Genomic DNA, 134,090 nt, shown 5'->3' on the forward strand with positions numbered 1-134,090 from the left:
CTAATCCCACGCTGCTTCCTCCAAGTCTGGCTGGCGATTCTGCCTTCTTCTTCCCAAGTCCTCTCTGTCCCTGGAAGTCCTGCCTAACCTTTTCCTAGCTATTGGCCTTTCAGTCTTTTATTACACCAATCACATCAATACATTTTCACAGTGTGCAATTATCCCACAGCCATCGGTGATGAGCAGTACTGGGTGCATCTCCTTACTGTGGTGTACTCTGGGTAATTCTTTATCTTACTGGTTATAAAGCTGAATTCCAATAGCATTTGGAACTTCAGTGCCGGCAGGGTCATACTCTCTGGTAGGGCTTGATAAGTCACCAATGGCATAATCATTTTGGAAGAGGTTCAGGTTTAATAAGAGACTCGGTCTCAAAACAAAAATCACCCAAGGTTGGTGGTTTGAATGAAATGCCCCACATTGTCGTAGTTGGTGGCAGTGTTTGGGGAGGTCTTCGCAGTGTGGTCTTGAGGAGAATGGCACTGGGGGCAGGCACTGAGAGACTGCTCCGGTTCCTAATCGCAGTTCAGGACACGACCCTCGGGAACTGTAAGTGCAAATAAACTTTTTTCTGTAGGTTGCCTTGGTTATGGTATTATTGATGTGTAAGTCTAATTAATCTTATGAATAAAAACTAGGAGTCAGAGGCCGGGCGTGGTGGCGCACGCCTTTAATCCCAGCACTCGGGAGGCAGAGCCAGGCAGATCTCTATGAGTTCGAGGCCAGCCTGGGCTACCAAGTGAGCTCCAGGAAAGGCACAAAGCTACACAGAGAAACCCTGTCTCGAAAAAACCAAAAAAAAAAAAAAAAAAAAACAAAAAAAAACTAGGAGTCAGATATTGGGTAAAAACCTGAAAGATCAGAGAAGCAGGGGAGCAGCCACCAGTGACTTCCTGCCCCTTCTGTTCCTTCCTCAGAGGGCTGAGATCCTGCCTCTGCCCCACCTTGTCGGTTCCTGTTTCCTCTCTGTGCAGACCTCCAGACTGCTATGGCTAACTAGTGGCTAGCTCTGCCCTCTGACTCCAAGCAAGCTTTATTTGTCAGAACACAATAAAAACATTTTATCACAGCAATAAAAAAAAGAATACAAAGGTAGAAGTCATCCAATTTCCTTCTCCGACCTCCACATGCATGTGAACCCTCACGTACATGTGCAAATACACAACACACACAAAGAAAAAATTCCAGCCCTCTTGCCTTTGCCTCCTGAGTGTTCAGACTGGAGGCCTGCACCGGTCACACCCAAGTCTGCCCCACAAGATCTCCTAAGAACTCCGAACACACCTTCCTGCCTATGCTGGCTAGTTTTATGTAAAGGACATGAGCTAGTCACTTGGGAAGAAGGAACCTCAGCTGAGAAAATGCCCCCACCAGATTGGCCTGGGGGCAAGCCTGGGGGGCATTTTCTTGATTGGTGTGGGAGGGCCCACTCGCTCTTGGCACTGTGGTCCTGGGTGCTAAAGAAAGCAGGCTGGACAAGCCATGGGGAGCAGCCAGTGAGCAGCATTCCTCCATGGCCTCCAAAGCAGTTTCTACCTCTAGGTCCCTCCCTTGAGTTTTGCCCTGAGCTCTCTGGAATATGAACTACAAGCTGTAAAGTGAAATAAAACCTTTCCTCCCCGAGTTCCCTGTGGCTGTGGTTTTTGGTCACAGCAGTAGAGACCCTAAGATACCGCGCTTTCCACTTCGTCATCCTCTAAACTTGTTCTTCCCTGCAACCGAGACTTGCAACCCGTCCCCCAGTCTCTGGTTTTGTTTCTAGCTTATTTCTCTAGATAATTTAGAGTCCACATTCCATATTTCAGCCCCGAACTTTGTTTTACTGGGTGGCCCTGGCTGTCCTGGAACTCGCTCTGTAGCCCAGGCTAGCCTCAAACTCACAGAGATCTGCCTGCCTCTGCCTCCCAAGTACTGGGATTAAAGGTGTGCGCCACCACCGCTGCCCGGCTTTCAGCCACATCCTTTTATTTTATTTTATTTTGAGGATTATATTCTCATTTTGGAAACTAAAACGTGCTCCGAGGGTTGGTGATCATTAAGGGGGAATCCCTGAACGTACTCTCCAGCCAAGAAGGAAGGCAGGGCTGCCCGCCTGCCCGGGAAGAGGCAGCAGCTTCCTGTAGCACCACTACAGACAGGCACTGTGAGGACATAACACCACAGGGCAGTTCCTCTGCCCCCCCCCCCCCCCCCCCCCCCCGAAACACAACTTTCCTATCATCGTGGTGGCAGAGCAAAGAGGGGCCAAGGGGAAAAGTGTGCCGGCTCCAGATAAAGTACAAATTTCTACCTCTAGTCTCTGTAAAAAAGTCCATACTCGAGGTCTACACCGGCGCCTAGGGGTTTGAAAAGCTGGGAAGAAAACAGAATCGAGTTGTTCATTTTCAGCCACATTCTTACATGAGGTTTTTGCTTTGTTTTGAGGCAGGATCTTAATGTGGAGCCCTAGCTGGCCTGGAACTCAATATGTATAGACCAGGATGGCTTTGAACTCACTGAAATCATCTTCCTGTGTCTCCCCAAGTGCTGGGATTAAAGGTGTGGGCCACCACTTATCTGAGGTGTTTTTTTTTTTCTTTAAAGGAGGATTGCATTTATTTGTATAATAAATAAATTGTGTATTGGTGTTTTGCCTGCATGTATGTCAGATCTTGGAGTTAGACAGTTGTGAGCTGCCATATGGGTGCTGGGAATTGAACCCAGGTCCTCTGGAAGAGCAGTGAGTGAGTGCTCTTAACCCCTGAGCCATCTCTCCAGTCCCTTTTCTTTCTTATTTATATGGATGTTTTGGGTCCGTGCACTATGTGTGTGCCTGATGCCCATCAAGACCAGAAGAGTATGGGTCCTATGGGACTGGAGTTAGACAGTTGTGAGCCACCATGTGGGTCCTTTGGGAAAGCGGCCAGTTCTCTAAATCGCCAAGCCATCTCTCCAACCCTACCTTGAGTTCTTGATTCTTCTTGTTTTTCAACACCGTTTTGCTGTGTAGCCCTGGAATTCACTCTGTAGACCAGGCTGGCCTTGAACTCAGAGATCTGCCTACCTCTGCCTCCCCAGTATTGGGTCTAAAGTCATCCACCACCACTGCCTGGCATGAGTTCTTGCTTCGTGATGGTTTCATTGCAGCTGCCAAGCTAAACTATTAATTTTGGATTAAATTAATGTTCCCGATGCCAAAAGGCTCTCCACACTGTATGTTTCTGTAAGTTGTGTTTTCAAAACTCTCAGGCTCTCGGTCCTGCCCTGCACATTGTTGGCTCATCTCACAAACCACCTCCTAGTCCTCTTTACAACCTGTTCTTCTCAAACATTGGATAGGAATGTATGGGTGTGTGTACAGGTGCGTGGAGGTCAACTATGCTGGCTCACTGATGTCTGGCCAGTGAGCTCCAGGGGTCTCACTGCTTGTGCTTCCCTAGCCCTGGGGTCACAAGTGCACACTAACACCCAGCTGCTTTTTTTTTTTTTTTTTTTTTTTTTATTTCGAGACAGGGTTTCTCTGTGTAGCTCCTGGAACTCACTTGGTAACCCAGGCTGGCCTCGAACTCACAAAGATCCGCCTGCCTCTGCCTCCTGAGTGCTGGGATTAAAGGCGTGCGCCACCACCGCCCGGCAACACCCAGCTTCTTAATGAGTGCTAGGAATCTAACTCAGGGCTGGATGCTTACGCAGTAAGTAGTTTACTGACTAAGGATTTTTCCAGCCCCATCTCAAGCATCTGTCATTCCTGACTGTTCTGTTGGCGTATAAGGCAGGTGATGTAAGATAAGCAATCACGGCCAGTTGTAGTGGTGTGTGCATATAATCCTGGTACTTGGGAGGCTAAAACAGTGGGATGTGGAGACTGAGTCCGGCCAAGACTAAAGGGAGACATTCAAAATCAAGAGATCCTAAGTTCTGCAAGAAAAGCAGGAATTTGCCAGAAAAACTAAAAAGGAGAAAAGAAAATGGAGAAGTATTTCTCTTTGGTTGGAGCATTATGTGGATGTGTGCTGAGCTGGCCTGGAATTGGACCTGGTAATCCTCACTGCTGTGAAGGCCAAACCGATTCTCTTACCGCAGGTTTGGTGCCTGCCTGGTCAACTTCGAAGAAGAAAAAAGAAGCTGGTGTATAGCTCGTAATCTCATTTATTTGCCTGGCATGTGAGAGGCTGTAGATTCAACTCCTGGCACTTAAGTACCCACTGAGGCAGAAACTGAAATTCTGGATTCAAGGCCAGCTTGGGATACATAGTGATACCCTTTTTGAAAAAAAATAAACAAAAACCAAAATCCACAAACAAAACCAAACAACAAAAGAAAGTATGAGTCTCCTGGAACTGGAGTTAGAGTTGTGAGACCCCATGTGAGTGACTATGATGAGTAAGTATGTGGTGGAGAGATGGGAGAGAGAGGTGGAGCAACCTGGGCGTCAGGAAGAGGGTGAAACTGGAGGCCCGAGGCGTCCTGATGTGAGAGGCCTGCACTACCACCTGAGGCCATGCCTGAGTCCTTGGCCCTCCCGCAGCTGGGGCCTGTGCTGATGTTGATGTAACAAGGCTTGTGTTACCACCCAAGGCCATTTGGATGTCTGTGGTCTGGGCTGCTGTCTGAAGCCATGGTGACATCCCAGGGCCTTGCTGAGCTGGCCCACCCCTCACCTGGGCAGTGAGGGAGAGCTGGCATCTGGGTGTGGGCACAGGAGAGCCGGTGGGCTAATTAACACAGCTCCCCCCAGGCTTTGAGCTGGCCTACGCCAGTATCTATCCCATCTATGAGCTGCTGGAACTTGTGTGGGGCCCAGTCCTGCAGAACCATAGCTGCAGGATCTCCCTGGCTCTGGGCAACAGGATATCCGAGAGGCGTCTGGGTGAGGGTCCAGTGTTGACGGTGTAGGAGAAGCCAGAGGCCTGGAACCAGACCAACAACTCACTGCAGTGAACATTTGTAACTAAGATGTTTGGGCAAAAGGGTAGATGGCATGACACACCGCAGCTTCCGGTGCCAGTACAACTAACAAATACGTGATGGAGAGACGGGGGAGACCGGAGGAGCAGAGTGGTCCACACACAGCGGAACTGGAGACGTGACAGCCGTGACGTGAGAGGGAGGGGCTGAGTGGACAGGAGCAGGTCATGCCCAGAGGGGTCGGCAAGATGGTTGGCTTTTTTTTTCTTTTGTGGGGAGGTTACAAGGGAGGAGGGCAGATATGGAAAGACTCGGACATGAGGGGCGTTGGGGTCCATCAGGTGAAATTCTCAAAGAATCAATTACAATTTTTTTTTAAGCACATAGCTATAACTCAGAATTTGAGAAGTAGGAGGATTTCAATTTTGAGGTTAACACTGACTGCTCTTCCAGAGGTCCTGAGTTCAATTCCCAGCAACCACATGGTGGCTCACAACCATCTGTAATGAGAGCTGGTGCCCTCTTCTGGCCTGCAAGGACTCATGCAGACAGAACACTGTATGTACAATAAGTAAATAAATCTTTAAAAAAAAAATTTTAAAAAAAGGACAAAATTGGAGAGGCAAAGTTATCATAGGACTGAAGTAAAGAAAGTGGCCAGCAAACAAACAAAAAAACAAACAAGCCAGGCAGTGGTGGCACACACCTTTAATCCCAGCACTCAGGAGGCAGAGGCAGGCGGATCTCTGTGAGTTCAAGGCCAGCCTGGTCTACAGAGCGAGATACAGGAACAAAAACTACACAGAGAAACCCTGTTTCGGGGGAAAAAAAAAAAAAAGAAAAAAAGAAATTGGCCAGCGTGGTGGGCCTTTAATCCCAGCATTTGTAAGACAGAGAGGCAGGTGGATCTCTGTGAGTTCAAGGCCAGCCTCAGCTACAAAGTGAGTTCCAGGATAGCCAAGGCTACACAGAGAAACCATTTAAAAAAACATACGAGGTTGGGGAGAAGGCTTTATGGGTAAGATGGCTTCCTCTGCCAGCATGAAGACCTGAGTTCAAAACCTCAGTAGCTATGCAAAAAGCAAAAAGCATGGCTGCATATGCTTGTAAGCCCAGAATTGGTGATAAAGATAAATGGATCCAGAGGTTGGCCAGCCACACTAGCCAAAATGTCAAGCTTCCAGTTCATTAGCAGACCCTGTCTCAAGGCTATAAGGAAGACACCAATGTCCTGCTCTGGCCTCTGCATGCATGTGGCACCTGCGTCCACACATGAATGCTTCAACCAGAGGGGAGTCGCAGGCATGCAAGAGATTAATTGACTGGTAGAGGGTTGTGCTAAGCAGGCATGCCAGTGGGTACGGAAGTGAGTTCATTATTTTAGGAGTATGGTGTGTGGGTAATTTCATGTACAAGAAAGGGCACCTGTGTTCACATGGCGGCCAAGGGAAGACATCGGCTGTCCTCCATCCTTCTTTGTGTTCCTCCTTTGAGGCAGAGTCTAACTGAATCTGAAGCTTGCACTTCTGGCATAGGCTGGAAGTCAGCAAACCCCAGTGATCCTCTTGTGCCCACCTTATTCAGTGCTGGGAATGCACCTGGCTTTGATTTTTTTTTTTTCTGAGACAGGATTTCTCTGTGTAACCCTGGCTGTCCTGGAACTCACTCTGTAGACCCGGCTGAGCTCGAACTCACAGAGATCTGCCTGGCACCTGGCTTTTTTGTAGATCCTAGGAATGAACTACAGTCTTCATGTTTGCAGAACAAACAATCTTAACTCCTTAGCCATCTCTCTAGACCAGTCAAGTGCATTAAGAATGAGACATTTAAGGCCGGGCGTTGGTGGCGCACGCCTTTAATCCCAGCACTCGGGAGGCAGAGGCAGGCGGATCTCTGTGAGTTCGAGGCCAGCCTGGGCTACCAAGTGAGCTCCAGGAAAGGCACAAAGCTACACAGAGAAACCCTGTCTCGAAAAAAAAACGGAAAAAAAAAAAAAAAAGAATGAGACATTTAGGCTGAAGAGACAGGACGTAGGCGCCATGACGTTTGATGTCTACATTCAGGACAACACAGAAGTCTAAGCGAAGGGAATAGTTGAGTTTTGGAGATGAGTTTGAGGTGCAGAGAGGACATGTTCCTGTGACATTTAGTGAGCAAACAGACACTACCTTGAACTCCAGTGAGTATCTGGGATGGAACCGACCCAAGAAGCCATCACCATGAATGTGATAACTGAAGCTTTGGGTGTGTGTGAGACCCATAAGAGAGGATGTGAGGGTCTGAGGAAATCAGGCTCGTGACGGAATTTTGGGGATGTGATTAAAGGATAAATAGATGGAGAGGGGGCGATGTGGGTCGGTGGCAGAGTGCTCACCTAGCAAACAAAAGGCCCTAGGTTTCATCAGCAGTGAAAACAAACAAAACTGAGAAATGATGATGCTCCTATGGAAGAATGGCTGAAAGGACGGGAAGAAAACCAGACTATTCCAGATCATGTAGAGCATGGCTGCAGTTCAAGATTGGACTCTTAGACTGTGCTTCACTGCCTTGCAGTCCTGTACCACATGTGTTTCTCAGGCTGGACTGCAAAATCTACCGGCCGTGTTCACTGGTTTACCCTAGCACGTTCTTCTGCATGTTATTTAGCACATGGTAGCTAGTAAAATAAAGGGGCCATGGCGGATGCTCACCAGATTGTGGAAAGTGCCTTTCCTAATGAGTAGGTTCTAAACTGCACTTCATTTCAAGCTGTGTGGCCAATGATGAATAAAAGGAGGATGGAACTTGGGACCTTGGAAGTTCTGTAACTAAGACATGGAAGTAACAACAGCTAGCCAAGACAAAAAGAATGTTCCTTTCTTTCCCCTTCCAAGTTCTTAGTGAAGGGCCGAACCCAGGATCCCAGACTTGTGTGACTAGGTAAATATTAGGAGACTAACTTCACTTTGGTACCCTCCCTCCAGTGGCCTCAAGATGGCTTCTCGGGAGACAGAGGCTTCTAAGCACCAAAGCGCCGCCCCACAGCGCAAGCCTAACATCATGGGGAAGGGAGACACTTCGGACACAACACCAGCTACCCCAACCTATCGCTCTGTCATGGAGGAGTACGGTTATGAGGTGGGCAAGGTCATCGGCCACGGCTCCTACGGAACAGTCTATGAGGCGTACTACACAAAGCAGAAAGTCCTGGTGGCTGTCAAGATCATCTCAAAGAAGAAGGCCTCCGATGACTACCTTAACAAGTTCCTACCGCGTGAGATACAGGTCAGAAAGGGAGCTGAAAGAGGGAACTGAGGCTTATTAATAAGCTCCTTGAGGTGTCTTAAGGGGAAACTATAGAAAGGGGTTGATCCAGAAACCTCCAAACCAGAACTGAAAGTCTTAAGTAGGAAAATCCTGTAATGTATATACACATAACCTCTTTCCTATGTACAAACATCCAGCCCACCATCCATGCCCGAGTTAAAATGCAAAATGGAATTTACCCAGACACCAGCTGATTCTGTTGCAAAGTTGTAAGTAGCAATGGGAGAGTAGAGAGAAGACCAGCACAGCCAGCGTTGGCCAGGCTTGACGGTTCCCTCTTTCGGGATCAGGTAATGAAAGTCTTACGGCACAAGTACCTCATCAACTTCTACCAGGCCATTGAGACCACATCCCGAGTATACATCGTTCTGGAGCTGGCTCAGGGCGGTGATGTCCTCGAATGGATCCAACGCTATGGGGCCTGCTCTGAGACGCTTGCTGGCAAGTGGTTCTCCCAGATGGCCTTGGGCATCGCCTACCTGCACAGCAAGGGCATCGTGCACCGGTGAGGAGAGTCACCGGACCGGGCTTGGGGCACTCAGGGGAGTTTTATGCATATTGCCCGTTTTCTGCCCTTTTCTCTTGACTTCTCTCAATATCTAAGTCCACTTGTTCACCGTACTGTAATCACCTGGTCAAGGACACTTGCATCCACTGTGTGGGAGCACTTTATACACAGTGGTGAACTAGTGGCCTCAGGTACCATCCTCTCTCCCTTTGGGGCTCTGTTCACAACTCCATGGCTTTGGATCTTCTTTTTTTTTTTTTTTTTTTTGAGATGGGGTTTCTCTATGTAGCCTTGGCTGTCCTGGATCTCACTCTGTAGCCCAGGCTGGCCTCGAACTCAGAGATCCACCTGCCTCTGCCTCCCAAGTGCTGGGAGCTGGGATTAAAGGCGTGCGCCGCCACCGCCCGGCCCCTCTTTAGTTCCCCCTCTTAGCCTGTCCTCAGCTCTAGACTTCTGACCCCCTCCCTTTCAGCTCCCGGTCTAATACTAAGCCCTCTCCCCAGCCTGACCCCCAGCCTTTCTGCTGCTGGTAGGGACTTAAAGTTGGAGAACCTGTTGCTGGACAAGCGGGAGAATGTGAAGATATCGGACTTTGGCTTCGCCAAGATGGTGCCTTCTAGCCAGCCTGTGCGTAGTAGCTCTTCCTACCGCCAAATGAGCTGTCTTTCCCACCTCAGCCAGACCTACTGTGGCAGCTTTGCCTACGCCTGCCCCGAGATCTTGCTAGGCCTGCCCTATAGCCCTTTCCTGTCTGACACCTGGAGCATGGGCGTCATCCTCTACACCCTAGTGGTTGCACGTCTGCCCTTCGATGACACCAATCTCAAGAAGCTGCTGAGAGAGACCCAGAAGGAGGTCACCATCCCAGCTAACCTCAACATCTCCCAGGAGTGCAAGGTGCTGGCTCCCCCAGGAGGGCTGAGGCCTTAGGGATGACCCAGGGGGAGGGGAAGTAAATACTGAATTTAGGCCTCCCAACTCCCACCCCCCTGGGGGAGGTGTTTTTCTCAAGCTAGAGCCATCTCCAGTTCCTACCCGAAATGGCGGGGAGGGCTCAAGAGGGTCTAACCACTGAGCTCCAAACCCTGATAGTTAGGTTCCAGTAGTGAGCTCTCTGGGGCAGAAGGGATCGCGCAAAGAGCTCTTCTCGTTTCTTGCCAGGGTTCCTGTGTAAAACCAGGGCCCCAGACCCTTTCACCAGAGTAGTGTGATGGGCTCTCCTGCTTCTTCCTTAGGTCCAGCTGTTCACTGTCTGCGTGGCCCACGGGGGGAGCACGCTCAGCCAAGTCCTCTCTCTCCCCTGCCGTAGAACCTGATCCTCCAGTTGCTACGCCCAGCTAACAAGCGTGCCACTATCCTGGATGTCCTCAAGGACCCCTGGATGCTCAAGTTCCAGCCCGAGCAACCCGTGAATGAGCTCAAGCTGCTCGAGGCCATGTATCAGTCTGTCAGCGCCCCTAACCGGCACCAATCCTTGGAAATCACAACTTGATGATGGCTGAGGTGGGGGGGCCAAGGAGAAAAGCAGGAGGCTCTGGGGGGGAAATCTTTTATATAAAAATAAATCTAATTAGTTTCATCATGTAGGGTCAAAGACATTCTTTCCTCTACGGAGTCTTAGTTCTCCACGGAGAACACACTAAGGGTGGATTTCTGCCCCAAGCCTGGAACCCTCACTTTTTTTTGGGGGGAACCCTTATTCTTGACACATGTAAAAGTTAATACATTGACTTGGGAAGCTTTACTATGCCAATTACGTTTGTGGCTCTTATTTCACATTTTTGTTCTCTAATGTTCTAGCAGCAGATGGGACAAGGAGGGAAAAGCCTGGGCTGTTCTGCTGGATGCTGGCTCTGCCCATTTACATGTTCAAAGCATTGTTCTTTCTGTTGTGTGTCTGCTCCCAACTTGGATAAGTTTTCACTGGAAAGAGGAACGAGCAAAGGAGCAGGACAGCCTGTTTCTCGATGTTCACACTGTCTGCCGACATGATACGCGGAAACGTCAGGGCTTACTTAGTGTCTGGGTGCGTGGCGCTTTCCTCCTGAAACACTTCAACCACTCCTGAAAGAATGCTGGGGTCCCAGGGCTCTTAGATACTGAAGTAACAGAGTTCAAGCCCAGCCTCATGAACTGTGGGTTCTGGATAAAGGAGAGCTAGTTACCCCTGCAGAAGAAAATTGAGGCATGACTGAGCCAAGCAACGAGAAAGACTCACATTGGCTCCTCATATCTGATTTCCTCTCTTCTCCCGCCCCTCCCTTCCTCCTCCAAGTATCCTAGAACTCCCTCTGTAGCTCAGACTGGCCTTAAGCTCATGATCCTCCTGCCGTAGCCTCCAGAGCGCTGGGATTACAGGCCTGTCCCACCATGTCTGGCTATCAACATGTTTCTAAGCTAATTTTCCCTCCTCCTACTTTGTTTGTTTGTTTTGAGACACGGGGTATACCTGTGCAGCCCTGGCTGGTCTGAACTCAGAGATCTGCCTGCCATTGTCTTCTTGAGTGCTGAGGTTAAAAGCATGTGCCACCACACCTGGTATTGATGGCAATTTCTTTCTTTCTCTCTCTCTCTCTCTCTCTCTCTCTCTCTCTCTCTCTCTCTCTCTCTCTCTCTCTCTCTCTCTCTCTTTTTCTTTCTTTCTTCCCCCCCACAAGGTTTCCCTGTGTAGTTTTGGTGCCTGTCCTGGATCTCACTCTGTAGACCAGGCTGGCCCCGAACTCACAGAGATCCGCCTGCCTCTGCCTCCGGAGCTTTGGGATTAAAAGTGTGCACCACCACCACCTGGCCAATGGCAATGTCTTAACCTCAGGCACTAGGCAACTCTGTGACAAGTGAAACGGAAAGGTAGCAGAACACAGTCGGAGATGTCGGAAACGGCCATTCATTTCCTCGGCTCCCTTTCTTCTCTCATTACTTGTCACTGCTGAAAACAAGGCTCTAAGAAGCAGCAGGAAGAACTCCAGGTACAGACCAGACCTGCAGACATGAGGGATCCATCTACCCAGTTTTACTGGAGACAAGAATCAGTCTTCCGCTACCAAAAAGAAGGGAGCCCAGGGCCCCTTCTGCAGCAAGATCTGTCTTCAAAGTTCAGCCAAAGAGGGGAGAACGTGGGCCCTTCTGTCACACTGCCACCTCAGCAGGAAAGCCCCAAGCCACGCTCCGGTAGCGCTCAGCGTTTTGCACCCCAGGATGCAGCAGGAAGACACCCCAGACTCTCAGGACACCCCGCCTGCCAATTGTGCTTCTTTGTCTTCGTCCTTTCTGGAAGCTTGGGGAAGAAGGAAGTATTAAAGGCGTCGAACTTCCACCCAGCTCCTGCTCTGACACCTACAGCCGCTGAATGGTCCCTCTCCAGCAAACACAAGGCAAAAGACGCGCTCCTTGTGCCTGATGCCGCCCATTCCCACAGCAGCCCAGCACCAGCGGGAAAACCGAACACTAGCACGTGCATTTGCATCCCGAAATGAGGATCCACAGCGTGCCGAGGGGAGCACAGGCTGGATTCGGGTTTCAGTCCCCATTCCCTTTCAGTCCGATGCTGTAATGCAGTCAGCAGTCTGGATACCCGAAGCAGCAGCAGCTTCTGCCTGGCTCCTCTGGGACTCGAGGATAATACAGATAGTACTAAGAAGACAGTAACCTTCCCAACTATCTGCCCCACCCCGTCAAGTCTTTAACGAAGTGTTCTGGGTACCGGCCCTGCAGGCAGACCTGTGTAAGGTACACGAGACAATCCGACCAGGGGTTCTTCCTCCTCGCTGCCCACGCTTCACACTCCTGAGTTAATTCCTCTTGCTCCAGCTCCTCTAGATCTTGCAGCGGTTCATCCTGGACACAGGATGACAGGACCGGCCAAGACAAAGAAAACAACCAGTCCCCGAAGAGCACGCTTTGGAAATTCCCTCCCAAGGTTGTTCCAAGAGTCTCTCTGTGTTCCCTTCTGAGCGGTCCATGACTTTTTCCAATATTCTCTGACCTCCTCACCCAGTCTCCTCATCCACACCATCTCCAGAACCCATAGGGCAAGGAGTGGCATCTGATACGTGCCGGGCCAGCTCCCGTTGTCCTGCCATGTCACCCAGCAGTTCCTCTACCTTGTCAATGTCATGAAGAACAAGATACACTGCCAAGGAATCAGGGGGCACCCTCCCTCCAGCTCCAACCCCCCCACCCCCCCACCCCCCCGCCACCCAACCATCATTGGCTTTCTCATCTCACACAAATGAAGCCTTTCCATCCTATGGCCTCACACTGGATTTCACGCTCCTTCCCAAAAGCTTTAAAAAACAAATGGATTGTTCTCACCCAGAATGCCCTGGCCAGCAAGAGGATCTTTCATGAAGAAAGTAACGAGGTAGTCTAACCATCAGATATATTATTCTATTGGAGAAGCTTTAGAAATCCCAGGTAAGGGCTGGAGAGAAGACGCAGTGAAAAGGATGCAAGTTTGGTTCCCAGGACCCACATGAGGCAGCTCACAGCCGCCTGTTAACTCCGGCTCCAGAGGATCCAACACCTTCCTCTGGTTTCTGTGGACACCCGCACACACACTGCATAAACACACATAGACATGCCCATATACACATAAATAAAAAAAAATCTTAAAAAACAAAAACAAAAACCGAGCTGGAGAGATGGCTCAGCAGTTAAGAGCACTGGCTGTTCTTCCAGAGGTCCTGAGTTTGATTCCCAGCAACCACATGGTGGTTTCCAACCATCTGGAATGAGATCTGGTGCCCTCTTCTGGCCTGCAGGCCCATATGCAGACAGAGGACTGTATATAATAAATAATAAATCTTAAAAAAAAAAAAACACAAAACACCTCAGAAGACAAAGAGGCAGGCAGATCTCTGTCAGTTTGAGGTTGGACTGGTCTACATAGAAAGTTCTATGACAGTCAGGGCTACATAGTCCCTGTCTCAAGAAAAAAACAAAACAACCCCCCCCACACACACACATAGCACTCAAACAAAACAAAAGCAAAAACAAAAAGAAAAGAAAGTCTTGCAAAGAACCCATTGGTTCCCAACACCCACATCTGACAAGTCGAGACCACCTGTCACTCCAGCGCCAGGGGATCTAATAGCCTCTTTTGGTCTATGTGAGCACCTGCACTCATGTGGACATACCTCCCCCACCACACACACACACTGAATATGTATGTAATCTTTTTTTTTTTTTTTTTGTTTTTTTTGTTTTTTTGTTTTTTTGAGACAGGGTTTCTCTGTGTAGTTTTGGTGCCTGTCCTAGAACACACTTTGTAAACCAGGCTGGCCTTGACCTGCCTGCCTCTGCCTCCCAAATACTGGGATTAAAGGCATGAGCCGCCACCACCCAGCAGTATGTAATCTTAAAAATAAATTCAAAGTATCGACACAAGCCACACTCCTAGTGCCCAGGTCCCCTTCTGCACTGGTGGTGGCATTCTCAATGGCCTCTGGCTGAACGTCCAGGGCGGACAGCCTCCCATCAGTTTGTGCCAGCTTCTGTTCTAACCTTTTCTTTCTCCACAAAGCCTGCAGGGTGGCCGATGCAGCCCACACCGTGAACACCAGAGTCAGAAGTACCCGCTTCCCCCTGGACCATCCCCAGCACGCTTCTTCTTCATTACTTTGCTCATTCTTGGTCTCATGCTCTCTGGCTGTTTATCGCTCCTGTTGAATCCTCTGTTCCAGAAATCCCTGTTTGATCAGAAGCTCTTCTGTCTTCTTCAGTTTCGATACTGCTTCTTCAGGAGTTAGACTCCTCTCTTCCCTCAAGAGTCCGATGGAGCAGACCTATATTGTGTGTGTGGGGGGGGGAAGTATTAGCCACCAATCAGTGAATACACAGTATATGCTAGGCATTACCACGACTGCTCATCTCTAAACGATTCTCTACAATGAATGTATCAGTATCACTCAACAAATGTGATAACAAGCACGAAGATGTAAACTTTTTTTTTTTTTTTTTTGTCTAGAGTCATAAGTAGTAGGTTGAGTAAATTAAGTAGTAGTCAAAGCATTGTGCTGGGTAAGATGGAGCAAACCTACAATCCCGGTACTTGGGAGGCTGAGGCAGGAAACTGCTGCAAGTTTGAGGCCAGCCTGAACTGCACGAGTTCAAGTCAACCGAGGCTGTATAACAAGACCCTGTCTCAAAATGCAGAACAAAGCTAAGAAGTGCAATCAGACTCCAGAGCCCATGTTCTTTTGCTCTTTTTTTTTTAAAATCTTATTTTTAATTTTCTGTGCATTGGTGTTTTGCCTGCATATATGTCTATGTAAAGGTGTCAGGTCCCCTGGAACTGGAGTTGTGAGCTGCCATGTGGGTGCTGGGAATTGAACCCGGGTCCCCTGGAAAAGCAGCCAGTGCTCTTAACCACTGAGCCATCTCTCCAGCCACTCTTCTGCTCTTCTGAGCTTCATTTCAAGCCACATTTTATGACCGTTGTCCCACTTGTTATCTTAGATATCCAAGGTCCTGCTCTACGTGCTCAAAGTAAAGGATGCACAAGGGGCCGGGGCGCCAGCAAGAGAGTGTGACTTCAATTCTTCCTCCATTTTCTACAGTTGAATGATAACCTTTGCAACTAAAAATCTCCGCTTGCTTAAAATCCTCCCATTCATTGCCGAGAGGATAAAAATGAAAATCCTTCTGGAATATACAAGGTCTTTGATATCTGTTGACCTCACCATCAATGCTTTTACATCCTGTCCTTTTTTACACCCTTACATCCCACAATCTCAAAACGGCCAGAAGTTCTATTTTCACTCAACTATTGTACTCCTGCTTCTGGAAGGTTCCTTCCTTCGGCGCTGCACCTGGCAAACGGTTAGCCTTTCTGAACACTGTGTCCAGAGCTTCCTTTTCTGCTGTCCTGGGCTTGTCAGGGTCCTCTCCATCACCGAGTTGCCACACTATACTGCCAACGACAGGCACACCCACACCACCAAATATGAGTTTAAAGGAGATCGTCTTTCTTCTTCACTTCAGACCTCTTTTGTTCATACCAAGTAAGCTACAATACTTTAGAAAAGACTGGAAGCAGTCACTGGAAATCAACTCCTCCAACCCTGTGCCCAGGGAGCTAACAATTACCACAACTTCTGCTCACATCCCCACTCAGTCGGGTTCAAGGCAGGCTGGGGCAAGGCGGTTGGCCAAGGTTGACCTTCTGGCACCAAAGAATGTCGGGTTTTCTGGTCGGCCTGTCTCCTGGTCCTCTTCCCCTCTGGCCAGCACCTCCCGGCGGCCCAGTCTCTCCCCGGCTCACCCCTCCCGAAAAGTCGGCCAGCCCATTCCTTGCCACTTCACCTTCCCCGCTTTCCTCCGAGACTATCTTCAAACTGAGACCGACCTTGGCCAATCCATCCAGGGCATAGCCGTGACATCATCAACAGGCGCGACCCGGACCACGGCGGGACAAGGCTAGAGCTTGGTCGGTTCACTCCTCTTTGAGTAGCCGCCTAAAAAGGCCGGCCCCAACCTTATTCCCAACTAGTGTTAGTTTTATTCCCTACAAGGACGTGTGACGCAGTGGAAGACGTTGGAGGGGGACTCGGGATGCAGTGTAATCTCGTTCACACTCTCTCTGGTCCTGACGCTCCAGAGCCGCCAAACCCAGTCTACACGTTAGAAAAATGGAAACAACCCATACTGTGGTTGTAAAAACCTGACCGTCACACACGGAAACTTTAATAAATTACAAATGCATCTGATAAGGCTTTCTTGATCTCTTTTCAGTTTTACACCTCAGATGAGTCTTATCCACAGGGTTAGACCTCAGGGTCCAGCCTGGGCCTTTGCAAATGTCTCTAATCCTTGAGTTAATGTTTGCAGACTCATTCCGTTCTGGATGTGAATGCAGGTAACGCCTGGAACAAAAAGAAGTCACATTTACCAGCCTTTCAAGACTCCTCGTTATTACTCTCATCTGCCTGCCATACATTATCCACCCTACATTTATTTCCCTACATCCTCCTAAGAACCCTTTCTCCTCCCCCGCCCCTCCCACCCCCGTGACTCAGTACCAAGTTTGCCCACATCTATGATATTCCGCTTCTCATCATCAAAGAAGACCATCTGAGAGTAAGGAACTCCAGTCTTGTGGCGTAACCTGTGAAAGACAGGGCAGGGGTAACCCAGCTGCAAGCTGGCTACCCGACCCCGCCTGCGCTACTCCCGCTCCCACGCTTAGCTGTCTGCCTACCTCTCAAAGTGTGCGACTTTGCTACCTGGATAGATTTCCCGGTGAACAAAATATTTGACAAGGTCAAAGAGCTCCAGTAGTTGGTTGGCCCCTTCGATCTCACCGGTCCTGGAAAAAAAAAAGTGCGATGAGTGGCGTTAGGAGAGTGTTAGAGATGCGGGGTATATGGGGGTAGAGGGACCGATTTGCTCACTGTTACTCAATACCAGGGATTCTGAAATAGCTGGCGCTGAGCCAATGTTTAATCATTTAAAAGAACAGAAAGCACAGGATAGAAAAGCAACGAAAGACTTGGACATTTGCACCTCCTCACTTTGGTGCCCAGAGAGTGACATGCAACTTCCTTGTGCGTGGAGATGCGTCAGCAGGACTGTTTGTCACTTTTCTTACCGTGAGGCAGCCGCGACCGGCACGCCAAGGCTCTGCAACCGTTCCAAGACATCCGGCACCTCCGGGTACAGTCGGATGTTCTGGCCCCGCCTATCCCGCACAGTTCCATCGCTGGAGAGGGTGACACACGCTCAGCTCCCGCCAAGTCCCTCCTGACCCCATACCTTCCTGTTGTCTCACCTGCTCTTGTGGAACGGGGGGTCTACGTGTGTATCGACCCAGAAAGGCCAGAGCGTGTAATCTGCGAGAGGAAGGAGGGAGAAGGTTCGATCTGGAGCAGCGCAGACCCTCAGCCGCCGCCGGGAGCGGAAAAGGGAAGCGCCGCACGCAACTCTGCCTGCTGTTCCTCACCCAGGTCAAACACCGCAAGCTTTGGCAGCGGCGTCATGATCCCCTCGCAAACGCAAACTCGGCGCCGAGAGCACCCCAGCTCTATGGTGGCCAAGCGGGCCGTGGGCGCGCCACAGAGGAGCGGAGACGCTCGGGTGCCTAGAGCGTCGCCGCCCGACAGCGCAAGAGCGCCTTCGGAGGCTCCGGCGGGAGATAACCTGCAGCGGGCGACCACGCCTCTCTCCGAGGAAGGGGCCGCAAAACGTGTCTACACCACCCAACTCGCCACTTTGCACCACAGAAGCCACGGAAGCTTTCTGTTTTGCACCTTTATCTTAGAATTGAGACCTCATCAGTTTATTACCCTTCGCTTTGTCTTCACATCAGCATCTTGATAGTATAAAAACCAGCCTTCAGCAACAGTGAAAGCAGAGAACGTAGCAGCATCCGCACCCTGTGATGTGTGCCTTAACCTCAGCTACACAGGAGGCCTAGCCAGGGAGTTACTTGTACCTAGGAATTGAGATCACCGAGGGCAACGAAAATCCAGTCTCACAAAAGGGGTGGAGGATGTGTGTAAAACCTGAGATGTTCTCCAAGCTAGCTTGAAGGTCCAGCAGGGCCGCACAGGGAGATGTCTTCCCTAGGTTTCTACCATCCTCATCAATAGGATGCTGCTATTCCCATCAATACTGTGAAGAAAATGAAGCCTTGAGTTTTGTCTCTAATAAGTTTCTAAAAATAAAACATGGTTTTACATGATACGTTTTGCTGTTTGAGACAGACGTCAGGGCTGGCTTGAACTCCTGCCTCGACCTCCCAAATACTGGTTTTACAGGTATCAAAATGCCAGGCTTTCATGTAACACTTTATATTACAGCACATGTTCATTTCAGTAAGCAGACATACATGTACATACATACAAAGGTATGTGCAATGTGTAAATGTTCCATCATGGCTTCCTTTTTTTTTTTTTTTTTCAAAACAGGGTTTCTCTGTGTAGCTTTGTGCCTTTCCTGAAACTCAATCTGTAGCCCAGGCTGGCCTCGAACTCACAGAGATCCACCTGCCTCTGCCTCCCGAGTGCTGGGATGAAAGGCGTGCGCCACCACCACCCTGCTCCTTTTTGTTTTTCAAGACAGGGTTTCTCTGTGTAGCCCTGGCTGTTCTGGAACTAGCTCTGTAGACCAACCTGGCCTTGAACTCAGAACTGCACCTGAGTCTGCCTCCAGAGTGCCAAGGAGTGCACCATCACCACCCAGCTTGCTCTAGAATTCTTGCTTCTCATGCCTCAGCCTCCCAAGTGCTTACAGACCTCAACCACCACACCTAGCTACCATGGCTTACGTCAAGTTACCAAGAGAGCCACATAACATGGAGCCGGGGAGAGTGACAGTACTTGGCACTCACGAGCTAGTAAGAGCTGACTGCAGAGCAATACAGGGCGGGCTTTCCTAGTCTAATGGTCCTTCTACGGGGCGAGGACCAAACACCATCTGAGCTTCTTTCTCAGGTGGAGCGCAAAGCAGACTGAGCTGGCATTTAGAACTTTGAAGAAATGTTTCCCCTGGGTTCAGCATGCCGATCTTCACAAGAGATGACAACACCCCCACCCAGGGTCACTTGGGATAATGGGGTAAAATGTTTTTCAGTTGAAAAGCTAGGCTGAAGCCAGGTGATGGGGCATGCCTGTAATCCCACCTACTCAGGAGGCTAAGGCAAGAGAATCAAAAATTCAAGTTTAAACTGGGTGTGGTGGAGGTCATCCTGGTTACATGGTGAGTTCCGGGACAGCCAGAGCTATATAGAGACTGTGTCTCAAAAAGATCAAGAGTTCAAGGACAGCCTGGGATATCTATTAAAAAAAACCTGTTTCAAAATAAAGAGTATGGCAGACTGATAGCACAAGCCTTTAATCCTAGCACTCTGAAGGCAGACAGGTGGATCCATGTGAGTTTGAGGCCAACAAATTCTTGCCCAGCTGGGGCTACAGTTAGGACCCTGCCTCTTCTCAAAACAAACCTAAGAACAGCACCCTTCCACGGTCCTGCTTCTACTGGCTACCACTGTGCCCAATTTTTATTTCAGTCATATGTGGCAAGAAGAAAGATTCCAGGAGGCAAGGAAACCTTTTATTGACAACCAAGGACACAGCCATTGAGAGGGAAGCACACGGGACTGCAGACTAAAACCCAACGGCCAGCAATGGCCATTTGGGCCAGGAACACTGCCCCCTGGGGTCCTCACATTCTCCCACCAGTAGACACACAAGACCGGGCATCCAAGGGAGGGGGCAGTAGTTCTGGTGTCCCAGAGAGTGAGAAGACATGTGATGCTTCATTAGGAGCCACAGGGCAAGGAGGGTCATCACTGCCCAAGAGCACCTCCTCCTCTGAGAGCCAAGACCAGGTGGAGGACCGACCCGCCTAGAATCTTGTAATCAGCGGCTGTCTTCTCATCATTCCTGCAGGGAGAAAAAAGCACGAGAAATATCACCTACAACAGGCATCTGTAACCTGGGTTTTGTGGATCTCCTTGGGAGGCCTGAGAAATTGGATGAGAAAAACATTCCTTCTTTATTTCTATTAATTCCTAAGTGTAATTAGTATTTAATTTCTGAACATAGACAAAAGAGACCCATGGTGTTAACAATATGGTAACTTACACAATAGAAATTAAATATTTTTAAATTACATTATAACTGTTTGCAGGTATCTTGAAAAATTAAAAAAAAAAAAAAAAAAAAAAAAAGCAGCTATCAGCCCCATCATTAGACCTTACAGTAGATATTAATAAAGAGGGCTGGAAAGATGGCTCAGCAGTTAAAAGCTCAAACCACTCGTGCAGAGGACCTATGCTCAGATTCCAGCACCCACTTCAGGAGGCTCACAATCCTGTGTAACTACAGCTCCGGGGGCCTGACAGCTCTAGGCACCTGCACTCCAGTGCACAGACCTATAAATACACACGGAACTAAGCACAACACATTTTAAAAACATAGTGATAAAGAAGCACATATATTGCAATTCTATAAATTTGTTTTAGTAGCTTGATAACTGTTTCCACATTAGTTTATAATTCAATATATTTTACTCTATGTCTGGAATATTCTATGCCTTCTCTTATTCTAGAAGATTCCATCTGCTTCACCCAATTGTCAAAGACTGAAAGCAGGGACACACTGAAGTAGAGACAGGCCCGACACACCTCCAGCCTGCGGCCTCATCTTCACACAAGACTGCCGTGCCCCACGTCCCACCCAAACTCACATCTGTTTGCCACTGTAGATGAGCCGCTGCTGTTGTGGGGGGATCCCCTCTTTCTCTTCCACACGCTCCTTGATTCTCTCCACCTTTAGAGGAACAGAGGCCAGAGGCTGCTTAGAATTTCAGAAATAGTAAGAACAAAGGCTGTGTAGAAATCACGAGAACAAAAGGACCAAGGTCCCAGGCACACAGAGACACAAAGGAAGGGGGAAGACATGCTGAGCATACCTTGTCTGTGGGTTCAATGTCAATCTCAATCTCCTTTCCGGTCAGCGTCTAAAACAGACAAAGATTTCATAAATCCCACAGCCCAAAACCAATTGTCTTCTGTGGTAGACTGAATGAGAATAGCCCTCATGGGCTCATGTTTGCCTACTTGGTCCAGAGTTGATGGAACTGTTTGGGAAGGACTAGGAGGCGTGGCCTTGTTGGAGAAAGTGTGTCACTGAGGGTGAACTTTGAAGTTTCAAAAGCTCAAGCCACTCCCAGTTGGTGCTCTTGTGTTCTCTTTTTCTGCCTCATGCTTGTAGATCGAGGTGTGAGCTCTCAGCTTCTGCTCTAGCAACATGCCTGACTATCTGCTGCCATGATGGTCATGGACTCACCCTCTGAAACAATTGAATGTAATTGGCCCCCACAAGCTCATAGGGAGTGATACTATTAGGAGGTGTGGCCTTGTTGGAGGAAGTGTGTCACTGTGGAAGCAGGCTTTGAGGTCTTACATATGTTCAAGCCATGCTCAATGTCTCAGTTCACTTCCTGTTGCCTGTGGAACAAATGTAGCTTCTTCTCCACTCTCAGCTCCTTCTCCAGCACCATGTCTGCCTGTGCGGTGTCATGTCCCACCACGATGACAATGGACTAAACCTCTGGAACTGTAGGTCATTCAATTAAATGTTTTCTTTATAAGAGCTGCTGTGGGGGCTGGAGAGATGGCTCAGAGGTTAAGAGCATTGGCTGCTCTACCAGGGGTCCTGAGTTCAATTCCCAGCAACCACATGGTGGCTTACAACCATCTGCAATGAGATCTGGTGCCCTCTTCTGACACACAAGCATACACGCAGGCAGAACATTGTATACATAATGAATAAATAAATCTTGAAAAAAAAAAAAAAGAGTTGCTGTGGTCATGGTGTCTCTTCACAGTGATAGAAAAGACATCTTCTAAGTACACCATCTTATCTGTCTCCAGGGTACTCTCTTCTGAGAGATGTGTATTCTCGGCAATAGTATCTGGAGGAATCAGAAAGCCTGCACCACAGCTGTGGCATCAGGCAGTCTGAGTAAGACAGGATTCTGTGAACCATTTGATTTTCTTAATGCCACAAGTCACCGCCTTCTGATCTTCACCCACAACCCCAAATCAGCAGGACCATCAGGAATTCTTTGGATGATATAGCAATGACAAGTTACCTAAGTAAAGCAGTCCTGTAAGTCAGAAAGACTTTATTCCAGTACAGAAATCACTTTTAGATGATGCAAAGGGCACAAGAAATCACTGCCAACTAGGTTTTTTTGTTTTTTGTTTTTAATGCTATAGTTCAACATTATATTCTTTCCTATGTGTTCTAGAATTCTACCTAAATCCTAAACTATAACCAAAATTTCTTGATTTCCACTGGCTAAAACCAGATAACCAAATATAAATAATATCTGTGTACAAATTATAAACGTGTGTTTCATACAACCTAATCGCCTCTGTTTTGTTTTGACTAGGTGGCCTGGGCTGGTCCAGCCTAACTGCTGCAGTTATAGGTGGGTGCCACTATGGCTCTTTGTATTTGCCCTTACAGATGGATCTGAAGAGTCTGCAGCAATCCTGACCACAGATACCATGTCTGGCCTAGGTTAGGGGTAGTCTATTGTCCTCAATGTTCTCCTGTCAGACTTCAAGGATCTCTACTTCCCTTGGGCCAGCGAGAGGGCTCAATGAGTAGAGGCACTTGTGGCCACACCAAATGACCTGAGTTCACCTCGTGGGTTCCACATGGGAGGATACAACACCAATTCCTGCAGGCTGTCTTCTGACCTCCCTGTGTCCACACAAATATACATTCATACACACACAGTACATATTTGATATCCTCCTGTCTCTACCTCCTAAGTATTAGAATTTGAGGTGTATTCTATTACCATTGCTTTATTTATTTTAGTTTTAATTCTTTTAACTTTTCAACCATCTCTCCGGACCCTTCCACCACTAGACTTTCTAAGAGCCCTTGCTCAGCTGGATACAGTGGCACACATCTATTATCCCAGCATTCCAGGGGACGGAGGCTAATAAATGTGAGGTCAGCCCGGGACACATAGTAAGTTCCAATCTCAAAAACAGAAAATTAGTGCTGGGGATGTAGCGCTGTTGGTAGAGTGCTTGCCCATGACACCCTGGGCTCGGTCACATAAACTGTATAAACTGGACGCAGCAGGGCACCTGCAATCCCAGCACTTGGGAGGTAGAGACAGGAAGATAAGGAGTTCAAGATCATCCTTGGCTACCTACAGGTCAAGGCTAGCCTGAAATAATTGAGATCCTGTCTTAATGAAACAAAAAAATTAAATGCAATAATCCCTCACATGACAAAATAAGGTTTGTAATTCTGTGTTGTCCATAAGTCATTTTGTTTTATTTATCTTAATGCTTCAAATGCAAAGACTAAAGAATTTCATTTCTAGGTCATTAGCTTAGAAGAAGCTGGCCTTCCCCACCCCACCCCCCATCTTTAATCCCAGCACCCAGGAGGCGGAGGCAGACAGATCTCTGAGTTGGAGGCCAGCCTGGTCTAAAGAGTGAGTTCCAGGATAGCCAGGGCTACACAGAGAAACGCTGTCTTAATATGCACCCTGGGGGGTGGAGGGGACAGGACCTGAGAAGAAGCTGCCCCATGAGCCAGTAAGACAGCTCAGTAGCTAACAGTGCTCAGCACACAAGCCTCATGGCCTGACTCTACTCCCTGGAATCACGTGAAGGTGAGAAAAGAGCCAACTCAACAAAGTTGTCCTTTGACTTCCACATATGCCTGTGGCATATGCAGGCACACATATCATTCCTCCCCACCTCAAAAATGAACAGTAAAATACAGGGGCTGGAGAGACGGCTCAGTAGTTAAGAGCACTGACAGCTCTTCCAGAGGACCAGGGTTCAATTCCCAGCACCCACATGGCTGCTCACAGCTGTCTATTAATTCCAATTCCAAGGGACCAATGACAAAACACCATGCACATAAAATAAAATATAAATAAAAAATAAAACCTTTTTGGGAAGTCAGTGCTCTCCTTCCACTATGAAGTCCAGATTTCAGGCTTGGTGGCAAGGCCTTTACCACTGAGCCACCTCTAGCCCACAATGTGTCCTTATTTAAAGAATATATAATTACTTATCATTTTCTAGATGCTCACACATGTACACACACAGACAAAAAAAGAAACAGACCCCTCACAATAAGGACTCTAAGAAGTGGGAGACAGATGGGGGAAGATGCACTGGGCTTTGTTTTTTAGACAGGGTCTCACTACACGGCCCTGACTAGCCTGGAACTCACTCATCAGACTGGCCCTGGACTCAGAGATCTGCCTGCCTCCATCTCCAGAGGACTGAACTACCAGCCGGACTTTATTTATTTATTTTAAATAAAGCCCCCCATTCCACCCCTTTCCTGTTTAAGACAAGTCCTTGCTATCTGCCCAGGCTGAACTTAAACACTTCTAGACTCAGATTCTCTTGCCTTAGCTTCCCAAGTAGCTGAGTCTCCAGGTTCAAGCTACCCCACCACACAGGCTCTTGTTTCTAGACTTTTCTTTTCTCCTCTCTCCTCTCCCTCCTGCCCCCTCCCAGCACGTTAGGGAAGGGCTCCATTGAGTTATATCCTTGGGCTTCTTTTCTACTCGTAAAAAAAAAAAGAATTTTTTGGGGGGTTGGGGGGACAGGGTTCTACTACGTGGCCTGATCCAGCCTCAGACTTCTGCCTCTGTCTTCTGAGTGCTGGCCAAATTATTTATTTATTTTTTGTTTTGTTTTGGTTTTTCAAGACAGGGTTTCTCTGTGTAGCTTTGTGCCTTTCCTGGATCTCGCTCTGTAGACCAGGCTGGCCTTGAACTCACAAAGACCCACCTGGCTCTGCCTCCCAGTGATGGGATTAAAGGTATGCGCCATCACCGCCTGGCTAAATCATTATTAAAATCATTCTACGTGTCTAAGTGCTTTGCTTTTATGTTTATAAGTGTACCTAGTGCGTGTCTGGTGCCTGTGGAGGCCAAAACAGAACACTGGATCTCTTGGAACTTGAGTTATAGATGGCTGTAAGCTGCCAACATGGGTGCTGGGAACCAAACCCAAGTCCTCGGCAAGAGCAGCCAGTGCTCTAACCACCAAGCTCTCTCTCCAATGGCCCCTCCTTTCTTTAGTGCTTTGCCATGGGTGTCAGGCAGGAGTTCCAGACAGTGGTGAGCTGCCAGGTGGGTGCTGGGAATCGAACCTGGGTCCTCTGGAAGAGCAGCCAGAGCTCTTAACCGCCACCTCTCCAGTCCTCTCCAACCCTTTTTCCCAAGGCTCTAAGTTTCAGAGGTTGGTCTTGAGCTAACACTGTGCCTGAACTGGGCTCCTCTTCCTTCAGTCTTCTGAGGACTCACTCAGGGTTACAGACCTGCACTATCAGACTTAGCTTCCCAGCTCGGTTTTAAAATTCAAATTTCAATTAAATATAATTCAACTTTAAACCCCTCAGTCTCCCCAGTCACACTTCCTGTACACACTAGCTGCTTCTATTTGGAAACAGCTCAAACATTCTTGCTAATAGATGAAGCAGCAGAATTAAAATGACTTCATTTTGTAGCTTCTAGTGAAATCCTAGATAGACCACATAAAGAACAATCTAGCCTCTAGGTCTGTCTACCAACGGATAGAAGACGGAGAATAAAGTGAAGTATACTGAGAGACAGCCTGTGAACCAGATGAACAACGGAACAATGGGTCATCGGCCACAGCAAGACATCGTGTAACTTTGTTGCTTTTTGAGACAGGATCTGGACTCTTTATGTACATCAGGCTAGCCTTGAACTCGGGAGAAAAAAGGCATGTGCTAGCATGCCCACCAGTCATTTAAACTTTTTTTCTGCGTGGTAATTCTTTTTACAAATAATGTATGCTATGCTTTCTGGGCTTTATTTTTTAAAAAAAATCAGGGAGGAGAAGTCTTAGTTTTAAGTATAAGAATGTCTGTGTGATAATTTGAGGTGATTTGGGTCTATGGGTATATAATACAGGATTTTGCTTTTTGTAATAAGACAGGATGTTATGTATTCTAGGCTGTGCTATGACCCTGAACCTTTTATTTATCTTTTAATTTTATTTAATTTTATTTTTTTTTTATAATTTGAGGATAATTTTACTGATGTTTAAAAGAAAAAACCCAGGCAGGTAAGCTGTAAGCTCAGCGGCTGCTTGAAGGACTCCAGAGAAGGGGACCGTGCTGTCCGTGAGGAGCCAGGTGGCAGAAGGCCGAGACAGCGAGAGAAAGATCCAGAAGTCCAGGAAAGCACGCCGAGGCTACAGCCAGACTCTCAAAGAGAGACAGAAAAGAAAAAGAGAAGTCACACTTTTCTGAGTCCCAGTGACTCAGGGTTTGTTGTAATGTACTGCCAAACTTCTGACTTTCCTTGCCTCTCCCTCCCCAAGCGCCAGGATTACAGACAGGTGGTGCCACAGCCATGTGGGTTTGGTTTTCTGTACAGGTTTTAAATTGTCAGTAATGAAAATTATTTTATCATAATTAGATTCACACACATTTTTTTTGTTTTGTTGGTTTGTTTTTTGGTTTTTCGAGACAGGGTCTCTCTGTGTAGTTTTGGTGCCTGTCCTGGATCTCGCTCTGTAGACCAGGCTGGCCTTGAACTCACAGAGATCCGCCTGGCTCTGCCTCCCAAGTGCTGGGATTCAGGTGTGCGCCTCCACGGCCGCCCAGCACTCACACACACATTTTGAGACAGTCTCACTACTGGCCGAGGTGAGCAGCCATGTCAGGCTTTCTACACAGGTGCTGGGATTTGAGCCCACGCTTGCCAGGCAAGTGCTCGTCCCCACTGAGCTGAGTCCCCAGGCCTAAAAGACCTGACACAAGATTATCATCCTGTGGTGATGATCGAGCCACACTCTATGGATTGGAGGGGTTTGTTTGTAGTTTTGAGATAAGGCCTCACTATGTAATCAAAGCAACTGGAATGTTCATCTACTTACTGCAGGTGGGGAGGTAAAACAGTAGACTCCCTGGAAGGCAGTCTGAGAGTTCTTCTCAAGTTACAGATAACAACTACATGACTTAGTAAATCCCAGTCCAAGGTATCCAAAAACAAAAAACGAAAGAAAGAAGAAAACATCTGTCCACAAAAAGACTTGTATCAACAATGTGGATCACACAGTGATACTGCCCTACCCACCCCCCCCCCCACCCCCCCCCCACCCCGCCCCACAAGACTGCATTATTGAAGACACTGGCCATCACACCTGGCTTTGGCTTTATATATTTCCCTCAAGTGTACAGTCTTGTACCATGTAGAGCAGTGTTTCTCAACCCATGGAGCTAGACCCTCTGGGGGTCAAATGACCCTTTCACAGGGGTTACCTGTGAGCATCAGAAAACACAGATTCCTATCAGTGGCAAAATTAGTTATGCAGTAGCAATAAAAATAATTTTATGGTGGGAGGGTCATCACAACATGAAGAACTGTATTTTTGTTTTGTTTTTCAAGACAGGGTTTCTCTGTGTAGCCTTGGCTGTCTTGGAACTCACTTTGTAGCCCAGGCTGGCCTTAAACTCACAGAGATCCACCTGCCTCTGCCTCCTGAGTGCTGGATTAAAGACGTGGACCACCACCACCTGGTAAGGAACTGTATCAAAGGGTCAAAGCATTAGGTAGGTTGACAAGTACTGCTTTACAGAAAGCATGGTAGAAGGAAAACTTGGAGGCATCACAGAAACCAGATCTGAATGGGAAGAAAAGCAAAGCAGAAATTGATTTCATACAAAAATAAAAACCCACAAAAAAAAATGTGACTCAAGAATTGTGTTCTAGCCGGGCAGTGGTGGTGTACGCCTTTAGTCCCAGGACTGAGGAGGCAGGAGCAGGCGGATCTCTATGAGTTTGAGGCTAGCCTGGTCTACAGAGTTAGTTCCAGGACAGCCAGGGCCACACAGAGATTTCCTGTCTTGAAAAACAAGCAAACAGAAAGAATTATGTGCTAGATACCTGGCAGACCAACAGGATTAACACATGATCCAGGCAATGGGAAGGTAACTTACAGTAGAAAATGTGCATTTTATTTTAGGACCACGGAAATGAGTGAAGTAACAGATTTCACTCAGAAATGGTCTGGGCTAGGGATATAGCATACACAACGCCCTATCTTATCTCAAACCAAACCAAACCAGAAAGGACATAATTGAGAAGGAGAAAGGAGTGCAGAAAGATAGACAAGCTATCAGCAATATAGAGAAACAGCTGAAAAATGAATAATCTACAAAGAACCCTACTAAAAGCTGTAAGTCCTACAGAAGCAGCTAAATATTGCTTTCATAAACTTGATACATAAAGAAACAGCAAACAAGCCGGGCGGTGGTGGCGGCGCACGCCTTTAATCCCAGCACTCGGGAGGCAGAGCCAGGCGGATCTCTGTGAGTTCGAGGCCAGCCTGGGCTACCAAGTGAGTTCCAGGAAAGGCGCAAAGCTACACAGAGAAACCCTGTCTCGAAAAACCAAAAAAAAAAAAAAAGAAACAGCAAACAAAGATGGAGGACAGAGGGACTGACATTAGACAGAGGCGGGGCTAACGAGATGGCTCAACAGTCAAGAGTACTTTTTCAAGGGTCCTGGATTCGGTTCCCAGGACCCAAATGGTGGTTCACGACCATGTGTAACTCCAATTCCAGGGAATTCAGTGTCCTTTTCTGGTCTCTTTGGCACCAGGCACACAGTGGTGAACAAACACACAAGCAGACCAAGCACCATGTACACAGACATGATAGAAAGTTATTTTTTAAAACTAGGCAGATGTTGCAGACAAGGAGGACGGTGATGTACGTCTATAACCTTAGTCCTTGGAGGTTAAGGCAAGAGGAATGTGAACTGGGGAGCAGCCTGGGTCGGGGCTACCAACACCTTGTCTGAGCCAGCAATTAGGAGGCTAAGACTGGAGGATCTCCACAAGTTTGAGACCAGCCTAGGCTACCCTAGTAATAAAACACACACCACCACCATCATTACAGATCTACTGAGCAGGGACTGTCATTTAGCAACATCCTTAGGGGATTCTTAGCATCCATTAAGTCTGAGAAGCATACCTGGAATAAACACAGTATTATTTAAATTGTTAGATCTCAACCCACAGTTAACAAAAACAACCTAAAATGGTTTGCTCACACGAGAGCATATCAAATAGTAAACTCTATGGGTCACTAGGTAAAATCTCTTAGTATAGGTTAACTTATTCAACTTTTAAAAAGATTTATCTTATTTTTATGTGTATTGGCAGTTTGCTTGCATGTATGTCAGCGCAAGATGCACACGCAGTAACTGAGGAGGCCAGAAGAGAGCATGGGATCCCCTGGAACTGGAGCTACAGACAGTTAGTCAGCTGCTGTGTGCGGCTGGGAATCAAAGCTGGGTCGAGAGAAGAGCAGTCAGTAGTCTTAACCACTGAGCCATCTCTCCAGTCCTAAATTGTTTTAAAAAAACACTAACAAAGTAGGGAAATAACCGCTCCTTGGGTGCAGGTGGTGATGAGAAAGCACAGCCCTCGTCCGTTACTGTGTCTCAAACACTGGACAGCAAGCCACATTAAGGAATACATGTACTGGGGCTGGAGAGGTGGCTCAGCTCTTGCAGAAGACCTGGATTCCATTCCTGGAAACCACATGGCGGCTCACAATCACCTGTAACTCCAGTTCCAGGGGACCCAACATCCTCTCTGGATTCTTGGGGCACTAAACAGACATAACACACTGACAAACATTCAGGCAAAACACCCCCCCACACAAAACAAAGGTCCCCCTCCCCAGATAAATCCACATGAACTGGTAACACATGTGTAACAAAAAATGAAACCCACCAGTACACCCTCTTTCATCTAGCAAAGCATAAGCACATATATTCTCTAACTTTAAACCATTAATCAACGTCTATACTTTGTGGTGTTGAGAATCAAATGAAAGGCTTCACAGATGCTAGGCAAGTAGTCTAGTACTCAGATCCCGGCCTTCTCTTCTTGTCTTTCCTTCCAGTTTTTGTTCTGTTTGAGACAGGGTCTCTAGATATAGCCCAAACTGGCCTCAAACTCCAGCCTCAGTCTCCTGAGTCCTGGAACTGCAGACATCAACCATCACTAATATTTCTGGTTTGTTTGTTTGTTTGTTTGTTTTTAAAAGGCAGGGTTTCTCTGTGTAGCTCTGGCTGTCCTGGAACTCACTCTGTAGACCAGGCTGAAACTCACAGAGATCTGCCTGCCTCTGCCTCCCAGGTGCTGGAATTAAAAGGCGTATACCACCATCACCTGGCTAATAATTTCTATTTTTGAAACTGTTTGCAGAAGGGGGCTATTTGAGGAGGAAAGGGGCCAGTTCGTGGGAGATAAAAGAAGGTAATGATGCAGGGTAAATATGAGCAAAGCACAATGATACACATACATGGGGAAAAAAACTCACAATGAGACCTATTATTGTACACTCTAAAAACAACAAAAATAAACAAAATGGTGCTTAAGACTCAAAGACCTACTAATGCATAGATTACCAATCAATTTTTGAAAAACATTTATCATCAATCTGCTCTCTGGCTTCAATCCTTAATTAAAGAAGTTACTGGAAGGTTAACAACAGCTAACATATACAGTAACTGAAGACTTAGAGAGCTATTAAGAGGTCAAACTAATGTCAGGCTGCATCAACTGTCAGTTTTGTGTCTGTCTAAACGTACAAAGGTAAAAACAGCAGAAAAGTCGATAAGGGTTTAAAACTGATGAACTTAAGGAGTTGAAGGAGACACAGTTCCAGGAACCAATGCGCCGGTAAGTAGCCGGCTTCAGCCAAAGCAGAGAGGCTGGTTCTTAACGTCCAGCTCAGACAAGAAGATGCCAAGTGGTCACCCTAGCGTAACTACTGAAAAAGAGGTGAGACACTAACCTTGGCAACCACCAGCCAAGGCTCACAGTCGAGCTGCTGAGAGCCCTCACTTCCCAGACTAATGCTTCAGCGCTGTGCTTTGGAGGCAGCCTATGTTAGGGCCTGGGAGAGCATGCAACCCAGGCATGAAGAATGGGGGACAAAGCTTTTCCCAAAAATTTTGGAATGAGGAGTCAAGCGGCTGCCAGGCCTTCTCTATGACTACAAGGGCTCGAATGCAGTGAGACCAGGACGAACGCTGCCTCCATTTAGGTCACAGCACAGACCGGGCAAGGATGTAGGGGAGGCAAACACCCGAGGTCCTCCGGCGGGACCGGCCCAAAGCCTCCCGGGGTCCCCCTAGTTCCCATCACGCCTCGCGCAGGGCCCCGAGGGTGTCAGCCCTCCAAGTCCAGGAGAGGCGTGATTTTCTTTTCCCGCCTCTCCCCGAAGGCGCAGCGGCCAGCCCAGCACCACTGGGTCTTGGCAAAGCCCGGTGACGCTCCCACCTTCACTTTAATTAGCATCTTCCTCCCAGGTTGGGGCTGCAGGCGGCTAGGGTGCTGCTTCTCTCGCTGTGGTCGCCGCGGCCGCTTCCCAGCACGCCACGGCAAGGGACACTTCTGCTTCCGGGTCACTCTCCCGACCCACCCTCTCCTCTTCCCACCCGGTTCCCGAAAGGCTCGGGAATGCCCTCGTGTTTCGTGTCGTTGTAGAGTAAAAGGCAAGCCGGCTTAGGAACAGAACAGACGACGTCCTGAGACCCCCCAGCCCGCGTGCTCAGGAACTGGGGTTAGCGGCCAGGGGCAGCAGAACAAACCACTTTTCCCATCATGCCAGGAGGCAGCTCCGACCTTTGCATCCTAGGAGTTGTAGTCCCCCCGCCGCTGGCACCCAGCGGCAACCTCAGTGTGTGGACTCTGTTACCCAGAAGGCCTTGCACAGCGCCCGAAGCTGGAATTCCTTGGGTAGTCGGGCTTGCAATTAGCGGAACTTGTTGGTGTTGCCCTGAAGGCTCATCCGACCTGCACGCGGCTAGTTGCTAAGCAAAAGAAATCTTTGGTCAACTGCCACCTGAGTCTAAGCAACAGGAAGTGAGTACCCCTATGCCGGAAGCTGATTGAAATCTCTTTTCTTCTCCCGGACTAAGTCAGTTTCCTTCTCTAACCTGCCCTTTGCTGGGGCGGAAAAAGGAAGATTAGCGGGGTAAGGAATGCACCTTCAGAGATCGTATTTCTTTCCCTGTTCTCCCTAAGAATACCTGGGATTGAAGCATTTGGGTAATCCAGACAAAGGATGGTCCCAGTGAGACTTCAAGGACCACACCCTGACCTGATTTTACAGAATTCAAGCAGGAGAGGTGACCTTTGTCCTAGCGTCGTCAAGACATTAGGCCCATGGGGCACTTGGTTCCGTTCTTTACTTGTTACTTCCCAGTCTTACAACCCTCAAATTATTATCTAACCGCAGCCCTGCATCATGCCTCATATTGATAATGATGTGAAACTAGACTTCAAGGATGTCCTGTTGAGGCCCAAACGCAGCACCCTTAAGTCTCGAAGTGAGGTGAGCCCAGCTGTCTTCTTGCTTTTTTGACCTCAGACTTCTGGCAGACCAGGACCAAGAAAGCTGCCCGGTTCTAACGTGATACATATTTTCTGGATAAATGAAATGCTTAATTTCCTGTTGATGTCTACAGGTAGATCTCACAAGGTCCTTCTCATTCCGGAACTCAAAGCAGATATACAATGGCATTCCCATCATTGCTGCCAATATGGATACCGTGGGGACTTTTGAGATGGCTAAGGTTCTCTGTAAGGTGAGACTAGCTTTACGCACCCTACCCAATGTTACCCCAGCAGGCTGCAGAGGCATTGCATTTCTTTTTTTTGGTTTTTCGAGACAGGGTTTCTCTGTGTAGTTTTGGTGCCTGTCCTGGATCTCGCTCTGTAGACCAGGCTGGCCTCGAACTCACAGAGACCCGCCTGGCTCTGCCTCCCGAGTGCTGGGATTAAAGGCGTGCGACACCGCAGCCCGGCTGAGGCATTGCATTTCTACTCCCATTCTCTGGCAATAGACAGAATGTTGGGTTTACTAATTTTTTCCATTACTAAGGACCCTTTATCACTTCAAAGATCCGTTTGAGTTGGTGAGATTCAGGATTTGATTTTCTTCCATTTTTTGATTAATAACCCCCATAAGTTATATACCTTACCAAATTCTTCCTGCATCCACCCAGGTCAGCCCAGTCATATGCATCTCTCCAGTCTGCCATTGTTTTGAACACTGAGCATTCATTGTTTAGTCCAGAAACGAAATACTGTTTTGAATACTTAAACATTTCTACCTGGAATATCGTAGAGAAAAGGAGCTTATTAGTTCTCTTGTATGCCTGTTATTCTTTTAATTTTCCCCTTCTTTAAGTCCTAGGTTCCTGGGAGTTTCTGAGATGTACCCCAAATGGAGTTTTTTCTTAACTACAGGTTGTTCCCTTTGAACATGGAAGCCTCTGCTCCTGTCAGTAACGTTGCTTGCCTCTGTGCATGTAGCTGAGAAGGTAGCTAGTTGCCTGGGCACTCTTGAGAACATAATGTGCTTTGCTAGTCACCCCACGTAGCCCTAGTTGATTGGTTCTGTTTGTGGCTGTTAGCCTTAAGGGCTTTCTCATCTTTGTTTTTGTAGAATATTTGTTGTGCTTCCTCTGAAATTGATAATTGCGGAGTTTTGTTACTTTATTCCTGTCACCATTTACTAATTGTTCAGGACTCCTCTTGTCTGTTGTCTGCCTTCTCTGACAGGTAGATTTGGGGAACGGTAAGTCTGTTGAAAGACATGCTGTAATATATGAACTTTACTGGGGATTGGATCTCAATACTGTGGATAAGTGCTACAGAAATAAAACGTTAGCCAGGCAGAGGTGGCACACACATTTAATCTCAGCACTCGGGAAGTGGATCTCTGTGAGTTGGAGGCTAGCCTGGTCTATAAATCAAGTTCCAGGACATCCAGAGCTTTTAGAGAAACCCTGTCTCAAAAAAACCAAAAAAATAATCAAATTTTAGAAAAATAGCCAAGTCTCAGTAATGATAAAAAAAAAAAAAAAAAGGTCAGCTACAAGCCAACTTTTTCTTAGGGTTGGTATGTGTTGGGTGTGTTTATTAGGCCAAATATCTCCAAGATCTGCTGACTACCTAGAGCTTTTGTTTATCAACATGTTGACTTGGAGTGTTACTGAGAAAGCAGAATACTGGCTTTTAAGCATAGAACTTCCTGTTGCTGATACATGACTTCCTTGGGTCTCTCCTCATTTGCAAGATTTGTGCTGTTTCAGCCAACTCCTGACTCTTGTGTGGTTGCATGTTTGTGCTTTCAGAAAGCACAAACACCAGCATGAAGTGTCTTCTGAATGCCTTTCTCAGGGGATATTGTTTGCAGTTCCATGAGCCAGAGGTTTTTTTTTTTTTTTTTTTTGATTTTTCGAGACAGGGTTTCTCTGTGTAGCTTTGCGCCTTTCCTGGAACTCACTTTGGAGACCAGGCTGGCCTCGAACTCACAGAGATCCGCCTGCCTCTGCCTTCCGAGTGCTGGGATTAAAGGCGTGCGCCACCACCGCCCGGCTGAGCCAGAGGTTTTGAGCCTGATGAGTCTTTTTGTTGTTTTGTTTTGTTTTCCTGAGACAGGGTTTCTCTGTAGCACCGGCTGTTGAATCAAAGGTCCGCCTGCCTCCGCCAGAGTGCTGGGATTAAAGGCTTGTGACAGACACCACCACCCATCGAGCCATTGCATTTTTGAATTTACCTAAGATAGATGAAATTGATCTTTGCATGTTTTTGTCCCCAACTCCAGCAGAAAAAGGGATGGAATAGTATTTTGTTGCTCCACTGGTCTTAAGTCTTTAACTTTGTGTAGATCTATAGTTGGATTACTGCCAGCAAGTAAACCAGAAGAGTTTAGAAAAAGAGAGATTTTTTAGTACTGGATTGCCTTAGAGCCAAGTGTAGACAAACACTAGCTCCAGCTAGCCTCCTCATAGTTCTTCCATGCCTGCCCCTTGTCCTGCTGTACCAGCAGCAGCATGTTCCTGTCACTCTCTAGGTCACAAGCAATGTATGTGCTAGCAAGTTAAATCCAACCCAGCTCACAGGACTCGGATAGGAATACTTGACAAGTGCTAATTTTGGGTAAAAAGCTATACTGGGATCTGTAGCAAGAACAGTGGTTGAAGCAGCTCGGTCACGGACTTCGCGCTGTTTCTCTCTCAAATGCATCATCTTCTCTCGGGACAGTATAAAGGTAGATCTGGAAATAGCCTGATGAAGCCTTTGCCCTTTTGATGGTTCTCTCTCCTCCTCAGTTCTCCCTTTTCACTGCCGTCCATAAGCACTACAGCATCCGTCAGTGGGAAGAGTTTGCCAGCCAGAACCCTGACTGTCTTGAGGTAACTCAGGGCCCACCCCGCTCCCTTATCAGTTTCCCAGGAACCCTTTTTTGGCTCTTAGACATCAGCCCCCACTGTTATTGACTGCTTACGAGGTGGGTCACTTCTGACGCAATGCCACAGGCTGGTCTAACGCTTTCTCCACAGCACCTGGCCGCCAGCTCTGGCACAGGCTCTGCTGACTTTGAGCAGCTGGAACAGATCCTGGAAGCTATTCCCCAAGTGAAATACATATGCCTGGATGTGGCTAATGGCTATTCTGAACATTTTGTTGAATTTGTAAAGGATGTACGGAAGCGCTTCCCCCAACACACCATCATGGTATGTTTCTCTCTCTTTTTTTTTTTTTTTCCCAGACAAGGTTTCTTTGTGTGGCCCTGGCCACCCTGGAACTCACTCTCTAAACCGGGCTGGCCTCAAACTCAGAGATCTGCTGCCTTCCGAGTGCTGCAATTAAAAGCATGTGCCATCCCCCTCGGCTGGGTGTTTGTCACCCTACTCCTTTGTGACATTCAGTTTTGTCCTCTGCTGCACCTTGTTTCTGTTCTACACATTATTGTCACGGCTCAAAGTTTTATATGTGTCTTAATCAGTGCAATCTCGGACCCTTAATTCACAGTCCATCAACCCAGTGACTCTGACGTCACTTAAACATGATGGAGGGGCTGGAGAGATGGCTCAGAGGTTAAGAGCACTGACTGTTCTTCCAGAGGTCCTGAGTTCAATTCCCGGCAGCCACATGGTGGCTCACAACCACCCGTAATGAGATCTGGCGCCCTCTACTGGCATGCAGGCAGAACACTGTATATATAATAAATAAATTTAATATATATATATATGTGTATATATGTGTGTATATATATATATATATATATATATATATATATATATATATATATATAAAAACATGATGGAAGCAGGTGTGGTGGTACACACCTTGGGAGGCAGAGGCAGGTAGATCTGAGTTCGAGGCCAGCTGGACTACAGAGTGAGTTCCAGGATAGCAAGGGCTACAGAGAGAAGCTGTCTCAAAAAACCAAAGGGGGAAAAACCCCAACAAAACATGACGGAACATTTATACATTGTGTATGCCTGTGGCACATGTATGTCTGCCTACTGAAATGAACATGCGCTGCAATAATATAGTGTTACATGAAAGCCTGGCATTGTGACACATACCTATAATCCAAGTATTTGGGAGGTAGAAGCAGGAGTTCAAGGCCAGCCCTGAGGTCCTGTCTCAAATTAACAGCAAAAAGGATCACATAAAACCATGTTTTATTTTTTTGGAGGCTTATTAGAGACAAAACCCAAGGCTTCCTTTTCTTCACAGCATTGAAAGGAATGGAATGCCTGCACTGTCCCAGTAGTTAGGCAGATGGATGTTTTAGCCCCCGTTTCAGTCTTTCCGTTTTCTCTGAAGGACTGGGGAGGAGTGACCCGGTAGTGAAAGCGACCACTGTCCGATCTGAGTGGCTTCTCTGCCCCGCCAATAGCTCTTTAATGCCACCTTGTCTTCTCATTGGTCAGCTTTACTGCCTCAAAGGTCAACGACGACACTGGCCATACTTCACACTAAGGGAAAGTCTGCATGTGGGGGGAGGGGTGAGTGGGCATCTAGGTCCCTTGAAGTTGGTGAAGGGTCCTGTAGAGGGGCTCCAGTACCCTTTATTTGTAACAGGACAGTCGGAGTCAAGGTGTCTGGGCACAAAGGCTGCTCTCCACCGCTGACCCTAAGGATGGTCTGTTTTGATTGTGTCTCAGGCAGGAAATGTGGTAACAGGAGAGATGGTAGAAGAGCTAATCCTTTCTGGGGCCGACATCATCAAAGTGGGAATTGGTCCTGGTAAGCTGGTTCCCTGGGGCCACTGTTTTATTTACCCCTTTGGTGGAGACCATAGAACACTGCTCTCACCCGTCATGCTCTTCCCAGGCTCTGTTTGTACAACTCGGAAGAAAACTGGAGTGGGGTATCCACAGCTCAGTGCGGTGATGGAGTGTGCAGATGCTGCTCATGGCCTCAGAGGCCATATCATTTCAGTAAGACCCAAAAGCTGGGGGCGGTTTACAGCTGCTTAGCAGCTGTGTTTTCTGTAGCGTGGGGCTCCAGCCAAGTCCTGCTCAGGACCTGAACTCTTGTCCATTTCGACATGGGCAGTTGTGAAGCCTGGAGGAGTCCATGCTGTCTCTCACAGTGCTTGTTACTTTGTAGGATGGAGGCTGCAGCTGTCCTGGAGATGTGGCAAAGGCTTTTGGTAAGGAGACTGGGAGAGCACAGGAGGGTCCTGTAAGTCACCTCTGAGGGTCTAGGGTCAGGCTAGAGGCAGCTCGGGAAGCCATTCGGATTCATAATGTGAACTAGTGACTCTAAAACCTAAAGTGTCACCTGTGACAAGCTAGCAGAGGAAATCCTGAGGTTTTGACTCTCCCAAGCATGATCCAGGGCCACCTAAGCCATGCCATAGATTGTTGGCCAATGTAGACTTCTGAGCCCCACATCCAACCTCCAAAATCACCCCGAGGAACAAAACTGCAAATCTTCATTTGTCTGTTTCCCAGGTGATCCATAAGATTGGAGACTATCCCCTTGGGACTAAAGTCACCCTGAGCTGGGGAGCAGTAAAATGATATCACGGGAAGATAGGAAAAGCAGAAACCAGTCAGGGAACTTCTGGGTCTGTAAAAACCTTGAGGAAGTTAGTCCCACTGGGGAGCAGAGGCAAGGGCAGAACAGCCCCAAGGAATTGTGGGTCAGCTATGCCAACAGCCCCAAGAAGCTGCTGGTCTATAGAAAACACAGCTGACTTTGAAGGTGGCTATAGGGTACCTGGGCCAGATGCATCTTTTCCAACTCCTTGACTTTGGCAGGGGCAGGGGCTGACTTTGTGATGCTGGGTGGCATGCTGGCTGGGCACAGTGAATCAGGTGGCGAACTCATTGAAAGGGATGGCAAGAAGTACAAGCTCTTCTATGGAATGAGTTCTGAAATGGCGATGAAGAAATATTCAGGAGGTGTGGCTGAGTACAGGTATGTATGGAAGGCTAGCACGTGAGTGTTGTTGGTAAATGGGACTATGGAAAATGGTGTCACACCTCCTGGGAAATGCAGGGCACCATTCTTGGGAGAAAAATGGTGAAGGGGTTATAAATGTTAGAGACAGGAAGAGTCACTGGGCTTAAGGAGTTCTATCACCAAGTAGGTAATAAAAGTTTCTCTTTTCTAAGGGCCTCAGAGGGAAAGACAGTGGAAGTTCCCTTTAAAGGAGATGTGGAACACACTATTCGTGACATCCTAGGAGGCATCAGGTCTACATGCACATACGTAGGCGCTGCTAAGCTGAAGGAATTGAGTCGGAGAACTACCTTTATCCGAGTCACCCAGCAAGTGAATCCAATCTTCAGCGATTCCCGATAGACTCGAGAAGTCTCCTTTCCCAAGGCAGCAACGCTCTACCACTGGGGCCTTCCAGAGGGGCTTCTCCCCCCTCCCAGCTACCGTGGCTGTGTGTTCCTTAACCCAGTCCCTATCATCTCACTCCTGAGTGCTCCTGCAGTCACTTACGCTTTCTGCACACACGAAATGCTAAGGGCACTCACTGGGGAAGAGGCAAGGAAGAAGATGCGAGATCAACAGATGGGAACCCGGGACAGCATCCTGAAGGTTAGGAGGAAAGATGCTGATTGATACATAAATGACAGGCCTTGGTCTGGAAAAGGCAGGCTTTTGGAATCATGTTAATCAGCTTCATTAAATGAGATCATCAAATACCTAAACAGTTTAGAAGTACCTAAATATTTGAAATAACCCTAATAAAGATAGATCCTATTGATGGTAAGAAGAGGTGCAGGGCTTTCTGCACGGGCTGGTATCTGGACGCTCCTCCTGGGCAGAGGTGGGAGTGACCCCGACCCAGTGGAATCAAGAACAAGGAGTGTTATTCTCATGAAGCATCCACATTCTGGTGTCACCAACTCAAGATAACTTAGTAGCATGAGCACTTACAAAGTATGTCCTGGCATTAGGGAATGTTGTTAGAACAGCATTAATGATTTCTAGGCTCTCTCAATTCTGGTAACCCTTCTAGATAAATCTGAACAGGAAGGGCTTCAACAAGCCAGTTATGTTCCTGATGAATGAACATAGGAATGAATGAATGAATGAACTTAGGTCTACACAGACCTAAGTCTTAATTCCCCTTCTTCTCATCATGACAGAGCAACACATTCAAGTTTTAATTTTCAAGCATTTACAAAGCTTTAGCAACGTAGCCAGGCAGCTCAGGTCTGGGCTTCCTCTTCATTTCCACTAAACTGCATGCAGGGCTGCAGAGGCAGATGGACAGTGCAGAGGACATTCCAGTACTGTTACAGGCCCCTAGAACTGTTTATCTGGCCAGGAATGAACAGGCAGGACTTGGCATGTAGTCACAAAACATGGGGATAAAGGTGTCAAACTTTGTCTTCTGATAGTTTTTCAGAGACTCCTATAGAGAAGGAAGCATAATTCCTGTAACTGGGGACCCCTACCATGGAGTCCTGCCTCGCTCTGCCCTCCTCTAGCTCAGCTTTCGGTTTCTTCCTACTCACCTTTCCTTCCCTCTGGTCACTTTCTTCCTCTTCAGAGTCCAACACCAAGTCCCCTATGGTAATGGCGGAGCTACACAGAGATGGGGACTGGACTGCAGGGAAGAAGCCACAATTAAACCCAAACCATTCTTTTCTGTGAATACAGGCCCCCAAAATTCCCAAAGGCAGGCAGGCTGACCCAGTCCTGACTTGGCCCACTTACCTGGTTTCTTGGCTCTAGGAGGTGATAGGGAGAGACTTAGAGGGTCCATGTAGCAATCCACACAGTTCCTGAGGTGGAAACAAGGGAGAAGGTGGGGTGAAGGAGGGAAGTAGGCGAGGGGCGCTCCTAAGGAAGGAGAAGCAATCCTTACTCCTTTGGCTGTGCATTGGGTGAGGCAGGCGGGCTCTCCTCTGGAACCCTTTTCCCCAGGCCCTGAGACGCCGGCTTAGACTTCCCGCCGGAAACGGTTTTTGTGCCCACGGAACCTGCTGTGTCCACTCCATGCTCTTCTCTGCTTTTAGAGTTAGCTCTGTCTTGGGCTGGTAAGTCCATACTCCTGAAGGGGAGCAGCATGACTGTAGGCCGCTCTTTATGGCTTCCCTTTGCAGAGGTCCACTGTGATCGGAATTTTCGCTGTCCTAGAGGGGCCAGATTAAAGCGGCTGCCAGCTAAATGTTCTGGGTGCTCCCGTGAAGCTGGTTGGTGAAGGCGGAGCTTAGCTTGAGGCGGAGGACTGTGGAGTGCTGGTTTCATTTGCTGGTGAGGCCTCTGTTCCATGGGTTCTGCCAGAGTCACTGAGTCAGAAGCAGAGCTCTCTGAATGAGAAAATAAGACGCCTTATAAAATTAGTAATAGGTTAACCCAGTCAGGTTCGTGTCTCAGGTCCACATAATTTCTAATCGGCTGACTCAGGTTTGGTCAAGCTAAACACTAACCTCCAAATTTCCAGTTATCCCGATGGTTCTCTTACCTGGAAATGGCCATCCCATGTCCATACCATACTGGCGCAAAGCAACAGAAGAGGTGACCAGACAGCCAGGCTGAACCCAACTTAGAGCATCCTGAAGCTGTGGGCAAGAGAGGCGACAGCTATGAGCATCACAGTTCTCGGCAAGGCCACCCCACGTTCCGCCCGTAAGGTGTCTTGTCTCAACAACCTCTTGTTCTTTGACTGCAGGCAGTGCTTTTTCTAGCTGACACAAGTATTCAAAGAATAGCTTCTCTATGGCAACCAGAAAGGGTTCCCCATAGTCTTGTTTGAGTTCCTTTATGTGGGAAAGAGAAGCAGCAGGTCAGATGAGTTTTAGGAAAAACAGACATCACATAACATCCTCTGAGCCAACCGTTCTCACCTGCAGGCTCAAGGCCAAATCCTCAGTCTCTGCCAGCTGCTTCACATGCAGGCAAAAACTTTCCCGTGCCTCCCAAATCTTTCTATCTTGCTTTGTCTGTTGAGATGGAAGACAGAAAAATTGGGAGGCGGGGGTGTCATCAGGATCCAGGGGCAACTTGGTTGCATCCCGCCTAATGAGTGTGGGTTGTGGAGGGATTACTCACAGCTGCGGGGTCCAGTGGTACTGGTCTCTGGGGATGGGTCTCTGGGAAGTGATGATTCAGGGCATCCAGGACCTGGGCCCAGGGTTGCTCCTGCAGGATCAACTCCACCACCACCTGCACGGTACTGCGCTCAGAATTCCCACCCTTTTTCCAAGCGGTCTTCATCCCAACCTTAGCGGGCCTTCCTCGGGTCCTCGCATCCCGCCCGCCCCTTTACGTTCTTCTCTTTCTAGTACCTTGGCTTTTAGGCCCATACACAGGCGTTCATGGTGTCGGTAGCAAACCAAGCCGGGGGCAGCAGCGCGCAGGGACTGCAGAAACTCCAGCACTCTGGGGAAGTGCTCGACGCGGCGGCGGCGGACGACCAGCCAGCTGGCGGCCGCTGCAAACCGCAGGGACGCGGGACCCACCCCGGGGGGTGGAGCCATGGCCCGGGCACCCTCTCCCCCTGCGCCCCTCTCGCCCTGCCCGGCCTCCCCCGCAGGCGGAGCTTCGGTTCTCTCGTCGGCACCGGAAGATCGGCGGACTGGCTGGGATCCTTTCGGCAAAGTCCTGGAATTCTGGGGTCTCCCCCCAAAGCCGGTGACTAGGTAGACGGACGAACCGACCCAGACCGCTAAGCTTAAAACGGCGCCACTCGACGGACCGCGCGGGTGCGTCACTTCCGACCGAGCGCCCCGCTTTCCCGCCCCGGAAGGGGCCGCGGAGGCACCTGTGACGTCAGCGGGGACCCCCGGCCCTGAACCGACGTCTGTGGCGCCGCTCTCGCCGTTCACGCGGATCCCCGGGGGTTCCGCAAACCCAGCCGCCGGAACCGGCACCCGCGGAGCCTTTCCTGGGCGGCAAGCCGCTCCCTCAAGGAATTCGGTCATTCATTTCGCCAAACAGAAGAGGGCGCTCGCGTTCAAGAAACCAAATACACCGCTGGAGGGGCGTTCGGCCGCCGAGTGCTCGCCCGTCCGAAATACCGCAGTTAGCCAGGGGGTTCCTGGGCGCTTTTGTGCTTTTCTGTGCCACATCTTCGCTGTTCCGCGTGGTTTCGAGTATTTAAAGTTTCCTCTTCCGAGTTTCTTTGAGCGCTAACTTGAGTCCTTCAGTGGATTGACTGTTTTCCTTGTCCGTCTCCTTGTCACAGTCCCTGGTGCCTCTGATTGCCATCCCCAAAGACAGGACCGGTCATGCTGTCCCTGTCGACACTCTTACTTTGTTGATTGCATTCATTGCCTGCTTTGCCCGCCTTACAGGCAGTTCAGGAAACCTGCGCTCTTCCGATGGTTTCTTCCATTCCCACACTCAAGGCTCACGCGTTGCCTGCATCCTCCAGAGCAGTGTTCTGAGCTCAGCCAGACCTAGTACCAAAGTACACATTGGATAGTAAAGTTGTAGTTGATTTCTTTCATCCTTCTCTGTCTTTTATTTATGCAAATCTGAATTTCTGACCTCATTTCCCTATTTCTCCAAAGAATTTTCCTCGTGGTCTGGTGGCGCACACCTATGAATCCCAGCGTGAGGGGAGATGAGGACAGACATCTTTCTAGGAGTTCAAAGGCCGACTTGTGCTACATAGAAAGACCTTCCCGGCCTTCGGAGAAAAAAAAAAATTCTAACATCTTCCAGGCAACCTTTCTGGTGACAAATTTCCTTAATTATTGTTTCAGAAAGTATTTCACTTTGGAAGAGAATTCCTCTGAATACAATTATAGGTTGGTGGGCTTTTCCTACAGTACTGCAAATATTTCACTATATACTACCTTGTTGCTTGCACGGTTCTGAGTGGAAGTCCATTCTAGTTATCCGTTGTTTTTAACCCTGAGAAGTTAATTTCCTTTTTAAAATTAGTACATGTTAACTTAATTCTTTCTTTTGAGGTTATTTATTTTTATTTAATGAATGCCAGTGTTTTGTCTGAATGTGTGTCTGTGTACCAGGGGTGTGCAGTGTCCACAGAGGACAGGATATTAGGCCCCCTGGGACTGGAGGTACAGATGGTTGTGAGCCATCACATGGATGCTTGGAATTGAACCTCTGTCCTCTGTCAGACCAGTCAGTGCTCTTAACTGCTGAGCCTCCTCTCCAGTTCCCCTTAATTTCTTTTCTGTTTTATTTATTTCTGTTTTATGTATGAGTTAATTTAATTCTTAACCTTGATGGTCATTAGACAGTGTTCTCTGGCCTGCTTTTCTCCTCTCTTCTCTGCTTGTTTCTGTATGGTGTGTGTGTGTGTGTGTGTGTGTGTGTGTGTGTGTGTGTGTGTGTGTCTTTGATTTTGTGTATGTGCAGTCTGAGTATCATTTAGATCTGTTTGTGTTTGTATTTATTCCGCTTGCTAGTCTGAGTTTTCTGGATCTGTGTTTATGTCTGTCATTGTTTTTGGATAGTTCTCAGTCATTGCTTCCAAGATTCCTTCATCATTTGTTTTCACTGGTTATGTGTGCTGCATGGCCTTCTGGGAGACAATACACCACTTGCTGATCCCAAATCGGACAACAGAGACAGAGCAAAGTAATGATTCTGTCCAAGTCTAGTTTGCTGACTCTGGGTGTTTACTCACAGGAGTGGAGGTGACCCCCAAACAGCACGTCACCGAAAAGACTCACCCTGGCATGAAGGACAGCTTCTCCACAGCTGTGCAGATGGAAGTCTCTTTTCACTTAACCTTCCACATTCTATATTGTCATCTCTAAAGACCACATGCAGCTGGGGCAGAATTCCACACTGCTAGGATGGAGGCATGGGAGAGTGGGCGGGACTCTGGTGAGGGTCTCGGGCCTCTTTCCACCACTTTATTCCCTGGAGGAGTATGAACAGCCATCCAGGTGGCTCTTATAGGAAGTTGCTCTGGTTAAAATAACAATGGCTGTTCTCAGGGGACAAAATTCCACAGTATTATGCTACACCTTTGTAGTGTAACACTTCTTGGGTATTATATCTTTTCCACCTTTGCTTATTGTTTGCATTTCATTTTAGAAACATTTTAGCTTTTTAGACAAGTTTTTTTGTGTTGTTTGGTTTTGGTTTTCAAGACAGGATTTCTCTGTGTAGCCCTGGCTGCCCTGGAACTCACTTTGTAGACCAGGCTGGCCTTGAACTCACAGAGATTCTCCTGCCTCTGCCTCCCAAGTGCTGGGACTAAAGGCATGTGCCCCCATAGCCCAGCTTTTAGACAAGTTTATATATATATATATATATATATATATATATATATATATCCCAAAGTAGCCTCAAACTTGCTGTTGTGGGATGTCTTTCTGTATGCTGTGAATATGTATTGCTATGATTGGTTAATAAAGAAGCTGCTCTGGCCTATGGCAATTCAGGTTATAGCCAGGTGGGAAATCCAAGAGAGAGACAGGAAGAAGAAAGGCAGAGAGAGGTGGGAGAGATGCCAGCCTGCAGCCCAAGGAGCAAGACGCCAGCAGACTGGTAATGTCACAACCATGTGGCAAAACATAGATGAATAGAAATGGGTTGATTTAAGATGATAGAGCTAGCCAGCAAGAAACTTAAGCCATTGGCCATACAGTTTGTAATTAATATAAGCCTCTGAGTGATTATTGTATAAGTGGCTGTGGGACCGTGGGGATGGGTGGGACCAAAGAAACTTCTGGCTACAACTTGCTATGTAGCCAAGGATGTCCTTGAACTCCTGCCCCTGCCCTCTGCTTCCCAAGTGCTGAGGTTACAGGTGTGCACCACTACTTCTGTAACTTATGCAGTGCAGGTGCTCTGTGCATGCTGGGTAAGTACTCAGCCACCAGAGCTACATCCTGAGCCCTAATTTTGGGTAATTCCATTGACGATTATTTTCCATTGACGATTATTTCTTCACACTCAGTGATGGTTCAGTCAGTTGAGGAGCCTGGGAACTCTTTGTTCCTGTAACGATGTTGTTTCCTTTTGGTTCATTCTTAGAATTTCCTCTCTCTGTTCCTATCACCTACCTGTTCTTCCTTGTCGTCCACATTTCCTGCCAGAAGCCGGATTATATTGGCCATAGCTTTGAAATATTGGGTATAATATTCCATTATGTCTGCCATATCTGAGTCTGGTTCTGGTGCTTGCTCTGCCAATTCAAACTGTGTGTAGGTTTTGTTTTCCTTTTAGCGTGCCAAATAATTTTTTTTATGAAACTTCAGATGTGTGGATTAAAGGAATTGAGGAAACCTTTGGCAAGGTTTTTGTGTTTATTTGGCTAGAGGTTACGCTGTGTTTACTGTTGACTGCAGCTGTAGAGGTTACAGACTAAAATTCCTCCAGTACTTTTTATTATTGGCACATCTCTTGTCTTTGAAGTTCTTAGATTTTGCTTTTGTTGTTGTTTTTTTCTCTTCAACTATTTCTTTCTATTTTATGTCTATGAGTGTTCTGCCTGCATGTATGTGTGTACACTGTGTGCGTGTCTAGTGTCCATGGAGCCGAAAGAGGGTGTCTCATTCTTTGGAACTGGAGCTACAGACTCTTGTGAGCTGACATGTGGGTGCTGGGAACCAAATCTTGGTCCTCTGCAAGAGCAGCAAGTGCTCTTAGCTGCTGAGCCATCCATGGCAGTTTGAAAGAAGATGGCCCCCAGAGGGAGTGGCACTACTTTAAGAGGTGTGGCCTCACTGGAGTGGGTGTGGTCTTATTGGAGGAAGTCTATCACTGTAGCGGTGGGCTTTGAGGTCTCATATATGCTCAAGATACCACCCAGTGTCTCAGTTGACTTCTTGTTGCCTTTGGATCAAGATGTAGGACTCTCAGCTCCATGGTATGTGGCACCATGGTGATAATGGACTGAACCTCTGAACTGTAAGCCACCCAATTAAATGTATTCCTTTTTGGTGCCATGGTCATGGTGTCTCTTCACATCAGTAGAAACCCTAACTAAGACAAACCATCTCTCCTCATTTTTTTTTCTTGAGACAGAATCTCATGTAGTTCAGGCTACCCTGGAACTAGCTATGTACTGAGGATAGCCTTGAACTTTGCACCCTCGTATTTCTGTCTCCCAAATGCTGAGGCTTTAGATGTGCATCACGATGTCTGGCTTCTAGAAACTTCTTAACATGCACGATGTGCCATTCTTTCCCTTATGTTCCTGTTGTTATACAAGAGCTCTTGTGTTTTTTTTTTCTTTTTAAATTTTTTATTTTTTCTTGGGTGCCCATGTGCCATGATGCACATACAGAGGTGAGAAGACACATTTGGGGAACCCGTGCTTTCCAGCCACTTTTACATGGGTCCCCGGGATCCGTCCACAGCTTTTGCCTGCTGGGTCATCTCACCAGCCCTCCAAGAGCTCTTGTGATTGAGGGGGAGGCTGAGGGGGTGGGGTGGTGGGAGTATTCTATTGTCCTACATTAGGTAGGTGTCTTTTAGAGTTTGTGCTAAGAGCTGTGACTCTCACACATGTTTCTTAGGACCATATATCTTTGTCTTCTTCCAGGGAACACAGGCGAGCCAGAGTAAGCTGGAGTTGAGTGCCCCTTGTGAAAGGTGGGAGGAACCAGAGGGAGGAACTTCCCCTTTTCCAGATTAACTGGGCTTTTAGTGACCCCAGCTAGTCAGTTTACTTCCCCCGCCTGTTTTTCTTTCTTTTTAAAGATTTGGTTATCTTATGTGTATGAGTGCTTTGCATGTATGTATGTGCACCAAGTGTGAGCCTAGTCTAGTCTGCAGAGGTCAGAAGAGGGTTTGTGATCTCCTAAACCGGAAGTTATAACTGGCTCAGCCCAGTCCTCTGGAAAAGCACCCAGTGCTCTTAACCACTGAACAATCTCTCCAACCCAAGAGTTAGTTACTTTTGAGGGCAGGCCTTATTAAGAGTGGAATGGGGCTGGAAGCAGGGCAGTGGTGGTGCATTCAGGAGGCAGAGCAGGTGGATCTCTATGAGCTCAAGGCCAGCCTGGTCTAGAGTGAGTTCCAGGACAGGGTCCAAAGCTACACAGAGAAACCCTGTCTTTTTTTTTTTTTTCAAATAAAAGTCATTTTATTTATTTTTCATTTTCCGAGACAAGGTTTCTTTGTGTAGCCCTGGCTGTCCTGGAACTCGCTCTGTAGACCAGGCTGGCCTTGAACTCAGAGATCCACTTGCCTCTGCCTCCAGATTAAAGGCATGCACCACCACCATCCAGTAAAAAACAGATAAAATAGAGAAAAGAATTCTCAACAAAGGTATCTCCATGGCCTATAATTCTGCAGTTTGAGGATACATTCTCCTAAGCAATCACAAAAGACAAGCTAGCTGCTGCATTGAGAACCTTAACATTCACACTGTCTTCTAGAGCAACACCATCCCAGGCTGTTTGACTGTCACAAGATGAACCTGACAGTGAGCAGTTAGTTTACAAAACCAATTAAAACCGAATACCAGCTACATCAGAAAACGATAAAGGAATCAGTTTAAAGTAAATATGTATTTTCTTTTATTATTTTATTTTTTCAGAGAGCTATGTTTTACTTAAGTTGTGTGAGTGAGATTCCTATTCATCTTCCCCTTCACTGTTTGATTTATGGCAGACATTTTTCTGCAGGCTAATCCATATTCTAAAAAGATTTTAGCCTCCCCTCCTGAAAGTACAGTCAGCATTTTCTTTCATCAGCTTGATAACGGTACAAATTCTTATCCTAATATGAAATGTTTCACTAAAGCTTGCCCAGTGATTGGACAAAACCAAAACTTATTATAAGCCACAGTCATCCTAGGGTCCTCCCTGCTAGGTAGCCTCCCTGGATCTGGGGGTTGCAGTCTTGAAAAAAAAATATCTCTTAGTAGTTGGGGGCTGGAGAGATAGCTCAGTGATTAAGAGCGCATAAAGCTTGGACTGTGACGGACAGATTGGGAAAGGAGAATTTGCTAACACGTCAATCATGCAAAGAATGCAGAGGACCCAGGTTTGGTTCACAGCACCCACATGGTGGCTCACAACCATCTGTGACTCCAGTTCCAGGGGACCCAGTGCCATCTTCTGATCTCTAGGGGCACCAGGTATATGCACACGTGGTACACATATATACATGTAGGCAAAACTCCCATACACATAAAATAATCTTAAAAATAAGCTTAGTACATGCACATAATCATTCATTCTCCCATATACTTTATTATTTATTTTTTTGAGATAGTGTTTCTAGGTAGCCAAGGCTGGGCTCAAATTTGAAATCTGCCTGCCTCTGCCTGCCAATTGTTAGGAATTACAGGCATGTGCTGCTATACCACCCAATCTTCTGGATACTTCCATTTTTGTCTACATTTATTTATTTGTGAGTATGTGTAAGGGAGGGTCATGTGCATACTATAGCACTTGCATGGATGTCAGAGGACAGCTTGCTGGTGTCAACTCTCTCTTTCCACCATGGGAGGGTCCAAGGAATCAAACTCGGTTGTCAGGCTTACCCAGAAAGCCATCTAGCTGTCGTTTTTTTGGACATTTTTAAGCAGTTCAAGATTACTTAGCATAAAAAAGCAACAGAAAACAAGCCTGTTACATTTTAAAAATTAGCTGCTTTAAAACAAAACAAACAAAAAAACCCAGCTAGGTATGGCAGAGGCAGGGGCAGGTGAATTTGCCCTCTGTGAGTTCGAGACCAGCCTGGTCTACAGAGTGAGTTCCAGGACAGCCAGGACTGTTACACAGAGAAACCCTGTCTCGGAAAAACAAAATAAAACAAAAAACATGTATCACTATGTAGCCCTGGCCTTCAGCGTGGAGATCTGCCTGTTTCTGCTTCTGGGTAGGGGTTTAAAGCGATGGCCGCCTCACCCGGCTGTGTCCGTTACTTTTAAAGTCGTATGAAAGCTGCTAATTTAGAGCAAGCTTAGGTCTCAAAGCTGGGACAAAGGCTGAGGTGCCTACTTAACGTATCAAAGTGGACCTGACCACCAGGCTGTCCCAGGACCCCTCAGTCCCTACCTGTTACAAGGCATGGCTGGCTGGCACACCCCACCCTCTACCCTGTCCCCTCCAGCCCCGGAGTTGGGCTGCCCTTCCCCCAGCAGCTCTTCCCCGTACAATCCAGCCACTTTGGCTATGCCAGCCCTTTTCACCCTTTACCCTCCCGGCCTCTTGGTCTGCCTCTCCCCTCTCCTATACCCCACTCCTCACAAGGCCTGGCTCAGGGTCACGTTCACTCTGGACTCTCCCACGTGTCTCTACCTCTGGCTATGTTCTCCCTCATATCTACAAAAAAGTTCTTCCTTCAGCCGGGCATTGGTGGCGCACGCCTTTAATCCCAGCACTCGGGAGGCAGAGGCAGGCGGATCTCTGTGAGTTCGAGGCCAGCCTGGGCTACCAAGTTAGTTCCAGGAAAGGCGCAAAGCTACACAGAGAAACCCTGTCTCGAAAAAACCAAAAAAAAAAAAAAAAAAAAGTTCTTCCTCCTCCACACCTAGGAGGAGTCATGTCCTCCTTTTTTATTTCTTTTTTTCCCCCATCCACTTACAAATTGAAACAATATGAAAAGCCTGATGCCACGAATACATAACATTCCATGAAAAATACATGGGGGCTGGAGAGATGGTTCAGTGGTTGAGAGCACCTGTTGCTTCAGCAGAGGATCAATGTTCAGTTCCCAGCATCACATAGTGATTCACAGCCTCAGCTTCAGTTCTAGGGCATCTGATGACCTCTTCTGACCTCCACAGGCACCAGGCATACACACGGTACACATACATACGTGCAGAAAACACACACACACACACACACACACACACACACACACACACACATATATGCAGAACACACACACACACATACATAAAATAAATTTAAAAGGAAAAATTGAGCCAGATATGTGAGTTTTTAATATAGCACTTGGGGGTCTGGGGCAGGAGGATTGCAAGTTTGAAACTTGGACTCTGATGGGCAGATTGGGAAAGAGAATTTGCTAACAAGCCAGTCATACAAAGAATTAGATATATACTGTGAGGTACCTGGTGAAGGGCTTCTCCAGGAGAGGATGAAGTCACAGAGTTCCTGAAACAGAAGCACAACCAAGAAAGCCAAAAGGTGAAGGCCAGACAAGGGCCGAGACTGGAGGCGAGGAAGTAACAAGTCAGGGCAGGGTTGATCCACGCCTTTAATCCCAGCACTTGAGAGACAGAGGCAGGGGGATCTCTGTGAGTTCGAGACCAGCCTGGTCTACAGAGCGAGATCCAGGGCAGGCTCCAAAGCTACACAGAGAAACCCTGTGTCAAAAACAAACAAACAAAACAAAGTAACAAGTCATAAGCACCGGCTTAGCCCGGATTTGAGCAGAGGGTTGATGTGATCATCCACTGCATTCTGGGGGTGGCTGAGTGAGGGGTAAAGAAGAGGCAAGTGGGGAGAACAGCCAGAAAGCTCCAGGCAATGATGCAGGGAAAGGATGAAGTGGGAACAGCCAACTCCTGGGCATAGGTGTGGAAAGACAGAACCATCAGACTCGCCCACAGACTGGCTGTGGGACGTAGAAGAATGGAAAGAAGAGGCCAGGCGGTGGTGGCGCACGCCTTTGATTCCAGCACTCTGGAGGCAGAGCCAGGTGGATCTCTGTGAGTTCGAGGCCAGCCTGGTCCACTACAGAGTGAGTTCCAGGACAGGCACCAAAACTGAAACCCTGTCTCAAAAAAAAAAAAAAAAGCAAGTGCAAGGATTTGGGGGAAGCAGAGCTGTCATTTACCAAGACAGAAGTAGCTGCAGGAGGATGTCATGGAGGGAGCCACACCTGGGTGTCCATCGGACATCTGGTAGAGGTCTAAGAAGGCAGCAGAGAAGCAAGTTGGAGAGCTAGTGGTCCCTAAAATCAGGGAATGGTTAAGATTGTGTAGGAAGGTATAGCTGGATGAGAAGCGGCATTTCAGGGGAGCTCCGAGTCACTTACCCAGCACCCCGTGCCTGAGCGGAGAGGAGGCTGCAGCCACTGAGATTCAGGAGAACCTGAAAGTGGCTTGGGAGCAAGACTATCACCTTGTCTTTTTTTTTTTTTTTTTTTGATGGGGGAGGTTTTTTTTGTTGAGACAGGGTTTCCACTATGTATCTCTTGCTGCTCTGCAACTCTGTAGACCAGGCTGGCCCATAAATCTACCTGCCTCTGTCCCCTGAAGTACTGGGATCGAACGTGCTGTGGCATCATGCTTGGCTGCTTGCTGGCTTTTCTGAGGTAGGATCTTGATGTGCAGCCCAAGCTCATGATTCTCCTGCCTCAGGCTTCTGAATGCTGCCAGGTGGCGCATATGTGGGGTCAGGGGATGACTCGTGGGAGCTGGAACGGGCTCCCTCCTTCTACCCGGTGGGTCCTGGGATGGAACTTAGGTCGTCGTCAGTCTTGATAACAGCATCTTCACCTACCGACCCACCCTGAAGGCCCTGTTATTGGCTAACTCTCAACAATGAACATAATCACCTCTATAAAAATTCTACAAGATCTTTTTTCTAGCACAGGGGCTTTAAGCATACCAGGCAAATACTGCGCCCATATTCCCGAGCTATATTCCCAGTGCTCTTTTCACTTTTGAGACAGGGTCTCCCCAAGTTACCTAGGCTGACCTTGAACTCACGCTGTCACTCAGGCAGCTCTTAAACTTTACATCCTCCTAATTCCCAAGTAACTGGGATCACAGGCCTGTGCTCTCAGGCCCAATTTATTCAAGAATATTTGAAAATACAGTTTGGGTGTGGTGGCCATGACACTCAGCAAGCTTTATCTCAAGAGTGGCTGACATGGCACTATTACCTTCCGGCCACAATTTTGAACCAGGGCTTCAAAAAATGCCACATAAATCTCCGGCACAGTGTGACTCCATACTTCTTGGCCTAGATTGACAGGTAGGTATACTAAATAGCATCTTCATTTAAAAAAACAAACAAACCGTTTATTATCAGCACAGGTGAAGATCCACTGCCTCCCCAAGTGCCCAGCCTTCCTGCCTGAGCCTGGGGAGCTACTTTGTGGTGGTCCCCCATGTTGGGGCAATGTCCTTATTCATCTGATTCCAGTCTCATTGCTCCTGGCCCGGGGCTAAGCTCCACCTCGAGAGGCCATAGGTATGCTTTCCTCCAAGCGACTGTCACCTCCAGCATCTGAGAAAACTCCACCTCCAGAGGCTGGGGCCACATCCACTTGGATGACACCATGTACTTGGGAGAGCTGTGGGCTGTCCAGGCTGGCAATGAGCTGGCGGGGGCCTGGTCGCACAGGCACAAATGTCTGGCGCAGGGTGACTGTCTCGTTACCCCCGATGTCCCTGTAGACAGAGACAGTATCAGTGAGCCTTGAGTGCCTCAGGGTCAAGTCAAGAGCAAAGACTGACCCAGAGTGGCCAGGAAGCAAAGAACGAGAGGCATCCAGGCATCCCTGGGTTCACCTGGAATCTACACCCACAACCCCGATAGAGCCTCCACCCCAGGCCACCTCCACACCCAGCTGCCAGCACCTGGCCTCCTCCATTCCTGCTCCCACCTGGACAGAGATTGCTGACGCTCTCCACAGGCAGAGGCATCCACTGCCCTCTTCCCGCCGCCACTGCTCTAAGCCACCCCATCTCACCAGGGTTTCAAGGCCACGGGCACTTTAGAGCAAGACACGGAGGCCCAGCAGGGATCCCAAATGCTTTCAGTTTTTGCCAGAAGAGCAAGCTAAAGAAATGGGCCACAGCTGTCCTCACAAAGAGGGGAGAGCTTCCGGTACCGAATTAACAGAAGGATGTCATCCAGGGAAAAGGTCGTCCCAAGCATGGACAGTTGACACTTTTAAGATGACAGGTTCTCCCATTTCTCTGTGTGTGACCCAAACCCCAGTGACCTCCTCTCCTCAGAGAGCTCTGGAAATCAGGATTTCACCAGACTCACTGGCCATCTCGCCTTTCTCCAGTCCACTAATCATGGGGAAGTGAGCTAAATCCCTCAAGGGTTGGGCTTCCTTACTGACGGAGACGTCAACTCCCTAACCTGACATACAGGCTCCTTCTGACTCAGCTCCCACCCTGGCACAGCTGTGTCACCCACCATTCTGCCTCTGGAGCAGCCCCATGGCTTATCTCTCCCCAACTCACCGTCGTCATGTTCTGCGGTGTTGAGCGCACCTGCCCTGAGCTCCTAGCTCTGCCAACTTCATCACTACTCTTTCTCCAAGTCCTGCTCACACCACTGCCTCAGCAAGGGCTCCCCTCAGTACCTCCTGTCCCCAAGGAAACGGGTCTTTTTTTTTTTCGGGGCTCTTCCTTCAACCTACACACTTTATTCTTTTACTTATTGGATTCTTTTAGAAAGGGTCTCATGTAGCCCAGACTCAAATTCACTATGATGTGGCTGAGGCTGGCCTTGAACTCTGAACCCTTGAACCTCTGCCTCTCAAGCACTGCAATTACAGGTATTTACCATCCCACCTGACACACTGCATTTTAAATATGTTCATGGCTCATTTATGTGGAGTCAGTTCACGCCTGTTAGAATATCTCCTGATTCTTCATAAACCTGTACTTCTGAGTCCCATTCCAACCCAAGCTTGCCTTGGGGGTCCACGTTTTGGATACTAGCCCCCAAGGGAGTGAGCCAGCTCTCTAATTCTGAAAGTGAGGGTCCCCTGGGCTGAAGCACTTAGCGTGGAGCCTGCTTCTGAGGGTCCCCTGGACCGGTGTCCTCACTTGCTGGTTCATGAGACAGAATGAGTGAGATGAGGTGAGTGGGTGTCATGATAGGAAGGAAAAAAATGAATCCATAATTCCACAGGTCATGCATTGACTGCCTATACATTTGAGCTCTTAGTTTTTCCCGGTTCTCTATAGTCGGGAGGTGAAAGGTTACTTAGCCTTACCGTACCCTTTGAAAGTCTACTATTATTGAGTTGTAATATTCCAGAAGTTAACCTTTAAATTACGACCACTAACATTATCTCCCCACTCCTAAAAGAAGACCCTGCTAGCCAGCTTCCAGGTGGGAATGTCAGACTCTCCCCTGGACTGTTCTTACAGCCCAGGTGAGGCCCTTGCCACCCCCCTGTACTTGAGTTTAAGCTGAGAGCAAGTCAGCTGTAAAAGCTGGGCTGTCCCTTACCTGCCGGTTGGTACTGAAACTCTCCTCAGCAACAGACATCCCAGAGCTCGCTCTCCTCCTCCATCCCCCTCCATCGCTCACAGGCAGGTACACACATCTCTGTCTCCTTTGTGGCATGCATAATTTCTAAATGATGCTGACATTATTGTCCACTTGTTGGTTCTCCTTGGTAATGAATTTTAACTCTAAATTGCTCCAGCCTTTTCCCCTAAAGTCAAACCTACCCTTCCAGAATGGACACCAGCCAAAGGTTTAGAGAGAGTGTGATTCCGGTCCTGGGGGAAATTCCCAAGAACTTCCAGCCTCCCTGGTGACACAGTCACCCGGAGGAGTGAGTCCTGGAATGTTTATTAAGTGGCCAGTCACCAGGCTGGCACACCTTGTGGTGTAATTGGGTCCCATACCACAGTCTTTGATCTGTACTTGAGAGGCAAAGCGACACCCATCTTGGAATCTGCTATGTCCCCTCGAGGCTACCGAGTGTCCTGGAGGCTCTCTGCTCTAGGATCATAGCAATCAAGAAGCAGCAGAGTTCCAGGAAGGCTGCCAGGCCAGGCATCACCCCGCTCTTGCAATGGAGACCTTGATTGAGAGGGTGGGGCCAGGCAGCCATTCAAGCCCCGCACACAAGAAAGGCCAGCTCTCCTAGCACCGTGGTCCTGCCCTTCTAGTGGGAGCAGCCCAAGAGTCAGAGACCTTGGTGAACCTGGCAAGGGTGTACGCCTCTAGGGAGCCTAAGGCAAGAGACGCCATTGTGGTGCGAATGCAGCTGAGTGATGTCCCAGGACCCATGTCACACTCTGTCATCTGAGCTGCCAGGAACCCTTGTAGGGTCTACTTTGTGATAGCAAAGCCCCTGAGTTCCAGGCTAGGCCAAAGAACGAGACAGTGAACTTCCTCTTTGGCATGATAACAGAAACAGTGGCTACCAGCATACGGTATGAGGGAAAGGCAGGCTAGATGGACGCCCTACCCTAGGTCCTCTCCTAGCCTCTTTTAGAACAGGATGCCCACTCCTGTCAGGAGAAAGCTGGCTTAGAAGGTCCTCGGCCTTCTCCTTCCCTTCCTGCTTTTCCTGGGAGGGGTGGGCCGCAAGTGTCTGTACCGGAGGACGACAGCAACAGGCGCAGGAACGTGAGTGCCCTGTGCCCTCACTGGGCCCTGAGCCTCACCCAGCGGAGATCAGAGGGCCTGAGAGTCAGGGCTCACCTCTCTCTGGGCCCAGCCTCAGTCCTCACGGCCCAGACCATGCAGCAAGCTAATCGTCTGGGTTGTCTGTGCCACCGAAGGGGAAACAGAGCCTGCCCTGCGGAGCTGTGACGCTTCCCCATGGGGTGATGAGGGCAACAACTCCAAACTGACTAGTAGTGGAGACGAACTCTACCACATGCTGGGCCAAACAGCCCAGGGGCTTTTGATATTGTCACTGTGCAAGTGAGCCCCCACGGGCTTAGAGCAATGAAGACACCTGGCCAAGGGGACCTAGTCGGGAGCAGGGGATGCAGGGGCTTGAACTTAGAGATCACAACTCTCCTTCTAATTACACCGTGGTCTCTAATGTACTTTAAAGGGCCTGTGTGATCTCCAAATGAGATAACATTCCTGGAAGTGCATGGTCAACACTTGCATGTTTGGCAGATGCTAGGGTTGGGCCAACTAATGGTTCCCATGTGAGCTTCAGCTCCCTAATTAGTTGAGGCAGGGCAGGGACTTAGCGAAACACGAGGTACTCAGCAGGTCTTGAGCAGGGTTTGGGCTGAGTTGGCTTGAGTCGCCAGAGATTGCCTTCTGGCCTCAAGCTGCTCTGTGGGGTCCTGGCCAAAAGGAGAAGCAGAACCCAGGCTCAGGGCAGCCCGGGAGGAAGGGAGGGTGGCCACAGTCAGAGGATCAGACTCACCCAACGTTGAGGACCTTGGGTCTCTGTAACCCAGAACCTTCGAGCCGGAAGACAACGTTGGTGAGGGTGACGGGCAGGGGGTTCTTGAACACGATCTGTACTTCACATTCCTGGCCAACGACTGCTGCTCCCAGTAACTGAGGGAAACAGAAATCCGCCCCTTATCAGAGACCCTGGCCAGACATGTAGGGCCCATACTTCGCACCCAAAGGAGAAACATGTTAGAATTGAAATCTTGCCAAGTCCTACATTCTGTCCCTGAGAAAAACCACCTCAAAAACCAGAGGGGAAACTCATATCGATTCTACAATGTGAGGTAGCCACAGAATCAGGCCTGAGAACCCATTTTACAGATGAGGAGACTAAGGCCTGGGTCTGGTCCTTAACCTTCTCCTAGAAGGCTCATCAGGGGATCTTGTTTCAGTCTTAGTGCTCTCCCCTTGCCCATGATTCTCCTTAGCCTCAGGCTCCTACTCTATTCTATTCTGGTACCCTTGGGTACAAGAAAGCCACACTCACCGTAAGAGAGAGGTCTGGGGTGCGCAAACGGAAGGTGTGCTGCTTGGCTAGTACCTGCCCACTCTCCTTGACGTGGCCTGAGACATTGAGCAGCATTGCCCCCTGGTCCACAAGGTGGGGCCTGTATTCCTTGTAGGCCACAGGCATGGTCACAGAGTCCGCTGGGAAGAAAACGCGTAACAATCACAGGCCTTCCCCAGATACACCCCCCTGTGCTATAGGGCCTCCATGTCCAAAGCCAAGGTGCTTGGACATCCAGGGGCAGGGCTGGGGAGGGAGCACCATCCAGGGGCAGGGCTGGGGAGGGAGCACCATCCAGGGGCATGGCTGGGGAGGGAGCACCATCTAGGGGCATGGCTAGGGAGGGAGCACCATCCAGGGGCATGGCTGGGGAGGGAGCACCATCCAGGGGCAGGACTAGGGAGGGAGCACCATCTAGGGACAGGACTAGGGAGGGAGCACCATCTAGGGACAGGACTAGGGAGGGAGCACCATCCAGGGACAGGACTAGGGAGGGAGCACCATCCAGGGACATGGCTGGGGAGGGAGCACCATCTAGGGACAGGACTAGGGAGGGAGCACCATCTAGGGACAGGACTAGGGAGGGAGCACCATCCAGGGGCAGGGCTGGGGAGGGAGCACCATCCAGGGGCAGGGCTGGGGAGGGAGCACCATCCAGGGGCAGGGCTGGGGAGGGAGCACCATCGAGGGGCATGGCTGGAGAGGGAGCACCATCTAGGGGCATGGCTGGGGAGGGAGCACCATCTAGGGGCATGGCTGGGTAGGGAGCACCATCTAGGGACATTGCTAGGGAGGGAGCACCATCTAGGGGCAGGACTAGGGAGGGAGCACCATCCAGGGGCAGGGCTGGGGAGGGAGCACCATCCAGGGGCAGGACTAGGGAGGGAGCACCATCCAGGGGCAGGACTAGGGAGGGAGCACCATCCAGGGGCAGGGCTGGGGAGGGAGCACTTACAGGCTCCTGGGGCCAGTACCACTTCCTTCTTGGCCTCCTTGAAGGTAGACCCAGTGACACCAGTGTAGTAGGTGACAGAGAGGTAGAGGTGTAGCTTCACAGTGCGGCGGCTGCTGCCACGATTGGTCAGCACCACGGAGACTGCCAGATCCTGTCCCATCACAGCGTCCTGGGCCTCCACCTGCATGGCCACGTCCTCAGCCGAGTCCCGGGTGGCATACACATTGGGCTTGCTGCCATGGGCGGCAGCCTTCTCCACAGCTCTCCGCTCTGCTTCTGAGCCTGGGGGGTTGAGGTCAAAGGTGAGCTTAGGCCATTGCTGGGGGTAAGCCAGTGCTCTGCCGGAACCCTCAGCCCGGAGCTGGCTGGGCGGGGAGAGGGTCACCTTCGGGGTGCTTATAGGTGTGGGTGATGTCCTCGCGCATGTTGGAGCTGATGGCCTTTGTGACAATGAGTGTGCCGATGGCCTTCTCCTCCACGTACACGATCTTGAAGCTGCCATCGTCCTGCCGCTGCCAGTAGACCTTGTCACTATTCACCTGTGGGAGAGCAAAGACCAGCAGAGCTGAGTGGGCCAGCAAGGCAGGCTGGACCCCCAGAGCCCTCCTCCCTCAACCCCAGGAGCTGCAGGCAGGGCCCAGCTGGGAGAGTTTCTAAACTGAACCAGCCATAGTCAGAGAGCAGAGAGGAAGCTGGTCTAGGAGGCTCCTTGTAGCCCATTTTGGCATTAATAACAGTTTTCCCTTATGCTTATTCGCTGGCTTTACAACGTAGGAAGCGGCCCCATATCCATTATCTCTTTTGATCCTGAGTACAGGAAGCAAGGCAGCCATTATTATCTCCCTTTTACGGTCGAGGAAACCAAGACTCGAGAAGGAGTGACGTGCCCAAGGTCACACAGCTAGTCAGTCAGCGGCGAAGTCAGGACCAGGGCACTCAGGACTAAAGCCAGAGCTCTGGCTGCTTCAGACTATTTGCTGGAGGAGGCACCTGGAGCCCAGCCCTCACCTCGGCGAAAATGAAGGGTGTGTCGTACTTCATGTAGACTAAGCCGTTCTTGATGGACTCCACGGAGCAGGGGCCACAGCAGAAGATGCCTGGGAAGTGAGGCGGGTGGTGGGTCTAAGGAGGCCCAGAGGGCGGGGCAGGGTGGGAGTGGGAGGGGCCTGTGGATAGCCCGGCTGAGTAGACAGACAGCCTAACAAGCCCACTGTCAGCCCACTCTTCTGCACTGGCTGGCTGCTCTGTTCACAGTTCTCAGAGTTCAGGACATCCTTCCCCAATCTTTCATCACAAGCAGTTCAGGGCCCACAAGGGTTCTGGTTGGCTGTGATGCCGCCATTACTATTTCAGAAACAGCTCAGCTGTGCAGCACACTCTGACCTCTTTATGGCAAAGTGAGAAGGATGGTGGGAAAGAAGAGACTGTCCTTAGGATACTCGGGCCGGCTTCTGAGAGAGGATGAGCTGGCTGGAATAGGCTGGCTGGGACCGAAAGTGTAAACAGGAAGTGAGCGCTATCCAACAGGAAGGAGTCTTAACACCTAACGCTCTGGCCTCCTTTTCTATATGGGGAAACAGGCTCAGCCAGTGAGGTAGCTGCCAGCATCTTATAGACAGCTGGGAAAGGCTTCCATTTACCCAGGGGCTGGATGTTGTAGGCATGCTACTAGACCTCTTTGATACATGGTGTCTATTTAATCCTCCCAACCACATCCTATGGCACACACACACACACACACACACACACACACACACACACACACACACACAGAGTATTCTATAAAGAACCCAGCACACGCCGGGCGGTGGTGGCGCACGCCTTTAATCCCAGCACTCGGGAGGCAGAGCCAGGCGGATCTCTGTGAGTTCGAGGCCAGCCTGGGCTACCAAGTGAGCTCCAGGAAAGGCGCAAAGCTACGCAGAGAAACCCTGTCTCGAAAAACCAAAAAAAAAAAAAAAAAAAAAAAAAAAAAGAACCCAGCACACAAAGGTGTGAGATGCTTCCTTGCCAATATCACTCGTCTAGAAGTATCCAAGGTAGACTTAGGTCCTGGCCATCCTGCCCAGAGCCTGACACCCATTACTTCTTAGAGCTGGACCAGAGATCAAGTCTTCCAGCACACTGCAAGCGTTGCTGGGTTATGCAACCTAGGACCCTTTTTACATAGATGATGGACAGAGAGTGGTCTGGGGGGTGGCCGGAAGAAGAATGGAAGTTAGGTCGAGGCTATCTACTCTAGGAAGGTGGAGGTGAGGAGGGGGCAGCTGGTGGGACAGGCCAAGTTACCTGGAGGTAGACCCAAAGCCAGAGGGAGAGGAGCCTGTGTGAGGGCAGAGTGGACACCAGCTCTCACTTCTATGGAGAGGTGTATGTAGGTACAGAGGAGAGATAAGCAGCTGACAGGTCATGGCAGCCCAGGTCATGGCAGGGATGATACAGAGATTTGTCCTTTGAAACCTGTCTGAGCCCCGATTTCTGTATACTGTACATGAATGCAGTGAGCAGGGGAACAAAGGGAAGGAGAGCCAGGGTTCATTCTTCTGGGGACCCAGACAAAGTTATCCACCTCCAAGAGTCTCCGTGTACCATGTGGCCCATTGGCACAGAATGGGTCCCAAGGATGAGTGGCCTTAAGAATCACCAAGGGAATTTTTTAAATAGAAATTGAAAAACACAGGGTGTAGCTCAGTAGTAGAGATTTCCTGAGCATGCTCAAGGCCCCGGGTTCAAAACCAGGACTGGGGCCGGGCGGTGGTGGTGCATGCCTTTAATCCCAGCACTCAGAGGCAGAGCCAGGCAGATCTCTGTGAGTTGGAGGCCAGCCTGGTCTACAAAGTGAGTTCCAGGACAGGCTCCAAAGCTACACAGAGAAACCCTGTCTCAAAAAACAAACAAACAAACAAACAAAAACAACAACAAAAATAAAAACAAAACCAGGACTGGGAAGAAAGAGATACACCCATCCTTGGAAATTCCAATGGATCCATTTTGATGATCAGGTTTTGGGATGAGAATCCCCCAACATAGAAATAAATAACTTACACCTTATGTTATTCAATTCTATTCTGTTTTCTCCTTCCATGTGCAGATTTATTACTTACAATCTTTTCTTCGTGTGTGTGTGTGTGTGTGTGTGTATGTATGTGTATGTGTGTATGTATCCTTTAATTAATTATATCTGGAATATGTAAGTTAAAAAGCAAGTAAGAATAATTGGCTTTTCAGGGGGAAGGAAACCTCTTACTGAATATTCTTGAATCTTTTTTTAACTTTTGAACTGAGTATATTAATCATGATAAATTATAAAATAAAATTAACTTTAAAAATAAAATTAAGTCAAGTAGCTAAATAAAGAGGAAAATAAACTAATGGCCGCATGGTGGTTCAGTTGGTAACTGCAGGGTTAAGGGATTTGGCTCTCTGGCCATGTCCTGGGTTAACACTCAGGAATTTGAGGAGGTGTCCGGATAGGGTCCAGGCGAGGCCTGCCTTACCACTGCTGGTCTCCTGGGGTGTGGCATCCACCACCTGCCACCCATCAAAGCCTGAGGGCAGGTCTGGCCTCTTCATCCAGCAGTCATTCCACACATGGAAGTTCCTAGAGGGGGTGTGGAGGGAGCTCTGGGCCTCAGTTTCCCATTCAGGTCCACCCCCCCCCCCCAGCTCTCACCCCTGACACGGCTCGGCATCAAGCCTCAGGTCATCTTTAGGACAAGTGGCAGGCCACCCCTCGCCCTGTGCTCACCAGACAGAATCGTGGTTCAGATGCTCAAGTGGCTTCATGTTTTCGTCGAAGTAGATGTCCATAGTGAGGGACGTGTCGGTGTCGTGGGCAGAGTTGAAGTTGGTGACAGTCCTGGTGGCAAGGCCCAGGCATCGCAGCACTGTGGAGGAGCCGGGGTTAAGGGCGGGGGCAGAGCTCAGCGGCAGGTGTGGCCTCAGCCAGGAGGACAAGCTTGGAGGGACCACCGGGGTCAGGGGTCAGGAGACCCAGGTGGCCTTTGGGGTTACAGAGCCACCTGCTTGGCTCAGGCCCTGGCCATTGCTTCTTCTTTCTCTCCCTTAGGCCTCTCTCGGTTGTTAACACTAATTAACGATAATTAAGGCCATTCTATCATCCACCCTTAGTGGCACCCTATCCTGTAGCCACAGCTGGGCTGGGCAGAAATGGAACCCTCCCCTCCTTACACAGACCGGGCCGCTCCCGACCCATCCCCTCCACTACCTGTGGTGGTAACACCAGCAAAGACCCAGCACTGGCCATAGGGGACAGAATAGCCCGTGCGCAGGTAGCTAAGCAGGATCTCCACGCTGCCCACCCACGCGGAGGGGTTGGTGCCTCGAGAGTAATCTCCAGTCCAGTTCCCAATCAGGACTCCATTGTCATCCAGGGAGTTCACCTGCCCGGGAAAAGACAGGGTGTGGCTGGCTTTGGGGAGGTGCTCAGGATCTTCTGGATTCCCCAGCCCCTAACCCTACAACCTCAGGAACTAGACATCAACCTACACCCCACCCACCTCTCCTCCAACACACCCGCCCCCCACACCCCTTGCTGTGACACTGGAATGTGAATACTGGGTGTGCCAAGTTTGGGGTTTGGCTCCGCATTCCAAAGGAGCTGGAACAGAACGCATGAAAAGTGGGGTGGGTTACAGGTGGAGGGGCGGGGGGCGGGGAGAAGGAGAATGAAACCCCTTTCCCTCAACACTCTCTGTAGGGACAGGGATGGCAAACCCATAAAGGGCAGGGCAGGAAGACACAAGGATGCTCACCATGGCAGAGATGACCCGGCAGACGCTGACTGGGTCCCCACGACCTCCATAGGGCATCCCTCTCCGATCCAGGATGTACAGACAGGCATCCAGCACCCCATGATCAAACTGGAAGGGACAAGGGCAGAGGTGACCACAGCCCCTCAAAGTGATGCTCAAGCCATAGGCTAGCATCCTGCTCAGTCACTTCCATCTCCCTTGAGTGCACAAGAGCCAGCCCAGCTGTACCTGGCCATAATTCCAGGTCCGTTCACCAATCTGTGCTTCTGTTCCGTAGTAGATTCGTCCAGACTCGTTAAGCACATATTCTTGACGCCAGTCTTCATGGTCCACATACACCAAGTCCTCTGTACCCCCAAAAAGCACATGGCAAATTCTATCCATTTTCTTCCTGGGCCCTGCCTTCCCCTTAACCAGGTCTGCAGAACTCATATCCACAGAAGAAAGTGGGGTGTGGGTTCTTCTAGCCTGACTGCTCACTCCCTCTAAGGAAGGATGGCTGTGGCCAGGGCCCTTCATCAGAAGTGAGGTGGGTCTCTCTTCTACAGGGGGCCTCCATCTCCTCCCCTGGGGTATGTGAGTCTTTTCCTATGACCAGATGTTCAGGCACCCACCTGGATCGCAGGAAAGGAAGCCCTGACCTACTTGCCCCCTGCTCTTGACCTCAGCTGGTTTACCTGGGCACCAGGGGTTGAAGAGGATGTAGATCTCATTGCGAGGGTCGAAGGGCAACTGGAACTCTCCAGCTTCTGAGCGTGTGCGGACAGTGAATTGAAATTTGCCGATGATGGCGTTAGGGGAGGTATGGACGCGGAGGTTGAGGTTGTGCCCACTGGCCTTGGTCACTTGGGCCTTCCAGCCGTCGCTGCCCCCCCTGCCCACCGGGATGATCACGTGGGTACCCTTGCCCACCTCAGGACTGTTTCCTAGAGGAACAAGGATCAGCATTCAGGTAGTGAGAGAGCTGCTCTGGAAATGGGAGAGACACTAAGACTTCCTTCAGCCCCACCCAAAATGTCTATGAGCCAATTTGCGTGTCCCTAAGTGGGGTTACCACACCAGTCTGTGACAATCTTCTCAGAGCAGCATGGTGGCCGCCCCATGCTCTCCTGCGTGTCAGGGCAGAGCCCCGGTCCAACATCCCAAACCTGTTCCCCTGACAATGAACTCAAGTAGGGAGGGGAGACTGAGGCCGCTGTCACCCACTGACTCCCTCGCTGTTCCACTGGACTGAAGGGAAATTAAGTTGAGTTCATTTGCCCCATAGGAAAGAACACCCCAGATACCAAAGGGTAGTGTGGCCGGCTCCCTGGGGTCACAGCTTCTAGAGCCCAGAGCATTTCTGGAGGTGGTAGGGGTACCTGGGAAATTAGAGGCTGGGGTGTGCATGGCTGGGCTGTAATCAGAGGGTAAGAAGAGTCACCCGCCCCCAGCAGCTGCATAATCACCAGCCTGGGCAGTCAACGGTCACCCAGCAACATGGTGAGGGAGGCACCTGCCTTGGGCCATGGCATGGGGAGGCAGAGAGATAGACACACATGGGGTCTAGGGGAATGAACAAGCAAGACCCAGAAGGAAGGGTACACAGAGCCAACGATGCTGGAAGACACAGGCCAGCGCAAAGAGGAAGTGCTGTGAGCTAGATGCCCCCGGAGACTGGAGGACAGCCAGCTTGGGGCAAGCGCAGCAGCACCAAGGCCTCCTTGAGATCACCACTAGGGGAACACTAAGAATCTTGCACCTGCCTCTTTTGGCAGAGGTGCCAGGGAGGAGCTTAAAGACCTCTCTTCACCTAGCAGCAGCCCTTCCTCCAAGTCCAGGGCTTTTACCCCTCTCCTTCCAGGCCCCACTCACCGATGAGCAGCTCCAGGGCGATGCGATCAGAGGACTCATATTCTCGGTTCAGGATGAGGACCATGTGGAAGGGCTGCCCACGGCGCACAATCAGCTCATCGTACTCAAACTCATCCGTGTGGTGCTCTCGGCGGTTCTGGTCCGAGCGTGAGCACAGCAGATCCACGCCAGTCACAACCAGCATGCCCTCTGTCAAGCCACAGTCCCGGGTCAGTGACGAGTCCACAAGGAGCCCAGACCCCCCCCCCCCCCGCGCCGGAAGTCATTTAGCCCCCTAGAGATGCCAGGATAAATCTTAGACCCCACCAAGGCTGTTTGCCTCTCCGCTAAGGGGGACGGCCTCACCTCGGATGGTACCATCTCCAGCGGCGTTCACAGCGCTGCCCCGAGACTCAGGTCTCCGGCCACCCCGAGAGCTGGACCCTCGGCTTCTGGAGCCAGAAGGCTCAGGCCCCCAGTCATCATCAGCTCTGTTCCCGCAGGAACAGCAGCTACAGCAGCGAGCCCAGAAGGAGCGGCCTCCTCCTCGGCGGGAACGCGAGCGTCTGTCTGGCTCTGGCTCCGGCTCTGGGGACGGCGTGGTAGGGGGCTGCCAGGGATTCCCACCCCAGCGGCCCACGTCTGAGCGAGGACCTTCCATTGTGCCTACAAAGACAAGGCAGGGGATGCTCTAACCCACTCAGATCTCCTGTGCCCAGGATGCCCATCCTACCCACCCAGAAACTCTATTCAGAGAAATTGGTTCAGTACCAGCTAGGTGACCGAGATAATCTTATTCTAACCCTGAGATGCCCCAAAGACTGCATTCAGTCACCCAGAAAGAGCACCCCATGCTGCAGAGAAAAAAAACCTTCTGTTCACCTTGCTATAAGCACTCCCAAATCACAGCCAAAAACAATGTCCAGTGGAGAAACCCTTGAGGATCCATCTGAGGTGGATCCCTAAGGTGTACACTCTGTTCCCTAAGTGTACACCTGTCCCGGCCCCAAACCCCAAACACTGTACTGGTCCCTCCACCTGCTGGCTTCTCAGTTTAGAGGTCCAGCCTCAGGACCATGTAACAGAGTTCTCCCCATAAAGACAGGTAGGTGGCAGGGTCCCCCACATTCCTCACGTCAAGGCAAACTTCAGGCAGAGCTGTGGAGAGGGCACAGCAGGCGTAAGCAGAGAGTCGCCCCACGAAAACCGGGTCTCATCAGCCCACAGCAGATACCCCCGAAGAGCGTTCCTTCCTGAGCCTGGGCTGTGTGTCCCAAGAGCCACGACCTGCAGCGGCTCAGCCCTGGGGTGGACGCTGGAGCCTCTCACCTGGCAGCGGTGATGGTGATGGCACCACTGGGTCCCGGGCCGGGGGTGGAGCAGGTCAGGCGTATGGGACGGGACCAACAGGCTGGATGCAGCCACGCGAGTGGAAGGTGTAGGGCGGGCCGGGTAGGTGGTTTATGAGGGGAGGGTGGGCGGGGCTGAGCTTCTGGGAAAAGGGGTAGTGTGGTTGCTTCATCCCTCGTCGGTCAAGAGGCCAGTCTCTGGGGGCTGTCCCCGAGGAGGGGCGGGACTTTCTCCTTTCTAGGAACTGAGGTCATGCTAAGGAGGGGGGTCGGGCCAAGTCGTGTCAGACCTGGGGCTGAGGTGAGAATCTTGCCACACTGCACGTTCAGAGAGCGATAGCAAAGTGGGATCCTCTTCCACTCACAGCCCTCCCTGTAGGGCAGATTTATTTCCAAGCTGGAGACGCTTACTTAGGCTCCTGCTGCCAAGCTCTCTTGTAGTATCCACCAGTGGAACGGGTCCCTGAGCTTGGAATTCATTTTTGCCAGGAAGATCCCAGTACCCCAGGGTGCAGACAGATGACATCAGCAGTCAGGCCCTCAAACTGGCTCCACCTGCCCGTCCCTGACCAGCCAGCTCTACCAGATCTTCTCACATCCCAAGGCACACTGCACCCCCGTCTGTCTCTCCATCCAGCTGCTCCACATCCCCCAGGATGAGTGAGCTGTCCTCTAGTTTTTTCTGTCTCCTAAGTTTGAGATTAAGGTGGTCAAAAGAGGAACGATCTTGTTTCCCCCTCCCAGCTGGGAAGTTTTTTAGGTATGGTTTAGGTCTGAGTGCGCGGGGTGTCCTCTCCAGGCTATGTGGTATCCCCTTCTTTCACTGAGAGCATCTTGGCAGCTGGAGGTGAGCATTTCCCCTCATTTCCAGTCTGGAATTCTTGGGAATCCCGACCAACCGGCTCCAGGAACCTACCTTCTGTACTTCCTGACTCTAGCTCAGGCTCTGGGAGGAAATGCCAGATGTCATTAAGACCACCCCAAGGCAAAGAGGGGCCAGGAATCTATAGGGAGAATCTGCTTGGGTCCCCGGCCAGAACCTCTTACTCTATTCCACTGGTATTCCAGCTCTATCGATGGGCCACCAATCAGAAAACAGTGAAAACAGGGTTGACAAAAGAGACCCAGGAGCAGATGCAGCAACAATGGCTTTGGAAATGCATCCTGGAAACGCAGAGGCATTTCAGGAGTAGGAACGGACGCTCCAAGGTCTCCTCCACCCACGCTGCCTTTTTGGTTTGTTTTGAAATGGTTTCACAGAGAGCCCCAAGGCAGATGTTGAACTCAGCAATCTTCCTGCGTTAGCCTCCCAAGTGCTGGGATTACAGAAGAGGACCAACAGACCAAGCATCCTGTGGGTTTTTCCCCGTTGAGCTGGCAAGCCCTGGAACCTAGCAGAGGTTTTACGCCACTTCCAACACTTCCAGTACACACCGGTGGAAATCAAAATTCAAGGCTGGTATGTGACAGGTCAGCCAGAGGGCTTCGCTGTGAGGTTGTTTTGTGTATCACTCTGGATACGAGAAGAGGCAGGGTGTCAAGGGCAGGGTTTGTGAGTACACATGAGCCCAAGCAGGTCCCAAAGAACCAGGAAAATGCCGGGTTTGCCAAATTCCTCATCAATCATCCTCTCTCCCCACTAAGCCAAGTCTGGCTCAGTGCCCTAACCCCTGATTGTACCCGGCAGCTTTCAAAGCCAGAACTCGGTGCGCTCACCTCACTAGAATCCCATCTTAATACCATGGCCTAGCCTCTGTTTAATCATTTCGTATTAATACAGAAACAAGAAAAGCAGCTAAACCGCTAAAGCAAGGTGTTTAGTATCTGGCTTCAGCACGCAGCTCAGTAACCTGGGGCAAGTTGGAACATTTCTTCTTCAGTTGGAATGTTCGAATCTCTCATCCCTGGGAGCATGTGAGGATCAGATGGGATCAGGTATTCCCAAAGGCCTTTCAACCATAGAATATATAATTCACAGGGACCAACAGTGTTGTTTTAATGGGGTGGGGCAAGGTGCCCTGACACATTCTTTCTGGAAACTGAGGCTCTGAGCCTACTCAGCTGTGAATAAAATGAGTCGGGGTAGAGACGGTCTGAAAGCCGCAGGAGTCACGGGAGAAGTTTTCACCATCTCTTCCAGCTGGACACAGCTGTTCTGAAGCTCAGCCCAAACCAGAACCTGACCCCAACTTCCATCCCAGCCCCGAACCTGGAGGCAGGCGCCCATCCAGTTCTGGGCCCGACTTCAGCTGTAACACTGAGGTTCTGGCAGAGCCACACCCCAAGGTCCTTCCCTCCCGTCTCTCAAGGTGCACGGTGGTGGTAATGGAGGAGGTGGATCCGGGCAGCAGTAATGGAGCCTGGCAGCCTAGAGGGGCCTCTCCATTCTTTATTCAGTCCCAATAAGTTAAGAGGTAAGGGCGAGGGCGGGGCCTCCTAGGTGAGGATACTGCTAACAGAGGGCAGCATTTCAGTCAAACGCTCCAAGATGCCCCCTTCCTGGCACAGCGAGTTGCCCTGGAGGTTGAGGAGGACTAGTCTGGGGCAAGAGGCAAGAGGCTGAAGTGCTGCAGGCTGATGGAGGCCTGGGGCAGGAGAGTCAAGGAAAGCTCAGTAGTTCTACCCCGCCCCACGGTCTGCTCCTGGACACCCCTAAAACTGGAGGCTGTTGCTTGGAAGCACGTTTGATGGTCTCTTACTCACGTTCCTGGAAAAAATAAAGCTCTTAGCAGAGTGTAAGTGGCTGGCTAAAGAGGGGGCTGTGGGAAGCAGGTCCTTGTGGGATCATCAGGAGATGGACGGCGGCCGTCAAGTGGCACTTACTACTCACAAGGGGCTTAGAAGTGGAACGTGGGTCAGAGGAGCTCTAACCTCTCGTTTTCCAGAGGAATCAGAGTTCACGATGTTTAAAAAAACACCGAACTTCCTGATTTCTAGACTCCTGTGTGGTCTGTGAGAATCCTACAGGCTCCTATCTGTGGACCTTGGCTTGAGAAAGTCATACTTCACAGAAGCCCAGAGCAAAAGCTAATAACCACCCCTGACAGTCCCAGGCTATCATCTCCCCCCGGCTCACCCTGCCCAAGCCCTGTTTCCTGGCCTGCCTTGAGATGACCCTGTCTGTGTCTGCGGTTTGTCCCTCTGTGGCCTGCTCCTCACCCTCTGAGCTGTCTGCAGACAGACAGAAGGATACGGTTATTGCATAGCGACAGCTCCTGTAACCGGGGAAGGTTAGCCACGCCGTCCAAGGACTCGAGGGCGTTATCACTGGCCTGCAGCACCTGGGGAGCAGGGATTGGGGAGGCACGAGGTCAGACAGGCAGCCGGGGACTGGTACAAGTCACGGAGGAGCCCAGAGTGACCAGCTTAGGTGTGTGGAAAAAGCTCACAGGGCCAGGCTGGGGGGTAGAGCGGGCTGGGAAAGCAGTTACCTACAGGGGCCAGGAGGTCCCGGACACTGCCGTGACACAGGCAAGCTTCTGAGTGGAAAAAGAGGAACAGGGCCACCCCAGACTACAAGGGAGGATGAGCACTTTACCTCGAGACAGCGCAGAGCACCCAGGGCTGGGGGCAGGGCTCGGAGACGATTATGTGACAGGTCGAGATGGGTGACCAAGAGCAGCTGGTCCAGATGGCAGAGCACGGTCAGATCCTGCGGTGGGGGGGAGGGGGTGAACAACTCAGCCGGCGCGAGGAGGTCTTCAGCCACCTGCTGTGTGGTCCATATGGACCTCAGAAGACTCTGGCTGGAGGCTAGCAGCACGTGAGAAACAGACAGCGCAGGAGCATTCGCCATGTTAGAGACGGGACAGATCAGCGGTTATGGTGCGGTGGCTAGTGGGGGTGGACCGGAGAGGAGAGCGCGTGCGGAAGGGACAGCATAGTGGCATGTCCTCCAGCACACAGAACAGGTAGGAGCGGGCCTGTGGTGGGCTGCAGTGATGAGGTAAAACGGATTTATTGAGATGACTAGGAAGGCCGGGCGGTGGTGGCGGTGGTGGTGGTGGTGCACGCCTTTAAACCCAGATTCAGGAGGCAGAGGCAGGAGGATCGAGGCCAGTGAGTTTGAGGCCAGCCTGGTCTACAGAGTGAGTTCCAGGACAGCCAGGGCTACACAGAGAAACCCTGTCTCAAACAAAAACAAACAAACAAACAAACATTCATGACTAGGAAGGACTAGAAACAGTAAAAGTAGAGCCTGGAAGGCTTCCAGAAGTCTCTAGAAACTATTTAGGTTTTAGGTTTTGGGGGCCCTGATCCAGGGTGAGAAGTATGGGAAGGCACAGCATGGGTAACGAAGGGCCTTTCTTTTCTTATACATTTTTTTGTTTTCCAGTAGTAGGAATTGAACCCAGGACCTTACATGTTAGGCAAGTGACCTACCAATGAGCTAGGTCCCTAGTACAGCTCTGATGACTCAGGATTCAGAACCAGGGAATATACAGGATGATGAACTGACTGATTGGAAAAAAGAAAAAAAGCAAGACCTAGCAAAGGAGTAGGCCAAAAGAAAGGTGATGGATTCAACCTGGCAGGGAGGAAGACACCGGTGATAAAGGTGGAGGCAGCAGGCAGAGGCCTAGAGAAGGAGCACGTGCTGAGCCCTTACCTTGTGGGCCAGGTACACTACACGCACGTCCGCGTACTCCATCCTGAGGACGCTGTTTTCCAGCAGGAACTTGCTGCGCAGGTCATCCAAGTAGGCTGCTCTCATGGGGTCCACAGCCTGGTGGGGAAGCAGCAGAGTTATGTGGGTCAGCTGTCTTCCAGCTGCCCACTGGGCGTCCCCGGTCTGTTTCCCTAGGCCCAACTTGCTTTCAGGGTGTGGAAGTATTGCAGTGTCTCTTTCTCATAGAGGAGGGGGTCCAGGGCCCGCATCAGCAGGATGATGGTCAGCAGGCACCCTGGGGGGGAGGGCAGAGAAATCTTTGCAGTCTCCTGAGACCCTCTCCTCAAGAAGGTTCCCTGGACAGGCTTTCTCGGTGTGGTTGGTTCTTGGGCGCCGGCTCAGGGGACATCCTCACATTTATTCTCCGGTTCCAGCTCCTGTAGCTCCTTACAGGATTCCAGCTCAGACTGTAGCACTGTGGACTTTTCCACCGACAGCTCACACCTGAGAGTGGGCAGGTTAGGGAGGGCATGCTGCCACCCCCCTCCCCCAGGCCCAGGCCTCCTGCCCCAATCGCCCGCGCGTGGGTTCCTTCTCAGTCACCTGAACAGCTGCTCCTCCGTGGCCGAGTCTCGGCACCAGCACTCCTGGTGACCTAAGGGAAAGGGTAAGTAGTAGGATGGGACAGTGCGGGGAGAGGCGGCCGCCGGGGAACTGGTCCAGCGCGTGGAGCTTTAGACAGCATCACCTTTGAAGAGCACGCACTCCTTCTGGGCGTCACTCGCTGTCCAGATGACACGAAATGTGTGCTGTGGCAGCTGGTCGTTGAGGGAGGCGGCGGGCAGGTCACAGAGCTGGGGGTGCCGGGTTAAGGAAATGTGTGGCCTCACTGCCCTCCCGACTATCCCACCCTGGCCCCGCCCTCATCTCTGCCCCGCCAACTGTGGGATACCCAGACGTGGCTGGGCCGGTTCCTGCCATCTGGAGTCCTCCACTCTACCCTCAGAGGGGCCTCATCCACCATGAGGAGCAAGGTCCCCACTCCGGAGCCCACCTGCCATGGGGGACAAGGAGAGACGCATTAGCGCTAACAGCCTCAGCCTCAGAGTCCCATGACGCTTTTAGGAAAACCATGTGACTCACTCTTAGGGGCCGAGAAAAGCAGACGGACAGACAGGCCTCGTCCCGGCTCACGTGCAGGCAGCGCAGGACATCCTGGGGCTCCGCTGGGAGAGAGACAGCCTCGGCTCACCTCCAGTCTTCCCTTCCTTCTTGGTCTCAAACATCCTCCCCTCTCCCCCCTCCCCGCCGCTTACCCCGACCCAGGAGCCAGCGGTGATAGAACCAGGCACTCTGATCATTGGGGTCGGTAAAGAAGGCGTTCTGCACCAGCTCCAGCTCTGTGGGGACCAGGGAGGCACGGGGTGATGTCAGCATGCAGGGAGGATTCTAGTCATCCCAACGTCTGTCTCTCCGGCCCCACGTTCCACTTGTACCCTGGCCTCACACAGGAATCAATGTCAGTTTTATTTTTCCCATCAGATACCCGAGCTCCTTGAAGCCAGGAACTGAGGGATATAGACACCCAAAGACCAGCAAGGAGCTCAGTAAGGCCCACTCAGAACAGGGTTGGACAGGCATCAGGACTGGGGTGGAGCTGCAGAATCCTTTTCAGGATCCTCTAGGCCAGTGGTTCTCAACCTTCCGAATGCTGCCACCCTTTAATACAGTTCCTCATGGTGTGGGGACCGCTCCCCCGCCACCACAAAATTATTTTCACTGCTACTTTATTAAGTGTAATTTTGCTACTGCTAAGAATCGTCATGTAAACATCTGTGTTTTCTGGAGGTCTTAGGCGACCCCCGAGAAAGGGTCTTTTGACCTCCCAAGGCGGGTCCCGACCCATGGGTTGAGAGCCAATGTCCCAGGCCCACTTACCTTTCAGCAGTACATTTTCAGGGAGGCGCCCCTGGGGGCCCAAGTCCGGCTGAGGGTGCAGCTGGGGCAGAAGGCAGGAGCGGTAATGCCAGGAGGAATAGTTGGAGAAGTTCCGGGTGATGAGGCTATCAGTGAAGGCCAGCTCCTCCGCGGGGGCTACAGCAGCCCGCGCAGCTACAAAGCGCCGATAGTCCCAGCAATGAACTAGAGGGGTCGAGAGCGGGAACCCACCTCAGAAGCAGGACGAAGAGGAGCTACTCCCCCTGAGAGGCCGCAGGATTCCCTCAGAGAGCCCTAGAAATGTGTCGATGCAAACCACAAAGGCGGGCATCCGGCCCGCCACCCCTTCCAGCACTACCACAGTGGATGTCGTCGGGGCTGGATCCTGTCCTTCCCTCCCGACTCTGGGCCTTAATGAAGACCCAGCGTCAGGATGTGGGGCCCGTGAGGATGTGGGGACAGGACTGTGGACGCTTACAGTTCCGCTCATCGACTTCGAGGAAGCGAGCACAGAGTTCCAGCTCCCGGGCCCAATTGGGCTCAGGCAGGCGGCCTAGCAGCCAGCAGCGGTGGTGCCAGGTGCCATAGGACTTGGGGTTCACACGCAGACAGCTCTCTAGGAAGCCGAGCTCTGCCTTCACAAGGGCATCCAACTCTTCAGGGGACCTGTACCACAAGAGAAAGGCAGGTTAGCGCCTTTCAACACCCAATCGTAACTTCTCCCTCCCTTCCTGCATCTGGTACCCCCCCCTCATCGTATCTCCATGCCCCCCACCCCCACCCCGTTCCTCCTCCTCCAGTTCTGCGCCCAGGCAGGACCAGGGCAGGGACCTGAACCACTACGTACTTCTGGGTTTCTAGCTGCTGGATCACTTCTCGGCGACAGTTCCAGAGGGTGGCAAAATCAGGGTTGGCTCCCAGAATCTGGCTTGTCAGTTCTAGTACCGACTCGTCCAGCTCGCCAGCCTGCCGCTAAGAAGCCAGGTTAACAGGGTCAGAGACCACAGCCATTTCCCAGCTCTAGGCTAAACATCATAAATCAGAACCACCCTATGCAAAAAATCCTTCTGCAGTCTCACTGGTATTTTCTCAATGAATCTTTGCAGTCTTATGCAGGATGGACAATTATTAGCTCCTTTTACAGCTGCACAAACTGAAGACGTAAGAGTTTCAGTGACTCGCCAAAGGCAACACAGCAGCAACAGACAGCTGTATTCTGATTTGGATCCCTGCAGTTTGACTCCAGGGTCAAGCTTTTGGTCTCTGTGTTTTACTTGGGGGTTGGGTCCCCCTCTGAGGGCCCCACCTTCTGGAAGACAGCTTGAGTGGCTGACTGGTAGAGCTTCAACTTCTGCTCTCGTTCTAGCCTTTTGGCTTCTGCCTGCTCTTCGGACGTCTTCACCTTCAGGCGCCCATGCTACAGGGATGGGTAGGGGGATACGAATGCACGCTGCTGCCTTGCAAGGGCAGACTTGCAGAAGCCCCACAGAGACGGCCACGTGGGGTGAGGGCATGGGCATGCAGGGGCAAGGGGCTGGACTCAGGGGTCTCACCATGGTGTCGGCTCAGCGTTGGGGGCAGGGGAGGGGTCCAGAGGTAGCCCGTTCCGTCTGCGGAGAAAGGTGTCAATCACGGAACCCCGCCCACACAGCCCCGCCCCCAGGTGTTTCCCGGAAGCTGCCAGCGGGCCTGAGCGAAGGATCCCCGGGTGTAAAGAGGCGCTGCGGCTGGTGCTGCGAGGTCAGGAGGAGGCGCTCACCCCGACCCGAGCCTCGGTACGCCGGGCCGAGCCGCCGCACACACGGCTCCCGGAGAGAGAGCAGTGCCCGCCCGTCCCGCAGATCCCAGCACCCCGTCCCCCGCGGGCGAACCCACCTGCTCTGGGCAGAGGTGTCCGGACGTGCAGCCCGGCGCCGCCACCGAGTCCCAGCCTGGCTAGAGAGGCTCCGTGCCGTGTGAGCGCGAGGCGCCGCGCCCCCTGCAGGCTCGGGGAGGGCGCTGCGTGCGTGTCATCAAGTTCTTGAGTTGAACGTGGGAATGACATGCTCTTCCAGTTAGCCACTCAAACTGCAGCCTAGTTGAAGAAGTTTCCCCAACAGCCTGACGCCAGCGAATTCTGGCTGTCAAAATGTCTCAGGTTCCCTCCTGTTCTCTTAATTTCATCCACATTAATGGTTCCTTATCGGGAAGGTGATGGTACCCAAATCTCTGGCCTAGATGTCCACAAGCATAATGATAACGATAATAATAATTATATTACCAGTTACATATGCGTTGACATATTCAAAAGCCCATTGGAAAAAGCCAGTGGTGGTGCTTGTAACGTCAGGGTCTCAGGAGGTTGATGAGGAAGGTTCTAGAGCAGTGGTTCTCAGCCTTCCTAACGCGTTAACACAGTTCCCCGTGTGGTGACCCCCAGCCATGAAATTACTTCATTGCTACTTCACAGCTGTAATTTTGCTACTGTTATGAATTGTAATATAAATATCTGATATGCAGAACAGCTGATATGTGACCCCCAAAGGGTTTGAGATCCACAGGCTGAGAACCACTTAAACTCTAGATTTTAGAGTTTAAGGCAGGTTGAGGTAATCGTGAGATTTCTAATTTTTAGGACAACTGAGTATAACCTATATGTCCTAGAGGTATTTTAAACTATAAAAGCTAAAAGATACTGCTTTGCCTATCACACCTGAATGCTGGCTTTATTTTCATTCTTGTATGGAATGGCACTGTTTTCTCTCTGCTTTTTAGTCTCCCTGTTAATATCCTCTCCATTCCAGTTGCCACGAAGGTTGTTGAAATGTTCTTCATCCCAACCATGTCCCCTCTACTATCAATTCATCTTTTGTGCCTGGAAATGTACTTAAAGTGCCCACTGTATGGCCTTTTCTAGACTATAGACCTAGTCTTTTTCTAGGTCCTGTAACATATTTTAGAGGAAAAGAGATGATTTTCCTGACCTTGGGTACTTCGGCCCCAATGGGGAAAACATATTTATGTTTGCTCCTGGCCACTGTGATGGGAGCTCTGTATATATGTGAGGCATGTGAATTCACACACACACACACACACACACACACACACACACACACACACACACAGGCCCACAAGTAAAGGCAGAAGCACATGACTGAAAACATGACTCATCCTAACACGGTGGCTCACACCTTGAATTGCAGTGCTTGGGAGGTTGAGGCAGGAGGATCCTGAGTTTGAGGTCAGCCTGTGCTATGTAGTAAGCTACTATTTCAAAATGAAAAACATTAAAATGTTGGATGTCTTGGAAAACACCTGTAACCCCAGTCAGTACTTGGGAGGAGAGGAAGAATCTCAAGTTTGAGGCCAGCCGGGGTTAGAAAAGGAGTTCCAGGTTAGTTTCTGCTACATAGTCTCAAAAAACCCAGTAACAGAAGAAAAATTTTATCTAGATGCTTGTGTTGACATTAAGATTAAATGAACTATGTGAAGCTCTTTGAATAATGACTATACTGAATAAATGCTCAGTAAATATAGTTATTATTTTTAATTTTCCTGACAAACATGCATGAAGCCGAGGTCCAAAAAGATGAGTAGCTTGCTGAGGGCCACCCATGTGGTAAGTAGCTAGATAAGACTCAGATGTGATTCTGATCTAGTCTCACCTCATCCATTTTTGGTTGTTGCTGTTTGTTTGGCTACTTCCGGATCGCGTCTCTTGTTCTGTAGGTACTCAGACATTCCACCAGATACCAGGAACACCGATGCCAACTGGCGCAGGATTACCAAACACAGCATTACATCACAGTCGCTAAGGGAGGAGGGGAGGAGGTGGGCGAAGGTCGAGGGAAGCACGAAAGAGTATTTAATAATTAGCGATCTTGAAACCGGCAAAGCTGAGTCAGGCGGGCTTGAGAGGAAGTGAGTCTTGTGAAAAACATCTGCATTCAAAAAGGTGGGGCCTGTGTTTTGGAAAGAGAAGGCAGGAAGGGCATTTCAGACACGTGTGACGTGAAGATGGGGTTAGAAACCAAACAGACTTAGCTGGCTGGCAGAGAGAAGTTAAACCAGGTGCCCTCACAGATAAGGACAATAGGATGGTGACACGCCTCTTGATGGCTAGAGGCACTGTCATGAGTTATATTTGGATTTCTCTGTGAGGCAGTGGGAAGCAGGCAGCTGGTTGAGGGCTGTGCTCTGATATTTGAAGAGATTTGTTTCTGCTTGTGAAAGCAGTGATGTGAGCATCAGTAGTGACGAGTCAGCAAGCTTAAGGCACCCTGGACATCTGTAGGTATCATCATCCGTATCCCATAGTGAGGAAAGCGGGGTGGGGGTGGGTGGAGCAGCCGGTGAGCGCACACACAGTACTTCCAGGGTCCCGCACAGTCAGAGACGAAATATAGTTTGGAAGGAAGGAAGAGACCATGAGCCACCGTCAAAGTTGGGCTGGCAGCCATGGTCCAGAGGTAGGGGGAGTAAGGAAGAGGCAGGTACTGAAGTTGGGGTCGTCTGCAACATAAGGCAGTGTGTGTGTGTGTGTGTGTGTGTGTGTTTGTGTTTTCAGTCACCTGATTTTTAGCATCAGGGTGGGCTGCCACAGAGTGCTAGGCTCCAGGGATCCAATGCTAGACAAAAAAAAAAAAAAAAATTCTACTCCTTTGGAGGTTATGGTTAGTGAAACCCTGTGTACTAGAACTAACTCTCTGTGGCAGGGCAAGGTGGTGCACAGCTTTAATCCCAGCACTCAGGACTCGGGGAGCAGAGGCAGGCGGATCTTTATGAGTTTGAGGCCTGCTTTACACAGTGAGTTCCAGGCCGGTCAAGGCTCCATAGTGAGACCCTGTCTCAAAACAAAAACAGCCAAACAAACAAAAGGAGGAAGGGTCTTCCACTAAGCCTGGAGCTTGCCACCTCCAAGCTGTCCCCAAGCTCCTGGGCTCTCCCTGTCACTACCCCCTTCCCCCACTGCTGGGCTTACAGACACATCTAGGCTCTTAGGTGGGTGCTGGAGATTTGAACTCAGACTCTCTCACTTGTATAGCAAGCCCTTTACCCACGGAGGTGTGTCCCCAGCCTGTGACCCCCACCTCCCATTTCTTTTAAGCACTGGAGATCATAGAGCCTTGTTGGTACTAAGCAAACAGTACCCTTAGCCCTCTAACTTTCTGGACAATGAAAAATGTTTGCTTTCTGCATTGTCCAATGCAGTGATCGTTAGTCCCATGCTGAAATGTGGCTAATGCCAATGAGGCGTTGATTTGTTGTTTTGTTTTTGAGACAGGGACTCTTTGTGTAGCCATGACTGTCCTGGAACTTCCTCTGTAGACCAGGCTGGCCTTGAACTCACAGAGATCTGACTGCCTCTGCCTCCTGAGTGCTGGGATTAAAAGTGTGTACCACCACCCAGCTGAATTGTTATTTTCTTAAATTTTTGATAAAATTTAAATAGTCACTGGAAAGTCTTAGCAAGAATTGGAAAGGTCAGATCTCTTGAGTGAGTCTTAGGTTTTGGAGTGAGATAGGGTTCCATGGGAGCCTACGGAAAGGACCCCAAATAGCTTTCCTGGCCGGAAAGAAGATATATTACTTGTTTCTTGGTATACTGTGGACAGGTGGCTGAGCCCAGGCTTTGAACCTGAAACTCCAGTTGTGTTTCCTGGACTCATTTTAAGCTAAAAGCACTAGATCTCATTGCTGATATGTAGTAGTGTTTTTCCCCTTAAACTTCTGGTGTTTCTTTTATTCTTCCTACTTTTATTTATTTATCTTATTCTTCCTATCTTTTATTTATTGTAAAATAGGCACATATCTTTTTTTTTCTTCTTTTTTTGTTTTTCGAGACAGGGTTTCTCTGTGTAGCTTTGCACCTTTCCTGGAACTCTATCTGTAGCCCAGGCTGGCCTCGAACTCACAGAGATCCGCCTGGCTCTGCCTCCCGAGTGCTGAGATTAAAGGCGTGCGCCACCACCGCCCGACGGCACATATCTTAAGAATACACACATCATATAGTTGCAGATCTGCTCCTCCTGTTTTAAAATTCTCCCAGCCACAGAGGTGAGAGCAGGTTAGTGAGGAATTAGGAATATAGGGAGGAGGGTGAGCATGGGATGGCCAGTAGAAATCTTTTTCAGCGGTATACAGGCAGAACATGTCCATCCGAGCCATGTGGGTGGGCGAGAAGAACTAGAAGTTAGACCAGTTCCCTGGTAGGCAGACAGATGGGGAGAGGGGCCATGGCCGGATATTAAAGATGGTGACCTTCCAAGATGGCTGGCTTCTTCTTCACCCTCCTCTCCTGAGACAAAACCCTGGCAACTTAAAACAAAGGCCTTAAAACAAAACTCCCTGCCTGATGAACAATCTGACAAGTTCAGGGCCAGGCCAGGATGTGTTTACTCCTGATTCCTGGGCCTGTCAGCCTTTCTGCTTTTATTCAAACTGACCGACTCCAAACTTGGGGAGGAAGACACCACCCCTACCCCGCCTGGCTTTGACTTTGCAGAGGGTCTTTTTTCCTTTACTGGCTGGTTCTGCCTGCTGTCTGCTGTGTCTGAGATTCTGCCTGCTGCTTTCTGTTGTGCTCAAGATTTTTTCTCATCTTAAAAAAAAAAACAAAAAACAAAACAAAACAAAACAAAAAAAAAAACCATTTATTTATGTATACAGTGTTCTGCCTGCATGTCAGAAGAGGGCACCAGATCTCATTACAGATGGTTGTGAGCCACCATGTGGTTGCTGGGAATTGAACTCAGGACCTCTGGAAAAGAGGTCAGTGCTCTTAACCTCTGAGCCATCTCTCCAGCACCCTTCCCTCACCTTTTAATTCTTTAACCGGTGGAGAAAACGAACCCAATCCAGCCAGTAATGCTGTGCCTTGAGGATGGGGAAGGGCTCTGGCTCTGGGAAATAACAAGCAGGCTTGGAAGTCGATGGGGTCAGGGGTCAGGCTACTCCAGAGATGACTCAGTAGATCAGATTATGGAGGCAAGATTTGAGAATTTGTGGTTTCTGTCGCTGCCAGGTGGTGGTGGCACATGTCTTTAATCCCAGCACTTGGGAGGCAGAGGCAGGCAAATCTCTGAGTTCGAGACTAAAGCCTGGTCCAGGATGTCCAGGTCTACACAGAGAAACCCTGTCTCAAAAAACCAAATAATAGCCGGGCGGTGGTGGCACACACCTTTAATCCCAGCACTTGGGAGGCAGAGCCAGGCGGATCTTTGTGAGTTCGAGGCCAGACTGGGCTACCAAGTGAGTTCCAGGAAAGGCGCAAAGCTACACAGAGAAACCCTGTCTTAAAAAAAAACAAAAACAAAAAAACAAAAAAACAAAAAAAAAACCCCAAATAATAATAATAATAATAATGATGATGATGATGAGGGCTGGAGAGATGGCTCAGAGGTTAAGAGCACTGGTTACTCTTCAGAGATCCTGAGTTCACTGGGCAGTAGTGGCGCACGCCTTTGATCCCAGCACTCGGGAGACAGAACCAGGCGGATCTCTGTGAGTTCGAGGCCAGCCTGGTCTACAGAGTGAGTTCCAGGAAAGGTGCAAAGCTACACAGAGAAACACTGTCTCGAAAAACAAAAAACAAAACAAAAAACAGAGATCCTGAGTTTAATTCCCAGCACCCACATGGTGACTCACAACCATCTATAATTTCATCTGGTGCCCTCTTCTGGCCTGCAGGCAGAATACTGTATACATAATAAATAAGTCTTTTATAAAAAAAAGATGATGATATAATAATAATAAAATAATAATGTGCGGCTTCCACAGAGCTGTTGGAATCTGGCTGGGAGAAGGAGGGAAGGCCGCGTAGGAAGGGAAAGGGCCACTTCCACACTGCTGGGTTTGATGTGGAGATGTCCCGAGGCAGCAAGGAACAGTTGCCTGGAGAGAGGCCGAGAGGTCAGAGCAGAAGAGGTCAGCGTGGGCGGCAGGCAAGTGCACACGGTAATTACACCGGGACAGGGAATGTGCCAGCCGGGGAGAGGGAAGAGGAGGGAACCCACAAACAAGCTTCGGGAGAGTCGCGGTTAGGGCTGGCCTGGGCGTGCTGGATGGAGCAGGCTTCGTGGGGGAGCAGAGGGAAGTGAACACTGGAAAGAGAAAGAATGCCCTGTGTTCCCAAAGCCATTATTCACGGGCCGTGATCCTTCCTGGCTGGGTGCTGGAGCCAGTGTGGAAGAAGATGCACTCTGCTCAGAGACGACAGCCTAGTCAGGCTGTCAGATTCCAGAAGACACTCACTGCCTTTTCCCATTCTCTCCAGCTCGGCCTTGCAGACCGCACTCCATTAAACCGACTACGGCAGGAAATGTGGGAGGAAGTCTGAAGGATGTGCTGGAGGTTTCTGGGAAGCTGAGGTGGGCGTGCTGGAGAGTTCCTTCCTACCTGCTGGGGAAGGAGCAAGAAGGGGGACCCCGGCCTGACGTAGCTCAGCAGGTCTCAGGGATAGGTACTTCGAAATCTGAATAAGGAGGCGCCCGGGGACTTGAGGAGAAATCAAATGCTGGGAAGTGTGAGGCTCAGACCAAGCCCCAGGAAAGGAGACGGAAGGGGAAGATCTGAATCGGTCTACCTGCTGTGCAGCAGCCAGGGATGAACTGGAGCGATCTCAAGGCGCTGGGGAAGAAGTGGGTCTTCTGTGACTTTGATCCCCCCCCCCACCTCCGCCAGCTTCTGAATTCTTTCTTTCTAACCCCGGTCTCTACAGAACAAGATGTCAAAGGGGGGGGGGGCAATGAGTCCCCAGGATCCCAGAGATACTCAGTGAAGAAAGTCCGCACGCCTCACGTGCTGGGGGTGGGGGCTAGGGTTGGAGCCAGGTCTCTGAATCTCCACGCTTTTGTAGCCATCCAAAACATGATCAGCACACATCAGCCTCAAAGTGCTGACCTGGGGTTTGTGTCACAGGCAGTAATACAGCCACAGCTGGTGGGCATCAAGTGTTTGGCAGCTTTGTGGCAGGCCCGTGGTGGTGACATTTTTTTTTCAATGATGGATAAATACTGGGTTATGGGATGGCCAGTTTGTTGGGGTGGACTTCGTACACTGAACAATTTCAAAGTCAGATTCTTTGGTCCTCAAGTAGTGGTCTGCATAAGAAGAAACATGTGGGAGGTGGAATTATAACAGTATGAGAGGACAGGGAATCTGGCTGGCTCAGAATTGGGAAGAGTAGACGCCGTGTGTTGCTTAGCAGAAGCCCGGGTTCAAGTGGTCCGTTTTAAGAGGCACAGAGACACACTGTAGTCAGGAGGGAGACGAGGATGGTGAGGAGAGCCCATGACCACGGAGGCTGAACTCCATGGAAGAGAAGACTCAGGAGGCCGAAGGTAATAGTTTTCAAAATCCTGGTATAGAAGTTACACTGATCCCCCCTCCCTCCTCCCCTCCCCGTGTGTGTGTGTGTGTGTGTGTGTGTGTGTGTGTGTGTGTGTGTGCGCGCGCGCGCGCGCGCGCGCGCGCGCTGAGTGCCACAGGTGTGTTGGATCCCCTGGAGCTGGAGTTGCAGGCAGCTGTGAGCTGCCTGAAGTGGATGCTGGGAACTGAACTGAGCTCTGCAGGAGGGGCCACATTCTTAACTGCTGAGCCATCCTTCTAGCTCAATCCCGTATCTCTAGAGCAAAAAGAACAAAGACCAATGAGTATGCAGACTCATTGGGAAGGGCTTTCTAATCATCAGAGCTGGTCAAAGGCGGACTGGGCCTCCGTGAATGGTGGTCAATGTACTGTTACATGAGGTCATGAAACACCTGTTACTCAACCACTTTGAAAAAAGATAATAGGGCCGGGCACAGGCAGTGGTGGTGCACACCTTTAATCCCAGCACCTGGGAGACAGAGGCAAGCAGATCCCTGAATTCGAGGCCATTCTGGACTACTGAGTGAGTTCCAGGACAGTCAGGGCTACACAGAGAAATCCTGTCTGGAAAAACCAAAAAAGAAAGAAAGAAAGAAAGAAAGAAAGAAAGAAAGAAAGAAAGAAAGAAAGAAAGAAAGAAAGAAAGAAAGAAAGAGTAATAGAAGACATTCAAGGGCAAGTGTTTGTGCCTCCTGAACTTTCCAAGATTCTTGTCGCTGATCTGGACAAGGGGAAGGAATGACTCAAAGCTTTAGAATGTCCTTATTTTACTCATTCCACCAGAGGCCGGAGGTTCCTTGAGTGCTTGGATTCTCTCTAGCTCCCTGACACCCCAGTTCCTTCTGAGTCAGCCTGGCGAAATCTCTTGATGGCCAGTGGTATTACTCTGTGCACACAGCATACATCCTGGCTAGGGAAGGAGAGGGAACGGGCTAGCCAGTGAATGGAAGGGCCCAGCCCAAGGGCTGGGCCTAAAAGACAAAAGGATCCTACAAGGAAAGTCCCTGTGGCAGAGACTCCTCTCTCACCTAGGAAGTGGTAGGGGCTGACTCAGGTTGATGTCATTGATGAAGAGCTCAAGGAAAAACAACCAGGAAATAAGACTGAAAAGCTGAAAACAAACAAACAAACAAACAAACCTCCTTGAGCTGGAACTTGAGCTTGTGTTATGGGAGCTAGGCACCGCATTGTGGTTGGTAAAACTGTCGGCTTGCCTTTAAATGGCACTGGTAGGGTTGGGAATATGACCAAGATGCCTACTGCCTGGTAGCCTGGCAAAGCCAGGGTGGCACTATTGAATTTAGTTGAGTTAGGCACACATAACGTTAGTACCAGGAAGCAGAACCCAGAGGTTCTGTGCCAGATGAGATGTGAGCCAAGGAACAGGCTGAGAGACTACGGGTGGTTGGGGGAGTGTGAGATGCTTTGATGGGCAGGTGAGCTCAGAGGATAAGTGCTTACTCTTTCCCTGGCCCGTACCTTCTTTGTACGATAGCAACTGAGTGCCTCTCTGCTGGACCTATGGCACAGGGGCTATGGCCATGAGACAAATGGATATAATCCCTGCCCTTCTGACTGTATGGCCTAGAGCAGGGCTGTCCAATTGAACCTTCTGGATGATGGAAATAATACATAAGCAAAGGTGTGTGGTGCTGAGTGTGCACCAAGTTGGGGACTGTGCTCTTTAGGAATAAAGTGGGCTTCTTAGAAGAAGAGAGCCCAAAAGTGGGCTTGCTTGGGGTTTGCTTGCACCTTCTCTGGGCCTCTTGGCACCAGGTCCTATAGTGGTGTGACTACCTTCTAGTTCATCATGTGGGTTCATCAGCACCCCACTTCCATTCCTGCTGTGAACTGCATTTCCCTTCACCCATCAAGGTCCTTTGACCATGACAGTTACTTGGTAAACATATAGTTCAGCTAGTCATTCATCAACCACAAAGACTGGGAACCAGCACAATTCCACAAAGTGACCCAAGAGAGATAAGAGGCCGTCTCTCATAGCTCTACATTCTGGTTGGGGAAGCAGGCCTTGTAGGAGGAAATGTATTCAACAGGTGACTTCAGAGTATCATAAACACCCTGAGGAAATCAAACCCTGTACTGAAACAGAGCTAGCTCGGCTCTGTAACGCTGCAGAGCACTGGGGGTCTTGGGAAAGAATGGAAAGAAAGTCCAGTGGTTCAGAGCACTTACTGTTCTTCCAGATGACCTTGATTCAGTTCTCAGCACCCATGGTTGCGGGGCCTGTAACTCTAGCTCCAGGGGATCCAATGCTCCCAGCACCTGTGGGGACCTGCACATTCATGGCATATACTCACACAGACACAGGCACATAAATAAAACAAGTCTTTATTTAAAAAAAAGAAAGATAAATGCGATTAAGGATGTCTGAAAAGGCCTCAGGGAGACATTATTTTATAAGCTTACTTAAAAATACATAAGGGGCTGGAGAGATGTTTCACGGTTAAGAGTCCTGGCTGCTCTTCCAAAGGACCCAGGTTCAATTCTCAGTACCCAGAGGGTTCAAACCATCTGAAACTCTGGTCCCAGGGCGTCTGACTCCCTCTTCTGGTTTCCATGTCTCCCGTATGCCTGTGCTAAACAGACATTTATCCAGTCACAACACCCATTCATGTAAAAATAAAAGAAAATACAATTACATATATATGTGTATGTGCTACATACATACAAATATATTTGTGTGTATATGCGTGTATGCGTGCGTGTGTGTGCGTGTGTGTGCGTGTGCGTGTGCGTGTGCGTGTGCGTGTGTGTGTGTGTGTGTGTGTGTGTGTGTGTGTGTAAATATATACATATACATTTTCAAATGGAGTTATACCGCAAGGGTGATAATACTCCCCACAAGAGAGCCATAGACTAACAAAACCTCAGTGCCAGTTATGGAAAAACCTTACTTTGAGTTGTTCATCAGGGAGGGCCCAAGAGACTCCCCAAACAACATAGGCTATTCCCATTGCCTCTGGTTGCCTCCCAGAACTCAAAGGTAAGATTTTATTGTTGCGCTATCACACGTTTCAGACCTGGGACCTGGAGAAATCAAGCTGGAACTGACCTAGAAGCCCCCTCCTGAGGACCAGATCTCCTGGTGTCTGAAGGTATGATGCAAGCTGCCAATGGAGAGAAGTAATCCATTGTCCTACCCAGCTGTGGCGCCTATGAACCACAACAATGGCCAGCCTGGCAAGATATCCCCAATGGTGCAATAGCGGCGTTTTAATCTTGGGGGTAGTTACAAATGTCTAACTGGGAATTCATCCAGGTATCGTAAACCCAGTCCACTGGCTGGAGGGTCATAGACCATAGAAGAGAACTTATTACTGCCATTTCCCTAAACAAACACAATTTCTACCAGTATTCTAAATGCTTATCCTTATAACCACAGGTAAGCTGTAGCTCTTACCCCTCCTCAAAGAAGCTTCATTTTATTTCAGTAGACAGGGGGTCCTATTGAGATCCACATCTGGTCAGATACAGAGAATAAGTGACCATTGATACATTTACAGTGCATGCCCCCTCCACCTAAGGCTCAGGAAAAATCATGGAAGAGGGAGCAGGAAGGTTCTAAGAGCCAGAGGACCGGGACACCTGCTGTGAGGTGGTGTCTACTACACATGACGGCGAAGCTGCACCCATGAAATCTCAGCAACATGGCTACCTACATAAGACCTGCATGATAACACCAGTCAACCATAGGGGGAATCTCACAAGGTCCCACCCCCAGCTGAAGAGCTACAGGGACTCAGTGGCTGCTGAGGGAGGGAGAGCCAACCTTCTTCAGAGATGAGGTTATTCAATCCCAAGTGGTCATCCCTAAACCCGTGTGCGTAAGAGGAACATTAAATGGACTGAGCAGGTGATATATCTATTTTAAAGAAGATAGGGAATAGTTGAATTTGAGAGGGAGTTGGTGGGGCACAGGGGAGGAATTAGTGGGGGGAGGGAAGAGTGGAAATGATGTAACTATAGTATTTTTGTATGAAATTCTCAAAAAATAAAAAAATTAAATAAAAACCCCCAAAGATGAATGAATATTTGATGAGCCATGGCGGCTAGAGCAAGGCAGGCTGTACCTCACTGGACTGGTGAGGACTTAAGAGAGAAGCTGGGCATATCGGAAGTGATGACGGGGAGCATGGGCCAGGTGAGTCAGGAAGGGTGGGTACTGTCTAGTTCTTACAGGAACACTGAGAGGCAGCACCCAGGGAGTGGTGTGAAAGCTTAGGACTCCCAGTAAAGAAGGAGAACGCTCCGAATTGCTGACCGGAGCGAGGCTGTCCTGCCATGTCTCCCCTGTAATCAATGAGTCAGGCTGGGGCTTTGGCCCTGAGAGAGGGGAGACCCGAAGGACCCCAAGAGACACTCATGGCTCCCGCAGCTGATACCCCTATTGACTGGGAGGTAGTCTCCCAATCCCCAGGTCCCCGAGCAGCAAGAAGAGTTGATGTTTTCTAGGGGGCAGGGGTTCTCAGAAGGCTAGTACCTGGGGAAGGATGCCAACCCACCTGCCCCTGGCGGGGGAGGGAGGGCCTCTCATCAGTGGGTCTCACTGGACCTGTGAATTTAGCCACACTCTGGGTGGCTTGGCACTATTCAGCTCTGTTTTTCAGGGAAGATAACAACCAGGGAAAAAGGGATGAGAGCCCCCAAACTCAGTGCTGGCTTGGGGTAGTGTTTCTCAGTCTCACCTAGGAAATGGATAAGGCTATCCATATCTCTCATACTAGTCAAGACCCAGGGAAAAGTTCCCCAGCAGGGGGGGCAAAAGCAAGGTCAGAAAAAAACCCAGAAGCTTCTAGAAGACTGAGATAGACTTTGTGGGATGAATTCTGGCAGGCAGTGATGGGTCTGGGATCTGGGCTGAGATTCTGGGGGGCTGACGGGCTGGGGGGTGAGGGCCTGGGGTGCTGGGAGTGGGAGGCTGGGGGGCTGAGGGGGCTGGGGGACTCAGGGCTGGGGAGTGAGTGGTGGTGCAGAGGTCAGACTTGCTCTGGAGGCCTGGGAGGCTGGGGAGTGAGTGGTGGTGCAGAGGTCAGACTTGCTCTGGAGGCCTGGGGGGCTGGGGAGTGAGTGGTGGTGCAGAGGTCAGACTTGCCCAAACAAAGGTCTGGAGGAAGGAAGTGTGGTGGGGCTTAGAGAAAAGACTGAATTTGGCCTGGAAGTTCAGCTTTCTACCAACCCCAAGACTCCCTCTGCAGAAAACCAAAAGAGCTCTCCAAAGTCCAAGCCAAACAGGAAGCTGAACAGCAGGGCCGCCCAGCGCAGGGGAAAGGCTTCCATTCCGGGACTACACACACTTGGTTGAATCTGGACTCTTGGTCAAGTTACCCAACTCTTCTAAGCCATGGCTTCCTTTACTGTGCCTCACCCACTGCCACTCACCCCATGGCTTCCCTTGGCTCCCAGAGGTCCCCTTTCCTATCCATGGGCCCAAAGGGGCCTTCAGCAGGTGATGGAAACTGGGTGACAATGACATGTCCCCCAGACTGGACTCTCAGAAGGGCAGAGTCCGTAATGCGCTTGCTGTGCGAGCGAGCATGAGCACCTGAGTTCAGTCCGCAGCACCCAAGGAAGGAGCCTGGAGTGGCTGGGCTCACAGTCCTGCTGCTGGGGGGAGGGGGGGGGGCGGGGGGCGTGGTCTCTAGAGCTAGCCAATAGCCTCGCTGAATAGGTGAGCCCCGGATCTTAGTAGGAGACTCTCAAGGAACACGGTGGAAAGCTTCTGAGTAACACCGGAGGGTTTCCTCTGGTTTGCACATGCGCATGGATAACATATGTTCTCAGACACAATGGCATGTACCACTCCCTTCAATCCTTCTTAAAAAAAAAAAAAAAAAGCAAGAAAAAAATACAAATAGCAACCTTGGGACTCTCGATCCTTTAGTGCAGCCTTTAGGATGTGGCTATCCCATGACTGGCATCAAAGCCCCATAGCATTCCTTTTATCTATCTATCTATCTATCTATCTATCTATCTATCTATCTATCTATCTATCTATCTATCTATCTATCTATTTATTTTCTGAGACAGGGTTTCTCCGTGTAGTTTTGGTGTCTGTCCTGGATCTCACTCTGTAGACCAGGTTGACCTTGAACTCACAGAGATCCACCTGGCTCTGCCTCCCAAGTGCTGGGATTAAAGGCGTGTGCCACCGCTGCCCAGCCATCAAGTACTCTTAATGGCTAAGTCATCTCGAGTACTGAATTGCTAATTTTTTTTTTTTTTTTTTTTTTTTTCCGAGACAGGGTTTCTCTGTGCAGCTTTGCGCCTTTCCTGGAACTCACTTGGTAGCCCAGGCTGGCCTCGAACTCACAGAGATCCGCCTGCCTCTGCCTCCCGAGCGCTGGGATTAAAGGCGTGCACCACCACTGCTGGGCCTGAATTGCTAATTTTTGAGACCCCTGTGGGTCTCCACTCTAGAAAAAGGAAGGCCACTTCAGGTGTGATCCATATCCATGATATGAGCTGCTGGTGAGGAGACCAGGACAAGGTCTGGTGGATCTCTTTAGGTTTGTCAAGACCCCCCCATTGCTCTTTTCTCTCCTGTCTTCACTCTCTCTCGCCCCCTGCTGGCAGGACAGGGAATTTCTGGTGACAGCCTTAAGACCCAGAAGGAATGGAGGGGTGGGATCTGGGCCTAGGGCTGGTACCTAGTTTAGAAAGGCAGGGTACAAATTCAGGCCTGGACTGGGCACTTAAGGGACAGGGATAGGAAACTTTCCAGTGCACACTCTTCAAAAACTTTTGAATTCTGGGCCATGAATATTGCCTCTGACAATCAATCTCTTTCCCACCCCTCATCTTTGGACCCCACGGTCTATCTTTAGTAAGGGTAGGCCCAATCTCAACTAGCTGCTTGGTGTCCTGTCAGGGTTGGCCTCAGGCAAGCTGACTTCTCAAAACGTTCTTTCTCTATGCCTGCTGCTGGTGTATTGTCCGCCCCCCGTCAGGGAGAACACAGAGGCAGTCTTGTTCTGACTCAGGTCCCGTCTGGAGACACTGCCTTCTCTAAGTTCTTCTCAGTGCACACCTGTGTTATCATCATCTTCCTGGTGAGATTGAAACTGTGCCAGCCTCTTAGGCGTACAACCTATTCTTCCTCTGCCCACACCTCAGCTCCTGGGAGCTTCCTCTGCGGCAAGTCTGAGCACGCCAGTCTTCCTGGAGCTGGCACGGGTTTGCCCACATCCCATGCATGCTCTCCTATTTTTGGGCCTGACACTGTCTTCAGTGTGCTTCCACCGCTGACACCTGTCACTCCTGGAGAACCGCCCTGGGCCTCCTCCAAATGCTGTGCTCTGGAAGGCATCCCGGAATGGTTCAGGCAGTCAGTTCTGCAGGAGGCAACTCACTCAGGCGACTCAGTCCCAAGAGGAAGGGTGAGTGTGCCAGCACCACCAGCTGCTTCTCTGTCTTGTACGTGGAACCAGGAAGCATCCTCTCTCCCAGTTCCAGGAAGTTAAAGACACCAAGAGATCTGCCTGTGTTGGGCGGAGACAGCCCAGTAGAAAGCAGCAGGCTATTGATGGAAAGAGGGTGAAAATAGAGAACAGTTGTTCTGCTTAGGGAGAGACCCTGCCCCAAGCCTGAGGAAGGGGTCTTGTGAGGAAAGGTAGCAAGAGTTCTGAAGGAAAGAGCCTCATGATAGGGGCTGGAGCCCTTTTAGAATCTATACTTTTTATTTTTATTTTATTTTATTTTATTTTATTTTATTTTTTTTGAGACAGGACTGCACTGTGTATCCTTGGCTGGCCTGGAACTCTCTATGTAGAGCAGGCTGGCCTTAAACTTAAGAGATTCACCCTTCTCTGCTTCTTGAATGCTGAGATTAAGTGTGTGCCACACATTATGCCTGGCCCTACTTTTTAAAATTTTTATTTATTTATTTGGAGACAGGGTCTCATTGTGTAGCCCTAGCTGTTCTGGAACTCACAGAGGTCCTCCTGGTTCTGCTTCCCCAGTGATGGGATTAAAGGCGTGCACCACCACACCCAGCTAAAAGTTTTTTTTTTTTTTTTTTTTTTTTTTTTTTTTTTAAGATTTATTGCTGGGCAGCAGTGGCCCATGCCTTTAATCCCAGCACTTGGAAGGCAGAACCAGGTGGATCTCTGTGAGTTCGAGACCAGCCTGGTCTACAGAGCGAGATCAAGGAAAGACACCAACACTACATGGAGAAACCCTGTCTTAGGAGAAAAAAAAAAGATTGATTTGTTTTATGGATTTGAGTGTTCTATCTGCATGCACACCTTTATGCCAGAAGAGGGCAATAGATTACACTAGAGATGGCTGTGAGCCACCATGTGGGTGCTGGGAATTGAACTCAGGACCTCCGAAAGAACAGCCAGTGCCCTTAACCTCTGAGCCATCTCTCCAGCCCCCTAAAATTTTTAATTTTTAAAAATTTATGCATGTGAGGAGGACCTGGTGTGTGTTTACATGTGCATATGAATTAGGGTACATACCCCACGTGCTGGTCAAGCCTGGCCGTTGGTGCTCACCTACCTTGTTTAGGCAGGATCATGGTGGAATTACAGATGCATGCTGCCATTGCACCCAGTTTTACATAGTTTCTGGGATTTGAACCCTGATCTTCATGCTTACTCAGCAAGAGCTGTGTCCCCTGAATCAATCATCTTAGTTTGAGAAGCTACACATTTTTACATCCTTGACTCTTTCTCTCAAATATTTACCACTCTGATTTAATACAGAATCGGAACTCACAAACACATTAAAGGGAGACAAGACCTTTATTAGCTTCTATTTATAAGTATTTTTCAATACTGAAGCAAAGTATTAGGCTGTAGGGACAGGGGAAACCAAGGCACAAAGAACCTCCCAGTCCCCAGAACTCACTAGGCGCCCAGCAGCCCCCTGCTCTTCATGGGAGGTCACGGCTGTGTGTGTGTGTGTGTGTGTGTGTGTGTGTGTGTGTGTGTGAGAAGGCCGCTTTGTTCCCTCGAGACAGCCCCACCCACCCGAGCCTCAGTAGGAAGAGGACCTGGGAGGGCGGGGCCAGCGGGCCAGCTTAGAATTTGCTGGTGTAGAGGGTAACAATCCACTTGGGCACACGGAGGAAGCCAGGCAGGTAGGAGGTCAGCCATCCCAGGCCGGAGACATGTGAGAGGGCATAACCCAAGGAAAAATAGTCTTGGACAGGGCGGCCTGGGAACAACAGGAGGACAACTAGACCCTCTTTCCTATTCCTCAGACACCCCAACTCTGGCTGAACACCTGAGGGAAAGGGGCAAGGAACAGAGTCATCAGGTAAAGCTGGCCGGGAGGGAGTGCTTACCATCTATATCCCGAAGGCCATAGCGCCGAGCGAGGTCACAGGACGGCAGCACCTTCCCACTCAAGTTCAGGATATTGGGGTCTGTGGGCACACACATGCTCAGAGACGGTGGGCACTGGGAGTGGTGTAGCGTGACACAGTTTGGCTGAACGGGACAGGGCACCACCGAGGCACACACTGCACGGAGTAGCAGCTCTCGGTGTTCATACAAAGGCTCTTGGCCACACCTCCCCGAAGCCAGGAATCCTGACCCTTTGAGCCTCCAAAAGCCAGAGATGACAAGAACGTCCAGTCATCTCCCAAACCCAAACTAGGAACTGGGTGTCAGCGCCCTGCAGATGCACTGCCACTCCACTATCCTCACCTGTTGCCAAGGCCACCACACACTTGCCACTCATTTCTGGGCTTTCTGCTGAGGAGAAAGCTGGTTTGATCTAGAAAACGGGTGGAGAAATTAGGGGTTAATTCCCAAGAGCACGGCCTGTGCCTATCCCCATCCTCACCTTCTGCCCCAGAAGGCTACAGGTCTCAGCAGGACTTGCAGGGCCACGTCTTAGAAGACACCAGGCTACCTTGCCCATGTTCGTGTGAGCCCTGCACCCCGGCCCCAGGACCAGTTGCCTCTCCTAAATGGAAGGATCAGATCGTTCCAACTAGTGCCCGGACCTTCTAGGGCAGGTCAGGGCGAGGTCAAGTGCATGGGCTTTGCTGTCAGACAGACAGCCTTTCCTGCTGTGACATGTACCACGGAACGTGTTTCTTTCCATCCTTCCTTCCATTGTCACGGCTAGGGGCTGCTGTGCCCACAGCAGCACACCTAAGCAAACGCTCTGCCTTTGAGCTACACTTCCAAGCCCTGGATCAAGTGTCTTAACTTCTCTGGGTTTCTGCTCCACTCTCTGAAAAATGGAGTTAGTAACTGCTTTACAAGACTTGAAGACACAATGTGAGTACACGCTCAGCCTGTGTCTGCCCTAGTAAGCACCTGACGAGGGGGGACAATTACTCTTTCTCTTTTTAGCCAGAGTCTCACTGTGTGGCACTGGCTGGCCCAGAACTCCGTCAGGCTGGCCTTGAAGCTGCAGATGCCCTTGCCTCTGCCTCCTGAGTGCGGGGATTACAGACGGCCTGCCACCATGGGATGCTTACAATTGTTACTGTCTGGAGCCTGCCTTTTGTTTTCTGCTTCCCTGGCCCCCATGCCAACCTTCTTAAACATGGAATCCTCAGGAACCTCCTCCTCCTTTGCCACAAACTCCTTCACCAGTTCCGTCTGCACTAGCCCTGGCCACAGAGATACGTAGCTGACTCCGTGACGCCGCAGCTCGTGGGCACAGTCAGCAGCCAGCTTGTCACACTGGAGGGAGGGAAGGCGGGATGAGAACCAGGAGGCTTGCCCAACTCGGCTTCCCCTTCTGCTCTCCCGATCCGAGAGGCTTTCCCAGGCCCCAGCCTTCTTGAGCCCTGCTATCTCTGGTACTCATCTTCCCACAGGAGTAGCTGCTCTGGCACATGGAGGGAGGTCCAAGCAGAGGAACTATCAGTGGGCGGGGCAGGGAGGGAAGTGAAGGTCACCGGACTCACTATTCTGACAACTGGGGACCATACCAACCACCGACACTGCTGTGTGCCTCCCCAACGCCTGGGCACTGGCCCTTACCGCAGCTTTGCCCACACCGTAAGCGACATTGAACATATGCTGCATGCCCCCAGGGGAGGAGACAACCACGATGAGTCCTTTGCCAGCAGGGACCATCAGCCGTGCCCCATACACAGAGCACAAGTAGTGGCCTCTGGAAGTGGGACAGAGAAGGAGGAGAAGGAGTGAAGTGAGTGAACGCTGAGTCCTCAGTGGCCACTGTTAGCACAGGAGGCTGCATGGCAGCCGGTGAAGGCTGGGGAGAGGCAGAGGCCATTCCAAGGAGAAAACGGATACAACTGACGGCAGATGAGAAAGCGATCCACACGTGACAGGCTCAGGGAAGGGGCTCTTGCACTGTGAACATACAACAGTTCGGCAGTGAATTAAGCCATGGATCGGGTCAGCTGGGTTAATGGGACAGACTTCTAATCTCAGCACTCTGGGGTGGAGGCAGGAGAATTGGGAATTCAAGGACATCCTTGGCTACATAGTGAGTTTGATGCCAGCCAGAGTCAGGTGAGACCTTATCACAAAACAAACAAACAAACAAAAAACCCCCCCCCCCACACAAAACCCAACACACAAAAACCAAATCAGCCAGTCAGTAAATGAGCAAATGACCTGAATATAAAGTTCTCAAGAGAAAAAAAAAAAAAAGAGAAGAAATTCAGATGGCCAAATAAGTACCTGAAAAATGTTCAATAACCACAGCCACTGGAGGGATGCAAATTAAAATTACTTTGAGATTCCATCTCATCCTGGTCAGAATGGCTGTCATCAAGAAACAATTCACAAGTGCCGGTGAGGCTGTGGGGAAGAACAGCCCTGTCCACTGCTGGTGAGGCTGTGGGGAAGAACAGCCCTGTCCACTGCTGGTGAGGATGTGGGGAAGAACAGCCCTGTCCACTGCTGGTGAGGATGTGGGGAAGAACAGCCCTGTCCACTGCTGGTGAGGATGCAGGGAAGAACAGCCCTGTCCACTGCTGGTGAGGATGTAAACATGTGCGGCTACTATGGAAGTCCGTATGGGGATTTCTCAAAAACCGAAAATACAATATGTCCAGCTATTCTACACTTGGGTAGGACTCTATGCCAACAAATCACAGAGATTTGCATTTCTACAGCTGACCCACTCACAGTAGTCCGGAAATGGAACCAACATAGATGTCCATCAACTAATGAGTGGATAAAAAAATGTGGCATATATACAAAATGGAATTTTATACAGCTGTAAAGAAAAATGAAACCATGGCATCTGCAGGAAAATGTATACAACTGGAAAACATAATAATTATTATTTTTGAGACAGGGTCTCAATACATAGCCTTGGATGTCCTGATATTCATTAGTAGATCATGCTGGCCTCACACTCACAGAGATCCACTGGCCTCTGCTCCGGAATGCTGGGATTAAAGTCATGCTCCACCACCACCCAGCCCTTCTAACTATTTTTAAAAACAGTTGCATGGTCTTCATGCAACACTGAGAGAACACTCCCTTCTGGGACTTGTACTTGGATGGGCACAGACAGAGGCAGGAACAAGGCTGTGGTCTTGTTGGGAAAAACTGAGTTCGGAGGTGGTGGCCCACGCCTTTAATCCCAGCACTCGGGAGGCAGAGGCAGGCAGATCTCCAAGTTTGAGGTCAGTCTGCTCTACAGAGTGAGTTCCAGGACAGCCAGGGATACACAGAGAAAGAAAGGAAAAAAAAAAAAAAGGCAAATTGAAACAAAGCAAAAGTTGATGCGGACACCTTTAATCCCAGCACTTGGTAGGTAGAGGCAGGCGGATCTCTGTGAGTTCGAGGCCAGCCTGGTCTACAGAGTGAGTGAGATCCAGGAAAGGTGCAAAGCTACACAGAGAAACCCTTTCTCGAAAAACAAAACAAACAAACAAACAAACAAAAAAAGTTGACATTCCCAGGCTGGCTGAGATGGCTCAGTAGGTAAAAACATGCTTCCTAAGCAAGCCAGGCAGGCTGAGTGCAATGCCCAGATCCTACAGAAAGATGCAGAGAGAAATGACTCTCTTAAGTTGTTTCTGATTTCTGCACACACACACACACACACACACACACACACACACACACACACACACACACACACACCACGCACGCGCTCTTTTTCTCTTTCTAAAGGAGGCCAGGGGGAAAAGAAGTCCTTTTAAAAAGTTGCTGGGTCTGGGGGGACCTAAGTGAGAGGAACCCAGGCTCCGGCAGTGAAGCACATACCTGAGTCCAACGTTGTTTATATCATCCCAGATGGAGGCAGGCACTTCCCAGAATGACTTATTGCCGGTGTTCAGAATCGCCTAGAAGACAGGGAGGGGACTGACAGGGTGACCCGAGGGCAGGAAAGTGTGAAGGGCTGGATAATGGGAGAACAAACGGAGGTCAAGACTCAAGGGTGGGTTTGGGGGATTTCTGGGATGTCCAATTGGATCAAGTGCAAAGGTTACCTGGACACCAGCATAGGCATTATTGACCAGCACATCTAGCCGCCCGTGCTGTTCCCGATCGACTTGCTCAAACAGGCTTTTCACTTCACTCTCCTGGCTTGAATCACACACCACTGGCACACACCGGCCCCCGAGGGACTGTGCCTGAGGAGGGACAGGGACTATGAGTTCACACTAGTATCACTTCCCTAACTGAGAAGGGAATCACAGGACTCAGCCAACAGCTGGGAAAACATGGCAGGCAACGGCTCCCTCTGGTGTCTGTTTTAGGAATTACACCACAGTAGGACCGCCGGCAGAAGAGATGGGACCTCAACATTCACTGAGGGCCATCCCATGCCAGACCTCAGGAAACACTCCGCAACTCCAAGGCATGGCACTCACTCTTAGAAACACGCACCTATCCTCTTTTTCCTTTCCAGCTCTCACGCCTCCCCTTTACCTTGGAATTCTTACTCAGTCCTGGTTCTTTCCTTCACTCAACCAATGCTCTGGCTTGGTCGCCGGAAACCAGAGCCATTAGGCATAAATTATTGCCCCCTCCTATTCTTCTTGCCTTCTGAAAGCGTGTCCCCACCAACTTCAGAGGAAGAAGAGCACCCAGTCTCCAGGGGCAAGCTCAGGGTCCTGTCCTATCACTTCTTTGCTCAAACTGCAGCGACGCCTCCTAATGCTCATTGGAACTCAAGTGCTTTGTTCTTAAGTGAATTCCTCATAATCTAGTCAGTATGAACTATCTAAAACGCAGGAATTTTAAAAACTCTTCTAACTGGATCACCAATCTAAGCAACTAAAGCCTAGAAGTTTTTTTGATAAGGTCTCGCTATACAGCCCAAGCTGGCCTTAACTCCCAATTCCCCTCACACGACTTCTCCAGTTCTGGGTGATATAGACCTGTCTACCATGGTGTGTGTGTGTGTGTGTGTGTGTGTGTGTGTGTGTGTGTGTCTTATTGTGTAGCTCCCTCCTCTGGTTCCTGAGTGCTGGGATTAAAGGTATGTAAAACCCAAACCTTTGACAGGGTGGCTTTTTGTTTGTTTTCAGTGCCCAGGATCAAACCCAGGGCCTTGCGCCTCCTGGGTAAGTACTTTTCCACTAAACTGCACCCCCCGCCCCTCGTGATGGCCTTCTAACAACCACTGTTCCCTTTCTGGCCTCTCTACCATCTCCCTTTGCTTTTTCATAACTCCCTTTACCTAATTCCTATTCAAGACTTGTTCAAAGATCATCTCAAGAGAGATGACTCAGTAGTTAAAAGAGTACTGGCTGCTCTTCTAGAGGACCCAGGTTCAATTCCCAGCCCCTACATGGCAGCTCACAACCATCTGTAATTTCAGTTCCAGAGAGATCTGGCACCATCACACAGACATACACGCAGGGAAAACACCAATACACATAAAATAAAAACCACCTCAAGAATGCTTTCTCTTAAGTCACATGTGGTGGTACACACCTTTAATCCCAGCACTCAAGAGATGTCTGTGTATTTGAGGGCACTGTGGTCTAAACAGCGAGTTCTAGCTAAGCCTGTCTAAAGACATAACTACCTTTATCATCTAGATGCCCCTCCAATGCCCCAGAGCAAGCATTCTGTGCACATAAAACGACTGGTTAATAAATCTGACTTCCTGTTAAGACTCGTATCTTGTAAGAACAGAAATTGCATCTTATCACTTGGGTAATTCCATGCCTAGCAAATCATAGGTACTTGAGTATTGCTTTTATTAGAATCCAGTCAAGATACAAACTCTTATCAGGGTGTGGTGGCACTGGCCTTTAATCCCAGAATTCAGGAGCCAGAGGCAAGTGGATCTCTGTGAGTTCCAGGCCAGCCTGGGTCTACATGGTGAGTTCCAGGCCAGCCAGGGCTATGTAGAGATGTTAAGAGACTGTCTCAAAAACAAACAAACAAAAAGAAGTAAACACGCACAGTTCAGCAAGTCTTGCCTAAATCACAGGACGCTGCCGGCTCCAAGTTTTTTTCTTTGCAAAATCTCAAACTCTCAAACAGAAAGATTTTTCTTCTCATTAAACTCACTTGGTAGAAAAATTCAACTGTCTTATTTGTTTGTTGTACGCTGTAAATATTAATGATTTGGTAGGGGGAGTATCATGGCCAGGCAAGTGGTTAGTAGTAATCAGGATGATTAATTCAGGTGGTCACTCACCTCCTGGGCCGTAGCTCTAAGGGTGTCCAGATGGCGGCCGGTGATGTAAACCGTGGCTCCGGCTTTGCAGAGCTGTAAGGCAATGCCACGGCCAATGCCTCTGGAGGCCCCAGTTACCACACACACTTGCCCCTTCATAGGCGCTACCATGACTCACATCAAAGGCGGGTGGGGGGCATCTGTGGAGTAAAGAGTCGCTTTGAAGGCAGGTCTCTGTGAGGGCTAGGAGGGGCAGCTAAGCTTGGACTATTTTGAGGGGAGAGAAATTTCACAGGAGGGTCACTGAGTGCAAGTCTCCGGCCAGCCTGTCCTTTTCGGAGGCACAGGGCTGGGTGGAGACTCTCCGGGGCCACACACATACAGCGATTCTCTGATAGTGGGGCTATCTTGGTGGGGGCATTTGGCGAGGCAGTCCAACAAGGTATGTCCACGAAGAGTCCTGGGCCTTCTGGAGTTCTGGCTACCGCTCCAGACCCCCCAGAGAACCGCGAAGCCTTGAACTTGAAGCGGACAGAGCCTATGCGCCTTACCTGCGGCGGACGCTCCTCTGGGGTTCTTTCTGCCCAGCTCGCCAGACCCACTTTTATCCTGCCGGGAACGGGACCTAGAGCTCGAGAACCTTGATAATGGCTACGTCGGAGTTAGAGTGTGTGCCCTGACCGGGGTAGAAATCCAGAGCGGGTGGGGATGAGCTAGAGCGAGGCGAGACGAGGCTAGCCCGGGAGATCCTGGGCAGCAGCTACCAGTGGAACCTGCTAATAGGGAACGGCAACCCATAGACACGCCCACCATGCTCGCCCTCGCCGTCGCCGAATCATGACGTCTCCGTGCGTCAGGAGTGCGCCGGCGGCCGTGGGAGCCGCCAGCCGGGAAGCGTGCGGGGGGGATCGGTCCCGAAGCACGCATGGGGCTGGGTCCGCGTTCGGCTCACAAGGGGCGCCGCCAGTTCGTGGGCGCCGGCCGTCGGGGACGCGCGGCCCGGGGTTCGGGGCGCCCCCCTCCGGGCCGCGATGAGCGTCCCCGGCTGCCGGCGGCGGCGGCCTCGCGCGCGGAGCAGGCCCCCGAGGCCCTCCCGCACCTGAGCCCGGAGGCGCTCGGCTATTTCCGACGGGCGCTGTCGGCGTTGAAAGTGGCTCCCGACGCCGCGGAAGAACGAGGTAAGCGCCAGCTACGCCGCGGATGAACAGTAAAACCCAGGCGGGCAGCTTCCAGAGGGATTCCCGGGAAGTTCTCGGCTAAGTGATGGCCAAGTCTTATCCCCCTCTCGCCCCCTCTAACGGTCTGTTTTCCTCGTGTTTCCAGAGTTGATGGCGCGCAATATTTTGAAGGAAGTGGAGTCTCAGGCCCTAGCCTTGGCCACGAACAGGACTGGTAGCGAAATGCTGCAGGAACTTTTGGGGTTCAGTCCTTTGAAACCTCTGTGTCGAGTGTGGGCTGCTCTGCGCCCCAACTTGCGCTTCGTGGCTTGTCATCGATGTGGGGTCCACGTTTTGCAAAGTGCTCTGCTGCAGCTGCCTCGGTTGCTGAGGAGTCCTGCAGAAGCAGAGGAGGACGATGATGATGATGATGAGGAGGAGGATGGGAATCATGGTCCCTTGCAGACTCTGGAGGAGCTAGTCCTGGGACTAGCCGCTGAGGTGTGTGATGATTTTCTTTTCTTCTGTGGAGACACGCATGGCAGCTTCGTGGTCAGAACTCTGCTGCAAGTCTTAGGAGGTACTCTTCTGGAGTCTGAGCGAGCCAGGTCCCGGGGTTCCCAGTCGTCTGGTAAGTATTATAAAAAAAGGCAAGTGGGCCTGGTGAGCAGGAGAGTTTCGGGAGTTCAGAAGAGTTAATCTTCATGATGGAGCTTGACCAAAGAATAGTGTGTCTAGACATCTAGAGGGAAGGGTGTACATGTATTTAGGGACCGGCTACTAGCGTAGGGGCAGGGAGAGGAGACAAGCAATGGATTTCACATTTTTATTTCCACAACTCACAGTAAGAAGTTAATTTTTTTAATTAAAAAATATATATGTGCATGTATGTGCATGTGCACACACTCAAATGTCCGTGCCTTCTGCTGTGTTTGTGTGGAGGAGAGAAGACCTCTTGTGGGGGGTCAGTTCTTCCACCGTTCAGGTTCTGTATCTCGAACTCAGCTTGTCGGGCTTAGTCACAGTCCCCTTTATCACAGCCTCCTTGGCCCTGATAGTTTATTCCGAGACAGAGTCTCCCCTATAACCTAGGCTGGCTTTTGACTTGTGATATAGCGGAGGCTGGCCTTCGACCCTTTTTCCTCTTGCTTGCTTCTGCCTTTCAGGTGCTGGGACTACAGGCTGTGTTTCCATGCCGGACTGTTTGTTGTTAGGTTTTTGTTTTTGTTTTCTGGACAGGTCTTACTGTGTAGCCTGTGTTGGTCTGGAATTCCCTGTGTAAGCCCATTCTGGCCTCAGATTCACTGTTGTCCTGCCTCAGCCTCTCAGATACTGGATTTTGGAATGTGTGACTTTACACCTGGCCAGGAGATTGCTTTTAACCCCAATTTTTATTTTTATTTATCTATTTATTTATTTGTTGAGACAGGGTTTCCCTCTGTACCCCTGGCTGTCCTGGAACTCACTTTGTTTGAGGCTGGCCTCAAAGTCACTGAGGTCCACTTGCCTCTGCCTTCCAAATGCTGGGATTAAGGCATGCACCACGGCCCAGCTCCCCGATGTGTTTTTAACCTGTTTGTGTGTGTGTGTGTGTGTTGGATTCAGGCGAAGGTTCAGGAATGCCCTTTCCACTTGCTAGCCCCTTTTCTGATGTTTTCTTTCCTTTTAAATTTTATTCTCTATTTAAAAAATGCTAATTAAGACCACTAACTTTGTCTCATGATACAGGATGTGCCCTACATTTAAAAATGCTGGAAAATATGGTTAGAGAGTATAAATGAGGGCTGACTTTGGACTACTTTAAATACCTGACTGAGAAGTATGAACCCTGGACCACAGGGAAGGGAGCTGAAGATCCACAAGCAGCATTGAGTTGTATCACATCTGTCCTGCATCTCACTCCGAGCCCTTACCCTACTGTGGAGCTCTTCCTATTTGGCCACTTGCATTTTGCTATTGTTCATGTTCTTGATCTCTCTTTAGAAACACAAAGGACCTCAGCTCGGGAATGTAAGCCCACTGATTTTGAAGTTCCTAAAACTTTCCTGAATCGTCTTCAGGACCTGAGCGCCTGCTTTCTGAAGGACATTGCAGGTAAAAAGATGTATTAGTTACTTTCCATGTTGCTGAGACAGATCCCTGGCCAAGGGACTGGAGGAAGAAAACGTTTGACTCACAGCTGGAGGGGGCAGTGCATTGTGTTGGGATTATCATGGCTGTAGCTAGACTGTCCAGTCAGGGAGCAGAGGTAGATAGGTAAATGCTGGGCTCAGCTTGTTTTTCCCTTTTTATTCGGCCTAGGATCCCAGCCCCTGGGCTAGTGCCACCCACATTTAGGGGCGTTCTTCCCACCTGTATTAACCTACTCCAGAAACTCACAGACATGCCCAGAGGTTGGTTTTCGTAGTGATTTTATATCCCATCAAGTGGACAGTCAAGGTTAACATCACAGCAGGGAAGGAGGAGAGGGACTAGGATCTTCTCTGGGGGTTCCCCAAGCAGGACCCTTGTATCAGGTCCTTCCTCTGTAACACCTGCTTTAATGCTATAAAGCATTCTGTATAGACATTGTCATGTGTATAGACCCTTTGTTACTTGCGTTTTGGGGATTGTACAGGTAATCTGGGCTTGGAATAAGCTATTAAATTATCTCTGCCTTTTCCTATAGTATTTATCACCGACAAGATCTCCAGCTTTTGTCTTCAAGTGGCCTTACAGATCTTACACCGCAGATCACCTCAGCATTGTGCCCATCTCTGTGATGCTGTGATTGATTACCTGAGTTCTCGGAATTCTTCAGCAAGTGGCAGGTATGATCAAGTCTTCAGGAGTAACCAAAGCTGGGAATGTCATGTGTGATGAATGAGATGATGTAGTTAGTGTAGCTATATTTCTGGATGAAGTTCAGACTCTTTGGTCTTGTTAATATTTCTTGCTGGGCAGTGATGCATGACTTTAATCCCAAGTACCTGAGAGGCACAGTCTCACTCCTGCTGGCCTCAAACTCACAGAGATCCTCCTGCCTCTGTGTCCCAGGTATTGGGATTAAAGGCCTGTATTACCTATACCTGACTTAGTTTTATTTTAAGATTTATTTTTATTTTATATTTATGAAGTTGTGCCTACATGTATATATGTACACAACGTGCGTGCAGGGCCCTCGGAGGCTGGAAGAGGGTGTCAGAACCTCTGGAACTGGAGTTGGAGGTAGTTGTAAGCTGCCTTGTGGGTGCTGGGAACTGAACTTCTTGGGTCCTCTGTAAGAGCAGTATGTGCTCTTAACCGCTGAGCCAGCTCTCAGGCCCCAGTCTCCTCCTTCATCCATGTGTGACACAGTCTCACTATGTAGCCCCAGCTGGCTGGGAACTCACTATCTAGACCAGGCTGGCCTTGAACTCACCTGCTTCTGCCTCTTGAATCTAAGATTAAAGATGTGCACCACCAAGGCCAACTTTTTCAACAATGCTTTATTGTATGAGCGTTTTGCCTGTGTGTATGCACATGTTCCACGTTTGTGTAGGAGCCAGTGGCAGGCGGGCAGCGAGGGCCTCTTGGTCCAGGCCCTCCGCAGGGACAGTGATACTCTTAAGCAGTGAGCCATCTCTCTAGCCCAGTCTCGCTCTTCTCTCCTCCAGCCCTCTACTCCTGTTTCTTCGGGACCAGACGAGCTCCAGACTCCTGGAGCAGGTGCTGCTGGTATTAGAGCCCGTGCGGCTCCAGCGCCTCTTTGAGGACCACTTCCAGGGCCAGCTGCACTCCTTGGCCGCTCATCCCATTGCTAACTTCCCTCTGCAGCGCTTACTGGATGCAGTCACTTCCCCTGAGCTGGTGAGTTGGAAATGTGGCCTGGTCTCTTTCTGCTATCCTTAATCATTGGGCCTTATTGATTGACTGATTTACTTATTTACATATTTATTTGGTTTTTCGGGTTAGGGTTTCTCTGTGTAGCCCTGGCTGTCCTAGAACTCGCTCTGTAAACCAGGCTGGCCTTAAATTCACAGAGATCTGCCTGCCTGTCTCCTGAGTGCTGAGATTAAAGGCGTGCATCACCACTAACCAGCTTTTGGGCCTTATTTTATTGAGTGCTTGTCTCTGTGCTTCTCTGGCAATTTACTGCCCATTGCCCATGTCAAGTTATTCTCAGGACTTTTCCAGAAATTAGGGTGGAGGTGCCCTTCTAGAGATTTGTTTTAGCTTCTCAGGTCTGATTACCTGTCCTCTTAATTGAATTTTACAGCTAGAAGTTCGGTGGCTTCTTGTCTGTTAACCCACAGGGGCCCTGAAGCCATTGCTTAGCTTCTCTTTTCCCCTTTTGCCTATGATGGGGGTGGGGGATGGAGGGTGTCCCGTGGCCCCTTGGGTTGACACATGGAGTAGAATGGCGGATTTAATTCTAGACTTGCTTTGCCTTGGTTCTCCTTGACTTCTGCAGAAGGAACATTTAAAATCTTCCCCTATAGGATAACACATCTATGACATCTCTTCTGGGTTTTACACAGCACAGTGAAAGTTCTGATGTTGGCAATGGTTTTTATGTCTTATCTAGCTTTTTTTCAGTAGGAAAAATGTTCTGATTAACTTAGTAACCATTAATTGAAGGTCAACGATTCTTCAATCCCTGTTTCCTCTCAGCTGTCCCTTGTGTTTGAGGAGCTGAGCCCTGCCTTGGAAGCTGTGCTGGCCCAGGGCCACCCAGGGGTGGTTGTTGCTCTGGTGGAAGCCTGCCGCAGGGTTGGGACTCACCAAGCCCAGGTCTTGCAGCTGTTAATGGAGGTGAGGTGTTAACCTATCCATGCCCTTCCTTGATCTCATTCTGCTAGTTAGAATTTGTCTAATGTGGATGTGAGGTTTAATGTTGAGGGAGTTATAGATAGACAGATGAGTCCAAGAACAGCCCTGAAATGCAGTTGATTCTCCAGAACTTAGAGAACTTGGAGAGGTAAATGTGGATTCAGTCCCCACAAGTGCAGAGGCTGGAGACAGAACAAGGCTGATGAGATTCTGCTCTCCCTCGTGTCCTTTGCTGTTGGGTTAGACCTCCCTCTTCTTGAACATTCTGTCTGGAACACCCTTGTGTTGGGGATGGGATAGTTCTTGAGAGTCTTTATGTTTTGTCTTGCTGTGTAGGCATTCCACTGTGCAGAGCCCTCATCCCGGCAAGTCGCCTGTGTGCCTCTGTTTGCCTCTCTGTTGGCTTATGAGGTATACTATGAACTGACGGAGGAGGAGGGGGCGGTGCCTGCAGAGCATCAGGTAAGGTGGGAGGGGCCAGGCTTCTCAGTGCTTGACTAGCCCCTTGGGTTAGGTTTTTGAAGAGAAGGTGGCAGTACCCTAGGGACGAGCTCATCCATCTGGCCTGGTCACAGCCTCCTCATTTCTTATTACTGTCCTCCCAGGTAGAGATGGCCACAGCCAGAGCTCTGAGGGAAGTGACAGTGCTTGGGTCTCTACTGCTCCAGCACTTGCTGTATTTCTCCAACCCTGGACTTGTACTCCGGAGTCTGAGCGCCTTGACAGGACCTCAGCTCCTGGCTCTGGCCCAAAGCCCTGCTGGCTCTCATGTATTTGATGCCGTCCTGACCAGCCCCTCTGTGACACACAAGCAGCGTCGTCGTGTGCTGAAGACCCTAAAGGTTAGACTTGTGCTCTGGTCCCTCCATCACTGCTTTAGAGAAAACGGGTTTGTTCAGGGCTGGACCCGGGAGCTGGAGGCAGGGCACATGCGTAGTTCCTGTGCTGGTTGAACCTTGCCTCTCCAGCCTTCTGAAATTATCCCTCCACTCCCAAGACCCAGTTGCGTTCCTCTCCCGAGGGACTTGACTTGCTGTCTCAATGCAGGGGCAGTATGTGGCTCTTGCCTGTAGCCGCCACGGCAGCCGTGTCTTAGATGCCATCTGGAGTGGAGCAGCTTTGGGCGCTCGGAAGGAAATTGCTGCTGAATTGGGTGAGTACCACTGCCCCTGGGCGATGTTTGCAAACTCTGCCTTTTCCTGCACCCAGTAGCCGATTAGTTCAGCAGATATCAGAAGCATAGTCTGGTTCTGAGGTCTCAGTGGTCTGCTTTTGCCTCCTCTCTGCAGACTTGTGCAGTTCTTTATCTACCCTTACCCCTTTATCTGGCTTTTAATGGGTGAGGTGTTTTGTAGTTGGATTTTTTGGAGGGGCCACCAGTTTATAAATAATGACACCTGAGACTTATTAATTATGAAAGCTTGACCTTAGCTTAGGCTTGTTTTTAACTAGCTCTTATAACTTAAATTAACCCGTTTTTACTAATCTATGTTCTGTCACATACTGCCCATCCTGTTTCCTCCATGTCTCCTTGCCTCTCTCTCGAACCTAGATTCATCTCCTACTTCTCTCTCTGCCCAGAAGTCCTACCTATACCTCCTGTCTAGTTATTGTCTGTTCAGTTCTTTATTAAACCTGTCAGCAATATATCTTCACACAGTGTACAGATATCCCACAACAGCGTACATTTCAAGTCCAGGGTTGGAGGGAAATGGAGGGGCCTTCACTTCAAGTAGAATTTGTTTTTGAGCATGGGTGGTGATAAACACAAGTGGTTCTCTTTGCAGGAGAGCAGAACCAGGAGTTGATTCAGGATGCTTTTGGCCACCATGTGGCCCGAAATGTGGCCCTGACTACCTTCTTGAAGCGGCGACAGACTTGGGAACAGCAGCAGAGCGCTGTGGCCAAGCGGAGACGGGCATTGAACTCTATACTTGAAGACTGAGACCTCACGGCCTGGGAATAGTGTCGATGGGGGGGACAGGACATGCTTGTCCTTCCTGCTTTGAATCGGGAGTCCAGAGTCTTATTGGAGCAGATGTAGCAACACACACAAAACTGTAGTAACATAAACAAAACTGTAAGCCTGCCCTCAGAAAATTGAAACAAGAATATCAAGAATTCACTGGGATTAAAGGAGTGCCAACAAGGCAAAAAAAAAAAAAAAAAAAAACAAAACACAACAACCAAGAATTCAAGGCTAGCCTGGGCTATGGCAGCCAGATCCTGTTTATCCCCATGTCCATCTGTCTGTACCAATACCCCTTCTTCCCCAGGCATACTGGTAAACATTTTTGTGTTTTTCTTTGTAATATTTTTATTTTCCGGGGAAAGGTAGCTCAAGGTAAAGCTAGGGACTGAGTCATTGGTGTGCAGGGTCTTAGGGATAGGGATCAATGAGAACCTGGGGACTGAGTCAATTGTGTGCAGGGTCTTAGGGATAGGGATCAGTGAGAACCTGGGGACTGAGTCATTGGTGTGCAGGGTCTTAGGGACAGGGATCAGTGAGAACCTGGGGACTGAGTCAATTGTGTGCAGGGTCTTAGGGATAGGGATCAGTGAGAACCTGGGGACTGAGTCATTGGTGTGCAGGGTCTTAGGGATAGGGATCAGTGAGAACCTGGGGACTGAGTCATTGGTGTGCAGGGTCTTAGGGACAGGGATCAGTGAGAACCTGGGGACTGAGTCAATTGTGTGCAGGGTCTTAGGGACAGGGATCAGTGAGAACCTGGGGACTGTCATTGGTGTGCAGGGTCTTAGGGATAGGGATCAGTGAGAACCTGGGGACTGAGTCATTGGTGTGCAGGGTCTTAGGGACAGGGATCAGTGAGAACCTGGGGACTGTCATTGGTGTGCAGGGTCTTAGGGATAGGGATCAGTGAGAACCTGGATGTAGCAGCAGTTACGGTGGGATCGGCATGCCAGGGGACAAGGTTGTGGTTCTGCAGGATAAGTAGAGGGCAGGAGATGGAGTAAGATAGGCAGCATCCTTCAGGAATGTGCAGGCTACAGGACCAAGGCAGTGTGCCGAAAGGTTCTGTTACGATGGAGTCAGGTACACTGCAGACCCCAAATCTGTTGGTGCCATATAGCTCTCACGTGTCTCATGGGAGCAGTCTCGGGGCACCGGCTCCAGTCCCTTTTTCATTATGAATGGAGGTGAGTCTGCTTGTGCCACTGCCACCGCTCGGCGCCCTCCACCACGTGGCGCAGGGTAGATGAAATCCCCAGCAGCATATGACCCAGGCCTTGCAGCAGTGAGGAAGTCCAGCGAAGGAGCTCCCTGAAGGGCAGGAGTGAGAGGAAACCAAATGGTTAAGGGATGCTGAGGGGAGGCCTTGAGTTTGAAAGCTTGGGGTGGGGGTGGGGTTCACAAAGGAGAACTTATGGGATACTGGGGTACAAGAGGTGGCACTTGATTGAACTTGAGGGACTCTCCAACTATAGGGTTGTATGACATGTTGATTTCTGACCTGAGCACTTTTTTGGGTCCAACTCCTTGAAAATCACAGCTCATGGAATAGAGCCCGTAGAAGGTAGCTTTGACGTTGAGGCTGCCGAAGAGGTCTCGAGGATTTTGCTTGTACACATCAAAGGTGATTCGGGCGATGTCCTTGCTGTGTTTTGGCTTCTCCCGTCCTAGGCCGTATGACAACATCCCACTCTGTGGGACACCCCATTATTGAATTGAGCCTTCCTTCATATCCTGACATCTGCTAATCCTGTCGGTGCTGGATTAGGCCCCTTTTGCCTCCCCGGCACCTCAGCCCCCAAGATCAGTGATAGGCTAGGGAAGAGGACTGGGAGAACTAGAAAGGATTGGTGACCTCAGCAGCCCACTGTGGGCCTCACCCTGGGACTCCAGCTCTGTCCTCGCTCTAGCACCATCAGACATGTGTCATCCTCGAGCAGCTGGAAGAAGTCCTCATTCTCCACGGCGGTCCCATCCTCCTCCAGTACCAGTGTTAGCACTCCGCTTAAGAGCAGGGTCTCCAGTACCTGTTAGTGACAGTGGCAGGAGGAGAGGGGCGGTGTCAGCCTCTGCCCCTCCTCTCTTTAGTTGGCCCTTTGGCCCTAGACACTGGTTGGTATCTCAGCTCTGCTTCCTGATTTGCCGTCTTCCCTGTGTATTTTTTTGAGACGGTATTTGTGGAGTTCAGCATGTTCCCAAACTCAGCAATTCTGTGTTAGCCTCCTGGGTCCTGGGATTGTAGATGTGAGCATTTCATCTCATCCTTTGTAAACATGGCAGTTCTTGTTTGGGTTTTTTGAGTTGTTAATAGACCTTCACTAGAGGCAGACCCTTTTTTTTTTCATTTTGCTTCTGTTCACCTACCCTTGCTCCCCTCTAAGCCACTCCCACTGGTACTGAATGACAAGTCAGTCATAGCCAGGTGTGGTTATACCCACCATCTTAGCTGCTCAGGAGGCAGAGAGGGGGAGAAGGGTACTGGAGCCAAGAAGTTTAATACCAGACTTCGACAGATTTGGACCATGACTCCAAATATGGATAAAAGAAGATGAAATCTAAACAGATGAAATCTCTTACTTGTGTTCTTTTATCTACAGTGTCCTCCCGTGTCATCCTTCCTGTTCTCTACAAAGTGTTTGTTTTGTTTTTGTTTTTCAGTTTTCTGGGACAGAGTTTCTCTGTGTAGCTCTTGCTGTCTTGGAACTCACTATGTAGACCAGGCTGGCCTTGAACTCACCAAGATCCGTCTGCCTTTGCCTCCCACGTGCTGGGATTAAAGGTGTGTGCTAACACCACCCTGCTCTACAACTGTTTTCAATGTTAGCATTGTTTAACCATTCTAAGGCCAAGTGAAAACTTGTGAATGTTAAAAGAAATGTTAGGGTTGAACTAGTTAGTAATAGTGATAAGAAATAAAAGGGCTTCAGCTGGTATAATATAGTCAAGGGGACGGGAGGGGCAGGGCTCTGAGCCGCTCCTCTGAGGCCCTCTTGAGCACACACTGGCGCTGTTCCCTTTGACTCATTCTAACGCTGACTGCAGCCGACTCAGTTTTAGGCTAGCTTCTGAGAAAGCCTCCACCTATCCTAGGAATCAGGTTACTCTAGATCATCCTGTAGAGAAGGAGCTGGACATGAGGGAACCAAAGAAAGCTACAGCCACCGGGCAGTGGTGGCACACGCCTTTAATCCCAGCACTCGGGAGGCAGAGCCAGGTGGATTTCTGTGAGTTCGAGGCCAGCCTGGGCTACAGAGCGAGATCCAAAACTACATGGAGAAACCTTGTCTTGAAAAACAAAAACACCACCACCAAAAAAAGCTACAGCCACATCTTAGTGGTGCCTTCTGGTGATGGTGGTTAAACATCTTTGAAGACGTACTTAGGTTGTTTCCCCCACATCAGGAACTAGAGTACCACGGTTTCCACCAGCATGTGCACACTAACAAAGGGTCTGAATCTTCTAAGGACAACCTCATATTCATATCACTTACTGTGTGGGTTGACACACCTTCCTTTAACAAATTATTTTTATATATTTTAAAAATTGTGTGTGTGTGGTGGGTGGATATGTGCATGTGAGTGCACAGAGATCAGAACGGGGCATTGGATCCTCTGGAGCTGGAGTTACATTGCTTGCGAGCCACCAGGTGGGTGCTGGAAGCTCAACTCTGGTCCTCTGCAAAAGGACTACATGCTTTTAACTGCTGAGCCATCTCTCCACCCACCGTGGGCAGCCCACTCCAGTCTCTGGGGGTATTCTGCCTAGCTTTACTAGCTAGATTGGGATGAGGTGGGAGAGGAATAGTTCTTGTATATAAAAGCAAACTATATAAACACAACTTTTAAAGATCATAGGGTCAAGAGAAAACTGGAATAATATTCTTTTGTTTTTTTTTTTTTTTGTTGTTTTGTTTTTCGAGACAGGGTTTCTCCATGTAGTTGTGGTGCCTGTCCTGGATCTCGCTCTGTAGACCAGGCTGGCCTCGAACTCACAGAGATCCGCCTGGCTCTGCCTCCCGAGTGCTGGGATTAAAGGCGTGCGCCACCACCGCCCGGCTTCAAATTGTCTCTTGACTGAATTCATACCTTCAAGAAGACCAGAGCCAAGAGGCATCCCTCTCCGATATCTGTCAAAATATCTATAAGGACTTTTCCTTTATTCCTTTCAGAAACCCTAAAAGGTAGCTTATTATTCCCTTGTGTAGATGAAGAAACTGAAGGCTGGGGTGTGCTTTAGAAGTAAATTGTTTACCTAGTATGTGCAACGACCTGGGTTTGATGCCTGACACTGAAAGCATTTTTCAAGTTAGGTTTTGTGGCATGTGTCTGTAGTCTTAATACTTAGAAGGCTGAAGCAGGAAGATTCTGAGTTCAAGGTCAGCCTGGGCTAAAAAGTGAGAGCCTGTTTCAATAGAAAGACGAACAAAAAACTGGTTTTGACAGGTTGAATGACTTCCCAAGGCTTGACAGCTAGGAAGTAGCAAAGTCAGAATTTGAAACTGGCTTTTCATAGAAACGAAGGGCTGGGAACCCAGACCAGTGGCAGAGCCCTTGTTTGGAGTTTTGATTCCTAGCACAAGAAAACACACAAATGCCGTGATTACTTCTGAACCCGGCTCTCCACCCCTTCTTACCGACTGTTTCCCGAGGGATGACAACCGTGTAATACGCACACTTTCTGCCCTGCCGTCCCACCGTCCTTGACTTGAGTCCCTTGGCTTCCCTGCTCCGGGAACCCGACCACTTACCTTATCTAGTAGCTCCTGGCGGGTGGCAGCAGTCAGTCCTTTCCGGACCGTCCGCTTGTGGTCACAGACTCGGAAGGGTCGCTGAGGTGGTGGAGCTGAGTTCCAGACCCTACGGCCGATTTCAGAGCCCACAGTGGATACTGACCTGGTAGTTAGGGAGAAAACACCAGAAGGGGCGAGGAGGGGGTTGGTAAAATTAGTGATAATGATGGGGTGGGGTGGCTAAGAGGTTCTAGGTTTACAGATCTAAAGGAGAGACTATGGGAAGAACAAAAGAGGAGTTAAGAGTTGGAGAAGTCTGTCGAGGCAGGAAGTGAGCCTTCTAGAGGCTGATGTTTGCCTCGTCTGCCCATATCCCCAGCATTGAAGTATAAAGAGGGGTTAGAAATCACCTCAGCAGTCCACTGGGGTTCAAGGCTGAAAGGTACTCCATGGTGGAGGGATGGAGTAAGTGAGCTGCCTCCCTGTGGCGTTGGGGCTGTGTGCGTCTCTCTCTGTTGTTCTGAGGCTGAAATCTTGTTTCTGTATAAAGCTGAGATCTTAGCCCTGATGAAGTGAGAGGTGAGTCAAGCCTGGACTCTGCCCCCCTTGCCTGATAAGTAATAGGAACAAAGTCTAGGAGGAGGAGCCTGTGTGGGGTGGTGGAAGTGCCTTGTTTGCGTCTCTCTTTAGAGATGTGTTGTGAAGGATAGAATTTGATATTTGATTCTCCCCTCCCCCTTATCCAAATACAGTTTTACTTTGTAGTCTAGACTGGCCATTTGAACTCCTGAACTTCATATCTCAGCTCCTGAATGCTAGTCCAGTTTCTGGCCCAGTGTCAGAGAGGGCACGCCACGTGAGCCCTGCTGACTGCTGCCACCTACTGGAAAGTTACAAACTGCAGCTTTTGGAAAAGGCTGGGCTAGCTGGGGAAGCCTGCAAGCTTAGCCGGGGGAGAAGCAGGGACCCTTCCAAGGGACCCAGAGAAAATGAAAGGTGGGGCAGTGTGTCTGGGAATGGTGTGAGGAGAGGCTGGATTCTGATCTACAGAACCAGCATGGTCAGGATTCTCTCTGGTACTCTGGTACTCTGGCTTGTTGGTTGGAGAAGGATTAGCTAAACGTTTTTTTTCCAGAAATGCCTGCTTCAGTGGCCATGAGCAGACACTGCTCTAATCTTTTTTGTTTTGCTAATTATGTACCTCCACCTATGATCCCCCACCTATGATCCCCCACCTATGATCCTCTCCACCTATGATCCTCTCCACCTATGATCCTCTCCACCTATGATCCCCCACCTATGATCCCCCACCTATGATCCTCTCCACCTATGATCCTCTCCACCTATGATCCTCTCCACCTATGATCCCCCACCTATGATCCCCCACCTATGATCCTCTCCACCTATGATCCCCTCCACTTGTGATCCTCTCCACTATGATCCTCTCCACCTATGATCCTCTCCACCTGTGATCCCTGCTACAGTCATCAGAGTATCAGAACTTTCTCTCTCTCTGGTCAGTGAGTCCTAGAGATCCACCTGTTTCCATCTTCCAGCACTAGGATTACACACACACACACACACACACACACCCGCTTTTTTTTTTTTTTTAACTTACTTATTATGTATACAGTGTTCTGCCTGCACGTATCCCTGCAGGCCAGAAGAGGGCACCAGATCACATTACAGATGACTGTGAGCCACCATGTGGTTTCTGGGAATTGAACTCAGGACCTCTGGAGGAACAGCCAGTGCTCTTAACCTCTGAGCCATCTCTCCAGCCCCAAACCATGCAACCCTTTAACATGGTTTCTGGACACTGAATTCAGGCCCTGGTGCTTGGATGGCAAGGACTTTGCCGGCTGAGGCTCTGCTCAGCCCAGGGGCTTTAGTTTTGATGTCCCAGGCTTCGTCTCTGATTTCAGTTGTAACTGAGGTTCACTGCAGTAAGCCCTTAAGTGGGCACCGTCCCTGTTTTCCTGCCTGGGAGTCTTCTAGACTCTCCTAGTCCCCCAGCTTCCTGTGTTCTGAGAAACACAAAGTGCCTGGACAGCTTTGTGGCCTATCCGGCTTCATGTCTCATGCAGGCTGGAGGCCCAGCCAGGGCCTTTTCAGGCACTAATGAAGGTCAGATGGAGGGGCATTAGTGCCTAAGGACAATGCTCCAGCAGTGAAGCATCCCCCAGTCTTCTGCCTTGGGGTTCTGACAGCTACTGATGGAATACAAATGAAATGTACCCAATGGCTCTCCTCTTCCTGCTCTCAACATGCTCCCCCCCTCCCGTGTGCTATGATCACCCCCAAACAGACTGCAAGCTCCTCATACCTACATGTGTAGCCCCCCCCCAGGACTGGGTGTCATGTCTTACACTGAAAAGTTGTCACAGACAACTCGGTCATAGCTGGAGGGTGGAGGGACCCGGGCAGACTCAAAATGAGACTGAAGCCGAAGAGAAGGGACAGGAGGCTGAAAACAGCCAGGAGAGAGCAGCTAGGAAAGTAGGGTTGCTTGGGCAGCCTTCTCCGTTGCCGGCCGGCCGGGCCGGGCCAGGCGAGCCAAGGAGGCTAGAGAACATAAACATGGCAGAAGGTGGGCTGGAAGGGCTGGGGCCAGCGGTGGGGGAGATGTGCGAGCAGCCTTCAGCAGGGAACTCTTCTCTCCTCATGGCCCGAGCACCTTCCTGCACCTCCTCAGCCTTATCCTGTTTCCTAGGGAGGCTGGCCTCCACGTGCCTGGGCCTGTCAGTGATGGGAAGGAGCAGGCTGAAGGAGGGCCCAGGAAAGGCCGGGGATGAGCACCATCTTGTCCCTCTTCATTCACGCCTCATCCTCTGCAAATGTGACAGGCTTGGGGCAGGATTAGATACCTCATCCCCCCCGCCGCTTCACCTGTCAGCCTCCCTACACCGCCCTCGACCCCCAACGCTCTTCTCTCCCAGCTAGGTAAGTAGATCTGCTCTTGACTCCCCACCGGCCACTTTCCCCCCTGAGACATAAAGAATGGGATTGGATAAAGAGGGGGCTGCGCCGGAAGGTCAGATGCGGAGGCGGAGACCGTCTGCCGTGAGGACTGGGGAACACCAGTGTTTCAGAAGCAGCGGCCTCTGGGAACATGCCAAGAGCAGGGAGGGACAGCTGACTGGGAACAGGGGCCACGGGTCCTAAGGAGTTGTTTCAGTTGGGTTCCTGGAGAGAAGACACAGGCAAGCTGCAGAGAAGCTGGGGGGTGGGGGTGGTGGGGTGGGCACAGCAGTCCCTTCTCATCCAGCATCAGCGGCAATGTGGGTCTTGGCCCCAATCTTGAAGGCTCCACCCGGTGGATTCTTGCAGCCCCCTTCTCGGAGGATGTCGGTCTGCTATCGTCCGCCCGGGAATGAGACGCTGCTGAGCTGGAAGGCCTCGCGGGCCACCGGCACCGCCTTCCTGCTGCTGGCGGCGTTGCTGGGACTGCCGGGCAACGGCTTCGTAGTGTGGAGCTTGGCAGGCTGGCGGCCCACCGCGGGGCGGCCGCTGGCGGCCACACTTGTGCTGCACCTGGCGCTGGCCGACGGCGCGGTGCTTCTGCTCACCCCGCTCTTTGTGGCTTTCCTGAGCGGCAGGGCCTGGCCCCTGGGCCAGGTGGGCTGCAAGGCGGTGTACTACGTGTGCGCGCTCAGCATGTACGCCAGCGTGCTGCTCACCGGACTGCTCAGCCTGCAGCGCTGCCTAGCTGTCACTCGGCCCTTCCTGGCTCCCCGACTGCGCAGCCCGGCCCTGGCCCGTCGCTTGCTGCTGGGGGTCTGGCTGGCCGCCCTGGTGCTCGCCGTCCCGGCCGCCGTCTACCGCCACCTCTGGGGCGATGGCGTGTGTCAACTGTGCCACCCGTCGGCGGTGCACGCCGCTGTTCATCTGAGCCTGGAGACCCTGACTGCCTTCGTCCTGCCTTTCGGGACAATCCTCGGCTGCTACGGCGTGACGCTGGCGCGGTTGCGGGGCGCGCGCTGGGGCTCGGGGCGACACGGCACGCGGGTGGGTCGTCTGGTGAGCGCCATCGTGCTGGCCTTCGGCTTGCTCTGGGCCCCCTACCACGCGGTCAATGTCTTGCAGGCGGTGGCTGCGCTCGCTCCGCCCGAAGGGCCCCTGGCCAAGCTTGGCGGGGCGGGCCAGGCGGCGCGCGCTGGAACTACAGCCTTGGCTTTCTTCAGTTCCAGCGTCAACCCGGTGCTCTACGTCTTCACTGCGGGGGATCTGCTGCCCCGGGCGGGGCCCCGGTTCCTTACTCGGCTCTTCGAGGGCTCTTGGGAGGCCCGAGGGGGCAGCCGCTCTAGGGAGGGCACCATGGAGCTCCGAACTACACCTAGGCTGAAAGTAGTGGGGCAGGGCAGGGGCAATGGAGATCCTGGAGGCGGGGGTAGGATGGAGAAGGACAGTCAGGAATGGTAGCCAGAAGCCCGAACCTCGGGGTTCCCCTACCTCTTCCCATGGTTCCTGGAACTCAAGGGTACTTGGGGACGCTTCTCTGATTGCAGTTTTGGTTTGACTGGACAGGATTACTCTATAGGCCCAGATTACTCCATGACATGGGATTGTGAAGGTGACTGTGGCCTATGTTCATATTTGGTGCTTGCAATGTGGCCTGGATCCATGTACCAGAAATGCTTACATGTTGCCAGTAGCTACTTGTGTGAAATACACTGGGAAGCCATTAACGGGTGGCTTAAATGTGCTCCTGTTAGTGGTCCATCATGCCCCGTGTTGTACTGAAGTCACCTCATTCTTGACTGGGACGGGCCAGAACCAGACAGTGCCAGCCTTCAGTGGCTTTCTGCCCTGCCTCCCCAGCCAGGCTCTCTGTTTTCCCAGGCCTGTCTCTGGAACCACCGTGGAGTTTGGATGAGGGCGGAGAAAATTCATTCTTAGAGCCGGGCCGTGGTGGCGCACGCCTTTAGTCCCAGCACTCTGGAGGCAGAGGCAGGCAGATCTCTGTGAGTTCGAGGCCAGCCTGGGCTACCAAGTGAGTTCCAGGAAAGGCGCAAAGCTACACAGAGAAACCCTGTCTCGAAAAACAAAACAAAACAAAAATTCATTCTTAGAAGCGTTTCGGAGGAAGAAACTGGCCTCCAAGGGGAAGTAAATCTGTGCCGTGTGAAAGGAAAGTGTCGAGCTTGTCTGAGGGTCAGCACAGTGAGAGGGAGGCACATGACTGGACCGTGATGCAGGAGCCTGGGGTGACAAGACTCCACCCCTCCCTCGGATCCTCTGCTCACTCCCCCCCCCCCCCTCTAAAAGTCACCAGGCCTGTGAGGAAGCCCAGGAGCCAGTACTTTCTTCACGAGAGGAAGTTTGAGGATTGATGAGGAGGTGGTGGTGGCGAATGGCTGGAGTATCTGGAAAATTGAAAGAACCGTTCCGGAAGGTGGTGCCTTTCCTTTCTCTGTCTTTTCTCTCTGCTGCCTTCCCTCTCTGCAAGATGTTAGACGTTCCTGACCCTCCTCCACTACTTTACAGCCTCCATCTTTTGGGATCTCCCTATTATTAGATCCAAAACCTGAATGACTCTTTTGAGTCAATTTTTTTTTTGAGCAAGTGTTTTTTTTTTTTTTTTTCCTTTAGGGGACATCATGGACACACACACATAACCAGTCCATCCTAGTTGACTCAGAACATTCTTAATAGCCCTCAAAATTTCTTGTTCCTAGATCCATCGGTCCCCAGCAAACTGAGGTAGTTGACCTCCCAAGTGGTTACTCCGGGCTCTACTTCAATTGTCTTTTCTCACTCTTCAGGCAGAGGCCAACAGAAAAAAAGAAAAGCCAGTCTCCGGGGTCACTCTAGGAACACCGTAACCGGGGTTGAGGTGACCTCTGAACTAGGGAGGAAGTATGCTTAGAGTGTCCAGTCTCTGGAGGAGGAGGACTGCTCCCCAAGGAGGACAGAGCAGCCTGAGGCTTATGCAAAGACAACCTACTGTCTGCTGGGAAGGGCTCTGGGTGGCCCCGAGCTCTGATCCAGAAGCCTCTATCCACAAACACAGAATCCTTCCTGTCCTGGTGCTCTGGAGCAGAGGTTTCTGAACTTCCTCCGTTGTGAATTCTCCACCTTACACACCCCGGTGTGGTCAGAGAGTTCTTCCTCAACTCTGCCTTCAGTTCGTGCTGCGGTTTGGGCCTCCTTTTCATCATATCCTCTGCTCGGCAGTTACTGGGTCAGCGCTGATCTGCCTTTTCTCAACGTGAGAAAAGTGAGGGCACTGGGAACCATACGGGGCCTCGACGGGCCTCGTTACGCTTTGCATCTTTCCTGACCAGCGACAGGTGGAGAGTCAAATGGTAAGGCCATGACAGCCTGAAGGAATGCGTTCTTGGTGGAGACTTCAAAGAGAGATGGCGTCCTTCCTTTCACTGAAAGAAGACGCTTTGGAGGCTGTTTATCTGTTCACATTCTTTTTTATTTATTTTTAAAAAAATTTTTTTTTTCTGAGACAGGGTTTCTCTGTGTAATAGCCCTGGCTGTCCTGGAACTCACTCTGTAGGGCAGGCTGGCCTCGAACTCACAGAGATCCTTCTGCCTCTGCCTCCCGAGTGCTGAGATTAAAAGCGTGCTCCACCAGCGCCTGGCTCTTTCCAAATTCTTAGATGCTCTTGCGGCAGGGCTGGAGTGAGGAGGCATCTCGGTTCCTGTGCCACCTCGTCTGCTCTTCCTTCTCAGCACAGCCTAGCTTAGCCTCCATGTTCTCCGTCCACGTTGAAACTGACGGTGCAAGGCTGTAAGGCTGTAGGAAAGGAGTGGTACCAATCCTTGCCTAGGACCCACTGAGAGAGTTCAACAGGGCTGGCCTACATGGTCAAGTGGGTAGGGAAGGAGAAGAAATCCACATTTTGTGCTATGCAGGAGATCACTTAGACTGTGGCTTCTCTCCAGAAGAATGGAGAGTTGGTGAACCTGTAATGGGAGGTGCTGGAGAAGGCTTTTTGTCTGTATCCACACCAAGATCATGGTCTGACCTGAAATCCAGAATAGGTTGCTTCCCCCTTCATTCACTTTTTGCACATTCTCCTTGATACCCCCCCCCCCCCCCCCCCCCCGTGTGTCGATCGGTCTCTCTCGATCTCATACAGCCTAGGGTGGCCTTGACCACGTGAAGTACAAAGATAATATTTCTTATTAAACCAGCAGTCTCATTCTGAGCCTTGCTTCCTCCTCTGATGATATAATCCATCACTCGGTTCACCTCTCCAGTCTAGACCTGCATTTTCAGACCACACCCCAGCCAACTCACTCCTGGCACCCCTCTTTCCTAGCTCACTGCCCTTTCCTGGGTACTTCTCATTTAGCCCCACCCAGGGAGCCTTCCTCCTTTCCGGGCCGCTCTGGGACTCAAAGATTGTCCCTCTAGAACAGTAAAGGAGGGTGTGGGTTTTTTTCAGCCTCACCCTCAGGAAGATGCATCTTCCCCCTCCTCTGCTCTGTGGTACTTCCTCTCTGGCTGATGTAGCTGACAGACTTAGAAGTGGGACCACGACCCTAGCTCTAGGACCGATTCAGGAATTGTCTGTCCGATGACTTTGCCCTGACCCTGGACGTGGCATTGGCTTCTGATCAGCATCTGGGAAACCTTGTAAGTATCCTAGGAATTGGATGGTGTGTGTGTGTGTGTGTGTGTGTGTGTGTGTGTGTGTGTGTGTTGTATGTGAGTGTGTGTGTGTGTGTGTGTGTGTGTGTGTGTGTGTGTCTGTCGGGTGTAGCTTGGAGAGGTGCTGAGAAAGAATCTCCAAAGACAGCCTGACCACTACAAAAGGACTTGCCCTCAGGGCCTGTCCATTAACCCCTCTCTGTCCAAGTTCTTCCTGGTACATGCTGGTCCGCTCTAGAGTGAGTGGGTAGGAGACTGGAGAAAGTCGCAGGGCTAAGTGGACAGAGGCCTCTCAGGAGGCAGAAGAGCTAGCCTTGCACGGGATGCAGCAGTGGAGAGGAAAGTCTCCCAGTCCTGTGCTGGGTTCCGGGGTCTCTTAAGGGAAAGAGGGTGCTCTGGAAAGGCAGTTGTTGCTGTGTCTTTTGCAACTGGGTCTGTGGCAAAGAAGGGGCCCCACCACCCAGTTAGGAAATTAGTCTTTCTCTTCAACCAGGTCCCTTTAAGACAACAAGGTTGACAGAGATGGCCCTGTATATATTTGGAGGTACCTCGGAAACTTCTGATTTTGGAGATCCGAGTACTCATGCTAATGTGATAGAGGTGCCAAGAGTCCCTTGGCTTTCTCCTCATGGGCGTGGCCGCTTTCTACTCTCCAGGTCCTTTTGATGGCTTCCAATACTACATCTCCTGCAGCATCTTCCTCTCCCGGTGGCATGTCTCTGTCTCTGCCTATTGTCCTACTGTCTGTGGCCCTGGCTGTGGGGCTTCCTGGCAACAGCTTTGTGGTGTGGAGCATCTTGAAAAGGATGCAGAAGCGCTCTGTCACGGCCCTGCTGGTGCTGAACTTGGCTCTGGCTGACCTGGCTGTGCTGCTCACGGCTCCCTTTTTCCTACACGCCCTGTCTCAACGCACCTGGAGTTTTAGAGTGACCGGTTGCCGCCTGTGCCACTATATTTGTGGAGTAAGCATGTATGCCAGCGTCCTGCTTATCACCGTTATGAGTCTGGACCGCTCGCTGGCAGTGGCTCGCCCCTTTGTGTCCCAGAAGGTGCGCACTAAGACGGTTGCCCGATGGGTGTTGGTAAGCATCTGGGTGGTGTCTTTTCTGCTGGCCACACCGGTCCTTGCGTACCGTACCGTAAAACGGTACAACAGGACTCTGGTCTGCCGTTCGGACTACCCTAGCGACGGGCACAGTGCCTTCCATCTGCTCTTCGAAACCACCACGGGCTTCCTGCTGCCCTTCCTGGCCGTGGTGGCCAGCTACTCTGACATCGGACGCAGGCTGCAGGCTCGGCGCTTCCGCCGCAGTCGCCGCACCGGCCGCCTGGTGGTGCTCATCATCCTGGCCTTCGCCGCCTTCTGGCTGCCTTACCACCTGGTGAACCTGGTGGAGGCCGGGCGCGCGCTGGCGGGCTGGGACAAGGACGACTCGGTGGGGCGGCGTCTGAAGCTGGCCCGCAACGTGCTCATCGCGCTGGCCTTCCTGAGCAGCAGCGTGAACCCGGTGCTGTACGCGTGCGCGGGCGGCGGCTTGCTGCGCTCGGCCGGCGCCGGCTTCGTAGTCAAGCTGCTGGAGGCCACTGGCTCCGAGGGGTACAGCTCCCGCCGCGGGGGCACCCTGGGCCAGACCCAGAGGGCCGCACCCGCCAATCCCGAGGAAGGCCCCACTGACAACTTGACGACCTCCTCCACCCCCTCCTGAGTGAACTGAACTGCAGGAGGCTGGGCGCAAAGACATTCTCGTTAACTCTGGCCTGACCCACTTCTGTACCTGGAGGAAAGTGGGTTGGGGGCTGGGCTCAAGCGGAAGAGAGGGAGGGGTGGGGCGAGCCGGGGCAAACAGTCAGCATGCTCGGGCCTGGCTTCTGCCGGGCGGCTTTACCATTAAAGTCTGAAATCAGGTTAAGCCTGTGAATGAGGTGTATGTTGTGGTGCCCTGGGGGTGGTTTACTGGTCCCAGAGAGGGACCACTCTGGTGGGGACCCTGTCAACAGTTCTTTAGTTCCCCGTGGTTTACAGTTTTGGACGGGACGTATGAGTAGATGTAGCCCTGCACTCCTGATTCTGTAGATCCCACTTGGAAAAACGTGCTGCTGACTCCTAAGGGAGATGGTTAAAAGAATTTGCTGTGTGGCCCCATCCCTCCAGAGTCATGACTCAGGGGACCGGTTCTTGTGAAGTGTCGTCCCAGAAGTTCGTGGTAACCATCCTCGATGGTGTAAACCTAACATCCTCTGAGGAGAGTCCCCGGAGATGGTTTCCCTTCTCTCCACCTCCCGAGGAAGTCTCCCTGGGGACCGGAGCACCCGATCCCATCTTCCAGAATTCTGTGCATCAGTACCTGTCGTCTCTCAGAAGCCACCCTCCCCTTCCCCACCCTGTAAAACAAGATATCCCAGAACGAGAGGCCTAGGAACACAGCTCGGGAAGAAACTGTGCCCTTCCCACCAGGCTTCAGATGCCCCGTAGACACTTTATTGAAGATCGTAGAGGAGGGCTGTTGAGGCGCCTAGGGTGCGGAGGGAGACCCAGTTCTCGCGAGGTCCGTGTTCAGGAAGTAGGTACGGAGCTCCCCTTTGCCTTTGACCTTGATGACGCCCCGGCTGTAGCAAGTGTAACCCAGGGATTGCAGGGCCCTCGCTGTCTCCTCGGTCACCTGCAGTTGGAGGAGGGGGTAAGCCTTGTCCTTCCTTGTCCGTCCTCGTCCACCCCCCCACTCCCCCACCCCCGTGCCTCCAAGGTAGATTTCTCACCTGGATCTTGCCAAGAACGCCTGTACTCTCCATGCGGCTGGCCACATTCACTGTGTTCCCCCAGATGTCATATTGTGGCTTCTGCGCCCCAATCACTCCTGCTACTACTGGTCCGTGGTTCAACCCTGGTAAGAAATGTGGTAATGAGGGACTTTGATGGGGGCAGCCTTTGAAGAAAGGAGATTAAGGGAGATGGAAGGTTGGGTGGTTTTTGGTTTTTCGAGATAGGGTTTCTCTGTGTAGCTTTGCACCTTTCCTGGAACTTGCTTTGTAGACCAGGCTGGCCTCGGAACGCACAGAGATCCGCCTGCCTCTGCCTCCTGAGTGCTGGGATTAAAAGCGTGGGCCACCACCGCCCGGCCGGTTGGGTGGTTTTATAAGAGAGTAGATTAGGGAAGGGAAGGGTGCCTCTCTCAGCTCTTAGACTATCAGCTTTATGCTTCAGCCAAGAGAGTAAGTCTGGCGGGTGTGTGTGTGTGTGCGCGCGCGCGCGTGCGTGCGCGCGCGCGTGTCTAGGGATGAGCTGGAGAGCAGCTAATGAAGGTCTCAGAGAAGGGAGAGGAGGTACCACATTGCCCCAGCAAAGGAGGTCCCTCACCTACGCGCAGGCGGAAGTTGTTGAAAGAGTGCTTGTTGATGATATCCAGCTTAGATCCCAGGGCCACTGCAAATTCCACCATGGTACCCAGATGGCTGCAACTTCGATCAGCATCCTGGGAAACGGGTCCACCCACCACGATGGGCACAGAAATAAGTCCAACTCTTGCAGAAGCCCACCAATGGAAGCCCAGGGGAGGGCCGATAGGCAAGGGTTGCCGTACCGGTTGCGCATCCTGCCCAGAGGTGGCATTTAAGCCTGTGGCTGCCATGTAGGTGCTGCCGATAGTTTTGATCTTCTCTACTCCGCTGAACTTCGGCTTGGAGAGCAGCTGTAGAGAGAAGAGGCTGTGTCTCCTTTCTCTCTCTCGAGATTTCACCATCCCTTCTCCAGAAAGCCTGCCCCAGGCCTTTGCAGGCTAACGGGCCAGGCTGTAGAGCAGGAGGTGGTGGTGGGAAGGAGATGGTTGGCAATGTGCGATGAAGGGAAAGCTCAGTGGACGGGGCGTGGCGTGGCGGGGGGCGTGGCTGGGTGGTCAGGAGAGCAGAGTGAAAGGAGGAGCTGGAGGGAGAATCCAGGATGCAGGACGCAGGGTCTTGGAGTCACACCTCATCAAAATCAGCAATGATCTCGTTGAGCAGCCGCAGACACTCCAGCCCCTCATGGTTGATGTTAGATTCCGAGTAGAATTCCTTAAAGTCCGGGACCGACGCAAAGAGGACACAGACACATCCGTAGGACTGGTGGTAGAGGTCCTGTGAGCAGGGGGAGGGGGGTGAGACGCTTAGCGCCTGGGCCGGCAGCTTCATGCCTCGCCCAAGGGATACGTTTGAAGAGGGTGAGCCAGGGAGCAGCTGCAGCTCAGGGTGTGAAGAGGAGGGAGCCAAATGGCCCCGTTTACTTCTTTGGAATTTAATTTAAAAAAATGTATTTATTTCTATTTTATGTACATTGGTGTTTTTGCCATGGGTGTTGGGTCCCCTGAAACTGGAGTTACAGACAGTTGTGAGCAGCCATGTGGGTGCTGGGAATTGAACCTGGGTCTTCTGGAAGAGCAGCCAGTGCTCTTTAACCACTGAGCCATCTCTCCAGTCCTGGAATTAATTTTTTAAATAGGTAAGTTTATTGATTTGTGTGTGTGTGTGTGTGTGTGTGTGTGTGTGTTTGTGTGTGTGTGTGCATGTGTGTTTGCGCGTGTGAGTGTGTGTGTGTTTGTGTGTGTGTATGTGTGTGTGTTTGTGTGTGTGTGCATGTGTGTTTGCGCGTGTGAGTGTGTGTTTGTGTGTGTGTGTGTACACATGCTGCAGCATGTGTGTAGAGCTCAGATGAGGACAACTTTCAGGAGTTAGTTCTCTCCTTCTACCTTTATGTGTGTTGCAGGTTGTGAGGCATTCTTTACCCCCTGAGCCCCAGAGAACTGAATTTTTATTTTAATTAATTAAAATGTGTTTGAATGGATACATGTGACTATCAGCTACCATATTAGATATTGTAGATCTAGAGGGATGGGTGACCTGCTCTTCAGACAGTTCCCACCACCATTTGACTAGGGCTTCTGAAAGGTGTGATATAGCCAAGATTTGGAACGATGATTGCCTTCCCCCACCCCCATCCCCACCCCCGGCCATGGGCCTCCTGCATGGTAGGCAAGCTCTACCACTGAGATATCAGTCCAGAAGATGTTCCTTCAAAACAAAAACTTGAAGCACAAATTTTGTGGCCACTAAGGACCAAGCCAAAGATTATGCTCTGAGGCTTGGGTGACTACCTGACCCACTGTTTAGGGACCCCAGAAAGTTTCATCCAAGACCCAAGAGTTTCATCCGAGCTCAGTCCCTGTGGCACCTGGGCCTCTGGAGTGTGGGGTTGGGAGTCACCTCATTGCGCCGGTTCTGGCCGATGAACTGGGGAGCCACGTATGCCGGGAGTACATTCTCCAGAAGGAGCCGGGTCAGGTTCTCCATCGTTTCAGTTTCTTCTTGCTCCTGCCTCAGCTTCTTCTTCCACAGGAAGTCCAGGCGGCAGTAATACTCATTCTAGGGTGACAGAGCAGTGCCCCCAACACCCCACATCCAGCTTAGAGAAAAATTTTAAGGTAGAACTGTCCTGGAGAGAGATGGCTTTTAAGATCTATTTCAAGTTAGGATCTACAGAATGAGAAGCAGACTCCCCCCCCCCCCATAACCATGGTTTTTCTTAGACGTAGTGTGTGTGTGTGTGTGTGTGTGTGTGTGTGTGTGTGTGTGTAGGGGTAATGGTGAGGATGAGAGGGATTTTGAGAGCGGAAGAGGTAAGAAATAGAGTCGGAACACTCTCTTGGAAGTTTCCAGTGGCCAAGTGTTACTTGGGCTCAGCCCTGGAGATGAGACGGACAAATTAGGAATGTGGGAACCCAGCCTCAGCCATTCACAGGGAGGCCCCGGAGGACGGGGCTGAGAGATGTACCTGCCGAGCCAGGACGAGGAGCGTGAAGAAGAAGATGAAGAAGTGGATGGCTCCCATCAGCTTGGGTTCCTTCAGCACCCCCGGCCTGAGAGGTCAGAATCAAGATGGCTTCCCGTCTGCCCCTTCCCGATGGCCTCCTTCTTGCTCCCGGTGCCCCAAGGGCCCCCAGCACCCCTCCCCTTTTGCCTTGTGGGTGCTTCGAGTCTGTGGGGCAAGGAGACAGCTCTGTGTCCCGTCTCAGTCACGCTCCCGAGGGCTTGAGCAGATGTGCCCTGTGACTGTACGTACCTGGAGTCCAAAGGGCTCTGATAAAGGTGGGCGACGAGACAGTCGGACAGCCAGGCGTGGGAGTGCAAAAACAGGGAACAAGATGCCACCAGCCACAGCAGAAGCAACAGTAGCTTCAGTTCGAAGCTCATGTGCAGAAAAAGGGAGCAGGAGAGGGAACCCAGCACGCAGCAATGCATGGAGTACTGCGGGACGGGGCAAAGCGGTCAGATGTATCCCCTAGCAGCGCTGGGAGAATGCCCAGGGCTCCTGTTCTCCTCCCAGGGCATGGGGCTTATCGGGCAAATTGGGATGTCACCCACGAAAACAGACACTGGCTATGACGGCCTTGGATGGAGTGTTCTTTAGCTTATGAGTTGGCAGACTGATGAGGAAGGGTTGGGGGAAGGAGATCCAGGGCTGCACAGAAACACTCACTGGGATGCTGATGAGAGGCAGGGATCCTGGCCGCTCCCAGGAAGCATTGAAAGCCACAGAAGATGCGTTGGAAGCCAGGAGAAGGCAGTCTGACGGCACGGGCAAGAAGATCTGCAGAGGGAGATGGGCTGAGGGCACGCAAACTCCTTGGGCCCAAGGGAGGCTTCAGCCGGGCTGCACCTGAGCTAGGGATGAGCTGAAGCCAGACTCCTATCCAGGGGCAAATGCTACTTCTGAACGGCGAGAGAGCTTCAGATGGGTCCTCACCGGCTGGAGGGACTGTGAGAAATGTCACGAACCCTAGTGTGTCATCGATCCAGTGTCAGCTCTTGCCAACTGCTAACCTCTCTAGGCTACCCTCCTCTCTCTTTTTAATTTGGCTGGGGGTGGGGCGTGATTCCTATTGAATTCTAGGAACAAATATAAATTCTGGAACTTTAGCCAAGTAAGCTAAAAATGATGTATGCCTAAGAGGAAAAAGATAGAAAGGACTTGAACAAGGTGTAAACAATGATTATGCCTGGAGAGTAGGGGATGGACGGACACACACACACACACACACACACACACACACACCATCATCCTTTGGTCTTTCTTCTTCAGCCGTCATTCCACACCCAGGGGTTCCCTTTCCATTCCCATTCCAGGGATTCCCTTTCAACCCGGCAGGGCCAGTGTGCCCTGATGGTGGTAGACAGAACCCCACTTTGTTCTCACCAGGCTGGCGATGGCCATGGTGAACACCAGGAGGATCGTGGCGGTACCCAAGGCTACTCGAAGTCCTGGCCGTGTGGCCACCAGGACAGACAGTGCAGGCAGCCAGTGCAACATTTTGGGACCTTTCTGGACACACTTCTGTGGAAGGAGAACCGGTGTCATAGCTGCGGGACTGGGGCTCCTTCTTCAGGAGGGTCCTGGTGGCTAGGGCTCCAGCTGGACACCCCACCCCTCTCCCCAGACCTCTCACCGTCAGGTGCTCTGAGAAGCAGACGAAGAGGAGGAGAAGGAAGAGGAGGAAAGCGATGCTGTAGGTGATGGCCAGAGCTGGGGGCCTAAGAGAAGACGAGAGGGACGCTTTGAAGGGCCAGGATGAGCTCTGGCATGAGGGGCAGTGCCTGCCCTCTGGTTGGGAGACAGGGGTTGGGAGACGGGGTTAGTCTTAGGGATCCAGAGTGGCTGCTGGTGGGGTCTGAGGTAGGACATAATGTTCTGCTGTTCTGGGGACCGAACGGTCGAGAGCAGTGTTTCGGTACAGCAGGAACTGATAAAGTTGGGGCAACATTGAAGGGATCAGAGGATTCCTAAGAGTGGCCATGGCTGAATCAGTCGGCCTCTGGGCTGAAACCCTTATTAAACTCTGAGTGCCGAACGAGACCTCAGTCTTCCAAGTCGTGGCCCAGGCTTGAGAGCCTGTCAGAACTCATTCATCTGCTGGTGAGAGGTGGGCCTGTCGATGAGAATACCGTGTCCTCTGTGGAGATGTTGTTACCGTCCAAAGGTGGAGGTGATTGAGAGCAGTCTGGATGTCCGCTAGTTCTTTTTCAGTACTGAGGGCTGAACCTAGGGCCTCATGAAGTAGATGCCACTCTGTCCCACTCAGCTACACCCCGAGCCCCAGGATGTGCCTTAAGATGAGGACTGTGATTATCTCCGGAGGATGTGGGTGAGTGACTGAAGCTCAGGGCGAAGGGGCCAGAGGAAGAGAGTGTGGGTCAGGGGTCAGGAAGAGAAAGGGCTCTCTACCTACAGGAGTCGCCGCCGCCTGGTGTGACTCACCGGTTTGTCACCAGCATCTGGATAGTGAAGTTGGACAGAAAAACCAGGAAGGTGCAGGCTGCGTAGTATTTGAAGGCGGGGAGTGCAGAGAGCCGGTACTGGAGGCAGAGGGATGGATGGAGACGGGGTATGGGTACCGACCATGGCTGGGAAGGTATCAGCCCCAGGCAAGAGGTGGGCCCCCAGCCTCACTCTCCCCCACCCTCTCTTCCAGGAGATATCCCCACTACCTACCCAAATAACCCAATCTACAGATGACAGGGTTTTTTTTTTTTTTTTTTTTTTTTGGTCATGTAACCTGGGTTGGCCTCACACACACTATGTAGCCCATGATAACCTTGAACTCCTGGCCCATCTGCCTCCGCTTCCCAGGTGCTAGGTTTACAGGCTTGTACCACGACACCTGGCCTGACTTTCCCAGGGGAGGCACAATCCCCTCACCCTAGGGTCCAAAGCTAGGCATACCTGGGAAAGACAGGCAGGGACAGAAGTCCTAAACCTTCCCAGGGGCAAGGGCCAGGGCCGGGGGATCTTGGGGTGCTCCGTTCTCCGTCTCACCTGTTTCTCCATCTCCTTCTCTCTGAAGTACAGTGTCAGGAGGTCAAAATCCTTCGACTGCTTCCACTGTCTGGTGTGAGGCAGGAGGTGGTGAGCACCAGAGAGGATGGAAGTGAGTCGGGGGGGGGGGGGGAGGTGCTCACGAGGGTCCTTCTCGAGGATGGCTCCTCACTGCCCTCCAGACCCTCAGAGGAGCACCCACCCTCCTCCACCACACCACCTCAGGGCCTCCGGCCCGCAGCCCTCTGGTGTCCGTACTTCTGAGAGTTGAGTTGCTCAATGACCTGGAAGAACTTGGCATCCCCAGTGTCCAGTTCATCATCTAGTCCCCGAGGGGGCCGACTCCTGCACAGTGACAGCCAAGCCTGTTACCACAAAAGGTCCTCAAAAGTGCAGAGCAATCCCCCTAGGGAGGATTCACCCAGTGTGCCCCACTGTCAAAGATGAGGTCTCCTCACCGGTCCAGGCTCCACTGGGGGCTGAAGACCTTCTCCTGTTAAAAAGGCACACGATGGGGCTATGGTGAATATTTCCTCTTCATGAAGACGGACTGCAAGCCTGATTGAACTTTCTACATATGTCCTTGACTGTATGCCCTTGATGTGGCTGTTTCTTCTGCTTCCAATGGCCTCCATCCCATCCTGTACCAAATCCTGCTTCCCCAGGAAGGATCATTTCAAACTCCTCCTAACTCTATAGACTTCCAGGCTCTTTAAAGCCCTTGCTTCCTCTTAGAGAACATCCCTTAACTGGGCAACCCTTTATCTCCTCTATATTTAGGTGGCTGTTAGTTCTGTGTCTCCTTAAAGACTGCAGATTCTAGGGGCTGGACCTCTTCCAGAGGTTCTGAGTTCAATTCCCATAACCATCTATAGTGAGACCTGATGCCTTCTTCTGGCATAAAGTCGTATATGAAGATAGGGCATGCATACATAAAGTAAATAAATAAGCTGGGCGGTGTGGCGCACGCCTTTAATTCCAGCACTCAGGAGGCAGAGCCAGGCAGATCTCTGTGAGTTCAAGGTCAGCCTGGGTTACCAAGTGAGTTCCAGGGAAGGCCCAAAGCTACACAGAGGAACCCTGTCTCGAAAAACAAAAAAACAAAACAAAAACAAACAAAAAATCTAAAATAATAATAATAAAAAAAAGAGTGCAGATTCTAAAGGCAAGGACTTTCCCATTGCCCCTGAATGCTAACAGATTCATTGGCTTGAAGTAGAGTGGCTGTGCAGAAAATATTGACCCACCCTCTCTGACCTTTTGTGAGGTCAGCTATGCTGAGCTGAGAGAGAGCTGGTCAAGGTAGACAACAAGGTATGGAGAAGGAAGAAAAGGAAGGGAATTCAGTTTGATTATAGTCATATAGTCATTCTCGTCTTCACCAAAAGGCACACACAACATATGCAAAGTTATAAAAACGGCTGGGTATAGAAGAGCAATTACTGAGGGAGAAAGTGGTGTTCTGTGCCCCTCAGACTAGTACAAGAGGTATGTTGAGCATCCTTTCCTACCCTCCGTGGTCCATTTGATGGAAACAGGGTCACAAATAGAAACTGGGCATATAGGAGTAGAAGGGGGAGAATAAGATACTGGGGGGGGGGATGGTAGATTCTAGATATGGGGCCTAGGTGTGCATGTATGTCCAGACTTAGCTTTTGTCAACCTGCCCCCTTATGCCTTAAGTTACATGAAAGTAGGGAAAAGAATACCTACTCATTTCTGTCTTTTCAAGAACTATTCTAGTGCCTGACACAGAAAACATTAAAAAAAAAATATGAGGGACAGGTAGGTATGGCAGCATCTAATTCCAGTACCCAGGAGGCCAAGGCGGGAAGATTGCTTCCAGTTGGGCTATATAGTGAGGTCTTATCTCAAACAACAAACAGTGATAAGATTCATGTATGGATGGAACATTTCAGCACGAATACTGCTCCACCACTCCCAATGTTCCACGATGTTAAGAGTAAGCAGGTGCAGGGCTGGAGAGATGGCTCAGAGTTTAAGAGCACTGGCTGCTCTTCTAGAGGTCCTGAGTTCAATTCCCAGCAACCACGTGGTGGCTCACAGTCATCTGTAGTGAGATCTGGCGCCCCCTTCTGGCATGCAGACACACATGCAGGCAGAACACTATAGACATAATAAATAAATGTTAAAAAAAAAAAAAAAAGTAAGCAGATGCTTGCCTAGAATACATGCAGTCCTGGGTTTGATCCCCAGGATCATGTAAAACTAGGTATAGTGGACCACATCTGTAATCTCTGCACTTGGGAGATGGAGGTGGAGAGCAGAAACTCCAAGGACATCCTTGGCTACTTAGTGAGTTCAAACCAGTTTAGGATACATGAGATAGGGAGGGGAAGGAGGAGGGAAGGAGAGAGGGAGGGCGAGAGGGAGGGAGGACTGGAGGGAGGGAGGAAGAATAGCCATGTTGGGAATTACTAATATTTAACTGAGTTCCTGAGTCTTCAGGGGCCAATTTCTGGGCTGATGAGGCCCTGCTCCAATCAGGAGGTGCCCTCAAACAAGCTGTGCTTGTCCCACCACTCTGATGCTTGGCCTTCACAACAACACTCTGGGGGGCCTTTCTGTTGCAGGAATTGCACCCAAGGTTGTCTCCTGGTCCTTGGACTTGTGGCAGACTCCTCACAGTGCTCCCTTTGCACCATGGAGGCCTCGGTTTGCAGCAGGGCGTGGGCTCCTGGTGCTCTACTTTCTTTTCCTCCTGCTCACTTAGCCCCGTGACCTCTTCCTTCACTAGACTGGCGTTTAGAAACCCTTCCTAGAGCTGCTGAGGCCAGTGTGCCCCTCGTCCTCACTGCTTCCCGATCTCTATCACTGTTTCTGCTGGCCTGAAGAGGAGGAAGGGGATGTAACACGAAGTCTCGGAAGGCACCTCAAAAATCCAGCCAGGCGTGTCTGACACTGTCGTGGGAGAGCTTCAGAAAGGCGGCTAGAGTGTGGAACAGATTTGGGAAAGAGGACGATCGGGGAGAGAAGCTGAAATACATGCCTTTAGGAACATGACCTGGCCCCCGTACGGAGCACTAACCCTGAGAAGATTCGAGAGCCTTCTCTACGGGTGGGCCACAGGTTACCTCTAAGTCTTATATATAGGTCCAGCAGTAACAGGCCATGCCCTAACTTCACCCGGATAAGCTGTAAGCCCACCTCTTCCCCTCTGCCACAACCTTGCCTGCTCACAATCTTGCCTCTTCAAGGCCATGAGCAATGTTTCCTGTCACCTCATCGTCCTCGCGTCTGAGTGCCGAGGAGCCGAGGAGTAGAGGCAAAAACCCAGCTTGCCCACAACTTAACTTGGGGAGGGATGAAAGAAAGGATGAAATTGTAGTAACGGACCTTGAGAGAGGCATTTGCTGGTGGGATGGGTGTGCCCAGTCAGGAGGAAGTGGGGTTTAGCTGTTTCCTTTGGATGCCAGGGGAAGGGAGGGCTGAGGTGCAATGGGTATGGTATCTATGGGGATCTTTCGTTATCTCTGAGGTGAGCTGGAAGGGAGGGCAAGAAAAGGTCTGAACCACTGATTGGGGCAACCAGGAAGTTCAGGGCTGTCACACCTTACCAAGAGATTCGTGAGGGGAGGCTGGCAGGGGAGCCTCGTGACGGTGGGGGCTGTTTTTTTCCCCCAAGCACAGGGTTTTATGACGGAGGTATACGTACCGGGAGTGGGGTGGAGGCAGACACGGGACTGTCAACGTGGCTCAGGTGGGCGAAAGGCTTGGCCGCACCCCAAGACTCCAGATAACGAGTCATCAGTAGTGATGGACGCATCTCGTGGCCCTCCAGAGAAGACAGCAATCCTTTGGCAGTCCCCTTCTCGTCTTCCTCCTCAGCCTGGGATGTGTAAAGTCAGAGAGTAAAAATGAGATATTTCCCCCACTCTCCCACACCCCTTACAGGCTTGTCCCACATCACGACACAGCAACTCAATTTCTGGCATAGAAGGAAAGACGGGTCTTGCTGACTAGGTGGTTTGCTTGGTCCAGTCTGTGGGGTCCAAGCTGGGCTTTTACCCGAGGGTCGATGACCAGGTATGTAGGTTCGCCTAGCTCCCGAAGGTATGGTTCTCGGTGTTCCATGTCTGCACTCTCCACAGCAAAAGCCCCTGCCAGCAGGGCCAGGGTAGCCCCTGTGATGTGCACGCGTCTGGAAGGAGGGAGCAGTGAAATCAGGAGGGAAGGCCTCTAAACCTTTGATTTCTTTCCAAGACCATTCCCAGAGCTGTGACTTCAAGAAAGGCCCCATGTTATAGGGAGTGCCTCCAGACACCCCAGAACCCCCCTGAACTTGTCTTAGGGACTGTGAACAGGGTGGTAAGTAGCATGTGGGGGATTCAACTGGCCTTTGGCTGGAGCTGCCCCAGGCACCACGTCTTACCCTGGAACACCGCCGGCTTCCATGTGGTTGGCCAGTGTGACATCATGGGACCAGACATCATACTGCCACTTCTGTAACCCAATGACTCCACAGAGCACACTGCCCGAGTGCACACCCACACGCATGTTGATGTCCACACCGGTGGCCACCCGAAGTTTCCTGAGCCGAGTGTAGGACAAGCTTAGTCCCGCCACCCTCCTCCTCTTCTCTGCCAGCCTGCCTCCCACATCCCCTCCAACCTCTGTTCCTCTGAATTTCCCCGGCTCACACACCCAAGCTGACCTGATGGCCCGGCACATGTCCAGTCCCATGCGCACGCAGTTGATGGCGTGGTCTGGTAGCGACAGTGGCAGTCCGGAGACACAGTAGTAACAGTCTCCCAGGATCTTGATCCGCATGCATTCGTGCTCCTGGGAGTATGTGTGTGGGTGTGTGGAGGAACCTGGTTAGAGGCCAGAGGGGTAGGAGGGAGTTGGGAAAGGTGTGTGTGTCGGGGGGCAGCTGTGGCATTCCTGAAGAATTTCTGAGTGTCTAGGTCAGATCTATGGCCTCCCTTGAAATGGGGCTGACTGAGGTCTCTCCTGCAATGTCTTTATCAGAAGGAACAATCAAGGGCTGGAGTGTCTGTGGTCCTCCTCAGTTTTGGTACATGTGGGGGACATTCATATCAGCCCATGATAATAGTGTCAGGATTGAGGGACATGGAGGCAGACTCCAACCTAGGGTGTATCCATCATGTCTGATCAGGTGCTAAGCTGAATTGTCGAAAGCGGGGATTTCTCCCGGAAGGGCCTCCCAAGGCCAGAATGCCTGAAAATCTCTGCGCACATTCGAAGGCATTACGCTAGGGATGTCCGTAAAGACATGGAGAGGTCTCTTGGGGATGGTGACAGTTTCCTGAATGGGATCATTTGTGAGTGGTTCCTGCTTCTACTGCAGGATCAGGGAGCTTGGCCTGTCATGTAAGACTTCTTAGGAGATGGGTGCTCCCCAGCATGTGGTATTTGAGGGCCCCTGGGTGGGGAGGGAGACCCCTCTGACCTTGGCGATTTGGTCAAACTTGCCAAACAGCTCATTGAGCATGAGTACCAGCTCTTTAGGGGAGCACTCGCTGGCCAGCCTCGTGAAGCCCACGATGTCCGCATACAGCACACTGCACAGGGTGGACGGCGTCAATGGGGGGGCCACGGTGGCAGCCCAGGCTTCCCGCCCCCCCCCCCCCCCGCGCCGCCCCAGCTTCTTCCCTCATACCTGACTCCTTGGTGCCTCTTGACATACAGGCTGTGGAAGTTGTTTGTGTTCTCTGGCCGTGACCTCTGCCCAGTCTGCAGCCTGGCCATGATCTCGGCCTTCATCTCTCGGGCCAGGTAGGCAGGCAGGATAGACAGAAGGAGGTGCTCCTGGAGAGAGTCCCTGTGGTGACACCCCTCCTACTCTCCTGTGCCCTGTCACCAAGAGCCTCAGCCCTCCATGTTGCACAGGTCCCCGCACATTACATCTACCCATTAGTATGCTCCCCAACATTTCCAGTCCATCCAGCAGGACTCCATCACCCGGTTCTGTCCTGGTCACTTAGGGACTGGACTCAGTATCAACACCTAAATTTGAAATCTTCCTTTAATAATTTTCATCATGTTCATCATCATCATCATCAATTATTATTATTTTGAGACAGTATCTTACTATGTAGCCCTGGCTGGCCTGGAACTCACTATCTAAACCAGGGTGGCCTCAAATTCACAGATATATGTCTGCCTTTGCCTCCCAAGAGCAGAGATTACAGGTGTGCACCACCATATCTGCTAAAATTTAATTTTATTTATGTGCCACAATGTGTGGGTGGGGGTCAGAAGACAGCTTTGTGGAGTTGGTTATCTCCATCTACCTTTACTCAGGTTCCAGGAATTGAACTCAGGTCTTCAGGCTTGTGCAGCAAGGGTCTTACCCTCAGCTATCTCACTGGGCTTCAATCTGAATCTGACAACAATCTTCCCAGGGGTGGGTGGTAGTCACATTTCATGTAAGAGGAAATACTTGAGAAAGGCAAACGGATTACCCACACCCACTCCATACGAAGGTGCTAAAAAGCTGCTCTTTCTGAGCCATTGTCCTCTTCCTGCCTTTTAGGTCCTACTGACCTGATGCTTTTTCTCAGTGTCCAGCCTCCGGCGTGAGTGCAGCGATCTGAGGGCCTCCCGGAACGTGGCACGCAGTGCTCGCTCCATCAAGGCCTTGTGGTATGCTCCCGCCACGTTTCCACACAGGAACAACACCGCGTTTGCTGCCAACTGTGGGTAAAGGCCAGGCTTGGAAAGTACACCACCCAGTGGGGCTGCGAGAGTCTACCTGGGTAGCTCAAGTTGGCTCGAAGAACAGGATGAGGGGAGCCTGGCTCTACAGTGAGGGACCTAAGTTTCTCAGGACAATTGGTGTCACACTATGACATCCACGGGAGAGAGCTGGTCCCTTTCCTCCTCTCTGCTCTCCGCTGTAGAGGCTTGGCTGCTGGGCTAACCTGGCCACTTAGGTCTAGATGTCTTGCGTGTTTATTTCCTCTCCGAGAATACTATCCCACCACGTTCACCTCCTGAGCCTATTCCACCTGCAAGAAACTATTCAAGTTCTAATCACATTTTCCACTTTTTACTTCTGTACCCGTGAGAGAATACTGGCTGATTTCCTCAGAGGCTATAGGGCCCTCTTCTGGTAAAGGCAGGCATGATACACTGATGTACCAGCTCCAAGAGATCACTATAAGGGGGTTTATCTGTGTTGGTTCCTGCACTCAGGCTTGAGCCCTGCTTTGGAGTCCCAGCTCAGCAAATGCTCAGAGGATTTTTATCAAGCAGCTGAGCCAGTTGTGGAACATTACCTGCACTCTCGTTTTGTTTGTTTGTTTTTTCAAGACAAGGTTTCTCTGTGTAACAAGCCTGGCTTATCCTGGAACTCACTTTGTGGACTAGGCTGCCTCTGCCTCCCGAGTGCTGGGATTAAAGGCGTGCGCCACCACCCAGTTACTACTGCATTTTTACCTGTGGTAGCAGAGCCTTCTGTGAGTCAGGCTGCCACCCAAGGTACAGTCCAAGGACCAGCAGATGTGAGAGTGATGAGGTGAGGCCAGCAACAGCAGCATCCCGCATGCCCAAGGGCAGCATGGCATACACGGTGAAGATGATGAAGAGGAAGAAAGATA

General features: G+C 50.6%; 13 protein-coding genes across 24 annotated transcripts in view; 5 read left to right on the forward strand and 8 right to left on the reverse strand.

The window, feature by feature from the left end:
- The first annotated feature begins 7,731 nt into the window (after positions 1–7,731).
- On the forward strand, positions 7,732–10,283 carry Tssk4 (testis specific serine kinase 4). 2 transcript variants are annotated; one of them, XM_042284899.2, is made up of 4 exons: positions 7,732–8,151; positions 8,484–8,698; positions 9,235–9,598; positions 10,011–10,283. In XM_042284899.2, the coding sequence occupies exons 1-4, from the start codon at positions 7,861–7,863 to the stop codon at positions 10,191–10,193; spliced, it is 1,053 nt and encodes a 350-aa protein (XP_042140833.1). In that variant the 5' UTR covers positions 7,732–7,860; the 3' UTR covers positions 10,194–10,283. The 2 variants fall into 2 exon arrangements, with proteins under 2 accessions (XP_042140833.1, XP_006988603.1); XM_006988541.4 differs by having other exon boundaries at positions 7,734–8,151; positions 9,205–9,598.
- Positions 10,284–16,346: 6,063 nt separating this feature from the next.
- Positions 16,347–17,797, reverse strand: Mdp1 (magnesium dependent phosphatase 1). The gene is made up of 6 exons (XM_006988545.4): positions 17,640–17,797; positions 17,469–17,529; positions 17,289–17,399; positions 16,899–17,006; positions 16,720–16,805; positions 16,347–16,563 (listed from the first exon to the last, which is right to left on the reverse strand). Exons 1-6 carry the CDS (start codon positions 17,674–17,676, stop codon positions 16,472–16,474), a joined length of 495 nt encoding a protein of 164 aa, XP_006988607.1. The 5' UTR covers positions 17,677–17,797; the 3' UTR covers positions 16,347–16,471.
- Positions 17,798–19,728: 1,931 nt separating this feature from the next.
- Nedd8 (NEDD8 ubiquitin like modifier) lies at positions 19,729–31,763 on the reverse strand. The gene is made up of 4 exons (XM_006988544.4): positions 31,539–31,763; positions 21,113–21,160; positions 20,888–20,970; positions 19,729–20,082 (listed from the first exon to the last, which is right to left on the reverse strand). The coding sequence occupies exons 1-4, from the start codon at positions 31,554–31,556 to the stop codon at positions 19,986–19,988; spliced, it is 246 nt and encodes an 81-aa protein (XP_006988606.1). The 5' UTR covers positions 31,557–31,763; the 3' UTR covers positions 19,729–19,985.
- A 220-nt stretch (positions 31,764–31,983) lies between these two features.
- On the forward strand, positions 31,984–39,241 carry Gmpr2 (guanosine monophosphate reductase 2). Of its 3 annotated transcripts, none has more exons than XM_006988551.4 (10): positions 31,984–32,123; positions 32,500–32,595; positions 32,729–32,848; positions 35,384–35,467; positions 35,615–35,788; positions 37,232–37,313; positions 37,401–37,507; positions 37,680–37,722; positions 38,336–38,495; positions 38,693–39,241. In XM_006988551.4, the coding sequence occupies exons 2-10, from the start codon at positions 32,509–32,511 to the stop codon at positions 38,880–38,882; spliced, it is 1,047 nt and encodes a 348-aa protein (XP_006988613.1). In that variant the 5' UTR covers positions 31,984–32,123; positions 32,500–32,508; the 3' UTR covers positions 38,883–39,241. The 3 variants fall into 3 exon arrangements, with proteins under 3 accessions (XP_006988613.1, XP_042140836.1, XP_015862465.1); XM_016006979.3 differs by having other exon boundaries at positions 32,103–32,235; XM_042284902.2 differs by lacking the exon at positions 32,500–32,595 and having other exon boundaries at positions 31,989–32,123.
- Tinf2 (TERF1 interacting nuclear factor 2) lies at positions 36,729–42,362 on the reverse strand. Of its 2 annotated transcripts, none has more exons than XM_042284898.2 (9): positions 41,831–42,362; positions 41,595–41,708; positions 41,390–41,485; positions 41,195–41,302; positions 41,008–41,104; positions 40,408–40,852; positions 40,257–40,324; positions 40,055–40,146; positions 36,729–37,698 (listed from the first exon to the last, which is right to left on the reverse strand). In XM_042284898.2, the coding sequence occupies exons 1-9, from the start codon at positions 42,020–42,022 to the stop codon at positions 37,669–37,671; spliced, it is 1,242 nt and encodes a 413-aa protein (XP_042140832.2). In that variant the 5' UTR covers positions 42,023–42,362; the 3' UTR covers positions 36,729–37,668. The 2 variants fall into 2 exon arrangements, with proteins under 2 accessions (XP_042140832.2, XP_006988609.2); XM_006988547.4 differs by lacking the exon at positions 36,729–37,698 and adding an exon at positions 39,686–39,951 and having other exon boundaries at positions 41,831–42,358.
- A 10,037-nt stretch (positions 42,363–52,399) lies between these two features.
- Tgm1 (transglutaminase 1) lies at positions 52,400–66,042 on the reverse strand. Of its 2 annotated transcripts, none has more exons than XM_042284903.2 (15): positions 65,934–66,042; positions 64,971–65,270; positions 64,626–64,814; positions 63,449–63,697; positions 63,000–63,118; positions 62,772–62,879; positions 62,225–62,399; positions 61,745–61,883; positions 61,494–61,597; positions 59,005–59,093; positions 58,382–58,535; positions 57,997–58,278; positions 57,021–57,181; positions 56,502–56,638; positions 52,400–52,797 (listed from the first exon to the last, which is right to left on the reverse strand). In XM_042284903.2, exons 2-15 carry the CDS (start codon positions 65,263–65,265, stop codon positions 52,572–52,574), a joined length of 2,427 nt encoding a protein of 808 aa, XP_042140837.1. In that variant the 5' UTR covers positions 65,266–65,270; positions 65,934–66,042; the 3' UTR covers positions 52,400–52,571. The 2 variants fall into 2 exon arrangements, with proteins under 2 accessions (XP_042140837.1, XP_015862461.1); XM_016006975.3 differs by having other exon boundaries at positions 65,740–65,959.
- A 2,250-nt stretch (positions 66,043–68,292) lies between these two features.
- Positions 68,293–74,505, reverse strand: Rabggta (Rab geranylgeranyltransferase subunit alpha). Of its 4 annotated transcripts, none has more exons than XM_006988556.4 (17): positions 74,376–74,505; positions 74,054–74,110; positions 73,807–73,917; positions 73,348–73,472; positions 72,979–73,166; positions 72,501–72,704; positions 71,879–71,962; positions 71,706–71,788; positions 71,515–71,616; positions 71,311–71,416; positions 71,166–71,217; positions 70,978–71,066; positions 70,769–70,857; positions 70,563–70,679; positions 69,492–69,605; positions 69,147–69,234; positions 68,293–68,538 (listed from the first exon to the last, which is right to left on the reverse strand). In XM_006988556.4, the coding sequence occupies exons 2-17, from the start codon at positions 74,054–74,056 to the stop codon at positions 68,390–68,392; spliced, it is 1,704 nt and encodes a 567-aa protein (XP_006988618.2). In that variant the 5' UTR covers positions 74,057–74,110; positions 74,376–74,505; the 3' UTR covers positions 68,293–68,389. The 4 variants fall into 4 exon arrangements, with proteins under 4 accessions (XP_006988618.2, XP_015862462.2, XP_076401156.1 ...); XM_016006976.3 differs by having other exon boundaries at positions 74,260–74,382; XM_076545041.1 differs by having other exon boundaries at positions 68,293–68,660; positions 69,113–69,234; positions 74,260–74,382.
- Positions 74,506–90,594: 16,089 nt separating this feature from the next.
- On the reverse strand, positions 90,595–98,275 carry Dhrs1 (dehydrogenase/reductase 1). The gene is made up of 9 exons (XM_042284905.2): positions 97,955–98,275; positions 97,425–97,603; positions 95,257–95,400; positions 95,030–95,109; positions 92,819–92,951; positions 92,366–92,515; positions 91,523–91,592; positions 91,159–91,239; positions 90,595–91,028 (listed from the first exon to the last, which is right to left on the reverse strand). Exons 2-9 carry the CDS (start codon positions 97,572–97,574, stop codon positions 90,892–90,894), a joined length of 945 nt encoding a protein of 314 aa, XP_042140839.1. The 5' UTR covers positions 97,575–97,603; positions 97,955–98,275; the 3' UTR covers positions 90,595–90,891.
- Positions 98,276–98,328: 53 nt separating this feature from the next.
- Positions 98,329–105,655, forward strand: Nop9 (NOP9 nucleolar protein). The gene is made up of 10 exons (XM_016006977.3): positions 98,329–98,581; positions 98,727–99,191; positions 100,544–100,654; positions 101,229–101,370; positions 102,196–102,388; positions 103,193–103,333; positions 103,688–103,813; positions 103,957–104,193; positions 104,399–104,504; positions 105,139–105,655. The coding sequence occupies exons 1-10, from the start codon at positions 98,329–98,331 to the stop codon at positions 105,294–105,296; spliced, it is 1,932 nt and encodes a 643-aa protein (XP_015862463.3). The 3' UTR covers positions 105,297–105,655.
- Positions 105,643–110,661, reverse strand: Cideb (cell death inducing DFFA like effector b). The gene is made up of 5 exons (XM_016006981.3): positions 110,464–110,661; positions 110,072–110,216; positions 107,204–107,350; positions 106,825–107,015; positions 105,643–106,634 (listed from the first exon to the last, which is right to left on the reverse strand). Exons 1-5 carry the CDS (start codon positions 110,502–110,504, stop codon positions 106,499–106,501), a joined length of 660 nt encoding a protein of 219 aa, XP_015862467.1. The 5' UTR covers positions 110,505–110,661; the 3' UTR covers positions 105,643–106,498.
- Positions 110,662–113,276: 2,615 nt separating this feature from the next.
- Positions 113,277–114,978, forward strand: Ltb4r2 (leukotriene B4 receptor 2). Its single transcript, XM_006988559.3, has one exon. The coding sequence runs from the start codon at positions 113,333–113,335 to the stop codon at positions 114,473–114,475; it is 1,143 nt and encodes a 380-aa protein (XP_006988621.2). The 5' UTR covers positions 113,277–113,332; the 3' UTR covers positions 114,476–114,978.
- A 39-nt stretch (positions 114,979–115,017) lies between these two features.
- Ltb4r (leukotriene B4 receptor) lies at positions 115,018–119,571 on the forward strand. Its single transcript, XM_006988560.4, has 2 exons — positions 115,018–117,650; positions 118,322–119,571. Exon 2 carries the CDS (start codon positions 118,331–118,333, stop codon positions 119,369–119,371), a length of 1,041 nt encoding a protein of 346 aa, XP_006988622.1. The 5' UTR covers positions 115,018–117,650; positions 118,322–118,330; the 3' UTR covers positions 119,372–119,571.
- Positions 119,572–120,122: 551 nt separating this feature from the next.
- The window catches only part of Adcy4 (adenylate cyclase 4), a 16,352-nt gene continuing 2,384 nt past the window's right edge, over positions 120,123–134,090 (reverse strand). For all 4 annotated transcript variants that reach the window (XM_042284907.2, XM_006988561.4, XM_042284906.2 and 1 more), the window contains 23 exons: positions 133,930–134,090; positions 133,036–133,185; positions 132,149–132,297; positions 131,939–132,050; positions 131,180–131,307; positions 130,898–131,056; positions 130,534–130,666; positions 130,181–130,354; positions 126,963–126,997; positions 126,763–126,849; positions 126,505–126,574; positions 125,947–126,044; positions 125,138–125,222; positions 124,888–125,025; positions 124,171–124,281; positions 123,754–123,938; positions 123,466–123,550; positions 122,898–123,056; positions 121,629–121,775; positions 121,244–121,351; positions 121,021–121,135; positions 120,423–120,547; positions 120,123–120,325 (listed from right to left, as the gene is read on the reverse strand). The exon at positions 133,930–134,090 is cut by the window's right edge and continues 1 nt beyond it. In XM_042284907.2, the coding sequence (XP_042140841.2) occupies positions 120,179–120,325; positions 120,423–120,547; positions 121,021–121,135; positions 121,244–121,351; positions 121,629–121,775; positions 122,898–123,056; positions 123,466–123,550; positions 123,754–123,938; positions 124,171–124,281; positions 124,888–125,025; positions 125,138–125,222; positions 125,947–126,044; positions 126,505–126,574; positions 126,763–126,849; positions 126,963–126,997; positions 130,181–130,354; positions 130,534–130,666; positions 130,898–131,056; positions 131,180–131,307; positions 131,939–132,050; positions 132,149–132,297; positions 133,036–133,185; positions 133,930–134,090 (2,861 nt within the window). In that variant the 3' untranslated portion in view covers positions 120,123–120,178. The remainder of the gene's footprint in view (positions 120,326–120,422; positions 120,548–121,020; positions 121,136–121,243; positions 121,352–121,628; positions 121,776–122,897; positions 123,057–123,465; positions 123,551–123,753; positions 123,939–124,170; positions 124,282–124,887; positions 125,026–125,137; positions 125,223–125,946; positions 126,045–126,504; positions 126,575–126,762; positions 126,850–126,962; positions 126,998–130,180; positions 130,355–130,533; positions 130,667–130,897; positions 131,057–131,179; positions 131,308–131,938; positions 132,051–132,148; positions 132,298–133,035; positions 133,186–133,929) is intronic.

Source organism: Peromyscus maniculatus, chromosome 9, assembly GCF_049852395.1.
Source record: "Peromyscus maniculatus bairdii isolate BWxNUB_F1_BW_parent chromosome 9, HU_Pman_BW_mat_3.1, whole genome shotgun sequence".
Taxonomy (NCBI): domain Eukaryota; kingdom Metazoa; phylum Chordata; class Mammalia; order Rodentia; family Cricetidae; genus Peromyscus; species Peromyscus maniculatus.

Coding starts and splice junctions, on each gene's coding strand:
- Tssk4 (XM_006988541.4), top strand. CDS start 7,861: ATGGCTTCTCGGGAGACAGAGGCTTCTAAGCACCAAAGCGCCGCCCCA. Junction 8,152..8,483: donor TCCTACCGCGTGAGATACAG/GTCAGAAAGGGA, acceptor TTTCGGGATCAG/GTAATGAAAGTCTTACGGCA. Junction 8,699..9,204: donor AGCAAGGGCATCGTGCACCG/GTGAGGAGAGTC, acceptor CCCTCTCCCCAG/CCTGACCCCCAGCCTTTCTG.
- Mdp1 (XM_006988545.4), bottom strand. CDS start 17,676: ATGACGCCGCTGCCAAAGCTTGCGGTGTTTGACCTGG. Junction 16,806..16,898: donor AAAGTCGCACACTTTGAGAG/GTAGGCAGACAG, acceptor TGTCTTTCACAG/GTTACGCCACAAGACTGGAG. Junction 16,564..16,719: donor CATAGATGTGGGCAAACTTG/GTACTGAGTCAC, acceptor TTTTTGTTCCAG/GCGTTACCTGCATTCACATC.
- Nedd8 (XM_006988544.4), bottom strand. Junction 20,971..21,112: donor ACATTGAACCCACAGACAAG/GTATGCTCAGCA, acceptor GTTCCTCTAAAG/GTGGAGAGAATCAAGGAGCG. Junction 20,083..20,887: donor ATCTACAGTGGCAAACAGAT/GTGAGTTTGGGT, acceptor TTCTCCCTGCAG/GAATGATGAGAAGACAGCCG.
- Gmpr2 (XM_006988551.4), top strand. CDS start 32,509: ATGCCTCATATTGATAATGATGTGAAACTAGACTTCAAGGATGTCCTG. Junction 37,723..38,335: donor AGATGTGGCAAAGGCTTTTG/GTAAGGAGACTG, acceptor TGACTTTGGCAG/GGGCAGGGGCTGACTTTGTG. Junction 38,496..38,692: donor GGAGGTGTGGCTGAGTACAG/GTATGTATGGAA, acceptor CTCTTTTCTAAG/GGCCTCAGAGGGAAAGACAG.
- Tinf2 (XM_006988547.4), bottom strand. CDS start 42,022: ATGGCTCCACCCCCCGGGGTGGGTCCCGCGTCCCTGCGGTTTGCAGCG. Junction 41,303..41,389: donor ATTTGGCCTTGAGCCTGCAG/GTGAGAACGGTT, acceptor TCCCACATAAAG/GAACTCAAACAAGACTATGG. Junction 39,952..40,054: donor GTGACCAGAGGGAAGGAAAG/GTGAGTAGGAAG, acceptor CCTTCTCTATAG/GAGTCTCTGAAAAACTATCA.
- Tgm1 (XM_042284903.2), bottom strand. CDS start 65,265: ATGGAAGGTCCTCGCTCAGACGTGGGCCGCTGGGGTGGGAATCCCTGG. Junction 62,400..62,771: donor GCCGGGTCATCTCTGCCATG/GTGAGCATCCTT, acceptor TTTCCCGGGCAG/GTGAACTCCCTGGATGACAA. Junction 59,094..61,493: donor ACCCCAGGAGACCAGCAGTG/GTAAGGCAGGCC, acceptor CTCACTTCCCAG/GCATCTTCTGCTGTGGCCCC.
- Rabggta (XM_006988556.4), bottom strand. Junction 73,167..73,347: donor CAGCAGCTAGAAACCCAGAA/GTACGTAGTGGT, acceptor CTTGTGGTACAG/GTCCCCTGAAGAGTTGGATG. Junction 71,963..72,500: donor TGAAAATGTACTGCTGAAAG/GTAAGTGGGCCT, acceptor TGGTCCCCACAG/AGCTGGAGCTGGTGCAGAAC.
- Dhrs1 (XM_042284905.2), bottom strand. CDS start 97,574: ATGGTAGCGCCTATGAAGGGGCAAGTGTGTGTGGTAACTGGGGCCTCC. Junction 95,110..95,256: donor ATGCCTATGCTGGTGTCCAG/GTAACCTTTGCA, acceptor CCTGTCTTCTAG/GCGATTCTGAACACCGGCAA. Junction 91,240..91,522: donor TGTGGTGGCCTTGGCAACAG/GTGAGGATAGTG, acceptor GTGTGCCCACAG/ACCCCAATATCCTGAACTTG.
- Nop9 (XM_016006977.3), top strand. CDS start 98,329: ATGGGGCTGGGTCCGCGTTCGGCTCACAAGGGGCGCCGCCAGTTCGTG. Junction 99,192..100,543: donor CCGGGGTTCCCAGTCGTCTG/GTAAGTATTATA, acceptor ATCTCTCTTTAG/AAACACAAAGGACCTCAGCT. Junction 101,371..102,195: donor AATTCTTCAGCAAGTGGCAG/GTATGATCAAGT, acceptor TCTCTCCTCCAG/CCCTCTACTCCTGTTTCTTC.
- Cideb (XM_016006981.3), bottom strand. CDS start 110,504: ATGGAGTACCTTTCAGCCTTGAACCCCAGTGGACTGCTGAG. Junction 107,351..110,071: donor GCCAGGAGCTACTAGATAAG/GTAAGTGGTCGG, acceptor TGTCACTAACAG/GTACTGGAGACCCTGCTCTT. Junction 106,635..106,824: donor GGACCCAAAAAAGTGCTCAG/GTCAGAAATCAA, acceptor CCTGCCCTTCAG/GGAGCTCCTTCGCTGGACTT.
- Ltb4r2 (XM_006988559.3), top strand. CDS start 113,333: ATGTGGGTCTTGGCCCCAATCTTGAAGGCTCCACCCGGTGGATTCTTG.
- Ltb4r (XM_006988560.4), top strand. CDS start 118,331: ATGGCTTCCAATACTACATCTCCTGCAGCATCTTCCTCTCCCGGTGGC.